The sequence below is a fragment of the Ylistrum balloti genome, unplaced genomic scaffold, assembly GCF_031769215.1.
Source record: "Ylistrum balloti isolate Yb309-2 unplaced genomic scaffold, AGI_CSIRO_Ybal_v1 Utg370348, whole genome shotgun sequence".
In the NCBI taxonomy this organism is placed as follows: Eukaryota; Metazoa; Mollusca; class Bivalvia; order Pectinida; family Pectinidae; genus Ylistrum; species Ylistrum balloti.
Genome location: NW_026782249.1, coordinates 1 through 107,500, shown reverse-complemented (window position 1 = coordinate 107,500; position 107,500 = coordinate 1). Strand labels below are relative to the sequence as shown.

Below are 107,500 nucleotides of genomic sequence, written 5' to 3'. Positions count from 1 at the left end.
GGAGGATACTACAGTAGTGGTGCTGCTGAAAGTACCCAGTAGTGTGACATCAACTCACATATATAGAGTGCTATGGTAACCATAGGATGTGTATTACCAGGGGATAGTCAGGGCTTAGGGCTTATGCATCCATAGGAAATCTGTATACACTGGTTAGCTGTAGACCTATAGGGAGCTAGGAGCATGTGGTCTGCTGGTACTAATGTTAGGTAGCATAAGGTTACACACTTTTACATTGGGATACTGTACGGTAGTGGAGTTGTTTAGCGTAAGTTGCCAATAGTTTGCACTAATATTATGATCCTACATTGTTATGCCGGTGACTCCCATACCAAGGACGAAAGGCTATACAAGCAGGATCAGGAATAAAAAGAAGATCCAGCCAGCCTCTGCCTGCTCTGGACCTACTGTGTGCAAATGTGGTGTGTGTGTGTATTACCAGAGCACACCTGGTGGCCCACTATTACATATAAGGATCTATATGATAGCGATCCATAGATCTTCATGATCATTTGACTATAAGGATCTATAAATGGTAAATGTGCATGGGCTTTTATGATCATCTGACTCTATATGGACCTACTTGTACATATGATAAAGGTCCAGAGGCTTTCATGATCATCTGACTTTAAGCACTTATATATGGACCACAGGTATCAGATTCATCTGCCAATGGACAGAGGATGCCAGAATTTGTAGACCCCCTGTTCTTCATAAAAAAAAAAAAAAACAATTTCTAATTTTAGTCACTTCGTGCCCTCGTGACTCATCATAGTGACTTCATTTATGTTGAATTAATAGACCGCTAATTGTCTTTTTTTTACATCAACTAGTGTCAAATGATTTCCGACTACTCACAATCAATTTTTAAAGTGCGTCTGCCTTCCTCACATTTCTATTTTACAATATGTACTTGTCAACCGCGCGTCAGAAGTCGTCTTCTTCCTTTTGTCGTTGTTTCCCCTTTCAGACTCCCCGTGATGTGCCCCGTAAAAATTTTATATTTCATTATCCAACCTTAATCAAGGACATCATCGAAGAAATTTTGACGCAGTAAATTGTATACTAATTATCTCAAATTAATCATCACGAAGTTGTTTTAATCAATGTCGATATTTTAAATAATTTTATGAGAGAAAATAAAATAAGACACTGGTCTATAGATTATCACAAAATTTTGTCTTTAAAACGTTTGCTTTCGGTACAGCGCTAACGCAAATCAATGGGTTGAGGCATACAAGCGCCTTTCTGACGAGGATTAACTGTCAAAAGTGTTGCTGAAAGTTGTGAGTTGAGAGGGGAAGGAGTATCACGCGAAGATGTCTTACATGCCCGGTTTGTATAAAATCGATTAGCATTCTTACCCTCTTGGATTTTAATCAGTATTGTTAAATTCAAATGTGTGTCTCTTAATAGAGATTTTAAATTCAGAATACTGTGTTTACAGCACAGACATTATTGCTTTCAGTTTCAGTGATCATGACTCAACAGATCTAGATTATCTTGACCCCTGCTGACCAGTCTTCTCTGTTACAGTACTAAAACTCACTACTTATATACGTCCCACTTCTGCCAAAACGTGTTCCTTATCTGGACATCACCCAACGCCACAAGATTCATGTTTTGTTATTACTACCAGACAGATGTGCATAATTATTGAAATATGAATCACTAAGAGATGTTCCCCCTTCTCTTTTGTACTGATTTGTACAATGCGTATGCTATCAGAAGAAAGTTATTCAAAGGCAAATCTGGAACTGGATGAAATGACATGTATGGTTTTTGATATTTGTGAGAGATTTTATTTCATTATGCATTTGTAATAGGAAGGAGTAAAATTCACTCTGTCAGTACTGGGGTTCAAGCTAGCAACCCTTCAGTCTCTAGCCAGACACTCTACTGCTTGATTAAAGAGAAAACCTGTACTCTGAACATCTACACTACTCCCACCTGCAAAAGTCTTTGACCCTGAAGACAACAACAACCCATGTTCAGTATCCCCAAGGAAGCATCTCCTATAGCTTCTACACATCTGTACATACATGTATCCATAGTCCAAATTATTCTCACGTTCTACCAACTTGTTTATATTGGTCTGGAGTTGATAGAACTCTGAAAAAAACTTGAGACTATTTTATCTGTAGTCAATAAAGATCGACAACTATGATAAATACCCGTTAATTATAACAGTGAATACAAATCTTAGAGCAGTATTTAAGTCCATGGTTATACTGTTTAAATTGATACTTATTGACAGATATAAAATTTCTTATCCATACACTGATCCAATCAGATTATAGTCACATAATAGTAGGCCCACAAATTTAACAACTATATGTATAACTTATTTTAAGTCTGAGACCTTTTTGATCGCTATATAGTTGCATTATGTTTTTTTCCTTGTTTTTATTTTAGGGCGTCTAGTAAAGTCTGGTCTAGAGCGGACATGTCCAACAGATGAAGCCCTAGCTTTTAGTTTATCTATACTTCATGCTCACTGTGAAGGATGTCATGACCGATACTGCAACATATCTCCTGATGGTAACAGCAGCTGTGAGGTCATTGAGTGCAGTCAGTCATGTGGACAGCGACTACATATGTGTAAAATTGAGGATCACAAGAATATCTGTTCTCTTGAGAAGGTAACTATGAATGCTGTAGTATCACAACTTGTTTATAACAATAAACATACATTCGGTGTTCACAGTGTACCAGTCACAATTTGTACACTATATATGTTTGGTGTTTACAGTGTACCAGTCACAATTTGTACACTATATATGTTTGGTGTTTATGGTGTACCAGTCACAATTTGTACACTATATATATTTGGTGTTCACAGTGTACCAGTCACAATTTGTACACTATATATGTTTGGTGTTTATGGTGTACCGGTCACAATTTGTATGTTTGGTGTTTATGGTGTACTGGTCACAATTTGTACACTATATATGTTTGGTGTTCACAGTGTACCAGTCACAATTTGTACACGATATATGGCTGGTGTTTATAGTGTACCAGTCACAATTTGTACACTGTATATATCTGGTGTTGATGGTGTATCAGTGACAATTTGTACACTACATATGTTTGGTGTTCACAGTGTATCAGTCACAATTTGTACACTAATATATGTCTGGTGTTCATGGTGTACCGATCACAATTTGTACACTATATATGTTTGGTGTTCACAGTGTACCAGTCACATTTGTACACTATATATGTCTGGTGTTACCAGGTCACATGGTGTACCGGTCACAAATTGGACACTATATATGTTTGGTGTTTATGGTGTATCAGTCACAATTTGTACACTATATATGTTTGGTGTTTATGGTGTACTGGTGTACACTATATATGTTTGGTGTTTATGGTGTACCGGTCACAATTTGTATGTTTGGTGTTTATGGTGTACCAATCACAATTTGTACACTATATATGTTTGGTGTTTATGGTATACTGGTTACAATTTGTACACTATATATATCTGGTGTTTATGGTGTACCGGTCACAATTTGTACACTATATATGTTTGGTGCTCACAGTGTATCAGCCACACTTTGTACACTATATATGTTTGGTGTTTATGGTGTACCAGTCACAATTTGTACACTATATATGTTTGGTGTTTATGGTGTACCAATCACAATTTGTACACTATATATGTTTGGTGTTTATGGTGTACTGGTGACAATTTGTACACTATATATGTTTGGTGTTTATGGTGTACCAGTCACAATTTGTACACTATATATGTTTGGTGTTTATGGTGTACTGGTCACAATTTGTACACTATATATGTTTGGTGTTTATGGTGTACCAGTCACAATTTGTACACTATATATGTTTGGTGTTCACAGTGTATCAGTCACAATTTGTACACAAATATATGTCGGTGTTTATGGTGTACTGGTCACAATTTGTACACTATATATGTCTGGTGTTTATGGTGTACCGATCACAATTTGTACACTATATATGTATGGTGTTTACAGTGTATCAGTCACAATTTGTACACTATATATATAGTTTATGGTGTTCACAGTGTAACAGTTTGGTGTTCACAGTGTACCGGTCACAATTTGTACACTATATATGTTTGGTGTTTATGGTGTACTGGTCACAATTTGTACACTATATATGTTTGGTGTTTATGTTGTTCCAGTCACAATTTGTACACTATATATGTCTGGTGTTTATGTTGTAACAGTCACAATTTGTACACTATATATGTCTGGTGTTTACAGTGTATCAGCCACACTTTGTACACATATATGTGTGTACACTATATATATGTCGGTGTTTATGGTGTATCAGTCACAATTTGTACACTATATATGTTTGGTGTTTATGGTGTACCAGTCACAATTTGTACACTATATATGTTTGGTGTTTATGGTGTACTAGTCACAATTTGAACACTATATATGTTTGGTGTTTTGGTGTACTGGTCACAATTTGTACACTATATATATATAGTCACAATTTGTACACAATTTTGTACACTATATATGTCTGGTGTTTATGGTGTACTGGTCACAATTTGTACATATATATATTTGGTGTTTATGGTGTACCAGGTCACAATTTGTACACTATATATGTCTGTTGTTTATGGTGTACCGGTCACAAATTGTACACTATATATGTTTGGTGTTTATGGTGTACCAGTCACAATTCGTACACTATATATGTTTGGTGTTTATGGTGTACCAGTCACAATTTGTACACTATATATGTTTGGTGTTTATGGTGTACTGGTCACAATTTGTACACTATATATGTTTGGTGTTTATGGTGTACTGGTCACAATTTGTACACTATATATGTTTGGTGTTTATGGTGTACCAGTCACAATTTGTACACTATATATGTTTGGTGTTTATGGTGTACTGGTCACAATTTGTACACTATATATGTTTGGTGTTTATGGTGTACCAATCACAATTTGTACACTATATATGTTTGGTGTTCACAGTGTACCAGTCACATTTGTACACTATATATGTCTGGTGTTTATGGTGTATGTTTGGTGTTGACCTGGTCACAATTTGTACACTATATATGTTTGGTGTTTATGGTGTACCAGTCACAATTTGTACACTATATATGTTTGGTGTTTATGGTGTACTGGTCACAATTTGTACACTATATATGTTTGGTGTTTATGGTGTACCAATCACAATTTGTACACTATATATGTCTGGTGTTTATGGTGTACTGGTCAAAATTTGTACACTATATATGTATAGTGTTCACAGTGTATCAGTCACAATTTGTACACTAATATATGTCTGGTGTTCATGGTGTACCGATCACAATTTGTACACTATATATGTTTGGTGTTCACAGTGTACCAGTCACATTTGTACACTATATATGTCTGGTGTTTATGGTGTACCAGTCACAGTTTGTACACTATATATATCTGGTGTTGATGGTGTACCGGTCCCAATTTGTACACTATATATGTTTGGTGTGTATGGTGTACTGGTTACAATTTGTACACTATATATATCTGGTGTTTATGGTGTACCGGTCACAATTTGTACACTATCTATGTTTGGTGTTTATGGTGTACCAGCCACAATTTGTACACTATATATGTCTGGTGTTTATGGTGTACCGGTCACAATTTGCACACTATATATGTTTGGTGTTTATGGTGTACTGGTCTGGTGTTTATGGTGTACCGGTCACAATTTGCACACTATATATGTTTGGTGTTTATGGTGTACTGGTCACAATTTGTACACTATATATGTCTGGTGTTTATGGTGTACCGATCACAATTTGTACACTATATATGTATGGTGTTCACAGTGTATCAGTCACAATTTGTACACTAATATATGTTTGGTGTTCACAGTGTACCAGTCACAATTTGTACACTATATATGTTTGGTGTTTATGGTGTACTGGTCACAATTTGTACACTATATATGTTTGGTGTTTATGGTGTACCGGTCACAATTTGTACACTATATATGTTTGGTGCTCACAGTGTATCAGCCACACTTTGTACACTATATATGTCTATTGTTCACAGTGTATCAGTCACAATTTGTACACTAATATATGTCGGTGTTTATGGTGTACCAATCACAATTTGTACACTATATATGTTTGGTGTTCACAGTGTACCAGTCACATTTGTACACTATATATGTCTGGTGTTTATGGTGTACTGGTCACAATTTGTACACTATATATATATATGGTGTTTACAGTGTATCAGTCACAATTTGTACACTATACATGTTTGGTGTTGATAGGGTACCAGTCACAATTTGTACACTATATATGTATGGTGTTCACAGTGTATCAATCACAATTTGTACACTATATATGTCTGGTATTGATGGTGTACTGGTCACAATTTGTACACTATATATATCTGGTGTTGATGGTGTACCGGTCACAATTTGTACACTATATATGTTTGGTGTTTATGGTGTACCAGTCACAATTTGTACACTATATATGTTTGGTGTTTATGGTGTACCAGTCACAATTTGTACACTATATATATTTGGTGTTTATGGTGTACCAGTCACAATTTGTACACTATATATGTCTGGTGTTTATGGTGTACCGGTCACAATTTGTACACTATATATGTTTGGTGTTTATGGTGTACTGGTTACAATTTGTACACTATATATATCTGGTGTTTATGGTGTACTGGTCACAATTTGCACACTATATATGTTTGGTGTTGATGGTGTACTGGTCACAATTTGTACACTATATATGTCTGGTGTTTATGGTGTACCGATCACAATTTGTACACTATATATGTATGGTGTTCACAGTGTATCAGTCACAATTTGTACACTAATATATGTTTGGTGTTTAGGGTGTACCAGTCACAATTTGTACACTATATATGTTTGGTGTTTATGGTGTACCAATCACAATTTGTACACTATATATGTTTGGTGTTTATGGTGTACCGGTCACAATTTGTACAATATATATGTTTGGTGCTCACAGTGTATCAGCCACACTTTGTACACTATATATGTCTATTGTTCACAGTGTATCAGTCACAATTTGTACACTAATATATGTCTGGTGTTTATGGTGTACCAATCACAATTTGTACACTATATATGTTTGGTGTTCACAGTGTACCAGTCACATTTGTACACTATATATGTCTGGTGTTTATGGTGTACCAGTCACAATTTGTACACTATATATGTCTGGTGTTTATGGTGTACCAGTCACACTTTGTACACTATATATGTCTGGTGTTTATGGTGTACTGGTCACAATTTGTACACTATATATGTATGGTATTGATGGTGTACTGGTCACAATTTGTAAACTATATATATCTGGTGTTTATGGTGTACCGGTCACAATTTGTACACTATATATGTTTGGTGTTTATGGTGTACTGGTCACAATTTGTACACTATATATCTTTGGTGTTGATGTTGTACCAGTCACAATTTGTACACTATATATATTTGGTGTTCACGGTGTACCAGTCACAATTTGTACACTATATATGACCGGTGTTGATGGTGTACCAGTCACAATTTGTACACTATATATATTTGGTGTTCAAAATGTACTGGTCACAATTTGTACACTATATATGTTTGGTGTTCATGGTGTACCAGTCACAATTTGTACACTATATATGTTTGGTGTTCATGGTTTACCGGTCACAATTTGTACACTATATATGTCTGGTGTTTATGGTGTACTAGTCCCAATTTGTACACTATATATGTCTGGTGTTTACAGTGTATCAGTCACAATTTGTACACTATATATGTTTGGTGTTCAAAGTGTACGTGTCACAATTTGTACACTATATATGTTTGGTGTTTATGGTGTACCGGTCACAATTTGTATGTTTGGTGTTTATGGTGTACCAATCACAATTTGTACACTATATATGTTTGGTGTTTATGGTGTACCGGTCACAATTTGTATGTTTGGTGTTTATGGTGTACCAATCACAATTTGTACACTATATATGTTTGGTGTTTATGGTGTATCAGTCACAATTTGTACACTATATATGTTTGGTGTTCAAAGTGTACAGCCACAATTTGTATATATATGTCTGGTGTTCACAGTGTATCAGTCACAATTTGTACACTAATATATGTCTGGTGTTTATGGTGTACCAATCACAATTTGTACACTATATATGTTTGGTGTTCACACTGTACCAGTCACATTTGTACACTATATATGTCTGGTGTTTATGGTGTACCAGTCACAATTTGTACACTATATATGTCTGGTGTTTATGGTGTACCAGTCACAATTTGTACACTATATATGTTTGGTGTTTATGGTGTACTGGTCACAATTTGTACACTATATTTATCTGGTGTCTATGGTGTACCAATCACAATTTGTACACTATATATGTTTGGTGTTCACAGTGTATCAGTCACAATTTGTACACTATATATGTTTGGTGTTTATGGTGTACCAATCACAATTTGTACACTATATATGTTTGGTGTTTATGGTGTACCAGTCACAATTTGTACACTATATATATTTGGTGTTCACAATGTACTGGTCACAATTTGTACACTATATATGTCTGGTGTTGATGGTGTAACGGTCACAATTTGTACACTATATATATTTGGTGTTCACAATGTACTGGTCACAATTTGTACACTATATATGTCTGTTGTTTATGGTGTACCGGTCACAAATTGTACACTATATATGTTTGGTGTTTATGGTGTACCAGTCACAATTTGTACACTATATATGTTTGGTGTTGATGGTGTACTGGTCACAATTTGTACACTATATATATTTGGTGTTCACAATGTACTGGTCACAATTTGTACACTATATATGTCTGTTTATGTGTACCGGTCACAATTTGTACACTATATATGTTTGGTGTTTACATGGTGTACCAGTCACAATTTGTACACTATATATGTTTGGTGTTCATGGTCTACCAGTCACATTTTGTATGTTTGGTGTTTATGGTGTACCAGTCACAATATATGTGTACACTATATATATGTTTGGTGTTTTTGTACACTATATATGTTTGGTGTTTATGGTGTACCAGTCACAATTTGTACACTATATATATTTGGTGTTCACGGTGTACCAGTCACAATTTGTACACTATATATGTTTGGTGTTCACAGTGTATCAGTCACAATTTGTACACTATATCTGTTTGGTGTTTATGGTGTACTGGTTACAATTTTTACACTATATATGTTTGGTGTTTATGGTGTACTGGTCACAATTTGTACACTATATATGTTTGGTGTTTATGGTGTACTGGTCACAATTTGTACACTATATATGTTTGGTGTTTATGGTGTACCAGTCACAATTTGTACACTATATATGTTTGGTGTTTATGGTGTACCAGTCACAATTTGTAGACGATATATGTTTGGTGTTCAAAGTGTACCAGCGTCACAATTTGTACACTATATATGTTTGGTGTTGATGGTGTACTGTTGACAATTTGTACACTATATATGTTTGGTGTTTATGGTGTACCAGTCACAATTTGTACACTATATATATTTGGTGTTGATGGTGTATCAGTGACAATTTGTACACTATATATGTTTGGTGTTTATGGTGTACTAGTCACAATTTGTACACTATATATGTTTGGTGTTTTGGTGTACTGGTCACAATTTGTACACTATATATGTTTGGTGTTGATGGTGTACTGGTGACAATTTGTACACTATATATGTTTGGTGTTTATGGTGTACCAGTCACAATTTGTACACTATATATGTTTGGTGTTTATGGATCTTTCTCAAATTTCATATCCAGTTTCCCCTTGGTCACTAGTTGCGCATTGTACCTTTTTTGGACTGATTCGAATTCAAGATGGCCGACAGGTGGCCATCTTGGATTTTGGAAGTAAAAGTTTGTTACCGCTATTTCTGGAAAATTACTGGATGGATCTTTCTCAAATTTCATATCCAGTTTCCCCTTGGTCACTAGTTGTGCATTGTCCCTTTTTTGGACTGATTCAAATTCAAGATGGCCGACAGGTGGCCATCTTGGATTTTGGATGTAAAAGTTTGTTACTGCTATTTCTTGGAAAGTACTGGATAGATCTTTCTCAAATTCCATATGCAGTTTCCACTTGGTCCCTAGTTGTGCATTGTACCTTTTTTGGACTGATTCGAATTCAAGATGGCCGACAGGTGGCCATCTTGGATATAAAGTTTGTTACTGCTATTTCTTGGAAAGTACTGGATGGATCTTTCTCAAATTTCATATGCAGGTTCCCCTTGGTCCCTAGTTGTGCATTGTACCTTTTTTGGACTGATTTGAAATCAAGGTGGCCCACAGGCAGCCATCTTGGATGTTGATAAAGTTTGTTACAGCACAAGCATATTGTCCATTATCCACCTGTAACTGACTGTGCATATCTAATAATACTTTGGGATCTTTTTCAAATGATATTTGCTAAAAGGTTGTCCATTATCTTAATAATACTAAAAATATCTTGTGCCATCATTGAGTACATTCAATGAAGACCAGTTCATGAACATTTACAACACCTGTAACAAACAAAAAAAATAAACAAATCTTCAAGAACTGAAAACAGATTCTCAAATGATGGGCGCCAAGATCCCTCTGGGATCTCTTGTTGTTGTACCAGTCACAATTTGTACACTATATATGTTTGGTGTTGATGGTGTACCAGTCACAATTTGTACACTATATATATCTGGTGTTTATGGTGTACCGGTCACAATTTGTACACTATATATGTTTGGTGTTTATGGTGTACCGGTCACAATTTGTACACTATATATTTCTGGTGTGTATGGTGTACCAGTCACAATTTGTACACTATATATGTTTGGTGTTTATGGTGTACCAGTCACAATTTGTACACTATATATATCTGGTGTTTATGGTGTACCGGTCACAATTTGTACAATATATATGTTTGGTGTGTATGGTGTACCAGTTACAATTTGTACACTATATATATCTGGTGTTTATGGTGTACCGGTCACAATTTGTACACTATATATGTTTGGTGTTTATGGTGTACCAATCACAATTTGTACACTATATATGTTTGGTGTTTATGGTGTACCGGTCACAATTTGTGGTGATGAAGTCCATGTTTAGTGTCATGTGCTTTGACAATATTGATTAACTCAGTAATCATTACTTTAGGAGTTCTATAGAATCTGTATTCAATTTTAGCAGTGATGAGGTAATCCTTTTTTAACTTGTTTCAAAGGTATTACAACATGCAGAGTTCTGCAACAGACTCAGAGACCAGGATTTTAGATTTTGTATATATTCCAGATGTGATAATAAAGTAATGCAAGTACTCAGTATATATGTTAACATTGGAATCCATGGAAGGAATGTGAATTGTGTGAATAACATTCAAAATATGACACATTTGACCCCACCACCCCAACCTTTCCTCCCCATTTTGATAAAGATTTGGACAGAACACATGCTATGTATATTTTATAATTTTCCTGATGTGTCTTTAGAAGTTAAAACCTATAAAGTCTCTAGAAACAAACAAGCAAAGAAAACAATTTTAAAAGGTTTAATTTTAATGCAATATCAGTTTTCCAATATAGATAAAGTTTTACCATATTATTTATACCCAGGAAATTTTGATATTGTTTGTATGATATTATCACTCTTGGGGTCAGATACATGAGAGGATAATTAAGAAAAGTTCTGTGAATAATCCTGGCAATATCAAAATGTTTAGGTCGAAGTGTTTTAATGTTTCAGGTGCCCTGTACTAATCACAGCTATGGCTGTCCGCTGGAGATGACCAGAAATAAGATAAATGCCCACATTCGAGTTTGTCCAGCAAGCGTGATGCGATGTGTGATTGAGTGGAATCGCTGGCCGATGCACTCAGCAGAGGAGAACATTAAAGCCCCCTTACCACTGGACAATCCACATGTACGATGTGGTCAGCTGGATGTAGCTTTGGCTCTCAGGGACCAGAGGATGTTGATGGAGTCCATGAAAGCCCCTCAAAGGATCAGAAAGGTCCTCCAGAATACAATAACTCAGCGATATCCGGGAGTCCCATTTGAAAATCGTAGTGGGTCCATAGACTCCGATTGCCCATCAGATACAGCCTCAGTGACAGTATCTGATGATGAGTTGGATGCCCCATGGGAAAATACACGATTTCCTCCAGGGCTTAAGATGAGTGTTTGTTCAAAACTCTATCGTGCAACTAAACATATATCAGAAAATTTAACCATGGCTTCAAATCCTGCATCATTGCTTGGACAAAAGCAGGAGCACCTGTCTGATATCCGAGAGGAACAGGACATCAAGCTAAACATCAATTCATATGATATTGATTCCAAAATCAAAGACAAAGTCGAATCAATGTCTATAGCATGCTCAGAATTTAATACCAGCTCTTCAACAACAGAAAATCCGGGAACTGAAGACAGTTGTTCTTGTGATAGAACTCTCAGCAGTTCAAGATATGATTCTAGCCTCTCATGCAATGCTAGTAGTATGGAATCTCTGGACATGATCAGTCAGGTTGGTGATAGTAAGTCTGATAGTGGTGACCAGCAGACAGTCAATGATCATTTTGTGGAACTGTACAAAAAAGATGTCAAACTTCATGAACTGTTAGGTGTGAGTCTCAATATCGAGTGTATATCCAAGTACATTTCTAAACACCCCAAAATGTACACCTTTCTCTGTGCTCAAGATTTCCGTCGTGAGGAATACACATGGCACTTCAAAAACGTACACAATGACATTCACTGTGGATTGAATGGCGTTGTGGAACAGCGTTGTCCGTTAGCCTACCTAGGATGTACATATTCTCATCAGAGACTTGTTCCAGGGGAGCCGAGAGGACAGATTGTACACAGCTCTCTGCTGGAGAGTTTTGGTTTGCTCACTTGCCAGGAGGAGGACAGTATGGAAGATGACACTATTATCCCCAGTAAAGCTTCCAACCCTGACCCTGCTCACTTAGACTCAAATAGTCATGTGACAGACATCTATGCTGAAGTTCCGAGACAACGACTAAGGGAAGCCACTCCAGAAATTGTTACCTCTCACAAGTTTGACTCTAGAATAAAAGTGTATCCACGATTCCGTAATCTCTCTGGGGGATACAGCTTTGTGACCAAGGCTCAGAAAGACGATGAAGAGTTGTCTCCCCTCCTTTGTTTACCAGTTGAAGTTTTAATACACCTGGTGACCTTCCTGGACAGCTTTAGTCTGTGTAATTTGTCTCTTACCTGTAAACTTTTCCGCAACATCACTTGTTCCATCCTCATCAATAAGGGTATGGTGATCCCTGTCTGGGAAAAGGTCAAATCCGGGTCAAAGGTTACTTGGCAGATCTCGCACAAGGTATGAGTTCAATTACAGTTATCCTCTTTGATCTAAAGATTAATTTCACAGTAAATTTTATAAGATTATTTAAGGCAAGTCCAGAACACCTTTTTTTCAAAATTTTGACAAGTCCCATCCCACATAGATATAGAGTGTCCTCAAAATTTGTGAATCCCACAGAAAATAAAAGAGGTGTCATCAATTAAAGAACTTGTGATTTTGTCACTGTATACGTAGTAACTTTTAAAATCAAGGTGACAATTTTAATGATCATGTCCACTGCTCCAAATTAAAGATTAAGCCATTTTAGATGAACATTTATATCAATGGAGTTCTGAGGAAATTGATATATATAGTATTTAGGATAAAATATATATATAGGACATTCTCAAGGACATTTTAGGATAACAACACTTTATTTTGTCAGTTTCCAATTATTAGCTATGAAAAAAAATATCTCTGGCATGATTTTATTGTCTTGTTTTACAGAAGTGGTCATTCAGTACAAGTTTCACACCAATACATAAGTGGCTGTACAGTAATTCAAGTCCTTTGTCTGAACATCTCAAGGTGTGTCCTTTTAATCGCCTTGAAGACAAGATCGTTTCCAAGGATATGTGGACCTACACTTCCAGCCTGGGAAAGGATGGATCTGACATAGCCATCATCAGTACCCTTCAACACCTGAAGCAGATGCATTCAGAAGTTAACCGTTTTGACAATTTTTGGGTTGATTGACACATCTGGAAACAAAAGTCTGTAATATGAAATCTAATACTTTGGCTTTGCGGATCAAAGCTTTCCATGCAGGTTAACTTTCATCTATTTTTCCCTTTTGTCAAATACAAAAAATAAAAAGAGGGTGAAATTTCAATGCTAAATTTATATACTTTTAAGAGAAAGGGTTTGGGGGGTGGGGGGAGTTAACACTTTTATACACTGATGGATGGAACAACCAGAGAGCTTGTTTTACTGTTTTTAGGTCACCTGATCTTGAGGGTCATGCTTCATACATTGTGCAAAAAATTGACATTTTTGACTTCCTCGTAATAAACTAATGGCCCAGAGTACTGATAATGTGCCTGTAGCATGCTGGGATTAAGGGCTACAAAGTTCATCAAAAATGAATGACCATGACCCACTTTCAAGGCCACAGAGGTCAAATGTGTTGAAATATTTATGCAACTTCTTCTCAATCACCAAAAGGCCCAGGGTGCTGATATTGGGTCAGTAGCATGCTGGGTTGAAGGGCTATCAGGTTTGTTCAAATGAATGGCCTTGACCTTCATTCAAGGTCACAGGGGCCTAATACACTAAACTACAACAAAGAGTATTATCACTTTGTTATCAAAGAGTGTTGAAAATTAAGCCTTCAAACTAAGAAACAACTTTAACTTTCTAAGTATGCATATATCAGTTCTGTTCTATCAGCCCCAATACTTAAAGTTCTTAAACTATCCAAAGACCTGAAGACCTCAGGTGATCGTTAACGCCCTTGAGCCTCTTGTTTTATATATATATATATATATATCTCTGAAGATTGGTGCTTTATTTAATGTCATGTTATTCTCAAACCAAGAGAAGTTGACACGTTGAAAAGTAAGAAAATGCAAGTATTATTAGTTGCTTGAAATCAAAATTGATGCAATAAATCTGAAATTTGTTTGGTTCTCTTCAACATCAGATAACCAAAGAGTTTCCATAAAGATGATTTTTATAAGAAATGTTGATTCAGCTTAAAGTTAGTTTTGTTCTGGACTTATAGACTGTCCTTAATATAAATATGGTATGAAAGACTACTTGTTATTGCTACTGATTGCTGTATAATGTGTTGTTGAGTTTGTGTTTTAAGACAGGACATAATTGCTCACTTGATTTATGTTACCTTGGATGAAGATCCGAGTTACAAATCTGTGGCAGTTTGTGTCTCTTGTGAAACTGAGAAACAGACCAATCTGAGCTATTATGGTTGATATAGTATAATATAGGACACTTTACCCTATTTAGTCAAGATGGCAGACCTCCTGTATGTTGTTCAGTGAGGTAGGCACCAGAAAATATCTATTTTTTCAAGATTTATGTGATACTTTTGATGGAAAAGGTTGAAATCTAGATGCTTTAAAATTGTAACATAATGATGATGATACATATTCAGTTTAATACTTGTAATTCATGTTTCAGGGGAGAAAAACCTTTTTAGATTTAAGTGTAAAAAATGTCTGGACGGATAATGGAGGATTTCATTCTACATGGATTAGTATGATAAGTAATTTGTCAATTTTTTAAAGACATACCTTTTCTTTATTGTAACATATGGTTGTAGGATTCAGAAGAAAAACAATACAACACTGATACGATGTTGAATGTCTGTACATCTTAGAGTACATTTGGAAATATTAACACATGATAAGCAAAAGAAAAGAGAGAAAAAACATACATTGTTGTATCAGTTGTGTAATTCTTAATGTTATTATGATGTCCCTGTCATTATATGGTGAAGCAATTATTGTTACACAGGTCCCTTCCATCCCAAACAATGTCATATCCTTAGAATCTGACAACTGATTTGGTTCAAATTTACCCTATAACATCTTGTTCTACACATAAACTGATTCTGGGTTTTGATAGAAGCTTGCAGAGGTATTCATGTTTGGTAGACTTTTTCTAATCGTTTTAAACTTGTTCTTGCTTTCTTTGAAATTTATTTTACTGCAAAGCAAAGTACGTTGTGAACTTCCTTGACTTAAAAATTTGAAGATGTCACTTCTTACTTATATTCTGAAACTTTTATAGTTACCTGTGTAAATAGTAATAGACAATAATCCACCTTGTTTAAAAACATGATAAATATTATGTTACAGAAATATCACATCCAAGTACAATATGCTGGTACGTTGTTGTAGTTATATGTCATCAGAACAAAGGTCTCCTTTAGTGAGATAAAACTCAGCAATATGTAGAGTTATGTAAACAAAAAAAAACAAATTAAAAAACAAGCACAACAATAACAGTGAATTGTTTTACATGGTAATATTTATTTTGCTAATTGCCTAAATCCAAGTGAATGAATATCTATGCATTCACTTATAGAACTTATATATCTATAGCAGTAAGCTTTCAAAAGTTTTGCCCGTATCATTGTAAAATTCAAATTGGACTTTTCCTATTTTACATATTGGACAGAGATACCTTGCTATGAATTTAAAACTATGAAAATAGAGAAAGTTGGATTTATCATTGTGTTTTTTTTCATCTTTTTCTGTGAACATAAAGAATACACGGTCAATGTCTTAAAATATAAGCTGTATTTATAAGGTGAAGAAAGACGAAAGTGGCGAGTCTCTGGTGAGCACCTGTTTTTTGTCTTCCTGTCTCGTGACAAAATACAGCTTATATTTTAAGACACTGACCATGTTTCTATTAATCCAGCAACATTGAATGAAAATCAGACAATCAAATCCTTAATAATTTTGTTGTCCAATCTTTGCTTACCCGATTTTAACGTTACACTGAATTTTACCTGATGATGTATGCCAAAATAATTGTTCCGTGCAGAGATATAATTCCAAACTGCAAGTGATTTTACAGCAATTTTATGAATTGTCGTAAATAAACTTTGTCATTACAATATATAAAATCGCTACTTTCAACAGTTACTAATATTGTTAAATTAAATTTTAAAGTAAATTCAGAAAGCAATTAATGCGAATTAAAGCACATGTTGAAATACAGCTGTTTTCTGTCATTGCCGAATCCAGTAAAAATATATGTGGAAAGTGTATTCTGACAACGGCAGAGCCAGTTGTAGGATAAATGTTTATATGTACTTATCATACCTTTCCTTTTCCACTTACACATGATTGAAAATTACAGTCCTGAATATGATTCTCAATGACTGTTTTTTTCACAATTCAGATTTGAAAACGTGCAAATTTATCTGTGTAATGTTGCAATATTATCAGAGCGTGTTCAACTGTTCAGATTTTGCGTATGGACAAATTGAAGAACAACACTTTGACAACAGTTCTAAATAAAGGTGAGAATATGACCCATGGTACCTTTACTGGAGAAGCACACTGAAATGTGTGAGATTGTGAAGTTTCATATTTATAGCAAGTAAAATACCAACAAATGTTAACAAACAACAGTGTGTATTTTGCATAAAATATATAGAGAGAATATAAAGTGTGTTTAAACATGATATTAACCAAAATGTTATATTAAGAGAAAATTTATCTTTGTATATTTATTGAGCTATATATAACTTATTGTAGAGGAAATCATCCCCAATTCTTAGTTTATCTACAATCTACATATATAATTATATATTTGAGCCAAGTGGAGACAGTGAAACAAGCTATTAGTTTTCAGATGTTTTTGAACCTGGATTTTAGATTTTGCAGAATATCAAGTTCTAGCTTAAGGAAAGTAAATTAATAGCAAATAAAATACTGGTTTCTTTATCCTTGTTCTATGAAGAAATATCATGTGTTTATGTGTACTGATAGTTTGAGAAATATGATGGATTTTGCTGACCATGCATGCCTTGTGTTTGCCAGTTTGTTGTGGATGTTCAATGGTTTCTGCTGGTCAGTTGCCTGATTGTTGTAATTTATGTTAAAACCTATGCAAAGAAGTTCAGTGTCTTAAGTTTCATTCATAATGGTAGAAAATCGTTATAAATTTAAATATCCATTGACCACTTATGTCACGTTTAGTAGTTTTTATTTCATATCAATAACCTCATTTGTACACTATATATGTCTGGTGTTCACAGTGTACCAGTCACAATTTGTACACTATATATGTCTGGTGTTCACAGTGTACCAGTCAAAATTTGTACACTTTATATGTCTGGTGTTTATGTTGTACCAGTCACAATTTGTACACTATATATGTCTGGTGTTCACAGTGTACCAGTCAAAATTTGTACACTATATATGTCTGGTGTTTATGTTGTACCAGTCAAAATTTGTACACTATATATGTTTGGTGTTCACAGTGTACCAGTCACAATTTGTACACTATATATGTCTGGTGTTCACAGTGTACCAGTCAAAATTTGTACACTATATATGTCTGGTGTTCACAGTGTACCAGTCACAATTTGTACACTATATAAGTTTGGTGTTTATGTTGTACCGGTCACAATTTGTACACTATATATGTCTGGTGTTTGTGGTGTACCGGTCACAATTTGTACACTATATATGTCTGGTGTTCACAATATTCCAGTCACAATTTGTACACTATATATGTGTGGTGTTTATGTTGTACCAGTCACAATTTGTACACTATATATGTCTGGTGTTCACAGTGTACCAGTCACAATTTGTGCACTATATATGTCTGGTGTTCACAGTGTACCAGTCACAATTTGTACACTATATATGTCTGGTGTTTATGGTGTACCAGTCACAATTTGTACACTATATATGTTTGGTGTTTATGGTGTACCGGTCACAATTTGTACACTATATATGTTTGGTGTTTATGGTGTACCGGTCACAATTTGTACACTATATATGTTTGGTGTTTATGGTGTACCAGTCACAATTTGTACACTATATATGTTTGGTGTTTATGGTGTACCAGTCACAATTTGTACACTATATATATATGGTGTTTATGGTGTACCAGTCACAATTTGTACACTAACAAAGCAAGTATCAACCGCAACAAGCGCAGGATAAGTTGGTAGTGAGTTTAATTCGTCTGCTTCATCAGGACAGCGAATGTAAGAATGTATCTACACAAGTTAAAACACCACTTGTCTGGTGGAGATATATAGATGACATTTTCTTCATATGGACACATTCAAGAGAGGAACTTACCTCCTTTAGTGAAGTCATGAACTCTTTTGACCCAACGATTAAGTTTACCTTGGATATCGGCGATAACGAGGTTAACTTCCTAGACACCACTATCTATAATGAACTGTGCTAATTATAACCGTTATGGACACTATATATGATAGCGCTCGTGACTCTTATTATTACGTCACAATATAACCGTGCCCACACTTTTAGTACTTCAGGGGTAATTTTCTTACATTCACTGTCCTGATGAAGCCCACATAGCTCGGGCGAAACCGGTCAACCAGACAAATTAAACTTACTACCAACTTATCCTGCGCTTGTTGTGGTTGATACTTGCTTTGTTTGTCTCTATTCCTCAATCGCCCTGCATACCGGATGGTATCCAAGCAAGGGATATCAGGAACAACCTACCCACATCTAAAAACACGGCGTTGGCTCTAACCCATGGAGTTATTGAGAATTTGTACACTATATATGTCTGGTGTTCACAGTGTACCAGTCACAATTTGTACACTATATATGTTTGATGTTGATGGTGTACTGGTCACAATTTGTACACTATATATGTTTGATGTTGATGGTGTACCGGTCACAATTTGTACACTATATATGTCTGGTGTTTATGCTGTACCAGTCACAATTTGTACACTATTTATGTATGGTGTTCACAGTGTATCAGTCACAATTTGTACACTATATATGTCTGGTGTTGATGGTGTACTGGTCACAATTTGTATACTATATATGTCTGGTGTTTATGGTGTACTGGTTACAATTTGTACACTATATATATCTGGTGTTTATGGTGTACCGGTCACAATTTGTATACTATATATGTTTGGTGTTTATGGTGTACCGGTCACAATTTGTACACTATATATGTCTGTTGTTTATGGTGTACCATTCACAATTTGTACACTATATATGTTTGGTGTTCATGGTGTACCAGTCACAATTTGTACACTATATATATTTGGTGTTGATGGTGTACTGGTCACAATTTGTACACTATATATGTTTGGTGTTCATGGTGTACTGGTCACAATTTGTACACTATATATGTTTGGTGTTCACAGTGTACCAGTCACAATTTGTACACTATATATATTTGGTGTTTATGGTGTACCGATCACAATTTGTACACTATATATGTTTGGTGTTGACTGTGTACCGGTCACAATTTGTACACTATATATGTTTGGTGTTTATGGTGTACCGGTCACAATTTGTACACTATATATGTCTGGTGTTTATGGTGTACCGGTCACAATTTGTACATCATATATATGTCTGGTTTTTATGTTGTACTGGTCACAGACCTATAGGAAAACAAACATACAAAGATATTGCAACACATGCCCACAACCAGCATACACAACATATAATACTGTAATGAGTTATAAAGTTGGTTATGTTTGATATTAACTTGAAAAAAGAAAAGTACACAAGTAATTTAAAACTGATTTGATGAAAAATACTGTAAATAAATGTGACGATCTGCCAATACACCACAAATTGAATGAAACCGCTAGAACGTTAATAACGATTTTCAAATGAGAGTAATGTTGGCCTTGACCTTTACCCAACAACCCTGAAACTCGATCTTGTTTGATCAAAATCCAATAAGCAATGGCGCCTGGAGCCTTGAGTAAGATTTTCTAAAAATAGTAACAGTGACCACATCCTTACATCTCTAAAATTCAAACGTGTTCTACGTATTTTGATGCCTCTGAGTGTCCGAAATTTGATGAGAATCCCTCAAGGGAGGATAGCCGCACGAGCGCCGTCAACAATTATCTGAAAAAAATTGTAACGATGACATTGATCTTGACCCAACATTGTTGAAGCTCGAACTTGTCCACATAAAGGAAGGTGGCGAAAATCCAGTTTCACAAGTTCAATACTGTGTATATCCACCTGTCGCAATTCATGCATGTCACACATCTACATAGAACTGATCACACTCCAGGAATGATCTGCCATAAACCTGACAAAGTACGACGTAATGCGTCCAACGTGACCAGAGGATTTGTCTTCTGGTGCAGACGTCACCACATTAATCCCAAATATCCGCGCTTGGAGTCATTCTGCTACTATATATAACTATGCTGCAAAAACAGGTGAAGTATGATGATGTTTGTTGTCGTGCTACAGATAAAGACGACAACAAAACAACAATTACATTAGCTATAACGGATAAATAAAAGAACTTCATGACGTTTTATTTCGTTAAGAAAGCGCCCATTAACCAGTTGCCCTACACAATAACCGAAGGAGCCTTCCCATGCAAAACTGACGGCCGTCACTACAACATTCTCCTCTAACGGTACACTGAACACGACCGTCTCTGTAACATTCTGACGGCTGACTGTACACCGAACACGACCGTTACTGTAACCTTCTAACGGCTGACGGAACACCGAACACCACCGTCTCTTTAACATTCTGACGGCTGACGGCACACCGAACACCACCGTCTCTGTAACATTCTGACGGCTGACTGTACACCGAACACGACCGTTACTGTAACCTTCTAACGGCTGACGGAACACCGAACACCACCGTCTCTGTAACATTCCGACGGCTGACTGTACACCGAACACGACCGTCACTGTAACCTTCTAACGGCTGACGGCACACCGAACACGACCGTCACAGTAACATTCTGACGGCTGACTGTACACCGAACACGACCGTCACTGTAACCTTCTAACGGCTGACGGCACACCGAACACCACCGTCTATGTAACATTCTGACGGCTGAGGGTACACCGAACACGTCCGTCTCTGTAACATTCTAACGGCTGACGGCACACCGAACACCACCGTCTATGTAACATTCTGACGGCTGACGGCACACCGAACACCACCGTCTCTGTAACATTCTGACGGCTGACTGTACACCGAACACGACCGTTACTGTAACCTTCTAACGGCTGACGGAACACCGAACACCACCGTCTCTGTAACATTCCGACGGCTGACTGTACACCGAACACGTCCGTCTCTGTAACATTCTAACGGCTGACGGCACACCGAACACCACCGTCTCTGTAACATTCTAACGGCTGACGGCACACCGATCACGACCGTCACAGTAACCTTCTAACGGTTGACGGCACACCGATCACGACCGTCACTGTAACCTTCTAACGGATGACGGTACACCGAACACGACTGTCACTGTAACCTTCTAAAGGCTGACGGCACACCGAACACGACCGTCTCTGTAACATTCTCACGGCGGACTGTACACCGAACACGACCGTCTCTGTAACATTCTGACGGCGGACTGTACACCGAACACGACCGTCTCTGTAACATTCTGACGGCTGACGGTACACCGAACACGACCGTCTCTGTAACATTCTCCCCTGACGGTACACCGAACACCACCGTCACTATAACCTTCTTACGGCTGACTGTACACCGAACATGACCGTCAATGTAACCTTCTGACAGCTGACGGTACACTGAACACGACCGTCAATGTAACCTTCTAAAGGCTGACGGCACACCGAACACGACCGTCACTATAACCTTCTTACGGCTGACGGCACACCGAACACGACCGTCACTGTAACCTTCTAACGGCTGACGGCACACCGAACACGACCGTCACAGTAACCTTCTAACGACTGATTGTACACCGAACACGACCGTCAATGTAACCTTCTAACGGCTGACGGTGCACCGAACACGACCGTCACTGTAACCTTCTAAAGGCTGACGGCACACCGAACACGACCGTATCTGTAACATTCAGACGGCGGACAGTACACCGAACACGACCGTCTCTCTAACATTCTGACGGCTGACGGCACACCGAACACCACCGTCTCTGTAACATTCTGACGGCGGACTGTACACCGAACACGACCGTCACTGTAACATTCCGACGGCTGACGGTACACCGAACACGACCGTATCTGTAACATTCAGACGGCGGACAGTACACCGAACACGACCGTCTCTCTAACATTCTGACGGCTGACGGCACACCGAACACCACCGTCTCTGTAACATTCTGACGGCGGACTGTACACCGAACACGACCGTCACTGTAACATTCAGACGGCTGACGGTACACCGAACACGACCGTCAATGTAACCTTCTAACAGATGACAGTACACCGAACACGACCGTCTCTGTAACATTCTGACGGCTGATGGTACACCGAACACGACCGTCACTATAATCTTCTAACGTCTCACGGTACACCGAACACGACCGTCACTGTAACATTCTCCCCTGACGGTACACCGAACACGACCGTCACTGTAACCTTCTAACGACGGACGGTACACCGAACACGACCCTCTCTGTAACATTCTGACGGCGGACTGTACACCGAACACGACCGTCACTGTAACATTCTAACGACTGACGGTACACTGAACACGACCGTCGCTGTAACCTTCTAACGACTGACGGTAAACCGAACACGACCGTCACTTTAACATTCTGATGGCTGACGGTACACCGAACGCGACCGTCACTGTAACATTCTAACGACTGAAGGTACACCGAACACGACCGTCACAGTAACCTTCTAACGACTGATTGTACACCGAACACGACCGTCACAGTAACCTTCTAACGACTGATAGTACACCGAACACGACCGTCAATGTAACCTTCTAACGGCTGACGGTGCACCGAACACGACCGTCACTGTAACCTTCTAAAGGCTGACGGCACACCGAACACGACCGTCTCTGTAACATTCTGACGGCTGACGGTACACCGAACACGCCCGTCTCTGTAACATTCTAACGGCTGACGGTACACCGAACACGCCCGTCTCTGTAACATTCTAACGGCTGACTGTACACCGAACACGACCGTCACTGTAACCTTCTAACGGCTGACGGCACACCGAACACGACCGTCACAGTAACATTCTGACGGCTGACTGTACACCGAACACGACCGTCACTGTAACCTTCTAACAGATGACAGTACACCGAACACGACCGTCTATGTAACATTCTGACGGCTGACTGTACACCGAACACGTCCGTCTCTGTAACATTCTAACGGCTGACGGCACACCGAACACCACCGTCTCTGTAACATTCTGACGGCGGACTGTACACCGAACACCACCGTCACAGTAACATTCTAACGGCTGACGGCACACCGAACACCACCGTCACAGTAACATTCTAACGGCTGACGGCACACCGATCACGACCGTCACTGTAACCTAACGGGTGACGGTACACCGAACACCACCGTCACTGTAACCTAACGACTGACGGCACACTGAACACGACCGTCACAGTAACATTCTAACGGCTGACTGTACACCGAACACGACCGTCACAGTAACATTCTAACGGCTGACTGTACACCGAACACCACCGTCACAGTAACATTCTAACGGCTGACTGTACACCGAACACCACCGTCACAGTAACATTCTAACGGCTGACTGTACACCGAACACCACCGTCACTGTAACATTCTAATGGCTGACTGTACACCGAACACCACCGTCACAGTAACATTCTAACGGCTGACTGTACACCGAACACCACCGTCACAGTAACATTCTAACGGCTGACTGTACACCGAACACCACCGTCACAGTAACATTCTAACGGCTGACTGTACACCGAACACCACCGTCACAGTAACATTCTAACGGCTGACTGTACACCGAACACCACCGTCACAGTAACATTCTAAAGGCTGACTGTACACCGAACACCACCGTCACAGTAACATTCTAACGGCTGACTGTACACCGAACACCACCGTCACAGTAACATTCTAACGGCTGACTGTACACCGAACACCACCGTCACAGTAACATTCTAACGGCTGACTGTACACCGAACACCACCGTCACAGTAACATTCTAACGGCTGACTGTACACCGAACACCACCGTCACAGTAACATTCTAACGGCTGACTGTACACCGAACACCACCGTCACAGTAACATTCTAACGGCTGACTGTACACCGAACACCACCGTCACAGTAACATTCTAACGGCTGACTGTACACCGAACACCACCGTCACAGTAACATTCTAACGGCTGACTGTACACCGAACACCACCGTCACAGTAACATTCTAACGGCTGACTGTACACCGAACACCACCGTCACAGTAACATTCTAACGGCTGACTGTACACCGAACACCACCGTCACAGTAACATTCTAACGGCTGACTGTACACCGAACACCACCGTCACAGTAACATTCTAACGGCTGACTGTACACCGAACACCACCGTCACAGTAACATTCTAACGGCTGACTGTACACCGAACACCACCGTCACAGTAACATTCTAACGGCTGACTGTACACCGAACACCACCGTCACAGTAACATTCTAACGGCTGACTGTACACCGAACACCACCGTCACAGTAACATTCTAACGGCTGACTGTACACCGAACACCACCGTCACAGTAACATTCTAACGGCTGACTGTACACCGAACACCACCGTCACAGTAACATTCTAACGGCTGACTGTACACCGAACACCACCGTCACAGTAACATTCTAACGGCTGACTGTACACCGAACACCACCGTCACAGTAACATTCTAACTGCTGACTGTACACCGAACACCACCGTCACAGTAACATTCTAACGGCTGACTGTACACCGAACACCACCGTCACAGTAACATTCTAACGGCTGACTGTACACCGAACACCACCGTCACAGTAACATTCTAACGGCTGACTGTACACCGAACACCACCGTCACAGTAACATTCTAACGGCTGACTGTACACCGAACACCACCGTCACAGTAACATTCTAACGGCTGACTGTACACCGAACACCACCGTCACAGTAACATTCTAACGGCTGACTGTACACCGAACACCACCGTCACAGTAACATTCTAACGGCTGACTGTACACCGAACACCACCGTCACAGTAACATTCTAACGGCTGACTGTACACCGAACACCACCGTCACAGTAACATTCTAACGGCTGACTGTACACCGAACACCACCGTCACAGTAACATTCTAACGGCTGACTGTACACCGAACACCACCGTCACTGTAACATTCTAACGGCTGACTGTACACCGAACACCACCGTCACAGTAACATTCTAACGGCTGACTGTACACCGAACACCACCGTCACAGTAACATTCTAACGGCTGACTGTACACCGAACACCACCGTCACTGTAACATTCTAACGGCTGACTGTACACCGAACACCACCGTCACAGTAACATTCTAACGGCTGACTGTACACCGAACACCACCGTCACAGTAACATTCTAACGGCTGACTGTACACCGAACACCACCGTCACAGTGACCTTCTAACGGGTGACTGTACACCGAACACCACCGTCACTGTACACCGAACACCACCGTCACTGTAACCTAACGTACTGTACACCGAACACCACCGTCACAGTAACTAACGGCTGACTGTACACCGAACACCACCGTCACACAACGGCTGACTGTACACCGAACACCACCGTCACAGTAACATTCTAACGGCTGACTGTACACCGAACAAATCAAAATCATCAATCAAATCTTTTATTCCTCTTAATAAGAGATACAATATTATACATTCTAACGGCTGACTGTACACCGAACACCACCGTCACAGTAACATTCTAACGGCTGACTGTACACCGAACACCACCGTCACAGTAACATTCTAACGGCTGACTGTACACCGAACACCACCGTCACAGTAACATTCTAACGGCTGACTGTACACCGAACACCACCGTCACAGTAACATTCTAACGGCTGACTGTACACCGAACACCACCGTCACAGTAACATTCTAACGGCTGACTGTACACCGAACACCACCGTCACAGTAACATTCTAACGGCTGACTGTACACCGAACACCACCGTCACAGTAACATTCTAACGGCTGACTGTACACCGAACACCACCGTCACAGTAACATTCTAACGGCTGACTGTACACCGAACACCACCGTCACAGTAACATTCTAACGGCTGACTGTACACCGAACACCACCGTCACAGTAACATTCTAACGGCTGACTGTACACCGAACACCACCGTCACTGTAACATTCTAACGGCTGACTGTACACCGAACACCACCGTCACTGTAACATTCTAACGGCTGACTGTACACCGAACACCACCGTCACAGTAACATTCTAACGGCTGACTGTACACCGAACACCACCGTCACAGTAACATTCTAACGGCTGACTGTACACCGAACACCACCGTCACAGTAACATTCTAACGGCTGACTGTACACCGAACACCACCGTCACAGTAACATTCTAACGGCTGACTGTACACCGAACACCACCGTCACAGTAACATTCTAACGCCTGACTGTACACCGAACACCACCGTCACAGTAACATTCTAACGGCTGACTGTACACCGAACACCACCGTCACTGTAACCTAACGGCTGACTGTACACCGAACACCACCGTCACAGTAACCTAACGCCTGACTGTACACCGAACACCACCGTCACAGTAACCTAACGGCTGACTGTACACCGAACACCACCGTCACAGTAACCTAACGGCTGACTGTACACCGAACAAATCAAAATCATCAATCAAATCTTTTATTCCCCTTAATAAGAGATACAATATTATACAAAGTTATATATCTAATTGTCCGTTGTTATAATGCATGTTACAATAAAGCTGATAATATCAACAGTCCTTTTGTTTTTAAATGTAACACACAATTATCTAATGTACACAATTCTATGCGATGGCCATAAGATTATTTCTGGTTTTGTCAAAGTAAAGTGTGGCGGCATTTGCTATATATTTTGTGCTTTCCAGATAAAATGTTCTTGTGTCTATTAAATGTTTGAAATCTTTGGAATCTTTACCTAAAAGATGCCTTAAGAATTCTTCATGTGGTAAATTATTTAGATAATCACCAAACTCGTTGCCACATCTTTCTATGATCGATATCATATACTCAATTCTTAGAAATTGTGTGACGTCACAAGTCGTCACAATATGTAGTATGATGTCAATGTATGAAGATCCACATAGTTGACATCGACCTTCTATCCAGTTTGGAATAGTCGCCAAGATTTTGTTTGAATATCGTACCACGGAACTATCACGTTGAGATTTAACCGGAAATGTCTACATTATCCATGGTTCATAATTTCCATGTACTTCCTTGAAACGTAGGAAATCGTTGTCTTTCTGCATACGGTCTGCCAGTAGTTCGTTTTCTAAATACAACGTCACATTTTTAACGCTCTGTTTCCAGCTTGTTTTAGACGGAAATTTAACAGTGTCCAAATAGATATCTAAATTACTGTTCAATTTATATTTCAGTAAGAGTTTGTTAACGTCTGGAATAAATCCCATCTGTCTTTCCCCATTGTTATCGCGATACTGATACAGTCTACGAACTAAAATGTCTTTAGTTAGCGTATATGATGGTAAGTTGATGAGAGAACACAGAAAATTCAGTTTCCGCCGTTCTATTGCAGTTTCTATCCTTTTGAGACCTAACAAGGACTCTGCTATGTCTGATCGGGTATGTTTTGGAAGACACTGTGTTCTCTTAGCTATCTGATGTTGAAATACCCGGATTTGTTGTATGTCCTTTTTGTTCGGGTTACACCAAAACTCCGATCCGTACAATACGCTTGGAAGAACCACCTTTTTGTACAAATTTACAGTTATTAATGGATTCGTCCTTTTGCAATCCGATCCAAATTTGGTGATCAGATTGAATGAATTTCTTCCCTTTATGCATGCGTTCTGCATTGCTCCGGAACACTTCAAATTTTCTGATAAGATCATACCAACATGCTTACAAGATTTTGACGTTTTCAAACTCTTGTCCATAAGTGTCCATGTTGCTTTAACGTTTTCGTTTCGTCTTTTCCCAAATACAAGTATTGTACTCTTTTCTGTATTGTACCGGAAGTGCATGGTCTTTGCATATCCGGTACAGATGTCCAGCATATTTTGAAGGGACGACGGAGAAATGGTAAGCAGAACTAAGTCATCTGCAAGCGCGGGGTTTCCACATTTTATGTCCATAATCTTTGCTCCCTCATTAGAGTTTTCCAAATCATTCAACAAATCATTTATGTATATGAGATATAAAAACGTGGAAGCGATCCCACCTTGCCTAATACCAGAACGAACAGGTAGCGTCCGTGATCTAGTCCCGTGGGTCATTATAGCGCTTGATATATTATTGTACGCATTGACAAAAAAAGTCAGTATATTCCCTCTAATACCAAATTCATATATTTTTCTCATCAGCCCAGCGTGCCAGACTGTATCGAATGCCTTCTGGGTATCCAGGAAGGCTGCATAAATTTTACTGTTATTTTCAATATTCCAATAAACACATTCTCTTATGTTGAAAGACACAGTTTCGCATCCAAGTCGTTTTTGGAATCCCTGCTGTTGTCTATTTAGCCGGATGCTTGTACATGGGAGCCACTGCTGTATCCGATTACTAACAACCTTCTCCATCAATTTATACAGTACCGGAAGTAGAGAGATCGGCCGGTAATTATCGGGATTAGACCGTGTCTTGTGGTTATTTTTATACAGTGGAATAATGATTCCGTGTTTCCAGGATTTTGGTATAAATCCTAAGTTGTGAACTGAATTGAATAGTTTTAATATACAAAGTATCAAGTTCCGTCCACCATACCGGAAGTGCTCATAACAGATATTATCTGGACCCGGAGCTTTTCTCAGTTTCGTGTCTCTAATCGCGTTTTCTACTTCTGTGAAGGTATAATTCGCATTGAGTACTTCAAGATTTTCTGATTTTACACAATGTCGCTTAGGTACTTCCGTTTCCGCTTCCATACGTACTCCGTTGTAAATGCCTTCAAAGTAGCATGCAAAGGCTTCACATATATCCTTTGGAGTTCCATACGTTTTCCCGTTATACGATATTTCTTTACTTTGTGCAGTTTTTGGGCATTTCCGATTTCTAATAATTTTCCAGAAAAGTCTTAAGTCGCACTCTGCTGCCTCTTCGATCTCTAGTATACATTTCTGTATATAATTATTATATGCTTTTTGATGAATTGATCTGAAGTTTTGCTTTGCCTTTTTATACTGAGAATACGATGAGTATTCGAATCCCCGCGGTCGACCATATTTTATCCATTCCTTCCGTTTCTGTAAGGCCTTTTTATGTGCCATTTTAACTTCACTGGTCCAGTACGGTTTAAGTAACGGATTTCTGTTGACAGCTGGGATATTTTTGTTGGCTGCAAGTATCATAGATAATGTTAATATTTCCGTAAACGCGTCGACCTGGTACTGCGAGGATAGTGGGAAATTATCTAACACTCTCAGTCTTTCGTTGAGGTCTAGTTGATAATTAATTAAGTCTTCAACTGAAGCTTTATGCCAAGCCCGACAGTCACTGGCTAGATTAGTATAATCTTGAGTTGAGTAGACATGATTTACTGGAACTTTGATCTCACACAAAACCGGAAGGTGATCCGAAGCTAAGTCCACTTCCGAATTTGTGATAATAGAACACGTGGATATACAATCGTTTAAAGAATTATCTACGAGTATGTAGTCCAACATGGATTTACTGGGAACAAATGTGTACCGATACCCTTTACATACAGGTTTAGTGTTAGCTGCTGTCAGTTCAAGATCACACATCAAGTGTCGAAGAGAGAGAGATTTTATACGCGCCGTTGCATTTCCCGGAAGTGGACCTAATTTGGCATTAAAATCTCCAGCAATGATCACATTTCCCGTGAGACAATGGTATTCACACAAATCTCTTATTTGTTGTGTAAGAACTGTGTACTCATCAATGTTATTGTTACTTGGGAGATACACGCCTATTATTGTTATAACCCTAGACTGACCAGTGTCCAGTTGTATGGTTACGATTCTATCACTTACCCAAAGAGTGGACACGGAGTGATATGGAGATTTGTTAATTAACATTGTCACGTTTTGTCTAATATGTTCACACTTTTCATTGTTAATTTCGGTACATTCTGGTACGCAGAAGTAGTCTTTGTGTAAATTTTCGAATAGTTCTAAATTGTGAATGGCGATGTTAGTCTCTGTAAATACTAGGATGTCTTTACGGAACTCACCGGATCGGATTAAGTTACCGATAGATGTTGCTGACGTTCCGAATCCTCTAATATTCCAGGTAAGTAGAGTTAGGTTTATAGCTGACATTACAAGTATATAGCAGATTGTGTTACAATAGTCCATAACTTAATCTAATAACTGTATTCTCTCCAACTACTGGAGTCATTGTCGAGAGTCTCGGGATACTCTCTCCATCTACCAGAATCTGTGTCGAGATTCTCGGAATAGTTTCCGTTATCCCTATAGTCATAGTTTTCGTTTGTATTAGTGTAATAGTCACGCTTGTAACTACTTTCATTCCAGCCCGAAGTGTGTGCTTCCTCGCTGTCCGCGAAGTCATTCCTTTTGCGGTAGAACCTATTGTTCCTGTGCCACTTTGAAGGACCGCGATCAAATCGCTGTGGCCGTCGTCGACTATTACGCTGCAAACGTTCCTTGCGTGTAAGCCATGGCTGACAAAAGACGTTTGTTGGCCAAAATTTGACATCTAGCAATAGTTGCGCGTCTTGCTCATATACATTCACCTTGGCTGAATATGTATTGTCCTTACTGTCAAATAAAACTAAGTCCGTCACCCGGACGCCTTTCTTTGTAATATAATTTAGTATTCCAGATTTTGTGGACTCTTTACCAATTCCCGTTACGAAATACCGAACGGTGCGTTCCCTTTTAACACCAACGAACACATCAGTTGGAGGACCGCCGTGGTTTTTGCGTTTATGCATGTAGTTTGAATTCCGTGCCTGACGTTTAACAGGACTGTTCACGATCACGACTGGGCTATTATTTACTCGAGCCTCAGGTGTTCCGGACACCTGTGTTGGTATGAATGGGTCACGTGCAGGTGAGTTGTTCGTACCTGTACCTGATACCTGGTCGAGTAACGGTACCGGTGTGTCCGGTTGAGTGATCACGTGCTGTACACAGTAACATTCTAACGGCTGACTGTACACCGAACACCACCGTCACAGTAACATTCTAACGGCTGACTGTACACCGAACACCGCCGTCACAGTAACATTCTAACGGCTGACTGTACACCGAACACCACCGTCACAGTAACATTCTAACGGCTGACTGTACACCGAACACCGCCGTCACAGTAACATTCTAACGGCTGACTGTACACCGAACACCGCCGTCACAGTAACATTCTAACGGCTGACTGTACACCGAACACCACCGTCACAGTAACATTCTAACGGCTGACTGTACACCGAACACCACCGTCACAGTAACATTCTAACGGCTGACTGTACACCGAACACCGCCGTCACAGTAACATTCTAACGGCTGACTGTACACCGAACACCGCCGTCACAGTAACATTCTAACGGCTGACTGTACACCGAACACCACCGTCACAGTAACATTCTAACGGCTGACTGTACACCGAACACCGCCGTCACAGTAACATTCTAACGGCTGACTGTACACCGAACACCGCCGTCACAGTAACATTCTAACGGCTGACTGTACACCGAACACCACCGTCACAGTAACATTCTAACGGCTGACTGTACACCGAACACCACCGTCACAGTAACATTCTAACGGCTGACTGTACACCGAACACCACCGTCACAGTAACATTCTAACGGCTGACTGTACACCGAACACCACCGTCACAGTAACATTCTAACGGCTGACTGTACACCGAACACCACCGTCACAGTAACATTCTAACGGCTGACTGTACACCGAACACCACCGTCACAGTAACATTCTAACGGCTGACTGTACACCGAACACCACCGTCACAGTAACATTCTAACGGCTGACTGTACACCGAACACCACCGTCACAGTAACATTCTAACGGCTGACTGTACACCGAACACCACCGTCACAGTAACATTCTAACGGCTGACTGTACACCGAACACCACCGTCACTGTAACCTAACGGCTGACTGTACACCGAACACCACCGTCACAGTAACATTCTAACGGCTGACTGTACACCGAACACCACCGTCACAGTAACATTCTAACGGCTGACTGTACACCGAACACCACCGTCACAGTAACATTCTAACGGCTGACTGTACACCGAACACGACCGTCACTGTAACCTTCTAACGGCTGACTGTACACCGAACACCACCGTCACAGTAACATTCTAACGGCTGACTGTACACCGAACACCACCGTCACAGTAACATTCTAACGGCTGACTGTACACCGAACACCACCGTCTCTGTAACCTAAAGGCTGACTGTACACCGAACACCACCGTCACAGTAACATTCTAACGGCTGACTGTACACCGAACACCACCGTCACAGTAACATTCTAACGGCTGACTGTACACCGAACACCACCGTCACAGTAACATACTAACGGCTGACTGTACACCGAACACCGAACACCACCGTCACAGTAACATTCTAACGGCTGACTGTACACCGAACACCACCGTCACAGTAACATTCTAACGGCTGACTGTACACCGAACACCACCGTCACAGTAACATTCTAACGGCTGACTGTACACCGAACACCACCGTCACTGTAACCTAACGGCTGACTGTACACCGAACACCACCGTCACAGTAACATTCTAACGGCTGACTGTACACCGAACACCACCGTCACTGTAACACCACACCACCGTCACAGTAACTAACGGCTGACTGTACACCGAACACCACCGTCACAGTAACATTCTAACGGCTGACTGTACACCGAACACCACCGTCACAGTAACATTCTAACGGCTGACTGTACACCGAACACCACCGTCACAGTAACATTCTAATGGCTGACTGCACACCGAACACCACCGTCACAGTAACATTCTAACGGCTGACTGTACACCGAACACCACCGTCACAGTAACATTCTAACGGCTGACTGTACACCGAACACCACCGTCACTGTAACCTAACGGCTGACTGTACACCGAACACCACCGACTGTACACCGAACACCACCGTCACTGTAACTAACGGCTGACTGTACACCGAACACCACCGTCACAGTAACATTCTAACGGCTGACTGTACACCGAACACCACCGTCACAGTAACATTCTAACGGCTGACTGTACACCGAACACCACCGTCACAGTAACATTCTAACGGCTGACTGTACACCGAACACCACCGTCACAGTAACATTCTAACGGCTGACTGTACACCGAACACCACCGTCACAGTAACATTCTAACGGCTGACTGTACACCGCACCACCGTGACTGTACACCGAACACCACCGTCACAGTAACATTCTAACGGCTGACTGTACACCGAACACCACCGTCACAGTAACATTCTAACGGCTGACTGTACACCGAACACCACCGTCACAGTAACATACTAACGGCTGACTGTACACCGAACACCACCGTCACAGTAACACCGGCTGACTGTACACCGTCACCACCGTCACTGTAACATTCTAACGGCTGACTGTACACCGAACACCACCGTCACAGTAACATTCTAACGGCTGACTGTACACCGAACACCACCGTCACAGTAACATTCTAACGGCTGACTGTACACCGAACACCACCGTCACAGTAACATTCTAACGGCTGACTGTACACCGAACACCACCGTCACAGTAACATTCTAACGGCTGACTGTACACCGAACACCACCGTCACAGTAACATTCTAACGGCTGACTGTACACCGAACACCACCGTCACAGTAACATTCTAACGGCTGACTGTACACCGAACACCACCGTCACTGTAACCTAAAGGCTGACTGTACACCGAACACCACCGTCACAGTAACATTCTAACGGCTGACTGTACACCGAACACCACCGTCACTGTAACATTCTAACGGCTGACTGTACACCGAACACCACCGTCACTGTAACCTAAAGGCTGACTGTACACCGAACACCACCGTCACTGTAACCTAAAGGCTGACTGTACACCGAACACGACCGTCACAGTAACATTCTAACGGCTGACTGTACACCGAACACCACCGTCACAGTAACATTCTAACGGCTGACTGTACACCGAACACCACCGTCACAGTAACATTCTAACGGCTGACTGTACACCGAACACCACCGTCACAGTAACATTCTAACGACTGACTGTACACCGAACACCACCGTCACTGTAACCTAAAGGCTGACAAAGAAGAGCATAAAAAGCAAATAAAAAAAATGATAATAAAATAGGAATAAAATATATTAATTTGACCCGTCCCAACAAACCTACAGCAGTAAATTTTAAAGGAATGTGTTCCTAATTTTGTTCAATTCATGTTTGAAAACCTTAACCAAATACTTCAAACATATTATAGGGGGACTTTTGAGTATCCTGCTTTCTAACGAGATAATTTTGAAACCGACGTTTGATCTTTTTGTGAACCAACCCTGTAAAATACCTGAAAGTTGAAGCACTTTATTCACAATTAGTTCGAAAAGAATTGACAAAATATATCAGATTTATTCCGATCAACGTCAGTCAAATTTCACCCTGTTGCTAGGATTACAGAAGATTGGTCTCTGTCGTGGCCCAAATAGAAGGTTACAGGATCAAATATCTAGCCCTTCATGATGTTCCCCACATTAGTCGCCTCCGACATGTGACATGTACAATGTATCTACGAATTTTATCATACAGCTTTGCATCATTTAAGATACATTGTACAACACGGGTCAATTAAATGAAACTAGATTTTTGTCGGTTTTTGTGCTGTTTTTTTTTCCGCTAATGATATGGTAGAACATTCTATCTTTAGAAGAAAATTGTTAATGTGCTATTCAACAGGCGTCGAACACCAGCCCAGTACCATTGGAAGACATACGTATTTCATGTTGGTATGACACCATATTTGGTTTACGACTCCATCAATATATAGCGGAGAAGCGTTTTTGATAAGAGGGAAAAAGTATAGCAGAGTTACGTATTCCCGAATTCCAAAAAGGGATCGTGTACTCTGTTATAAGATATACACCACAAATGTACCAGGGAGTTTTGCTATGCTTTTTTTATCAGCTAGACATTACATAGATCCAGTTCAATTAGGACTTGCTCTTATTCAATATGGTGTTTCAATGATATAATATAAATATGATCATGTTAGGACGAGTTACGTTTAATCACCTCATTTTCCAGCATATCACTATAAACAGTCGATAACGACAGTGACCTGACAGACAGATAACTAGTCTTATCACTAACACAGGGACCTGACAGACAGATAACTAGTCTTATCACTAACACAGGGGCCTGACAGACAGATAACTAGTCCCTATCACTAACACAGGGATCTGACAGACAGATAAATAGTCCTATCACTTACACAGGAACCTGACAGACAGATAAATAGTCCTATCACTTACACAGGGACCTGACAGACAGATAGATAGTCTTATCACTAACACAGGGGCCTGACAGACAGATAAATAGTTCCTATCACTTACACAAGAACCTGACAGACAGATAAATAGTCTATCACTTACACAGGGACCTGACAGACAGATAACTAGTCTTATCACTAACACAGGGACCAGACAAATAGATAAATAGTCCTATCACTAACACAGGGACCTGACAGACAGATAGATAGTCCTATCACCTACACAGGGACCTGACAGACAGATAAACAGGTTTGATGGTCGGCCCTGGTCTGCTGGTCTCCCCTTGTCTGTGGGTCTCCGTAGGTCCGCTGGTCTGTCATGGTTTGCTGGTCTCCCTGGTCTGCGAGTCTCCGCAAGTCCACTGGTATCTGCGGGTCTCCGTAGGTCCGCTAGTCTGCGAGACTGCCTAGGTCTGCTGGTCTGCGAGTCTGCCTAGGTCCGCTGGTCTTTGCTGGTCTGCGGGTCTGCCTAGGTCCGCTGGTCTCTGCGGGTCTCCGTAGGACCGCTGGTCTGTCATGGTCTGCTGGTCTCCCTGGTCTGCGAGTCTCCGTAAGTCCACTGGTATCTGCGGGTCTCCGTAGGTCTGCGAGACTGCCTAGGTCTGCTGGTCTGCGAGTCTGCCTAGGTCCGCTGGTCTTTGCTGGTCTGCGGGTCTGCCTAGGTCCGCTGGTCTCTGCGGGTCTCCGTAGGACCGCTGGTCTGCTGGTCTCCCTTTGTCCGCTGGTCTCCTTAGATGGTCATTTGATAGGTTACATGACGGTAATTTTCATCCCTTGTTGTTTCCTGTTTGTGTAAGATATCAGTCACACGTACAGTCTGTATATATGAAGTACATGTACATAGTTCTTACCCTGTAATCAGCATCGGTTGTAAGTCATCCTAGTTGATAAATCACGTGACTGTATATCGGCAAGATATCACAAATATTTATACAAATGTTATCAATACTTGTTTATATTATTAACAACATTTGTGCTTACGGAAACGGAGAAGTTATACAGACTGACCATCAGTAACCATCATTAATTGTCAGTGCGGTAACCTAGTACACACACGGCGACTAGCGAATAAAAGCTGATCATACCAGCACACGGACGAACGGAAACGTATTTCTCTGATTGCAAACATTTCTGACGTCAACTGTGATTGATCTGTAAGTATATCTGACGTCACTGCTGTAATTGATCTGTGAGTATATCTGACGTCACTGCTGTAATTGATCTGTCAGTATGTCTGAGGTCACTGCTGTAATTGATCTGTAAGTATGTCTGACGTCACTGCTGTAATTGATCTGTCAGTATATCTGACGTCACTCCTGTAATTGATCTGTCAGTATATCTGACGTCACTGCTGTAATTGATCTGTCAGTATATCTGACGTCACTGCTGTAATTGATCTGTCAGTATATCTGACGTCACTGCTGTAATTGATCTGTCAGTATATCTGACTTCATCACTTTATTGATCTGTCAGTATTTATGACGTCACCGTTGTATTGATCTGTATTTATGACGTCGCCGTTGTATTGGTCTTTAAATATTTTGACGTCACTGCCATGTATTTTAACGACATGTTTGCATTGATCTGTGTGAGAGTTTTAATTCCATCACTTCAATTTTGATTTAGCTGTTTTTCTAGCGTGGTAATTACCCAACTTTTTAAACAAATGTGACCTTTGTGAAAATCTTGGGATAAATGAGCTCACATCTCTCTGCACATGCGCTTCCTTTTTCTCTACTTATGATATCACTTGTCACGTGCATACATGATCGAAAAGTTTGAAATGATTACCGTACAGTCTATGTCAGATATATATAGGCTGACCTCAGATTACTACATCAATCACGGGTGAATTAGTCAAGAATCATAATTACTTTTCGGAAGCGATGATTGAAGGTGTATATGAAATGGAATCACCCAAGGGGGATGTTCCAAGTAAAATGTCAAGAGCGATAACCTACACAATTTATTTGCAGCGGATTTCCTAATTATATCAATATTATATATGGACATTGGGTAAATTCATTTTATGTTACAGAAAAACAATCCGCCGGAAAGCATGTCGGCCGAGTTGCCATTGGAGACGTCATACGGGAATGCGAGGGAGTACTGCCAGTGTGAACGTCACGAAAAGCGCTTGCAATATTTGTGCGACACACATGGGTTTCACGTGTGTGCGGACTGTGCGGTATTTGATCACAGAGACTGTACCATCGTCTCCACCAAAACGACAAATGAACATGAAAAGTTATCATATTACATTTCTCCAGTTCTCATCATGGCCACACATCACATCCGGGACGTGAATCCTAAGCTCGGAAGACTCTTACAAAGTCGGGACGCCGTTTCGCTAACACTGGACAACTACTATCAGAAACTTAGAGATGCTATCGACGCCGCTGAAAGTGAACAATATTCACAGCTAGACTTCCTCTTCAGTACAGAAGAAACTCGCCTCCTGGCGTGGAAGGATGAATGCCAACATTTGATAGAGAAAGCAAAGACAAAACTAGAAAGTGTCAAGAAAGGAAAGGCAACACCTGAGGATAAACTTTTCAAAGAAGTAGAAACAATTAAGACCCAATTAGAGGATAATTTGAAAGGCAATGACACTAATGTGACCTTCACTTTTACCGGAAGTACAGATACAGTGGACACTTGTTCGCTGCTACCAGGTAAAATTGTCGTGAAACACGAACCGTTGTTTACGTATGTGCATCCAGATAGACACGAAGAAAGAGGCTGGACAGGACTAGACCCGGAATCACCAGCAATCTTGTCGGAAAGTGATTCCGAAAATTTCGTGGATATTCCATTGGACGGAGTGAATTTGCCAAATGTGGAAAATACAGCGAATGTCAACGAAGAGACGAGTGTTGAAAGACGAGGATCAAAGTATGACAAACCGACTCAAGAAAACAAATCTGTTGAAAGCACTGACCCTTCTTCTTTATCTTTGTCTATTCGTGGGAGATCAATGTCGCTGCTGAACGTTGAGTACTCTGTGATATTGAAGAGCTCTATAAACGCGCGCATGCCCAGTGACAAGTCTCCAAGCTGGCTGACTGGTGCAACGTTTCTCGTCAACAACAGCATAGTACTAGCCGATAGAAAGAACAACAAGATCAAACTATTTTCCAGTGCACTGCACTGCGTTGCAGAAGCGGTGATTTCTTCTTACCCATTCGACATCGCTCAGACTGGAAACTTCAACTTGGCAGTGACTGTTCCAAGGAATAAGCGTGTGCTCTTCTTCAGTTCTGAGGATCTGAAAACGTGTCCTTTATTTATTGATACAGAGCAGACTTGCCTTGGTGTTTCCTGCTCCAAAGAGGTGATAGCTGTTATCTGCGAGGCAACTTGGACTAAATCCATCACCATCAAGCTGTATGATAATTCAGGCTCTTTGACACGTAGAGTTTCCAAGATCGACAACGACCGGGAACTTGCGTTTTCTTCTGATTATATTTCTGTTTGTTCCGTATCTGGAAACATGGCCTTCAGAAATGGTATAAATATATTTTACACAACATCCGAAGGAGATCTTTTATGGAAATCAATCATACCGAACCAGCTCTTAGCCAACAGTATAAGGGGTGTCGCAACCTTAAATGGCGGAGTTCTTATTGTTTTTGATGTATTTGTGTATTACGTCATTTCTGATGGCCGTCAGTGGAAGATAGTGACGTCATTTAGCAGGATCAGCAGCCCATGCGCAATTTGTGTAAGCAGAAACAAAAGCAGCGTGCTCATCACACATGCTGATCCAATTCGGAACCGGCCAGAAAACAACGTAGTGGATATCTTCGCGCTTTCGCAATCATTCGAATAAGCGACTGGCTATGAACACAAATTGATATATATCTACGTTTTAACTATGATGAACTGGAATGAAACTCGTTCATTGCTTGTCTTCATTCGTTGCATTTTGGATAGGTTTTCAACTTCTAACGTGCATAGTGATTGAAATGTCATTTTTTGTGAAATCTTTGACATGTAGAATTAAGACAAATAAGACAAAGAAATGTTTCCAGAGTTGGACATCAAAGATACTACGAACTCGTCTACATCAGCCGCTTTTCCTACATCTCTTCCTACAACGTAACCAACACGGCCAGCTTTCCACCAAGCTGTATGATAACCGTGATGATTTCAATTTCCCATACCTATGGTGTTTACTTGTCGCAGTTGATCCGATATTCATGGGCCAGTTCCCATTATCATGATTTTCGTGCAAGAAATTGTCAACTGACGAACGACCTCGTAACACAGGGTTTAAAAAGAAGGAGGATGAAATTATGAGAAAATTGTATATATTATATTTCGTTGCGCGCTATAGAGCTGGCCATGTTTGATTGTATATATTATATTTCGTTGCGCGCTATAGAGCTGGCCATGTTTGATGCTCGTTAGTTTATCTGTTGGTTCCGTTGTTGTATACCTTGTTCTCGTTCGAGCACGTGACAATATTACTTGTTTTGATTGACCAAGGTTTGCATGGCAAGTCTTTTTAATGAAGCAGAAGACGCTTACTATTCCTGAACGCCTGATCTTATTATCAGTGTTAATTTTTCTTTTGTTCATATTTTTGCCATAGTTTTATTGAATTAGAGTTCAGATTGTGATTATGTTGATATGCTTGTATTTTCTTCTCATTTTTGAATGCTTAGATAACTTGATTCTGGTATTTTTTCGTCTCATAACTCACATCCTGGTTAAGGATTATCTGTCATTTAGGATATTTTGAAACATATGGAACTGTACTGTTTAGGGTAGAATTTCGATGTTTTGAATATTAATTAATAGGATTTCACTTTTTCATTCGAAGGGCGTGGTGAGACTTGAAATATTCTGACAATTATGACATAAACATTAGATCAAGTAACCGGAAGGGTTTGAATGACGTACAACCACTGTGTTTCTACACAGTCGTGCTCCTTTTGTAAACATTCAACATCTTTCATTTATTCTCAAGTAACGCCAGCGGGATTGAGTAGAAACTTACCTTAAATGATACTGATAAAATCCTGACAAAGTATAACAAATCAATCAATAAATAATCAGAAATAAAAGACGACGCCATTTTTGAAAAAAAAAAAAATACAATTTAAACTTCTTAGAGTTCCGTTGACGCCATTGAGATGAAATCTGATGGGAATGTGGAGAAGCTGAGGTGTCTTATTCATTCATTTATTTATTGTTTGTTTTACATTACTGCTGAAATATTCCGAACTATTTTAATCCTTTAACAACAGTTTCTACTACTACTGTCGACGTTATATATCATACATCAGTTTTTATATCCAGATAACCGTTCAGCTCCGGGAATCTTTTATACAGGTACCTACAATATATCAATCAAATTCAGGGGTTATTTATCTACTTAAACTGACTTGACTTTCAACAACTAGATAAGAAATCAAATTAAAGTGCAGAAGAAAAATGGCATTCATTAGTCGTTTGTGTTGCACATAAAAAGAAATTGCCTAAATTTTGTATATGGTAAATTGTTTAATGTTCCATTGATAATGTATATAGTTCTGTTTTAAACCACTGCTTCAGGTACAGATATATATAACCGTTTGGATGTTCTGTTTTAAAACACTGCTTCAGGTACAGATATATATAACCGTTTGGATGTTCTGTTTTAAAACACTGCTTCAGGTACAGATATATGTAACCGTTTGGATGTTCTGTTTTAAAACACTGCTTCAGGTACAGATATATGTAACCGTTTGGATGTTCTGTTTTAAAACACTGCTTCAGGTACAGATATATATAACCGTTTGGATGTTCTGTTTTAAAACACTGCTTCAGGTACAGATATATATAACCGTTTGGATGTTCTGTTTTAAGACCTCAGGTACAGATATATATAACCGTTTGGATGTTCTGTTTTAAGACTTCAGGTACAGATATATATAACCGTTTGGATGTTCTGTTTTAAGACCTCAGGTACAGATATATATAACCGTTTGGATGTTCTGTTTTAAGCCCTCAGGTACAGATATATATAACCGTTTGGATGTTCTGTTTTAAGACCTCAGGTACAGATATATATAACCGTTTGGATGTTCTGTTTTAAGACCTCAGGTACAGATATATATAACCGTTTGGATGTTCTGTTTTAAGACCTCAGGTACAGATATATATAACCGTTTGGATGTTCTGTTTTAAGACCTCAGGTACAGATATATATAACCGTTTGGATGTTCTGTTTTAAGACCTCAGGTACAGATATATATAACCGTTTGGATGTTCTGTTTTAAGACCTCAGGTACAGATATATATAACCGTTTGGATGTTCTGTTTTAAGACCTCAGGTACAGATATATATAACCGTTTGGATGTTCTGTTTTAAGACCTCAGGTACAGATATATATAACCGTTTGGATGTTCTGTTTTAAGACCTCAGGTACAGATATATATAACCGTTTGGATGTTCTGTTTGAAGACCTCAGGTACAGATATATATAACCGTTTGGATGTTCTGTTTTAAGACCTCAGGTACAGATATATATAACCGTTTGGATGTTCTGTTTTAAGACCTCAGGTACAGATATATATAACCGTTTGGATGTTCTGTTTTAAGACCTCAGGTACAGATATATATAACCGTTTGGATGTTCTGTTTTAAGACCTCAGGTACAGATATATATAACCGTTTGGATGTTCTGTTTTAAGACCTCAGGTACATATATATATAACCGTTTGGATGCTCTGTTTTAAGACCTCAGGTACAGATATATATAACCGTTTGGATGTTCTGTTTTAAGACCTCAGGTACATATATATATAACCGTTTGGATGTTCTGTTTTAAGACCTCAGGTACAGATATATATAACCGTTTGGATGCTCTGTTTTAAGACCTCAGGCACAGATATATATAACCGTTTGGATGCTCTGTTTTAAGACCTCAGGCACAGATATATATAACCGTTTGGATGTTCTGTTTTAAGACCTCAGGCACAGATATATATAACCGTTTGGATGCTCTGTTTTAAGACCTCAGGCACAGATATATATAACCGTTTGGATGTTCTGTTTTAAGACCTCAGGCACAGATATATATAACCGTTTGGATGTTCTGTTTTAAGACCTCAGGTACAGATATATATAACCGTTTGGATGTTCTGTTTTAAGACCTCAGGTACATATATATATAACCGTTTGGATGCTCTGTTTTAAGACCTCAGGTACAGATATATATAACCGTTTGGATGTTCTGTTTTAAGACCTCAGGCACAGATATATATAACCGTTTGGATGCTCTGTTTTAAGACCTCAGGCACATATATATATAACCGTTTGGATGTTCTGTTTTAAGACCTCAGGCACAGATATATATAACCGTTTGGATGTTCTGTTTTAAGACCTCAGGTACAGATATATATAACCGTTTGGATGCTCTGTTTTAAGACCTCAGGCACAGATATATATAACCGTTTGGATGCTCTGTATATATAACCGTAAGACCTCAGGCACAGATATATATAACCGTTTGGATGCTCTGTTTTAAGACCTCAGGCACAGATATATATAACCGTTTGGATGCTCTGTTTTAAGACCTCAGGCACAGATATATATAACCGTTTGGATGCTCTGTTTTAAGACCTCAGGCACACTTACTTGATGCACAATTAAATCCCAGATATATAACAAATATACATAGTGTTTCTACCTTATATAAGTGATAACCAGCAAGTTGTGATTAAAACTAGTCAACTTTATTTCCTATTGATTTTTCACCAAACAGAATCTTTTGAATTCCCATTACCTCCAAGAAACATTCCATACATTCCAAACATTCCATACATTCAATACACATTCATTATGCTTCATACATGTGGACGTATAAACATTCGCACCTGTATAAACTTTCTCAACTGGTACAAAATTTTCAAGTGTAGATTCACATTAATCCAACTTGTCTAACCTATGTTGATACCTTTCTATCTCACAAAGAGGAATTTGATGTCATAATCCCTCTAGGAACTTCTCAGAGAATTTTATCCCATGAAGCAACTCTTGTAATCTTGGTTCACTGTTTTTTCAGATAACTAAGACTCAGACTCCATCACAAGAATCACATTCCCTGTACTCTTTTTCAATGGTTACAAGCCATCTCTCTCTCAGTGACTATCAACTCCCTTACTGTAGTTTTCACTACAGTCACGTCAACTTAAATCCACTGGTTCATCTACATCTCAGATTTAGAGTCCCTTGAACTATTTAGTTCCTGTCAGCAGTTATAATTCAAGCATTTAATATGTTGTAAGTCCCTGGACAAGGGAACTCATTTTCAAGGGCAGTCATATCTAGACCTCTATCTCCCAAGAGATGTCCCTTCAGTCTTCAACTAGTTGCCGTACTTCTATCTCTCAAGAGTTATTTCCCTTCTGTTTTTAACGTGTTGCCACACTTCTATCTTTCAAGAGTTATGTCCCTTCTGTTTTTAACTTGTTGCCACACTTCTATCTTTCAAGAGTTATGTCCCTTCTGTTTTTAACTTGTTGCCATTCTTCTATCTCTCAAGAGTTATGTCCCTTCTGTCTTCTATCCTTCAGAACTACTAGAACTATCATGTTTCTTACTTTTATGTTTCTTGTGTTTATGTTTGTGTTTCTGAAATAACAAAAAGAGGTAGAGCTAATACCATATCCTACATTTAATAAATTTCATCAATAATCCTTTTTATATTTCATTAATTAATTTTGTACATAATTTAATGAGAAACTATGTCATAATGAATGACTAAAGCCAAAAGTTTCTTAGCACAAGAAGAAGAGACACCCTACAACCTGTGAGCATTCAGTAATTTTCGTTTGATAAACTTCAATTTGAATGACTTGTCTGACAGTTATATTAATTCTACTGGGAATCCAAAAACTTGCTACAGCATTAATGACCACATTACCTTGACCTGTGGCCTAGACATGTTACCTTGACCTATGACCTTAACCTACCATCCTGTATCGCTCCTCCTCACTGTCCTCTGATGATGAAGACCGTCTTTTGTGTTTTCGTTTCTTGTGTTTTTTCTTCTCCTTCTTTGGCTTCTTCTCTTTCTATTGAACAAAGATAAAGTGAATACAATAATAACTTTCAGCGACCTTTGTACTTATAGTGACCTTTGTACTTATAGTGACCTTTGTACTTAGTGTGACCTTTGTACTTACAATGACTTTTGTACTTATAGTGACCTTTATATGTAGTCATAAACAATAAAAAATATTACATGTATAAGATTATGAGATAAACTATAACACACATGTACATAATGTATCCTGGGGGTTGTTTCTCATCTTTTTTCTCTACTGAACCACAGCTCTAAATAGGGCAGAAGCAAACGCCGACAGAAATAACAGCATTTTTACAAACTTTTATAAAACCTATTGTGCTAGCTAAATAACCTACTGCAATAATTTCAATAAAAACCTTTCAAAACCATTATAAATGAAGACACAACTAGGAATTTGTTGCATGGTTTTACAGTGGAATATAAACATGTGCTCAAAACATCATGCAAATTAAATAAATCAATTAATATCTTGATTCAGTTATAAAGCAGGAACATCATGATAGAGATTGATAATTATTGATCAATATTGATTGATTGTAAGTTCCGAAATCATTTTGAAAATGAGTCTGTTTATAAAAGCAGGCGAAAAAAATGTACTTAAAGTGAAATAATAGTAAATGTCAGTCACTGAACAGTTTTAAGTATACAATCTAATTTACCTTCTTTTTCTTCTGTGTTAGGCTCTCTTCTGATGAGTCATGAAATCTGTCATCATCGTCAAGGTCAGGAACTAACTCATAAGATTTACCTCCCTTTGTGTGGAAACAATCCTGTGCTAAATGTCCTATAGAATCAACCAGATGGATATATTACAAAGTATACCATTCTCACAACCCTGCACTGGACATTTTCATATAATCACAAAATACCATATTATAATAAGTACTATTTTAACAGAATATTTTGTTAAGTTTAAAAGTCTTGAGTAGAAAACAACATCACTATACTGACCATGACCCCCACACTTGCGACATGTCGTGTCCAGAACCGCCCCAAGTTCTATCTTTGGTCTCCCACCTTTCACACCTTGCTTTCTCTTCCGATCATCCAAGCTTTAATGTACAGAAGATGAAAAGTTAGCACCTACATAAGGTATACTGTACACATCTTATATTTAAGTAATTTATAATATGAACAAGATTAAAGTGACATCACCATATAAACCTTTTCTTGTTGTGTTTTTAAACACTTCAGGTTATGGTTTTACACTATGCTGATATTCAACAGCCATTTCAGAAGTCCAATTTAGCTACTTACTTCATGTGGGAAACCCGTCTCAAAGCAGATAACTTTACTTGACAGTTTTGAAAAAGAGGCAGTTCATTTGTTTATACAAATACCTGTGACGACAGAGAAAAATGTATTGTGACAATGTGTAAACACCTGATTTTTGGCACAGAAAACTGTTATGGACAAGTGAACATTACTTTAAGACTTAAACTTAATTAAGTATTAGATAAAAGCATAATACATGCACTGCCATTTTTCTTGTCTGAAAAGTTCCCATTTGCCATGAAATGAGAAATTTTGTGATTTCCTTCTGCTCATTAGGCCATCCTTTGCTTCGTGGTGGACACTGTTGCATTTTCTTTCAACCACAACAGATTCAAATGGGAAGCCAAGTTTGTTTCCTAATGTGATGTAGTGTGGGCATGCCTTATCATACATGATGCAAACATTTCCATAAACAGACTATTGATCAAAAGTGAGATTTTGTTTTTCAAAATCATTTGTTACCGGGTAATATCTTGCCGTGCATGTTTCTGTGGAAACAAGCTGGAATCAGATGATACACTTGATTTTAATCAAAGTACTGAAAGTACTGGTATGCTAAGACCATTGAAAAAATAAGTTCTTTGTTATTAGCTTGCTATATACTGAAACCAACTATATGCAAGCAGTAAATCATTGCAGCCCATAAAAAATGACCAGCAGATATCAGAAATAACAAGCATAGTAGTATTACTTATGCAATACATGTCCCAAGTAGGCTCAAAGATGCAATGATAGGGAAGTTGTCCATTTCTTTGGATACATTGTAGGAAATGTTGATCTTGGACACCATATTATCACTTTAAAGACTGCGTATCTTATTGGTTTAAGACCATTAGTTAGACCATCATGCAAGTAACATGCTACATACAAATATTGGGCAGCTTCATTTTCCAGATTGTTTGTAAATGACTGCATAAGAGTGCCAATTTTCTAAAACAAATGATATGTCACCATAACTTAAAATAGAAGATGCCTATTCTTCCGCAACACCTGGTCTTATTCTCCTTGTACTTTTTCAGTGAATCTTGAGTAGATATTGTCTTTGTTTCAATTTTACACTTGTTTTGCTGGTTCTACAATTCAGTTGACATGTTTATATATTCTTTGTTCTCTAAAACTTGTCGCAAGATATTTTATTCCTCTTGTATTATCATTTTTTAACATCCTTACAGTGACCTTGAAATTTGCAAGATGTGAATATCTTTTAGGTTGTGAAATTTGATAGAAAAATGAGGGTAATGCAAAGAACACCCCATGCATCTATCCGTTTTTTGACTGTGACCTTGATCTTTGACATCTGACCCTGAATTTCTAAAGAAACCGACTTCTCCTCATAAGGGATACATGTTCCAAATTTGATTAAGGTATACTGTCTTAGTCTCAATGTGTTTACAAGGTAATCATATAGTACTTATGCAAGTACTGTGACCTCTACATTCAATCCTCAAAATCATTACTATATCCTCTCCACATTGCCCAGGGATAACTGAAACTGTAATACAAATGATAAATGATACCCCCATCACCCACAGCCTTAGTTATCTCCCCATGGTGACCTTTTGCACAGAAACATCCTCTGAAACACAGCGGCATATGCACGTTCCCTAACAATCATGCAAAGTTTTGTTGAAATTGGTCCACAGGTTTAGAAGTTGACTGACAAGCAAAACCTGTCTATATTGACCAGTTGCCATGGCAATCAATATTTCGAGGGAAAATGGTGCATGCACATCTACACATTGTCCTGAATATTACTGAAAAGTTTCATTGGAGTTGTCCAGACAAGATGTGTCTACAGACAGACAAACAGATGGATGGACTGATAGACAACCTGATTCCAGTTTACCCACCCTTTTGGTGGTATAAGAATGCACAAGAGTGCTTACAAATTCCATGTGGACAGACATTATGGAAAAATAATAATAATAATAATATAATAAAAACATGATACAGATGCTTATATCTTGTTTTCTTTATTCAGTATTCTTTCCATGCTTTGATCAGCAATGTAATCTTGTCATGTCAATATCCTAGTACAAGATTGCATACACAAAATTGTTGTAGGTAGACTTTTAAGATACATAAAAAATACATGCCTAAGTTTAAATGAAGGTTTTAAACAGAAGTCATATTATGTTCAGTATACAGTGATTTTTCTAGACAATTGTAAACTATAAACTCGGTATACAGCGATCTTTTCTACACATTTGAAAACAACAAACTCAGTATGCGGTGATCTTTTCTACAAAAAGTTTTTTTTATATATATTTGTATACACTTAACTTCAGAAAAAAATAAATAAGTAAACCTTTCTATGTACACTACAAACTCAGTATACAGTGATCCTTTCTACACAAACTTGGTATAACTAGTGAATCTTTCTACTCAAGTAAATTGAAGATTGTATACAAATTTACTACAAATGCAGTATACAATGATCTTTTCCACATTTTTCAGTTTCCACGATTTGTTGATTCTTCTTTTGTGATGGTAAATATACTGCCGCCTTTAGAAAGTACTGTGACATTAAAAGGCAACATGGTTGTTAGCATCTCCTCAAGTGATTAATCATCTTCAACATCTAATTGGAGGCCGGAAAGAAGGATGTTTTTCTCCACCATAAGGTCCTCAAATCCATTGTTGGTCACCATAGCCAATTCCAACTTAGAAGAATCAATAGAGATACCTTCTACCATTCCAGATTTCATTTCTTCAGGGACATCCACTTGCTGAAAGAGAGTAAGGGAAATAAATAACTATATTTCATTATTGCTATGATTATGTGCAAGAAATATACACTTCTGTATAAGCTTACAGTCTTCCCAATAGGAGTCTATATTAAATATACTGTCAAATTATTAAGCGATGGACAGCTAGCAAAATGATATCTTGACCATGGTCATACAGAGATTGAATCATAAAATTAAATTTGTGTGATAAATCTGTGCAGTATGATAATTAATTTTGACCTTTGTATTTCAAAAATCATTTTGACTTGAAAAGTAATGTGTAATTTAATTAATTACATTGGACCGTCATGTAATGGTTATTTAATTATTTTGAAAATACCTGTAATGGCAATGCCATTTTCATAATGTAATTGTAATTTAATTAATTACATCATCATGTAATTGAACCCATGCCTGTTACAAACAGTAGCTGTCCTAACTGATCCTAAAATTAACTTTGGCTATGTCTATCACAAAATTAACTTTGGCTATGTCTATTACAAATGCCACATTTAGCTACAGTAGAGGTATTTCAAAAATGTATGTCATTGTAGCTGAAAGGACATAATTAATGGTTACTTAACCAGAACTATAGTTCTGAACAAACCACTACAAAGCCTGGTTAACTGTACTAAGAAAATGTCCTCTCAATTAATCAATTTCATTGATTATCGACATCTTGTTGTTGTACTTACGGTCACTTGAGTTTCTTAAAGTTTCAATTTGACTTTTAATAAGGCCCAAAGTGATAATACTGCAATGTCTTAATAAGCTCTCGAGGGGTATTTGTTTGACTATTTATCCCATTTCATTCCATTCACCATGGAAACAAAACTCTAAAACACTTAAAAACAGTCGACAATTAATGACAAATATTGAGCATAGGGCTGTGTAAAATTGATGAATCAAGTGTTGAACTGAAAGTGGAAGCAGTTGACATAATACTGAAATTTCTGAGATAAACAAATACAGTACATATATCAAAAGTTCAGGCATAATAAGAATTGTACCAATTACACTTTACACATTCACACTGGGACCTAACACTTTACATATTCACACTGGGACCTAACACTTTGCTAGGTTTTTCCTAATCTTTATTAAAACACTTTCCGGGATTCAGATGTCAATCGACATCTTCATTATTACCAATCTTTATATTGCAATCGTTCACATGCATCACTCTTCAACAGAATCAACGAGACATCATGTCAGAAAGACAAAAACTAAATTAAAACTAAAAACTATAACTTCACTTGTAAACCTTACAATTAGCATAGCTGTAGAGTTCCTGTACGATTTCATACCCTGGCCTTGAGGTACTTCTAAATTATCTCCGATCAGAAATTTGAAAGAGCTAGATCTACAATAGCACGGACAGTGACCGATATTTTAAAGTAAAATCGATATATTACATAGAAAGATTTCTAGATCTATTCACGGTAGCGTAAGTAGTACAGTACAATCAGGGACCTGTATATTAACATATATACGTCCCTGGTACAATATTACGGATAAGATTTTTTCTGTTTAATTTCCTATCTGTTGGGCCACTGACAGAAGTGACTGCGATGAGACCATTATGAAACGATCATTCAAAAATAAATTCATTTCAAAACACTGAAATACTTTACGGAAGCGACAAAAATGTGCTAGATGCTTACATAACATTTTTCAAATGCATACTGCTTCAAAGGAAAAGTCTTGAAAATATTTTGAAAAAAGTGCCATGGCGGCAGTGCCCAGCTTGCGCGTCGCCGTCGAGCCTAAATTCAATACATGCGATAGCTCATTTCAAATGAATTTTTGCTAAAAATGCAATTGCTAGTTCAGTATAAATATTGACTTTAGATTCAGCTTATATATATAAAGTGATACTTACCTACATAAAATACCCGCCATCTTCTTTCTGCCGCCGTCTTCTTTCAGGGTCCAGCAGCAAAGAGCACCCCGGCTGTTTCCGTCAAAATTTTATGCTACTCTTAAATCATTCTTATCTTAGTTTCATTCTTATTTTCAACTACATATTTCAGTATTTTCAAAAGTTTTCAACAGTATTAAACGGGATGAAAATTTTCGAAAAAGAAAAAAAAAGAAAGATATATGACACCCACAATGCATCGCGCGGCAAAGAAAGTTAAGCCGCCATATTGGCATTGCCTCGCAAAATTTACCACCATAAAACGTGAGTCTTTGTCATTGTATTTACAAATTTCGATGTCTGATTATCATTAATACACAACACAAAACGTTTTCTTGATGTACAAGTAATGAAGAAAATGTCGATAAGGTTGTTTCATTTAATGACTAGCATCAGCAACTTCTAGGGGCGATAATCCAATGATTACGGTAATGTCCGGCAGATGGAGTAGGAGTAAACTTTCGATTTATGAACCAATGAAAACGAAGTACCGATACTCGGGGCCAGGGGCGACAGCAACATGCTGAAGAGCATTGAAAATGCTCTTAGCATAAAAAAAAAATGAAAAAAAGAAAAAAAATTATTTATTGTGATGTCACTTTAAAATGAAATTACTATTGGTGCAGGTATCAGCTTCTGGAAGTGAAACAAACACAGGATTTCTAAACAATGATTGATGCTTGTTATAATAGCTCAGTACAATAGAAGTCAACCCAGCTGTTCAGGTCTATAACATATATCTGCAGCTAGCACAGGAATAAAACTTTTACATATTTGTGTCAAGAACATATATCTCTCAACAGTACATATATACCATAACTCAAGTGTTAAAGTGACAATAATCTCACCTGACAGGAAAATAGCTTAGGATTAAAGGGACCTACACTGGCTTAAATGTGTTAGCATAAATGTGTTATATGTGAACCTAGTGATTAATTTTGACATAAACATCATCAGGGCCTAAAAGATTGAACTCTAAAATGAACATCATCAGGGCCTAAACCGACTAATCCTGACATGAACATCATTAGTGGTAGAGTGCTCAACCTTGACATGAACATCATCAGGGCCTGGAATGCTCCATCCTGACATGAACATCATCAGGGCCTAAATTGATTAACCCTGACATGAACATCATCAGGGCCTAAATTGATTAACTTTGACATGAACATCATCAGGGCCTGGAATGCCCCACCCTGACATGAACATCACCATGGCCTAAAAGATTAAACTCTGACATGGACATCATCAGGGCCTAAATTGATAAACCCTGACATGAACATCTTGAGAACTTCAAGTTCCAATACCTTGCCTGTACATTGGTTGGGTCCTCATCTTCACCAGTTGTCTGGTTAACACACTTCATGGACAAAGCCACTTTATCATCCTGTAAACAAATATCAGTAACCTGGGTTGTAGTTCTAAATATCAGTAACCTGGGTTGTAGTTCTAAATATCAGTAACCTGGGTTGTAGTTCTAAATATCAGTAACCTGGGTTGTAGTTCTAAATATCAGTAACCTGGGTTGTAGTTCAGGATGAACACTTGATGAACATTTCTAAATATCAGTAACCTGGGTTGTAGTTTAGGATGAACACTTGATGAACATTTCTAAATATCAGTAACCTGGGTTGTAGTTTAGGATGAACACTTGATGAACATTTCTAAACACTTTGGTATCAAAACACATATCTTACATAAACATTTCACAAATACAAAAAGGAGGCAAATCACATCAGAATCACAGAATTTAATCAAAAGAAGCCTAACCATAAATATATATATTGTCGAACCTTGTTATTTCAAAGTCGGTTGGAAACTTCTTAGTTATCCAAGTTTCAATTTAAGTTCAAATGTTTAGCGTGAAGTTTGGCCAGGACTGATGAATATTTTGAATTATACAATGTCAGCTGCATTCTTAAGTAGGTAAGACTTTTGGTCTGCATCTCAAATCTGTGTTGTTTTGTTTTTTCACCCTTAAACATTTTTTCTCAAATGTCTTTACCTCAATAGAGATGACTTTACAGTAGACCTTCTCTCTGACACTCAGCATCTCAGATGGGTCATCCACTCTTGCCTTCGACATCTGGGATTTATGTACCAAACCTTCATATAATGACAACATTAATTTATACCCACATTAAAACACTGACGAATCCATATACTGTAATTGTGGGCCATATCATAACACTGAGGAATCCATACTCTGTAATTGTGGGCCATATCATAACACTGAGGAATCCATACTCTGTAATTGTGGGCCATACCATAACACTGAGGAATCCATACTCTGTAATTGTGGGCCATATCATAACACTGAGGAATCCATACTCTGTAATTGTGGGCCATACCATAACACTGAGGAATCCATACTCTGTAATTGTGGGCCATATCATAACACTGAGGAATCCATACTCTGTAATTGTGGGCCATATCATAACACTGAGGAATCCATACTCTGTAATTGTGGGCCATATCATAACACTGAGGAATCCATACTCTGTAATTGTGGGCCATACCATAACACTGAGGAATCCATACTCTGTAATTGTGGGCCATACCATAACACTGAGGAATCCATACTCTGTAATTGTGGGCCATATCATAACACTGAGGAATCCATACTCTGTAATTGTGGGCCATACCATAACACTGAGGAATCCATACTCTGTAATTGTGGGCCATACCATAACACTGAGGAATCCATACTCTGTAATTGTGGGCCATATCATAACACTGAGGAATCCATACTCTGTAATTGTGGGCCATACCATAACACTGAGGAATCCATACTCTGTAATTGTGGGCCATATCATAACACTGAAGAATCCATACTCTGTAATTGTGGGCCATACCATAACAATAATATAAATAAAACTTTTGTAGTTTTTGTTACTAAATAGTGTCAAATCTTTACACCTACCTTGTTTTCTAGAATCTGGAATCTTTATAAACACGCCATATGCTTGGACACTAGCCACCTATAATCAGAAATGAGAAACCAAAGATTATCATTGATGGCTGTTTGAGAATTACTTTGGTTTTTGTGTGATTTTTTTATCCTCACAAAAGCTGCTTATCATATTATTGTACCCATAATGTAATAAATGAAATTTACACTTTGATTCCGACACTGTGCATATACCAGTATACATTTCAATGTCCCTGATGTTTAAGTCACATTACCATATCCCCGACGTTAAGGCCACATTTCAATGTCCCCGACATTAAGGTCATATTTCAACGTCCCTGACATTAATGCATAAATGCAAATTTGTTTATTCTACTGCAGAAAAGCTTAGTTTGAATGCATATAGATTTTGCTAGCCTAATGTGGCCCCCATTCAAAATGAAGTACATTGAAAAGTTATAAGGAGTACAAAGACAAGCAACAAAACATATACTTGGATAAAACGAGCTGAGCTATCCTGAGAGACTAAAGAAATCAAAGCTGCCTACATATACACTGTTATACAGAATACTAGGATGTGACAGGATTGAATCGTATGAAACAATAAACAATCATTATGAACCAGAAACAAGCAATTTTGTATCACTATGTAAAAACACAGCTAACAGACATGCAACATGAGAAAATACTCTGAAAATTTACTCACGAAATAACAGTTCGTAAATAAGGAAAATATTTCGCTTTCAGAACCGTCAACGGATGGAACAACTTACCAGGAGGTGTTGTCAATGCACCAACAAAGAAATTCCTTTAAGGAGGAATCCAAAAAGGGATTTGGGAAACCAATACATACTGTATGTCCTAATAGTTACGTGAATAAAATAATTTGGAGATTAGACCTTGAGTTTGGTGAAGAGGACCTCTAGGGCCTGTACTAGAAACATAAGTCTCGGATACATGTCTACTTTCAGTTTGGTGTTTACCTCTCCCTGAAACACAGAGTATAAATCCGGTAGATCTTCCCTTTTGAAAAACTTGTAACGGTCACCACGTCCTCCCTCATCCTGTTCAGTTGAATGACGTTTAGACATTTTTTGGAAATGTGTTAACACATCACAAGCGATTAAGACTGTTGATCTCTACCCATGAACAGTAAAATGTGATGCATCCAGAATAAGTCCACGCGGAACTCCTCTACTGCGATAGTAATAATAACTTCAGCCCGGCACCGCCAGATTGCCCGGTACAGCTCGGAAACTATATACCGGACCGTCCGGGCTTTTATTTGCACCTATGTCAAGTTAATATTGTCTTATATGCAAATATATTAACAAAATCAATATAACAGTCAAAATATGGAGCAAAATTATCAGAAATTGTCCGAGTTATGTGTATTAGAAAGCGGTGACGTCACAACAATTCGCCATAAATCGTATTTGTAATACCGGACCGTATACGTATAAAGAAATGACGGGAAAATCTTTTAAAAAATGACAAAAATTATTACCATTTGAAATCATCGATATCGCAAAAATCCGTTCGCACGCTGTCATTTGCAATACCGGGGCCGCCCGGACTTTTATTTACGTATCATAAAATCTGTCTTACATTCATTCTTGTAAATAAAATAAATATCATATTCCAGAAATAACGAAAATATATTAAAAATTTACAACATGATTGCTACTTGTAATCACTTGGTGACTTTCATCATGTATGCTAATTATTAACAAGAGCAGGTTCGCCGTATTACAATCTTCGGTAATTGCATTAACCAGTGTTAATGTGTGGATGTGCGCAATACGAAATAAGAGGTCAAACGGACCCGCATTGTTCGCTATTTCAGCAGCTTATAGAGTTAACGCAGTAGGCCTATCTCTTACATTACCAATTAATCTCTTCACTATTGAAGTAATTTTTATCATATTTGACCCTTGTGACATGCAAATGATCACGGTCATCCATTTACATGATACAAGATACCTTATTATACGTCAAAAGTATGGCAATTGAACATTAACTTGGAAGAGCTTGTATGTCATCAAACAACTTAAAAAAACAAGAGATCCCAGAGGGATCTTGGCGCCAACAATTGATTGATCTTTATTTGCTCTTTGAAAGTTGGATCTTTTCTCTTCTTTTCTCTTGTCTTCTCTGATTTTGCTCTTAATGATAAGAACATTCCTTTGCATAAATAGCGATGATAATCTTTACCTGCCAAATCCAAAATGGCCGCCTGGAAGCCATTTTGATTCTTCTTATCATTTCCAAAATCAAACAGGTACAAAGAGAGACCAATGGGAACATACGTATGAAATTTGAGAGATATCCTTCAGTACTTGTAAAGAAATAGGGATAACAATCTTTACTTGGCTGCCTGTCGGCCATTTTGTTTTTCTGATTAGTTCCAAACTCAAACAGCACAATAAGGGACCGGAAGAAATCAATACATGAAATTTGATAACAAACTTTCATAGTCAAAATCAAAGATGGCCGCTTCTGGGCCATTTTCTTTGTTCTGATCAGTACCAAAACCAATCAGGCACAACAAGGGGAACTTACACATGAAATTTGAGATAGAACTATCCTTCAGTTCTCAAGAAATAGCAATAACAAACTTTCAAAGTCAAAATCAAAGATGGCTATCTTTTGATCATTTTGTTTTTCAGATCAGACCCAAACTCAAACTGGCACAATTAGGGACCAAAAGGAACATACATATGGAATTAAAGAAAGATCCATCAAGTACTTCTCAAGAAACAGTAATAACAAACTTTCAAGTTTAAAATCCAAGATGACCGCCTTTCGGCTAATTTGTTTTTCTGACCAGTCCTAGAATTACATGATCACAACTAGAGACCAAGGGGTACCTATGCATGAAATTTAAGAAAGAAATACCGTCTGATGATGGTGGGCTAAAAACCAGACATACAAACATAACTTAAGATTATAGACAACATTATCTATCATAAGTGAAAAAATCATCACATTTATGCTAGAGCTTCACAGATTAGAAGTTAAGCAATTGAAAACAGAATTTGTAAGAAATCGTCTAAGATTTTCATCACATTTATTTTCGTGACCTTAAAAGTGGGTAAATCGTTTTCTTCATTTTAACAAATTGATAGTCATTCATATATATTTAAACGCCACTTGCAAGTAGGTCAAGGTATTTCATTCTAACACCCTTGTTAGTTTTTCAACCGCTAATATACAAAACATTGGTTACTACCTGAAAAAATGAAAATTGATCAATCAATTATCAGCTTGGCCACCTAGGTAATCTGCCGGTACTACACGTACGGGCTTCTGTCTCAGTCAAACCCTGGCATGCTTCAGTCCAGGTCAATACGAGTGTTTAATAATATAATTTGTTTCTCAGTGGTTGTAAAGCAAGTGCTAGAATATCCTAGATGACATCCAGAGACAATTTCAAATTGGGACACTTAATATTTCGCTTAAAACATTACCATGAAACCAGTAACGAGCATGATGTCTTTCTTTGTTAGTTTACAGTTACGTGTGACCTTAGGTGACCCTAGATGCTGTATGGACACGAAAATGAAGCAGAAAACAACAAGAAAGTATCAACATTTCAACAAAATCATAAATCACACTCAGATTCAATAAAACTAGGGCAAAATACATTTTTGTGTATGAACAGAAGAAAGATTGACACGGAGACTCATGATAAAGTACAAGGCGAAAAAGACCGGGAGTTACGGAAGAGTAAGCGTTTTTGCTTCATCGACGACACCCGCCATGTAAACCTTGGTCAATCCAAGTAAGTAACCATCATCTTCCCACCTATATTCACATATTCAAAGGGAACGTGAACCTCGGAAAGAAATTAATTTATCATGTCAATGTCCACCAAGGCCAAAGGGAACGTAACATAGGAAACCTATTCATTGACCGTGTCGATGTACACCAAGGACACAAGACTTACCTCTACTAGCTGCTTAATCTCTTTCCCTACAATAGGGTCTGCTTTCATTCAAGCTCTGCGATGAATGGGTCATGATTTCAATTTCCCTATGGTGAATTTTCCATTTATTAATACTAATAACATCTAGCAAATTGTAATTAGAATGTGTTTTTGTATACTGTCAGTGTCGCCAACGAAGTAGAAGACACCCTTCCAGAACACCTGGTCTAATTCTCATTGTATATTTTAAGGAGATCTCCATTTGCTTATATACTAAAAGGATAAAGAAACCCAGGATGAACTTTAAACCAGAAATTAAGTATGATATCGGGCTTCATTTAAAACGAAATTTTGTATACTTACAGATAAATTAAAGCTTAAAAATTTCCAAAGTCTGGATTTTGCATCTGACAATTGGTTTAGAGGTACTAACGATTAAATTGAATGGACCCATAGGATTTTGAAATTGAAATTGAACTGAGTCATCAATATCTTGTGTGTCCGCCGTTTGCTGTGGTCTCGGCCCTTATTCTTCTGGTCACAGAGTTCATGAGAGCGTTAATCCGTCTTATGGGGATGTTGTCCCACTCTTCAATCAGAGTTCTGGTCAACTGCTCTCGAGTAGCAGGGGGTGGCTGGCGCTTTCGAACCTGTCTATCCAACTGGTCCCAAAGATGCTCGATCGGGGACAAATCAGGGCTATGTGGCGGCCAATCTAGTGGTTGAATGTTGTTGTTGGCAAGAAAGACTTGGCAAATCCTTGCTAAGTGGGGCCTAGCATTATCCTGCTGGAGGGTTAGATTATGCTGCTTTAAGAAAGGGACAATATGGGGTCGGAGGATCTCATCTCTATACTTAGCTGCTGTTAAATTGCCATCAATAACAACCAATTGTGATATTATCCCGTGTGAGATTTTCCCCTACACCATTACTGAACCGCCCCCAAACCTATCCCTCTCTACAACGCAAGCGTCCGTAAAACGTTCGCCACGACGTCGGTAGACACGTTGACGGTCGTCAGAACGATAAAGACAGATTCGAGACTCGTCCGTGAAGAAAACTTGTCTCCACTGCCTCAGTGGAAACCGTCGTTGAGCATGTGCAGCGACCCAGGCCATACGACGCTGACGTCGAGCAGGGGTAAGGTAACATCAGTAAGGCGCCGATTAAGCACCTAGGTCGATCGGCCAGTCGCCCAGTTTCCCGAAGACGTCTGACAAGACGTTCTATGGTGGAAACATTAACATCAAAGTGCCTAGCAACCTGATTTTGCAGCTGTCCTTGCATCAGCATCTAAATGGCCTGACCCCTCGAAACTTCTGTGAGTCGTGCCATTCTTAAAACGAATCAAATTCTCAATTAATTTTAGAGAAGCAGTTGGTCTGTATAAAGACTAACGAAGAGTGACTTGACCAACTCTGCATGAGACCAGAACAACACGGTGCACGAAATTCTTGTTTTTTCCTTCCTCCATTTACCAGAGCTGCGCACTGTACCGTGACTAAATTTTCGATACACGACAAGGTGTAACATGACCTAATTACTCAATCCACAAAGTTTCACTTTATTTGGAGAACGCGTTTTCAAAATATCGGAATAAATATTACCCTGCGTTTCTTTATCCTTTCAGTATATAATTTCATAGTTTCATAAAATTTGAGTTGAATTTTGAGTTAGTTTTAAACTTCAGACGAGTTTGACCTTTAAATCATAAGGCTACATTTCTCTCGCTATGCTTCAGAGACTAAGAAGTTCTGACCGTGACAAGTATCTTGGACGGTTTGGTTGATGGGAAAGCCCAACAAAGCAGTAATAAACTACATACCGGGCATGATCTAAATACACTATAAGGATTGAACAATTTATACTGCAATGAAATAATACTGAATTAAACTGCATCATACAGCTGTTTCATCCTTCTAGTTCTTGTCAGTGATGCTAGGGTCTACTAATTAATAAAACAGTACCATACAAATGTTTCACCTTTATAGAACTCGTCATGCAGTGATGCAAAGGGTCTGAAATGTTGAAACATTGGAGGGAAAGAAAATCAAGATATGGTTAAAAAAAATACCAACAAAATGCCAATAGGTCCTGTGTCGCTCACCTTATTTTGTTTGCTGAAATTGCCTAATCTAAATAAAATGAGAAGCATTTAAAAGATATATGTCTATTTCTCCATCAGGTTCCTCGCTTTGTCCCATAGGAATCAGTGCATTTACACAAAATTAAATTCCATTAAACCTAGGATGCTTCGGTCCCAAATTTGGGCAAAGTCTAATCATTTCCACAGAATATGAACAATTTTAAAGAGCTTGCTACATTTCCTCCTATAGTGACCTGGCCCATGGGGTTGAGATCCCATGTTTAGACAAAATTAATTTCCCTTAACCAAGAAGCTTCAGACCAAATTTGGGCAAAATCTAATCATTCCTACAAGAGGAGTAGAATTATAAAGAATTTGCTTTATTTCCCGTACTGAACACTGCTCCTTCTGCCCCAAAGGGCAGATACCAACTACTTATACATAATTGATGCCCTTTCATCAAAAAATGCTCCAGACTAAATTTGGACAAATTCAGTCATTCCTACAGTTGTGGGATTTTAAAGAACTTATGCAATTCCCCTTTGGGCCCCACCCTTCAATTTCCATGGGACAAAGACCCACCATTCATACTAAAAGTAATTACCCTTTTCCCAAGGATGCTTCTGACCAAATTTGATCAAAGTTTGTTAAGTCGTTCATGACTAGTAGCAATTTGTAGAAAGGTTGACAAACCGACTACTGTTATATGCCCCAAGCTCACTTGGCCCTTTGGGGAGGTGTGCTATAACATGCAAATTTACAGTATTCCATTTACATTTGTAGTCAACAACTTGAGAACATTTGAATAAGAACAAGGGCAACAAAGCTGTGTTACTTGACTTTATTTTTGTAAATATAGAAATACTATGAGTGTATAATTTTGATCTAGCATAACAATTAATTAAATGACAAAGGCAAAGAAACAAAACAAAAGAAATATATGAAAACAATCACCTAATCTCAAAAGTAGACAAATGAGCATACATGTATCTACATAGGAATGCTAAAGTCTGATTAAGTGTATACAATAATATCAATTTTTTAATCCTTCATCGATAATTTTCCATTATAGCAATTATTGGTGAGTCTAGTGGTGATGATTGCCAGACAACAAGGACTTGATCTGATCCTTGAAATTAGATATAGGACCCTGAAATTAGGTTTAGGACCCTGAAATTAGATATAGGACCCTGAAATTAGGTTTAGGACCCTGAAATTAGATATAGGACCCTGAAATTAGGTTTAGGACCCTGAAATTAGATATAGGACTCCAGAATATCAAAAGACTGTGAAGCAGACCATTTACTTCCTATTTCCCACTGGATATTCAGAGTGAAAGACAACTTTTTCTACCCCACAAAATATCTCTATCTTACCCTTGCAAGACAGCCTGCATGCATAGGAAGTGACATTTCAGGTTCCTGTGATTGTTAATGACATCATTTTATGACGTGGGGGTCATTGACATCATTAACAATTGTCATTTGGGACACAAACACTAATGGTTATAATGTCACATGTTTATTTATTTGTTTACTTATTATTTATTTTTAAGGGAAAAAGGGGGAAAAAAGGATCATTCCCTAACAAGAGGGAAGGACAGAGAAATCTCTACCCTCGGAGGAGACACCTAATAGTCTAGCTCTCGACAAAGCCTTGGGTTAGACAATCAATAATCTCTTCTTCAGGAGGCCATTTTTCTGTCCTACCCTCCAGCTATTGAAAAATCTTAGTAATCCATGCTGATGAATAATAGACAAAATCACAAAGTGGCTGAAAAAAACAAATATAATGAAGGATATAAATATAACATTTTTGTTGGCCACTGCAGACAGATTTACCTTAAATAAAATACATGCTGACTGTAAGGAATACACAGGGTATCCTAAATACATCTAAAAAATAGTATGTCACCATTGTATGTCTATTCTATACAGAAATGTAGGACAATAAATATAAACAACAGCAGAAATAAACATTCAGCATAAATTAATGATTTATGAGTAGGGTGTGGGATCTTTTATAAAATCAATTGTCCTATTGCCTCTGTATCTCAGCCAAGGGATCCAGAGGTGTTTGTGGAGGAAACTTAAGATGAACAACGGGAGGGGTGCATGAGTTGTGTTTTAAAGGAAAACATTATGGACAGCAGATGACAGAAGGCGCATGACAATAGGCCAAGCATGATAGGTAAATCTTGACCCTTCCAGTCTGGTGACCTGGGAAATCCATAAGGATTTGTACCTATTAGCTATGGAGAATTTCGTAAAGGGAGACAACTATAGTACAACATAAAATTTGTATTAACTCTAAACAGGTCTTTAATACATGGCAATAGGTTGAAAATACAACAAGTTAACAGATTCATAAGGCTGACAGTTTGTACATACAACTTATTAAAATATTATATTACATTATATGGCAGGGAAAACTATCTACTCAGCCTGGAGCATCAAACCTGATGATATCATTCCAATTTGATATCAAAGATAAGCATTTCAACAAAAATTTCGTCAATCTTACTCTGATACAGATTCAAAAATGTCAAAATTCAAAATATAATAGATTCAATACCCTATTCCATGAATGTGTACATCTTTGAATTTCCATTTTGAAATTAAGGGTGAATGACTTGACAAACAACTTGTTAAACATTTAACACTGGTATTATAATTCAGTCTCAGACCTACTATAATACAAAGTCAGTTTCAGTTGTTATTACCTGTTGGAAACCTTATAGTTTGATTCAAGGTTCTTACATACTATGGTAAATGAGAAGTAAAACATTCTTGTTTTTCCCGAAATTTTTCATAAAAATCATTACAAATCAAAGTTCCAACCTCTAAAAATGAATTGTGAAAAATTGTATAAATACTACAATCTTTTGTCTAGTACAAATTCATCAAATTCAATCACATATCAACCGTGTGCTGGTAGAGGGAAATGGGTCTGAATTCCTCATAGTCTACAATAAATAAATTGTTCTCGAGGCAGACAATGGCACATTAAAATCTGTGACATAGGAAACTACCCTCATACAGGATACATATCTACACAAAAGTGATCTGTACACATCTTCCACTGGTGATATTTATAATTATATAAATGCCACATCTCCCACAGACAGGCACAGACAGGTTACAGTCTGTCTACGTTGTGCTGGGTGTGACCACAGCATTAACACAATTTACATGAAAGGGCACTTTGTCTTCCCTGACGGAATGGTTATGAGATGTGATAAAGATTTTCTGTTCCCAAGTAAAGTTTGCATTCAAATCAAGTTTTTCAAAAACACTATATATATGTTCATAAAACTTTTCCACTACACAAACAGTTAAAACAAAACTTAGTCTAGTCCACAGGTGACAATAATATAAATGAAAATTTCATTTTAGATTTTTAGTCCTTGATATTTCATCAATTATATTTAATATACAAAAAGGTTTGCAAAAGTTCTTTATGAATTCAAATCTTCAAATGCAAAAGGATGTAAGTAATACAGGTTACAGTCCTTTCCAGATATTTAAAGTTAGAGATTTGATAAAGACAATGCAACTTGTCAAATTAAGACACATGAGACAACTTTTGGTTCAGTTGTTCATTAAGGAATAAAATCAAATAACATGTGTATATATTTTTATGTATTTTAGAAAATTTTGCTTTCAAATTTTGTCATAATTTCAAAAAGATATAAAAAATCAGTCATTTAAAAGCTAATCTTAAAGTCCTACTATGCAAGAATGTCCTGTCAAGTATGAAATAAATCAAATCTGATACAGAGGTCACATGACCAATGATCAAAACAGGTCATATGACCAGTGATCAAAACAGGTCACATGATTAAATATACAACTACTTAAATATTTTTTATTTTACATTTTTTATAAGGAAGAACTCCAATCACTTTCCTCAGGTAACAGATAAATGGTGAAAAACTTAAATATGAAGACACATTACAGTTTCATGATGATAAGAAGTTGGAACGTTGTGTAGGCCAATTGTGTGTACGTCCATCCAAATTGCTCAGTCAGTCATAGGTTTGGAACTGTTCCTGCAAAAAGAAAATGAATTGCTGGAAAACATACTAAGACAATTATTGTGAAATAAATACATGTACCATACATAGTGTAATTATACTTCTATGGAAGGTAATCAAAGAGTCTAACCAAAATTACTACCTGAAGAATTTCATTCTCGACAGTTAAGTTTAAAACGTATCAAAAATTTTATAAACAACAAAAAAAAAAAAACTTTCAATTTTAACTTCAGACGATAAAAGTTCAGCTAGGTAAAAAACATCATCTTTGTATTTTGGACAATTAGAAGGAGGGACAACAACATAGGCCTCTGCCCATTTATGGAAAAGAAATCTTTTTATTAAGAACAGCACATGAATCTGTAGAGGGGTTCATGAAATGTCTTAATATATGTCTTATCTCAAAAGGGTTAAGTGTGACCTTCGACCTTTAATCTTGACCAATGCCCATGAAAATCAAATTACATGTAGATTTGATAGTGTGATACCATGTTGTTAATAAAACCAGCGGAAGGGCTCAACATCATGAGATATTTGGTGAAATGCAAGCTTTTTTACTCAAGGGTGACCTTTGACCTTAATCAATAACCCTCAAATTCTAATCATCTTGATGTGTGAAGGTATGGTATCAATATGAACTACATACATTTGCAGATTCATGTGATGTCTCATTCAGAAGCTTTACATAGACACACACAACAAAGTGATGCTACCCCGTAATAAAATGAGGAAGGAAATCAAAGCTCTGAATGTATAATAGTCTCTGGTCAAAACAGAAGAAACAAGAAGAACAGTAGTACATAAAAAGGTCTCTGTATAGAGAGCTACATTACTTCACAGATAACTACTGTCTTTACAGTAAGTATATTCTATCAACATGGAAAGAAGGAAAATAAAGAAAACAATCTTCCAAACAATATCTCGAGTCTCTAGCTTCTCCAATATCATAAATAATTTTGTACACTTGAGACAATCATATACAAAGATAAAAACTAATACTGTAATAGCACACAGCCAAAAAGCCAAGAATTAAAATAAGCAACAACTCTTTTGTATCTAACAGGACACAGCAGAGGTCAATATATAATAGTAACTTCAAATACTAGATGCTGTGATGTACAAATACTAGATGCTGTGATGTACAAATACTAGATGCTGTGATGTACAAATACTAGATGTTGTGATGTACATACTATATGTCGTGATGTACATACTAGATGTCGTGATGTACATACTATATGTCGTGATGTACATACTATATGTCGTGATGTACAAATACTAGATGTTGTGATGTACATACTAGATGTCGTGATGTGCATACTATATGTCGTGATGTACATACTAGATGTTGTGATGTACATACTATATGTCGTGATGTACATACTAGATGTTGTGATGTACATACTATATGTCGTGATGTACAAATACTAGATGTTGTGATGTGCATACTATATGTCGTGATGTACATACTATATGTCGTGATGTACATACTATATGTCGTGATGTACATACTAGATGTCGTGATGTACATACTATATGTCGTGATGTACATACTAGATGTTGTGATGTACATACTATATGTCGTGATGTACATACTATATGTCGTGATGTACATACTAGATGTCGTGATGTACATACTAGATGTTGTGATGTGCATACTATATGTCGTGATGTACATACTAGATGTTGTGATGTACATACTAGATGTTGTGATGTGCATACTATATGTCGTGATGTACATACTATATGTCGTGATGTACATACTATATGTCGTGATGTACATACTATATGTCGTGATGTACATACTGTATGTCGTGAAGTACATACTATATGTCGTGATGTACATACTAGATGTCGTGATTTACGTACTAGATGTCGTGATGTACATACTAGATGTCGTGATGTACATACTAGATGTCGTGAAGTACATACTATATGTCGTGATGTACATACTAAATGTCGTGAAGTACATACTAGATGTCGTGATGTACATACTAGATGTCGTGAAGTACATACTATATGTCGTGATGTACATACTAAATGTCGTGAAGTACATACTAGATGTTGTGATGTACATACTAGATGTCGTGATGTACATACTAAATGTCGTGAAGTACATACTATATGTCGTGATGTACATGGCCATTGTGATGAAAAAACTTGCCAAGATAAAGACAACCTATTATATATATATATATATAGAAGTACAAACTAATTTTCTATGAAGTCAAAATATTCATAACTAAACACCATTTCAAAAAAATGGTTTTCATACAAAACAAAATATGCTCTCAGGACAAATGATAATGCCAAAAGTATTTCCCCTTTGGTAAAAATACCAACAAACAATTCTCTAAATTCTCTGTAAAAATTATCCATTCTCTGTAAAAATCAATTTGGCGTAGAAGAAAATATAACTATTCCAGTGTTGATACATCAACAATAAAGATGATAGTAAACACAGGAGTGAGATAATACAGACAATCACCCTAGTTAGATCGGTATTAAGTGCACCACAATCAGATGTAAGCTTTTCTAATAAAACACCAAAAAGAGATCACCACACATTATGGTTTTTTATTTTAAGCAGTGAATATTTTAAAAAATATATATAAACACAGAAAAACACTTATGATTTCATTACCATAGGCTAATCCCACTTGAGCTATGAGTACCACTGTGAATAAACAAGGAAGATAACTCTGTCATCGAGTTGTTCAGTAGTTAAGATTTATACATCAACACAATTGACACCAACAAGTCTGGGATAGATTACATACTAAATTCATTTATTTCTAGTATATATACCAATAATGAGAGAATATACCTCATCTATCTCTATTACATTTACAAACTGGATGCCTACGATATATAGAATATAAGTATAGAATTTATTTTGTTTCTGAATACCGTCCCATGCTTTAATCAAGGGAGATGACTACTTACATCCTGCGATACATTATCCACATTGGCATAGTTTGTATCATCGTCGTCAGAAGAATCCTCGCCTGAAGAGTCATCAGTTCCCCCAGTTGCTAGTGTTGAACCTATAAAAAACAATTTCAAATTGACAAATGAATAGAAATTGAATAATAATCAAGAATTCTAACAGGTAAAAAATACTTTTTGTGAGGATGAAACACTTCAAGATAGCTTCTCTCAGTCTAAAAACTCCTTCCTTTTCTAGTGTTCATTCAACATCCTTTCTGTTTCTTTTTAAATGAAAACATACAGTGAAAACAATACAAGCACCACGTGGTCACCACACTCCACAATCCAATCATTTTTTTTGTATCAGAAGAGGCCTAGCACAAGCATGACACATACTATTTGTTTTACTAGGAGAAGCATTACAAGCAACTTTTCATTTATCAACAAATTATGTTTTTTTTTAACATTGAAATTAGACCTCAACAAAATCTCTTTGTAAAATCACTATTAACTGAGAAATCAACTTAATATCTCCTTAGTGTTTCAGAGGAAACACTACATATCTCCACTCCTTTTATGTCGATGGTAACATTGCTAAAAACACAGATCAATTACATAGTCACAAATAATATAACTGATGTCATACCTAACACAATGTTAACAATAATGGATAATCTTTAAAACACTTCTCCATTGAAGAAAATTAAAAACACCACTGAAAAATCTATAAAACACCACTGACCTATGTATAAAACACAACTGAACAATCTATAAAACACCATTGACCTATCTATAAAACACCACTGACCTATCTATAAAACACCACTGAACAATCTATAAAACACCATTGACCTATCTATAAAACACCACTCACTAATCTATAAAACACCACTAAACAATCTATAAAACACCACTCACTAATCTATAAAACACCACTAAACAATCTATAAAACACCACTCACCAATCTATAAAACACCACTCACTAATCTATAAAACACCATTGACCTATCTATAAAACACCACTGACCTATCTATAAAACACCACTGAACAATCTATAAAACACCATTGACCTATCTATAAAACACCACTCACTAATCTATAAAACACCACTAAACAATCTATAAAACACCATTGACCTATCTATAAAACACCATTGACCTATCTATAAAACACCATTGACCTATCTATAAAACACCACTGACCTATCTATAAAACACCACTAAACAATCTATAAAACACCACTGACCTATCTATAAAACACCACTCACTAATCTATAAAACACCACTAAACAATCTATAAAACACCACTGAACAATCTATAAAACAACACTGACCTATCTATAAAACACCACTGACCTATCTATAAAACACCACTCACTAATCTATAAAACACCACTGACCTATCTATAAAACACCACTCACTAATCTATAAAACACCACTAAACAATCTATAAAACACCACTGACCTATCTATAAAACACCACTAAACAATCTATAAAACACCACTGAACAATCTATAAAACACCACTAAACAATCTATAAAACACCACTGACCTATCTATAAAACACCACTCACTAATCTATAAAACACCACTAAACAATCTATAAAACACCACTGAACAATCTATAAAACAACACTGACCAATCTATAAAACACCACTGACCAATCTATAAAACACCACTCACAAATCTATAAAACTAAACAATCTATAAAACACCACTCACTAATCTATAAAACACCACTAAACAATCTATAAAACACCACTGAACAATCTATAAAACACCACTCACTAATCTATAAAACACCACTAAACAATCTATAAAACACCACTGACCTATCTATAAAACACCACTCACTAATCTATAAAACACCACTAAACAATCTATAAAACACCACTGAACAATCTATAAAACAACACTGACCTATCTATAAAACACCACTGACCTATCTATAAAACACCACTCACTAATCTATAAAACACCACTAAACAATCTATAAAACACCACTGAACAATCTATAAAACACCACTAAACAATCTATAAAACACCACTGACCTATCTATAAAACACCACTGACCTATCTATAAAACACCACTCACTATAAAACACCACTCTCTATAAAACACCACTAAACAATCTATAAAACACCACTGAACAATCTATAAAACACCACTAAACAATCTATAAAACACCACTGACCTATCTATAAAACACCACTCACTAATCTATAAAACACCACTAAACAATCTATAAAACACCACTGAACAATCTATAAAACAACACTGACCTATCTATAAAACACCACTAAACAATCTATAAAACACCACTAAACAATCTATAAAACACCACTGAACAATCTATAAAACACCACTCAATCTATAAAACACCACTAAACAATCTATAAAACACCACTGACCTATCTATAAAACACCACTACCTATCTATAAAACAATCTATAAAACACCACTAAACAATCTATAAAACACCACTGAACAATCTATAAAACACCACTAAACAATCTATAAAACACCACTGACAATCTATAAAACACCACTTAACAATCTATAAAACACCACTAAACAATCTATAAAACACCACTAAACAATCTATAAAACAACACTGAACAATCTATAAAACACCACTAAACAATCTATAAAACACCACTGACCTATCTATAAAACACCACTCACTAATCTATAAAACACCACTAAACAATCTATAAAACACCACTGAACAATCTATAAAACACCACTGAACAATCTATAAAACACCACACTAAACAATCTATAAAACACCACTAAACAATCTATAAAACACCACTGAACAATCTATAAAACAACACTCACTAATCTATAAAACACCACTAAACAATCTATAAAACACCACTGAACAATCTATAAAACAACACTGACCTATCTATAAAACACCACTCACTAATCTATAAAACACCACTAAACAATCTATAAAACACCACTGACCTATCTATAAAACACCACTGAACAATCTATAAAACACCACTGACCTATCTATAAAACACCACTGAACAATCTATAAAACAACACTGACCTATCTATAAAACACCACTAAACAATCTATAAAACACCACTAAACAATCTATAAAACACCACTGAACAATCTATAAAACACCACTCACTAATCTATAAAACACCACTAAACAATCTATAAAACACCACTGACCTATCTATAAAACACCACTAAACAATCTATAAAACACCACTAAACAATCTATAAAACACCACTAAACAATCTATAAAACACCACTGAACAATCTATAAAACACCACTAAACAATCTATAAAACACCACTAAACAATCTATAAAACACCACTGAACAATCTATAAAACAACACTAAACAATCTATAAAACACCACTGAACAATCTATAAAACAACACTGACCTATCTATAAAACACCACTGACCTATCTATAAAACACCACTCACTAATCTATAAAACCCCACTAAACAATCTATAAAACACCACTGAACAATCTATAAAACAACACTAAACAATCTATAAAACACCACTAAACAATCTATAAAACACCACTGAACAATCTATAAAACAACACTAAACAATCTATAAAACAACACTGAACAATCTATAAAACCACACTGACCTATCTATAAAACACCACTGACCCATCTATAAAACACCACTGACCTATCTATAAAACACCACTCACTAATCTATAAAACACCACTAAACAATCTATAAAACACCACTGACCTATCTATAAAACACCACTGAACAATCTATAAAACACCACTGACCTATCTATAAAACACCACTGAACAATCTATAAAACAACACTGACCTATCTATAAAACACCACTCACTAATCTATAAAACACCACTAAACAATCTATAAAACAACACTGACCTATCTATAAAACAACACTGATCTATCTATAAAACACCACTAAACAATCTATAAAACACCACTGACCTATCTATAAAACACCACTGACCTATATATAAAACACCACTGATCTATCTATACTAAAAGGATAAAGAAACGCAGGGTGAATTTTAAACCAGAAATTAAGTATGATATCGTGCTTCATTTAAAACGAAATATTGTATACTTACAGATAAATTAAAGCTTAAAATTTTCCAAAGTCTGTATTTTGCATCTGACATTTGGTTTAGAGGTACTAACGATTAAATTGAATGGACCCATAGGATTTTGAAATTGAAATTGAACTGAGTCATCGATATCTTGTGTGTCCGCCGTTTGCTGTGGTCACGGCCCTTATTCTTCTGGTCATAGAGTGTATGAGAGCGTTAATCCATCTTATGGGGATGTTGTCCCACTCTTCAATCAGAGCTCTGGTCAACTGCTCTCAAGTAGCAGGGGGTGGCTGGCACTTTCGAACCTGTCTACCCAAAGATGCTCGATTAGGAACAAATCAGGGCTATATGGCAGCCAATCTAGTGGTTGAATGTTGTTGTTGGCAAGAAAGACTTGGCAAATTCTTGCTACGTGTTGCCTAGCATTATCCTGCTGGAGGGTTAGGTTATGCTGCTGTAAGAAAGAGATAATATGGGGTCGGAGGATCTTATCTCTATACTTAGCCGCTGTTAAATTGCCATCAATAACAACCAATTGTGATTTTAACCCGTGTGAGATTCCTCCCCACACCATTACTGAACCGCCCCCAAACCTATCCCTCTCTACAACGCAAGCGTCCATAAAACGTCCGCCACGACGTCGGTAGACACGTTGACGGCCGTCAGATCGATAAAGACAGATTCGAGACTCGTCCGTGAAGAAAACTTGTCTCCACTGCCTCAGTGGAAACCGTTGTGGAGAATGTGCAGCGACCCAGGCCATACGACGCTGACGTCGAGCAGGGGTAAGGTAATATCAGTAAGGCGCCGATTAAGCACATGAGAGACGACGATATAGCGATCCTGACATCGTGACCTTATGCGCGGATGTCTGGACCTAGGTCGATCGGCCAATCGCCCAGTTTCCAGAAGACGTCTGACAAGACGTTCTATGGTGGAAACATTAACATCAAAGTGCCTAGCAACCTGATTTTGCAGCTGTCCTTGCATCAGCATCTAAATGGCCTGACCCTCTGAACTTCTGTGCCATTCTTAAAACGAATCAAATTCTCAATTAATTTTAGGGAAGCAGTTGGTCAGTATAAAGACTAACGAAGAGTGACTTGACCAACGCTGCATGAGACCAGAACAACACGGTGCACGAAATTCTTGTTTTTTCCTTCCTCTATTTACCAGAGCTGCGCACTGTACCGTGACTAAATTTTCGATACATGACAAGGTGTAATATGACCTAATTACTCAATCCACAAAGTTTCACTTTATTTGGAGAACATGTTTTCAAAATATCGGAATAAATATTACCCTGCGTTTCTTTATCCTTTCAGTATATAAAACACCACTGACCTATCTATAAAACACCATTGACCTATCTATAAAAAACCAGTGACCTATCTATAAAACACCACTGACCTATCTATAAAACACCACTGACCTATCTCTAAAACACCACTAAACAATCTATAAAACACCACTCACCAATCTATAAAACACCACTGACCCATCTATAAAACACCACTGACCAATCTATAAAACAACACTGATCTATCTATAAAACACCACTGACCTATCTATAAAACATCACTGACCAATCTATAAAACACCACTGAACAATCTATAAAACACCACTGACCTATCTATAAAACACCACTGACCCATCTATAAAACATCACTGACCAATCTATAAAACACCACTGAACAATCTATAAAACACCACTGACCCATCTATAAAACATCACTGACCAATCTATAAAACACCACTGACCTATCTATAAAACACCACTGACCCATCTATAAAACATCACTGACCAATCTATAAAACACCACTGAACAATCTATAAAACACCACTGACCTATCTATAAAACACCACTCACCAATCTATAAAATATTCAGTCACATGTACAAGACACTTTAAATATTGTGTACTCATTCACTTACCTGCATTGTAAGATTTTGCTGAGGACAGTTCTTTGTAACAGGTCAGACAGATTCTGATCGGTTTTGAGGATTGCTGTGGCAGGAGCCACTTCTGATTGGAGCAGGGACCACACACCACCTTCCCACACTTCCTACAATGGTGCTTTCAAGGGGAGACAACCAGGATATGATCATTCAAACAGAGATACACAAGTATGATAATTAAAACAGGTGTGCAGACAAAAAAAACCTGGCTGTCAAAAGTGACCGTAACCTCATCCTATTGCTGGTCTTCATATGAAAAAAAGATACAGAAATGTGCCAAGCTGTTGATCAGTGTGTAACCATCATAAACATATAAAAGACATTTTTGATGTCACTAACTTTATCTAGAATTGTTTGATATTCAAATTAACTTATTTTGCGCTGTCACACATATAACGTGAAACAAGGTCATTTTACAAAGTAAGAATTGAAACATGGTTGACATATTAAGTTTTGGCTAATTACATAATCATACATAGTAAATCATAACAAAACGGCGGGCTAAAATGAGGCTTCGAAAGGTCACGTGATGAAATCCGACCAAAACAGCAATGGTGATAGACACAACAGCGAGCGCCCACTAGCATTAATTTGGAGCTGATAATCTTTATCAATTTCTCTCAGAGAAAGTTATAATTTAGTGAAGAGTCTTATTTCAAGTATAACAATGCTTGCCCCAAATCAAATGCATGAGAAAAAAATAATCAAACCTAACCAGTCCCTTAAAAGAAACTGCCTTCTAGGATAATACATGATGTACACATACTGGTGACCAAAGATAATTCAGCTCTCTTTACAAAAATTGTCATAAAAACAAAGGTGTATTATTTATATGTTTGATGTCGCTAAGTTTATTGATCATTAGGATTTTTAATCTAGAGTTTTCACAACTGTCCCTTTTTGTCACTTGTTGACCACTTTTTAGATAGACCAATAAGAATATATGTTAGTGATCCTACCATCCTGTGCATCCCACCATATTGGCTTGTCTCAGAGAATCAACACTAGTTCCTCATTGACACAAATCTCAATCTGAATAGTGTTATTAACACCTAGCCAGTCACCTTTGTTAAGTTATTAATTCTTTCTTGTCTTATAGCAATGGAATGCTTGCATAAAGCTAATTTTGGATATCTTAAAAGGTTTTATTTATAGCCAAAGTCTGCCACTAGGTGGTGTCAGTAGCTCATTGGAATATTTGAACCAATCACAGAATTAGCTTTGGTAGTAAAACTACTTACAGGGGCTGTGACAATAGGCTGAAACTGTTTAGCTTCAACCATACCTTATACATACACTTGTTAGGATGTTGCTTTTTATGTCACAGCTATATATATTGCATACAATCATTATGATGGTTAGTTTGGAGAGGAACGAAAATATGAGTCAATGTTAAATAAATAAAAACAAAAAATAAGGAGAATAAAAAAGAAAAGGAGAAAAAATAATGCAAGAAAAAAAAAGAAGAATAAAATTGAATTGATATAAATTGCTTACCCTCCTGTTTATCACAGAGAACTGGTATTTATTACAATGCATACAGACAGTGGCTTCATCATCTGGTACCCACACTGGAGAATCATTGGCTGTGTCCTGAGTTATTCCCCCTGATGATTTGAACGATTAATGGTATAATACTCATGTTAATAGAACTCTTACTTGAACTTTGATACACAACATCATTATGACATTAACTCCTAGAGTGGAAAACTTCATGAATTATAAGAAAAGATGAAAAACTCTATCCTCCCCCATCCCTACTCCTCCACCGCCCAACCCCTGTATAAAGGATGTCCATTGTGTTTTTTATACTTACGTTTGAGTAGAAGATCGTTGACACATTTTTTTATATGGGACATCCATTGTGTTTTTTCTGTAGTTGTGGCTGCGTACACTACAAAAGACTTTTTTGGACTGATGATTTTCCATCCATTCCGCAAGGCTGAAACACAAACGAAACATTTAGAAAAAATAAAATGTTATCAATAGAATCAGGGCAGTTATATGTAATGTTATCATTAGTATCAGTTATATGTAATGTTATCATTAGTATCAGTTATATCTAATGTTATCATTAGTATCAGTTATATCTAATGTTATCATTAGTATCAGTTATATCTAATGTTATCATTAGTATCAGTTATATCTAATGTTATCATTAGTATCAGGTTACAGTTATATCTAATGTTATCATTAGTATCAGTTATATCTAATGTTATCATTAGTATCAGTTATATCTAATGTTATCATTAGTATCAGGACAGTTATATCTAATGTTATCATTAGTATCAGTTATATCTAATGTTAGGTCTACATAAAGCATGATGAAGTTCTGATAACAGAGACCTTGATTTAACGATCATCACAAATGAACGAACAATGTCTAAAATAACACAATTCATGAGGAATTTTTTTTAATAGAACATATTGCTGCATAAAGAGAAATACAATCGTAACTGCCATTCTTAAATCTGTCCCTGATTGTAGGACTCATCACTGTGAGCAGTGACATCATAATACATCAACATTTGGTATTACACACATGCCACATGACCTAGTAGAGATATTTCATGCATGGATTCATAATGTACCAGAAAGAAATAGCATTGAATATGGTGGCAATAAAAGGGCTGCCAAGTACAAGTACATAATGTACAGGGAGGAAATAGCATTGAATATGGTGGCAATAAAAGGGCTGCTAAGTACAAGTACATAATGTACAGGGAGGAAATAGTATTGAATATGGTGGCAATAAAAGGGCTGCCAAGTACAAGTACATAATGTACAGGGAGGAAATAGCATTGAATATGGTGGCAATAAAAGGGCTGCTAAGTACAAGTACATAATGTACAGGGAGGAAATAGTATTGAATATGGTGGCAATAAAAGGGCTGCCAAGTACAAGTACATAATGTACAGGGAGGAAATAGTATTGAATATGGTGGCAATAAAAGGGCTGCCAAGTACAAGTACATAATGTACAGGGAGGAAATAGTATTGAATATGGTGGCAATAAAAGGGCTGCCAAGTACAAGTACATAATGTACAGGGAGGAAATAGTATTGAATATGGTGGCAGTAAAAGGGCTGCCAAGTACAAGTACATAATGTACAGGGAGGAAATAGTATTGAATATGGTGGCAATAAAAGGGCTGCCAAGTACAAGTACATAATGTACAGGGCGAAAATAGTATTGAATATGGTGGCAATAAAAGGGCTGCCAAGTACAAGTACATAATGTACAGGGAGGAAATAGTATTGAATATGGTGGCAATAAAAGGGCTGCCAAGTACAAGAAAAGAGCAGGTTTTGAATTTTCTGTATTTATAAACAAGGTATCAATGACATACTGTATGATTGTATAAAGAAGTATAAATTTCATTTTGTCAGCTTGTAATCTGATTTCTTTTTGTCAATAGCGAGGTGACACACCTATGCATTACAAGGACATTGTAAGCTTTCCAATTCATATTTACAATTCTCATCTTAAAATAAAACAGCAAATCACAGTTATAATATGTATGTGTCAGGAAGATATGATGCATTATCAAGTAAATGGACAATTTCAATGCTAAAGAAATTTTCTGCACATAAACATGGAAAGACTTAACATCTTTAAGAAAGTGAAAGTCTCAGGCTATATATGTATAACTTTCTGGCAATAAGCACATGCCTGGTAATAAACCCCTAATATATATTTGTGTCCAGTTAAAATACAAGCCAAACCAACTTTATTTTTTTTTAATACCAATAAGCCAATGCCCTAAGTTTAAATGAGAAGAAAGGTGCTGGGCTTATTGTCCTCATATAATCCTACCCTCTAACTCTATATGAATAATATGTTGGGTCCCTGGGCTGATTGTCCTGTAATAATCCCACCCCCAGACTTTAACTAAATAATATGTTGGGTCCCTGGGCTGATTGTCCTGTAATAATCCCACCCCCAGACTTTAACTAAATAATATGTTGGGTCCCTGGGCTGATTGTCCTGTAACAATCCCACCCCCAGACTTTAACTAAATAATATATTGGGTCCCTGGGCTGATTGTCCTGTAATAATCCCACCCCCAGACTTTAACTAAACAATATGTTGGGTCCCTGGGCTGATTGTCCTGTAACAATCCCACCCCCAGACTTTAACTAAATAATATGTTGGGTCCCTGGGCTGATTGTCCTGTAATAATCCCATCCCCAGACTTTAACTAAATAATATGTTGGGTCCCTGGGCTGATTGTCCTGTAATAATCCCACCCCCAGACTTTAACTAAATAATATGTTGGGTCCCTGGGCTGATTGTCCTGTAACAATCCCACCCCTTTTAAAGAATGATGTTGCTAGGTACCATCATTAATTCATAAGTAGACTGGACAGGAAACAATGAAAAAGGGACATGGACAACGATAAATGTTCTCCTACAATGATAGATGTTCTCCTACAACAATAGATGTTCTCAAAAACGATATATGTTCTCCTACAACAATAGATGTTCTCTACAACAATACATGTTCTCTACAACCATAGATGTTCTCTACAACATAGATGTTCTCCTACAACAATAGATGTTCTCTACAACAATAGATGTTATCCTACAATGATATGTTGTCTACAACAATAGATGTTCTCTACAATAATAGATGTTCTCCTACAACAATAGATGTTCTCTACAATAATAGATGTTCTACAACACTAGATGTTCTCCTACAACAATATATGTTCTCTACAACAATATATTTTCTCTACAAAAATAGATGTTCTCCTACAACAATAAATGTTATCTGCAACAATAGATGTTCTCCTACAACAATATATGTTCTCTACAACAATAGATGTTCTCTACAATAATAGATGTTCTCCTACAACAATATATGTTTTCTACAACAATAGATGTTCACAATAGATGTTCTCCTACAACAATAAATGTTTTTCTACAACAATAAATGTTCTTTACAACAATAGATGTTCACAATAGATGTCCTCCTACAACAATAGATGTTTTCTACAACAATAGATGTTCTCCTACAACAATAGATGTTCTCTACAACAATAGATGTTTTCTACAACAATAGATTTTCACTACAACAATAGATGTTCTCTACATCAATAGATGTTTTCTACAACAATAGATGTTCTCCTACAACAATAGATGTTCTCTACATCAATAGATGTTTTCTACAACAATAGATGTTCTCTACAACAATAGATGTTCTACAACAATATATGTTCTCTACAACAATATATGTTCTCTACAACAATAGATGTTCTTCTACAACAATAAATGTTCTTTACAACAATAGATGTTCACAATAGATGTTCTCCTACAACAATAGATGTTCTCTACAACAATAGATGTTCTCTACAACAATAGAAGTTCTCCTACAATGATATATGTTTTCTACACCAATATATGTTCTCCTACAAAAATAAATGTTCTCCTACCATGACATATGTTTTCTACAACGATAGATGTTCTCTACAACAATAGATGTTTTCCTACAATGATAGATGTTCTCTACAACAATAGATGTTTTCCTACAATGATAGATGTTCTCTACAACAATAGATGTTTTCCTACAATGATAGATGTTCTCTACAACAATAGATGTTTTCCTACAATGATCAATGTTTTCTACAACAATATATGTTCTCTACAACAATATATGTTCTCTACAACAATATATGTTCTCTACAACAACAGATGTTCTTCTACAACAATAAATGTTCTTTACAACAATAGATGTTCACAATAGATGTTCTCCTACAACAATAGATGTTCTCTACAACAATAGATGTTCTCCTACAACAATAGATGTTCTCCTACAATGATAAATGTTCTCCTACAATGATAAATGTTCTCTACAACAATATATTTCTCTACAACAATAGATGTTCTCCTACAACAATAGATGTTCTCCTACAACAATATATGTTCTCTACAACAATAGATGTTCTCCTACAACAATATATTTCTCTACAACAATAGATGTTCTCCTACAACAATAGATGTTCTCCTACAACAATAGATGTTCTACAATGATAAATGTTCTCCTACAACAATATATGTTCTCTACAACAATATATTTCTCTACAACAATAGATGTTCTCCTACAACAATATATTTCTCTACAACAATAGATGTTCTCCTACAACAATAGATGTTCTCTACAACAATATATGTTCTCTACAACAATAGATGTTCTCCTACAACAATATATTTCTCTACAACAATAGATGCTCTCTACAACAATAGATGTTCTCCTACAACAATAAATGTTCTCTACAACAATAGATGTTCTCCTACAACAATATATTTCTCTACAACAATAAATGTTCTCCTACAACAATAGATGTTCTCCTACAACAATAGATGTTCTCCTACAATGATAAATGTTCTCTACAACAATAGATGTTCACAATAGATGTTCTCCTACAACAATAAATGTTCTCCTACAACGATAAATGTTCTTTACAACAATAGATGTTCACAATAGATGTTCTCCTACAACAATAGATGTTCTCTACAACAATAGATGTTCTCCTACCATGATATATGTTTTCTACAACAATATATATTCTCCTACATCAATAGATATTCTCCTACAATAATAGGTGTTCCCATACAACAATATATGTTCTCTACAACAATAGATGTTCTCATAACAAGTTATTCCTTCTGATAACTACCTACAAATGATGTCAATCACAATTTATGATATGAATGTAAAACTAGTAGCGATATGGGAAATTTGACAGGTTCTAAAATATATCTATGAAATCAGAAGAGCTTTTCAATACTACTTTCTCAAATACAAAATGAATTTTAATAAAAAAAAAAGAAGTGAAAAACCGCAAACATGATGAATTCAGAATGAAATTCTCAGCAAAATTATGTACTTTCAGTGGAAGATAAGGAAAACAATGCCCAGATCATTAACAACTACAGCCACGAAAGTTTAGCGATCATGTCATGGAAATAAAAGCATTCCAAAGTGACTTGAAGTTTAGCAGCCAGGGGAATGTTGAGAGTGATACAGTAGGAGAAATTTTACCAAGGTCAGCAAGGGCTAAAACAAAAGCACCATATTAAAATGTAATCACACTCGCAGTTGGTCTTCTGTTAAATAAGAATATGGAGGGGTTGATTTTTCGTAGACTTAACTGAATGTACAAAGCATAGCCCTAAACATCAGATTTCTGACAGCAAGTAAACAAATCTAAACAAGTATAGATAATGTCACCAACCAGAAAAAAAACCAAATAAAACAAAAAGAGCAGGAAAATTTATTTGACAGATCATAGTCAAAGATTGATCATTCTCGATACTCTAGAGATTAGGATCTTTTTCACTCTCTGCACCCCTGAAATAATTCTCGAGGTATCCTGATCGGTCTAGGTTGGGTTTCAAGAGGAAAAAAAATGACCAATCACAGATTAATACACTCCTTTGAAGACCAAAAATCAAAACCAGAACAAAATTTTGTTATGCAACCAACAGATTATTTTAATGTACATCAAAGGATCAAACTATCTTCTCATCTTATCTGCATGGAACAGGAAGGCAGAGAGTGATAGTGAGCATAAACCCTGGAGTATTGAGGATGTACAGTGACCAGATACCCTGGAGTATCGAGGATGAAAGGTGAACATCAACCCTGGAGTATCGAGGAAGAAAGGTGAGCATAAACCCTGGAGTATTGAGGATGAAAGGTGACCAGATACCCTGGAGTATCGAGGATGAAAAGTGACCATAAATCCTGGAGTATCGAGGATGAAAGAGATGAAAGGGTTAGGATAAACCCTGGAGTATCGAGGATGAAAATTGAGTATAAACCCTGGAGAATCGAGGTGAAAGGGTTAGCATAAACCCTGGAGTATCAAGGATGAAAAGTGAGCATAAACCCTGGAGTATCGAGGATGAAAGGTGACCATAAATCCTGGAGTATCGAGGATGAAAGAGATGAAAGGGTTAGGATAAACCCTGGAGTATCGAGGATGAAAATTGAGTATAAACCCTGGAGTATCGAGGATGAAAGGTGACCATAAACCCTGGAGTATCGAGGATGAAAGGTGACCAGATACCCTGGAGTATCGAGGATGAAAGGTGAGCATAAACCCTTGAGTATTGAGGATGAAAGGTGACCAGATACCCTGGAGTATCGAGGATGAAAGGTGAGCATAAACCCTGGAGTATTGAGGATGAAAGGTGACCAGATACCCTGGAATATTGAGGATGAAAGGTGAGCATAAACCCTGGAGTATTGAGGATGAAAGGTGACCAGATACCCTGGAGTATTGAGGATGAAAAGTGACCATAAACCCTGGAGTATCGAGGATGAAAGGTGAGCATAAACCCTGGAGTATCGAGGATGAAAGGTGACCAGATACCCTGGAGTATCGAAGATGAAAGGTGACCATAAACCCTGGAGTATCGAGGATGAAAGGTGAGCATAAACCCTGGAGTATTGAGGATGAAAGGTGACCAGATACCCTGGAGTATTGAGGATGAAAGGTGAGCATAAACCCTGGAGTATTGAGGATGAAAGGTGACCAGATACCCTGGAGTATTGAGGATGAAAGGGTTAGCCATAAACCCTGGAGTATCGAGGAAAGGGTTAGAAACCCTGGTGAGCATAAACCCTGGAGTATCGAGGATGAAAGGTGACCAGATACCCTGGAGTATTGAGGATGAAAGGTGAGCATAAACCCTGGAGTATTGAGGATGAAAGGTGACCAGATACCCTGGAGTATTGAGGATGAAAGGTGAGCATAAACCCTGGAGTATTGAGGATGAAAGGTGAGCATCAACCTTGGAGTATTGAGGATGAAAGGTGACCAGATACCCTGGAGTATTAAGGATGGAAAGTGACCATAAACCCTGGAGTATTGAGGATGAAATGTAACCATAAACCCTGGAGTATCGAGGATGAAAAGTGAGCATAAACCCTGGAGTATCGAGGATGAAAGGTGACCATAAACCCTGGAGTATGGAGGTGAAAGGGTTAGCATAAACCCTGGAATATCGAGGTGAAAGGTGATCATAAACCCTGGAGTATCGAGGATGAAAGGTGACCATAAACCCTGGAGTATGGAGGTGAAAGGGTTAGCATAAACCCTGGAATATCGAGGTGAAAGGTGATCATAAACCCTGGAGTATCGAGGATGGAAGGTGACCATAAACCCTGGAGTATGGAGGTGAAAGGGTTAGCATAAACCCTGGAGTATGGAGGTGAAAGGGTTAGCATAAACCCTGGAATATCGAGGTGAAAGGTGATCATAAACCCTGGAGTATCGAGGATGAAAGGTGAGCATAAACCCTGGAGTATCGAGGATGGAAGGTGACCATAAACCCTGGAGTATTGAGGATGAAATGTGACCATAATCCCTAGAGTATCGAGGATGAAAAGTGAGCATAAACCCTGGAGTATCGAGGATGAAAGGTGAGCATAAACCCTGGAGTATCGAGGATGAAAGGTGACCAGATACCCTGGAGTATTGAGGATGAAAGGTGAGCATAAACCCTGGAGAATCGAGGATGAAAGGTGAGCATAAACCCTGGAGAATCGAGGATGAAAGGTGAGCATAAACCCTGGAGAATCAAGTGAAAGATGAGCATAAACCCTGGAGAATCAAGGATGAAAGATGAGCATAAACCCTGGAGAATCGAGGATGAAAGATGAGCATAAACCCTGGAGAATCAAGGATGAAAGATGAGCATAAACCCTGGAGAATCGAGGATGAAAGATGAGCATAAACCCTGGAGAATCGAGGATGAAAGATGAGCATAAACCCTGGAGAATCGAGGATGAAAGGTGAGCATAAACCCTGGAGAATCGAGGATGAAAAGTGAGCATAAACCCTGGAGAATCAAGTGAAAGATGAGCATAAACCCTGGAGAATCAAGGATGAAAGATGAGCATAAACCCTGGAGAATCAGGATGAAAGATGAGCATAAACCCTGGAGAATCAAGTGAAAGATGAGCATAAACCCTGGAGAATCAAGGATGAAAGATGAGCATAAACCCTGGAGAATCGAGGATGAAAGATGAGCATAAACCCTGGGGAATTGAGGATGACGGCCATTAGCGATTGCCACTTACAGTTAGAGTAGCTTTACATTTCAAATGAGAAACTGAAATATTTTATGCTTCTTTCATAAACGTTTCCACCATTTTTGCCAACTTTTAAATTTGTGGCATCAAATGAGAAGTGAACACATCTAGGAGATCCTTACAGATTGTTGTAGATACAAGAACGGTCATCTTCATCACACAAATGGCCAGCGTGACGATGGAGGCCAACAGGGACAGCTTTTTACCAAGATATTTATATAATAAGCGTGATTATTACATTTAACCTATTGTGAATTTTTGCATTTATGAATTTTCCATTCCTTAATCAGCTACTTGCCTCAATCTTTTCCAAAATTGGAACAAAACAGGGACAGCTTTTTACCAAGATAATTAAATGATAAGCCTGACAATTTCATTTAACCTATTGTGAAATTTCCACTTATTAATTTTCCATTCCTTGATAGCAACACATACCTGCTTCCACAACTTATGGTCTTTACTTATGGGGATTTTTATGGTTGTCATAATGATCAAATTAGGGAACTATCTAGTGTGAATTTTCCATTTCTGGATAGCAATTACCCTGCATCCCTGTCCTATGGTGTTTACATGTCTATTGACATTACCAATCTGAAGAAGATATTCCTAATTATAAAGATACTTACTGATTTCATCTTCTACATTTTCTAATTTGACATCCTCTAGTGAAATGATGTGTTGCTGGTTATACTGAAAGTAGACAATGACACCACTATTTTGAATTAAAATGACCCTTTTACCTTTCAAACTCAATCTAGATTCACCTTGAGTGGGGAAAATAACATCTTTGAAGATCAACATAATTAAACGATCATGTTGAATGATTCAGAGTTCCAGAATTTACTATTGTTGAATTTTAACAAAAATAAGTTTAAATAAAGTAAAATAAGTTAATATATAAGAATGTCTCACCTTTTTTTTACTGATCAGAATATTACCATACACAAGTATATCATTGAAGAGGAAGAATTGTCTAGGTTTGGGTCGTTTGCGACACAGCTTGGTCAGAACTCCCTCTCCTACCAATACTCTGCCTGGTACTTTCAAAGGCTGTGGATAAATAAGAACATGTGTCATTATATATAAGACTTATATAGAACAACTAGATTGGTCTGTGTCATAAAATATTAATGTATGAGCTTGGAACAAATGTAGGTATACCAAGACTTAGCAGAACAACTCTTCATATGGAGAAAATGTGATGGCATATTCCGGCATTCATCCAATCTTCACTTTTTTGCCAAGGAAATTTCAGGATGTCAATGGAGCTCATTGCTGATGATGATCTGACCGCATTATGGGAAAACAGAAGTGTGTTCTAAATCCCTCCCATTGTGTTACTCCCCCTCTCCCTCCCATTGTGTTACTCCCCCTCTCCATCCCATTGTGTTACTCCCCCTCTCCATCCCATTGTGTTACTCCCCCTCTCCATCCCATTGTGTTACTCCCCCTCTCTCTCCCATTGTGTTACTTCCCCTCCCCCTCCCAATGTGTTACTTCCCCTCTCCCTCCCATTGTGTTACTCCCCCTCTCCCTCCCATTGTGTTACTCCCCCTCTCCCTCCCATTGTGTTACTTCCACTCTCCCTCCCATTGTTACTCCCCCTCTCCCTCCCATTGTGTTACTTTCTTTTTCTTTACCTCTCCCTCCCATTGTGTTACTCCCCCTCTCCATCCCATTGTGTTACTCCCCCTCTCCATCCCATTGTGTTACTCCCCCTCTCTCTCCCATTGTGTTACTTCCCCTCCCCCTCCCAATGTGTTACTTCCCCTCTCCCTCCCATTGTGTTACTCCCCCTCTCCCTCCCATTGTGTTACTCCCCCTCTCCCTCCCAATGTGTTACTTCCCCTCTCCCTCCCATTGTGTTACTCCCCCTCTCCCTCCCATTGTGTTACTCCCCCTCTCCCTCCCATTGTGTTACTTCCACTCTCCCTCCCATTGTTACTTCCCCCCTCCCTCCCATTGTGTTCCCCCCCCCCATCCTCCCTCCCATTCACATCCTCTATTCCTAATTGATGTACAGCTCTATTTGAAAGGTATACTGCACCTGTCCTGAAGCCCCAAAACACTGCTCCACAAATGCTATTCTCCGTGTATTGGACTCGCTGTTCACTGTCAACAGAAGTTAATTATTATTTTCTGCCATATCTCTTCATAAGCATAATGTCGCTTAGTCACACATGTCAATCATTAGCAATGTCTATGTATAACAGGAATGTTATTTCATTTTTCATCTAATTATATAATATTGGTCACATACATCTCAAATATTGTCTAGTAAGTAATATCCACATATCCATGGAAGCTCCTTCACAGTTTGATTCATTCACAATGTGGTGTCAAAATATGGTATGCCAGTATAAGTGAAGAGAAAATATGTATATGTAGGAATTGTTCTACTCATAGGTGTGGAACAAGGCAAAAATATCTACCTTAAAATATACCTACTTACTGATGGTGTCGGTCTTATTGATATAGGTACATACATCTGGTATTTCATATGTATACGTTTGTTGACTTTTCTTCCTCGCGACAATTACTCACACTCTCCCTCACATCAACCTAGCTAGCTTCCGTCCATATATGTAAATCCATAAATGGAGACCCATGACAGTCAGCAGCACACTGCCTCTTACTCATACTTAAACAGACTCGACAAAATACACATGTATTTGTAAAATTACAAATAAGCTGCTTCTATATTACGACAGTATCAATCAATACCACCGCTTAAAATTACTCTGAAACAAATTTGAGAACGTATTTCGCTCGAACCTACTCTATCTTATCATGGGAAAGACCTTAAAATAACGTTGTTATTTTTAAATACTCAAGTGTCACTTCTACCCACCCAGTCTGTCCACCATCTTGACAAAATGCTGCTTTTGATGTGATGCGCTAGGTTATTATTACGGTAGTGGTGATCTCCCTTCACATCTATACCGCCCTTATCTTCACCAATCGTTCTGAAATTATCGTTTATTTTAACTCAAGCTTTTTTTTTCGAAAGTTGGAGATTTCTTAATTTGCTTAACTTTACTTATTTAATGTATTTAGTCCCGGATGTACTACCCTTACTATTTATACAGTAGTGACCAGGAAGCTCAACCATAACAGATAACTACGCCAACTTAAGCGACATGAAAGTAACTTATATTTTGTCTGAAGATCAATTTCAGGAAGAAAAACAAACATTGAACCCGATCTACATTTTCTTGAGTAACTAGTCGACAAAACTAACAGGATTAAGTTGTCTTTTTTTCGAGGCAATCCGCTCACTGATTCAACCCATTTTATTTACACTGAATATGATATATACAAATTGGATCAGACAAAACTCAGTCGCCCTTCGTCTAGATTCAAACTACTAGTAAGTTCAGGGACATTTGATACAGAGAGACCATAAACTGCCGATATATATTTTGTAACTATCCGCTGTACAAGGGACTAAACTCTTCCTAACCAGTTTACAAACTGATTTACTATAAAACATTATACATAACGCCCATAACAAATCTTTTGATACAGAGAGACCATAAACTGCCGATATATATTTTGTAACTATCCGCTGTACAAGGGACTAAACTCTACCTAACCAGTTTACAAACCAGGGATGTATATATAACGTGATATATACGTCCCTGTACAAACTGATTGACTATAAAACATTATACATAACGCCCATAACAACGCCCATAACAAATCTTTTCAAAACAGAATTCAAATGCTTCACAATTTTCAAAATTGATTGTGCTAACATTTTTTAACAAATAATTTCTGTTTAACTTTTGATATTTGGAAAACAAAATGCATGTTTAAATTTAAAACTAAACAAAATACCTATATTGTATACCACTTTCTGCCCGAAATATGGAGAAAATCGTCTTTAAATTGGTGGCATTAAAAAGCTGATTGGTTCATGTAACTTTTGTTATACGTTACATTTATATATAAGTATTATTTTTGTTATATAATGAGCTTCACTTCTCACTGACCGACAAAATTACTCTGGTCAGTCCGGTCAGTTCACACTAATTACATCACAAAGCCACAGGTACATTAAATAACAGCAGTATCATAACGGCTTCACGGGTCAATGAACGAAAGCTGACGTCAGAGATGCACCACTGGACATTGTTTCTTATCCCTCTCAGTGTCTTATAAACCCCCGGTAAATTTTACAGACACTGCCTTCACCGACAACTGATCTTACCGACACTGTCTTTACCGAGCACCTGATTTTACCGACACTGTCTTCACTGACACCTGGTTTTACCGACACTGTTTTCATAGACACCTGATTTTACCGTCACTGTCTTCACCGACACCTAGTTTTACCGACACTCTTTTCACAGACACCTAGTTTTACCGACACTCTTTTCACAGACACCTGGTTTTACCGTCACTGTCTTCACCTACACCTATTTTACCGACACTGTCTTCACCGACACCTGGTTTTACCGACACTGTCTTTACCGAGCACCTGATTTTACCGACACTGTCTTCACCGACAACTGATTTTACCGTCACTGTCTTCACCGACACCTGATTTTACCGACACTGTCTTCACCTACACCTGATCTTACCGACGCTGTCTTCACCGACACCTAGTTTTACCGACACTGTCTTCACCTACACCTGATTTTACCGACACTGTCTTCACCGACACGTGATCTTACCGACACTGTCTTCACCTACACCTGATTATACCGACGCTGTCTTCACCGACAACTGATTTTACCGACACTGTCTTCACCGACACCTGATTTTACCGTCACTGTCTTCACCTACACCTGATTTTAAACACATCTGACTCTTCAGGCATTTGACTTTTAAAAACGTGAATTTACTGACACCTGACTTTACAGAAACGTAACTTTACTGATACCCGAGTTTATAAACCACTGACTTCATGAAATCTTTTAGAATTAAATATGAAAGGATTTGGAAGGAAAAATTAATAAATACCAATTAATATACCATATCGTATAGCGCACCACCGTTTCTTTCCTTCGTCTTATTTTCATCACGAAATCGATTTTCAAATGACGAAACATTGTTCTGGAAAAGAAAAAACAGAAACTTGTGTATCGTGGTGTAGGGCCGGCGAAGCAGAGAAAAATTGCAAATTTTACAGATGGTATTTAATATTCAATGATAATTAAGTTTTAGTAGGTCGATTTTCATCATATCATACACTCTGTACTGACAAAACACAATTCTGTGACAATATAGTATATATTCATTTCTTTGAATCATATCGTTGAAAACTTTTCAATCTTCGTAATATGAAAAGTTATACTTGACCTCATCGAACAAAGAAACTATGCGAAATCAGTCATCTGATGTGAACTTTCCAAATACCCTCTCGCGGTTTTCATTGTTTACATTAATAGATGCAGTCGCCTCTTTGTGGACATGAAGTAGCATGCAATTGTCCAGACTTTGTTGTGTCATTGTTGATCTCAGATAGGTTTTGTTTTATCATGCCTAGTAATTATTTGTAATTTACATTTACTATTGTCATCATCACAATTTGAGCAATTTTACAAAAAAAAACATGGTTGAAAACAAAGGGGGGGGGGGGGGGGGGGTGGCGGCCAAAGGTGGCACCCAGACCCCCTGCCTTAATTATGTATGGGAGCCCCCCCCCCCCCCTCCCATGTCAAATTGCTTCCGCCGGGCCTGTGGTGTGCCAAAGATGTCGGGATTTAAGAGGGTAACTTTTTGATGGAAATGAAAAGATTTTTGTATCAAAACATTAGAATTTTAAAAAAATGACTTCAAATGTAAAATACTGTTAACCTCAAAAACACGTATATTTTTATGGCAAATGGAAAGTTTAATTAGCACATCAACTGTGTTATTTTTGCTGTCGTTGGTTTTTAAATTTCAAGAAAATTTGTGGTCTATCACGTCTTACTCCGAGGTAGTCGTCACATGATTCAAGGTGAAGGTCGTCGTACACTTCCTGATCTTGGAGCTGAAGGAATTTGACAGAATTGCCTTTGAAATGGTGTCGTGTCCGCTTTGTGGTCCCAAACTGTCGATATGCTGCACCATCATCAGCATATGGGGTGTAGTTATGTTGGTGAGTGATTACAACTTCATAACTTTTGTTAATATATGACATAACGATGGAATGATGAACACGTCGATCGGTCTATCACAAGATCGCGGTCGCGTGGAAATGTGGACTTGTGGGTATCGAAGCTGGTATTTTATAGTTTGGTTATGGCGAGAGAACATACTTCTCAGCGTATCTATCCTTTTTAGCTAAAATCAGCAAAGCCCAGTGGTGTAAATACATTTCAAATTTTCAAAATTACAACTTTCAATTTTAAGCCGAGTGGAGTCAAACTTTTGCCCCGTCCCTCGGTCTGGCTCTGGGTCGAACATTGTTGTTCTGCCTTACTAAAGAAAGCCTTTTTTCTAAGCAAAGTATTTCCTTTGGGCTTACTTTGATATCAAGAGACTTACGTCATCACTCAATTAGTATTCTTCTGCATCCTGCAGCAGATTATATCAAGAGAATCGGGACTGGGAGCTTGCAGACGAGGTCGTTGTATGGAAATCCAGCAATGCTCAGTTCCGACGTGGCCAATACAAATTATATATACATAAGTAATAAGTAAACAATGGACGCAGGCAAAACAAATGCTTTATATCCATATCTAAAATTATATGATGATCAGGAGATGTTTCCTATAAAAATTCTAATATTCTCAGTTATTATATATAGTCAATTAAAAGCTAAAAAGCATAAACAATTCACTATTTTCAAGTTGAAATGACATTAAAAGTTTCCTCTTTATATATTGTTTCTGGGAAGGCGATCCACGGACACGGTATACATAATCCTCCATTTCATTGTTTTCTTTCTGCTTCGCTTCCTTGTATAATGCCTTCTCCGGTTCTCTTTCACAATGTGTTCAGTTGTTTCTTATCCTATTGAGGAAAGTTGGCTATGATTTCTTATTTTTCTGATATTTTTAAAGATTCCTTTCTTTGTGAATAGTTACTCCTTAAAGTTGAAATTCAGAAAATGGAAAGATTGATGTATCATAAATCACATGTAAAATTGTTACACAATGTTGTCATACAAGTCATATGACATACAACTGACATTATTTATGAAAGTTGTAATATACAGTAAAATAGATTTTTGGACACATCTAATAATCTGAAAATAGAACGGTTTAAGTTTTAAGAGGATTTTCATGTTTTTTTAAGCTTCTGAAAAGCTATTACAATTCTTCAAAACAATAAAAAAGAAACACAAACTGAATTTTCAAATTTCTTTTGCTTTATACTTAATACGACCTCCAGAATGTACTAGAACTCTCCATATGGATCACAATGAATGCCCCTCCCACACTCACTGCTGGGCAACTTTGGGTCCTTCCTGTGGCAGAACATGTGTTAACAATTGAATGCTATTCCAGCTACGAGGCCTGGTAAATTTCATGATAGTTTACCAGTATTATGATCACAATTACTTACCAGTTAGTATTATTAGACAGGAAAATATGTAACAATTGTGTTATTTAAAATATTACAACATGTTGTCATATTTATCTAAATGTCAGAACAAATATCACATTGTTTGTATAGACTTGTATTTCACAGTCCTTATGTGAAGTATGATTGTGTATTAACAGGCTATACTTGGAGCGTTCTTCCAAATTCATAGCCCAGCGCTGTTCGAGGACATCCCGAAAGATGAAGATGAATGGAAACACCAGAATTACAGCATGTCATATGTTCATGAGAAATACGAACAAACTGCCCTCAACTGTTTTATCGCCGCCGGTATCTACGTTTTCTTTTTCTTCTTTTCCTGTTGTCAGCAAAGAATGCATGCAAGAGCCAGTTATGAAATGTCCTAAGCCTGCGGTAAACAAGTTTGGAGCCATGTTGGATCATGTCTTACTACCAGTTATAATATAGAATTAAACGTCTATCATATTTATTTGTGAAACAAATTCAAACACAACATTTAGACATCCAGAAAGTTGTGAAACCGTGGAAATCACAAAACGTTTAGACATTCAGCTAAATATCAAATAGTTGAAATAAAAAAAATATTTAGACATTCAACCAATTGTGAAATGGTGGAAATCCAGATTTACAAATACATTTTATATAAGGACACGGAACATCTTGTTGTGTTTAGGAAGTAAAATTAACCTGAATCTTTCTATTGATTTAGAATCTGGTTTGTCTATACCTGGTCTTCAATTTATAATGTTACGGTTATAGTCATGATTTTGATGAACAACAATTTGATTAATGTATTGATAGAAAGAAATGCTTGATTACAATGTCGGACAATACATTCCATAATCATTGTTTCCTGTATAACCAAACCCAAGATTGTCATGATTATTATAACTACAAGTCTTTACATAGTTAATGTTATCATACATATACCAACATGGTGTTACAAATATAAGTTTGTATGTCAAACTAGTTGTACAATCTTAAGTTTGTATGTCAAACTAGTTGTACAAACTAATTATAAACTGTAGTTAACATTTTTCAGTAATGATACAAACTTTGATAGTTTACTTAATTTTTATCAAACTAGTTGTACAAATCATATGTTATGTCAAAACAGATGTCATTATAATTTGTACAAATAGATTTAGTTAATATGCCTAACAACATAAGGAAACTAAACTTGTGGAGAAATTTTGAAATCCTAGTCTGTGGTATCAGTCATTAGAGATAGATTTCTATTTGTTATACAGTGCTGTACATTTATAAACATTGCTTGATGTCTCAGTTTTACTGATCAAGGGGATGCCATGTTGTATACTGATTTTGGATACTGAGAATGTTCCATTGTAGGGATAAAGAGGGGACATTTCATTGATTACAGCACATCTGCAAGATTAAAACCAAATTAGTAATATTACAATTATCATTATATGGAAATGTGCCTGTTAGTTGATATTAAATGAGATTTTAGCTCAATTAATAGCGTTATTATTAAATTCAAAGGGAATGTTAAATGTTTCTAAAACTATCTATATTTAGAAAAAAGTTATGCCCCTTCCCAAAAAAATGAATCTACATTTATCTAAATGTAAGTTATAAAAAAATATGGCAGATTTTGGTATTAGGTAAATAGAACAAATACTTGATGAGAGAGAAACTACGAAAGTCCTAATTGTATAAAACTTATAGATGTGATTTAGAATACTGAATGTGGTTGTATCATTATATCAATATTAACCCAGACTGGTGTAGTGTATTAATTTGTAGTGGTGAATGAGAGGATGTGTGTGAAAAATTCTTTTGTTACTTCAAGATGAATTTTAATATAGTATCATGTTGCTGAAAACCAGATTACAGGGTAAGCCTTACATTGGAGTATTTTCCTGCTTTTCTACAATGTTTTAACAGATCATTCTAGTGTTAAAAGCTGTTGAGCTAAAGATAGTTATCTTAAAGTCCAGATCTGTAAGTTTTCGAAGTTATTGTCATCTCATGATCTGGCACAATTAAGTTTCTATGTATTTTTCTAAGTGGTTGTATTAACAGTAATTTGAATGTTAAATAGAAATTGAAAATAAAAGTCTTGTATTTAACTTCTTTAGGTGTTGTAGTACTATTTCCAGTTCAATAAAGCCCGAGTTAAGGAAGCTCACTTCTGGACTGATCACCTATATATCAGTTGGATTTTGTGTATATTTATAATCTGGACTGGAATCTTTGATAGTAACTAAATGTAATAGATCAAAAAGATTTTTTTGGATTAAGAATCAGAAGTGCAGTATATGAAAAGGTTTGATAAAGTCATGTATTAAATGCTGTGCATGTACAATCCATATAGATGTAATCTAGGCTCTCCCAAACCCAAATATATATGGTGAAATATGTTATTTCATAGAACGTTTCTTTTATCACTGAATGTGAGGGATATGTGGTGGTGATTTATGTTGTTATTTTGTATCTATTTAATTCTGTGATGACATTTTGATTTCATAAGGTGTCGTGATTTTGACAGATCTGTTGGAGAGGGTATGACTGTAATTTGTGTAGGTAAAGCAAGGTTGGTTAGGTACAATATTGTGATCAATCATTTGTAGATGTAATTAAATCATTTACTAGAACATGTTGACGTGTTTATCTTTGTTATTTAAAGCCCATGTACATGTAACTATGAGTCATCATTCAATATTTAATAACATTTTCATGAAAAAATCTACAATAAAATTTAGTTAAAAAGATACGAAAGATAGAAAATGTATGAAGCAAAGTTACATATTTCGTAGCTTTAGACTGAATCTTCTGAGATTGTACAAAAATACACACACAAGTGAATAGAATCTTCTGAGATTGTACAAAAATACACACAAGTGAATAGAATCTCCTGATAGAATTTAGATACAGTAGAGTCAAACCAAAAAATTATAGTCATACAACTGTTTTGCCCTTCAAGGACTCGTCAGTGGTGCAGAGGACATACACTTTAAACTTTAGCAGACGACATAGAAACATCCAAAGAGAACGAAAAAAAATTGTCAAAATCTAGATAGGAGTTTTGGCCCATTATTAACTGAGCACAAGACAGTGATGATTACGTAAGTCACAAATTCAGTTTTGAAGTGTCACTGATATTGATCCTGGTCTTTTCTACACAGAGTTACATCCCTTTGTTTTCGAACTCTTGGTATCATTACACTTTGTCAAGTATTTTTGCATAACTGAGTACATTATGAAGTATATTTATTTGATTGAATTGTGCCAAACTGTGAAAGGCCAGTGTCATTTGTTTGACAGTTATCACACCGGATAACGCCTCTCTAGGAAAAGCATGTGTAATCCAGTACAATGGTGCTATCATGTTATTAAGAAAATAACAGTAATCAAAAGTGAAGATATCACTTTGTTGAAAATTTCACCAAATGATCAAATGGTGCGATTTGGCAGGAATCGCTTTCAATCAAATCTAAATTGATAATTTGATCCTTAGAATGATGTGGCACAAAATTTTATATATTCAAAAAAATGTGTGTCTTGAATATTTACCTAAATATAATTTTTCATATTTGTCCCTGTTAGACAGATATTTGTAACAATCAAAATAGTTCATAAGATGTCAAATCTAACATCTCTTGATGATTTATTTGGTATATTTACTATGAAGTGATTGTTTACATAAATGATACAATTGTGCCATCTTATATTTCCATGAACTAGCTACTCTCTCCCTCCCTCCTACTCTCTCTTTTTCTTTCTCTCGGTCTCTCTCTCTCTCTCTTTCTCTCTCCCTCCCTCCTACTCTCTCTTTTTCTCTTTCTCTCTCTCCCTCCTACTCTCTCTTTCTTTCTCTCTCTCCCTCCTACTCTCTCTTTCTTTCTCTCTCTCCCTCTTTGTGTGTCTCTCTCTGTGATGCCCATTTCAAAGCATCCTCGATACTCCAGGGGTTACAAGCACTTCCGCTCTCTGCACCGTTTGTCAGGTTTATTGCTATACCATCTGACAGAGTGAAACGAGGGGCTGTAACTGTGGGATATCGGAATTCCCAGGGACATGGCAAAGCTGAAGGCACAAGCGAAGTAATTTGATTGGTTCCAGGAGAAAAGAATGACCAATTACCGGCTGATACGCTCTTTTTCATGATTACAAAGAAGCGAAACCCAACATTTAAAATATAACGTTATTCGACCCGAGATTCGTTTGATGTACATCAAAGTATCAAACCAGTCTTTTCGTCTTGTCCACAAGGTGCCGCACATGGAACCTTCAATTTTGTCATAACTTGTTCCGGGGATGAAGAGAGCGAGAGTGACAGTAGCCCATGGAGTATCGAGGATGCTTTCAAAGTTACAAGCATCAATCAAAACGGTCCACTGATTACGGCACAGTTCATATCTATAGCTACCGGTCCAAATGAAATTTGTTTTAACAAGAATGTAAAGAAAATATAGACTCCTATTCTCACTATCATCTTCAGCCAATCTACGTCAACTTGACTCTGTTACACGTGATTGGTATCAAGCTAAACACTTGTGTTTTTAGACAAACATGTCACCATAGGTTACCGTTCAGTTATCTCACTAACATATGTCACAAAGTTATTGGAGTCAGAGACTTGTGTGTTATATACTCTGACAGGAGCACGTAATTACTATAGTGATATGAACCGCACGGTCTTTAAGGGTTGTAGGGGACAAGGGGCATTTTAATTTCATGATTTGCAGTATGGATTACTATTTCAAAACTCGGCCAGTCTCCCTCATCCAAGATCTGGCTTGTAGTCAAAGTTAAAAAAAAAGATATTTTGCATTCGACAAGGTTTCTCCTAGTTTACTGAATTACTGCAGTATTAGAAACGGCGCTCTGGACTGGATTTCTTTTTCCTATCAAACAGAGCCTTATCTGTTGTTTAAGATGTTCCATCCATGATCAGTTGAACATCTTTGAAATTTCAGTCAATTTCACTCATTTTTGGCCCCGCGCATCAGCCCCTGAGGGTCAGTCAAAGTCAATATGTGTATCTCATCAAGTTGTCAGCTTACACTAATAAAAAAATTGTAACCAAATTTGAACTATTTCTGAAAGAAAATAAACAAATTATGCTCAAAAATGTAATTTTCCTATATAGTATATGGCAATTTTTACCCCCTCCCTAAGGGAAAATGTGAGACCCTGAGGTCAAGAAATTTACATTTTTTATAAAACACCGCAAGACACTTCCATCCATGAAGAGTACTTGATTCTATCATACCTGGATTTGAGAAGATTTTGACACTTTTTAGTCCCGCCCCTCAAGCCCCCGGTAGTTGGGGACCATATGATTTACAAGTTTGATGCGCTGTATAAGTTTTTTGTAGAATGTCATTGAAACCAGTTCAGGAGTTTTCCAAAAGAAGTTGAAAATGTTAAAAGTTTACGACGCACGTCGCCGGACAAAACGGAAACTAAAATCCACAAAACATCTTCGTGTAAATTGCAGGCAAAATGGTATCAATATATACTGAAGAGCAAAATCAGAGATATCTTTAATAATTTTATTAAGAACCATGTTTACAAAGCTTTATTAGTACGTCCAAACATATATTACAGTTGTTTTTTGTGGTATCCTCGCCAATATCGTAAAATCTAATCCTTCCGAGAACGTCAATAGCGTAACACAACAGCTTGGTGACAGACACGACACAATCTTGACAAAATACAAAAATATTTATTTTATGACACGTATCACACAACGTACAAACATCAGACCAGCAGAGCTGTAATTATTATCATTATTGTTATACGTAAAGTTGTAAAATAAACAAAACAAAGCTTTCAATAAACATCGGTCCCAGGAGTTACAATCACTTTCGCTCTACACACCCCTGGAAAATGTCATAGCAAAACTCAAAGCACAGGCATAGTCATTTTATCGGATCCTAGAGAAAAACCAAGGAGAAAAAAATTACCAATCACAGGCTGATACGCCCTTTTTTCAAGATTACAAAGAAGCGACACCCAACTTCATAGCCATTACAATATACTGTTACGTGATCTCGAGCTTCGTTTGATGTACATCAAAGGATCAAGCCAGTCTTTTTGTCCAGTCCACAAGATGTTGCACAAAGAACCTTCGATTTTGCCATGACATGTTCCAGGGGTGTAGAGAGCGAAAGTGATACCCCCAGGGGTATCGAGGATGTACATAACGAGAAATTCTTAATAAGATACACTGATTTGTTTTGTGATGTTTTAGAACATTGGAAAACACACAGAATTTACACCAGAAAGGTTAACTGGTAGCACTAAAGATTCAGTGGTACGCTGGCAGGACGTAAACATGACAGGTGGTTTGGCCAGCCGCCATCTAGTCCTATAACATCAAAATATAAAGAAATGGTAAAGAAAATAGCTTAGAATAGACTTTTAAAAACAAATAACAATAAACAAGTACACAAAGACTACAACAGTAGGCTAAATGTGTGTCTCAACATTTATATAACAAGGAATTATCATCACTTGTCATGGAAATTAAACAAACTTCTTCGGTTTGCTAAATGACTGGTTAAAAATCAAAGTAATCTAAGAACTACAAAAAAATGGGGTCATGAACATATTAATGAGCATTGGTAGAGTTCATCATCTCGGGTACTCAACAATCTACTTAAGAAAACTTTATAGTTGTCTCCCCGTGGTAAACTGTTCCACATATGAGCGTTCTCCCTGTGGTATCTCATTAGGTAAACTGTTCCACATCGGGGCGTTCTCCCTGTGGTATCTCATTAGGTAAACTGTTCCACATCTGGGCGTTCTCCCTGTGGTATCTCATTAGGTAAACTGTTCCACATCGGGGCGTTCTCCCAGTGGTATCTCATTAGGTAAACTGTTCCACATCTGGGCGTTCTCCCTATGGTATCTCATTAGGTAAACTGTTCCACATCTGGGCGTTCTCCCTGTGGTATCTCATTAGGTAAACTGTTCCACATCTGGGCGTTCTCATAGTGGTATCTCATTAGGTAAACTGTTCCACATCGGGGCGTTCTCCCAGTGGTATCTCATTAGGTAAACTGTTCCACATCTGGGCGTTCTCCCTATGGTATCTCATTAGGTAAACTGTTCCACATCTGGGCGTTCTCCCTATGGTATCTCATTAGGTAAACTGTTCCACATCGGGGCGTTCTCCCTATGGTATCTCATTAGGTAAACTGTTCCACATCGGGGCGTTCTCCCAGTGGTATCTCATTAGGTAAACTGTTCCACATCTGGGGTAAACGTTCTCCCTTCCACATCGGGGCGTTCTCCCATGGTATCTCATTAGGTAAACTGTTCCACATCTGGGCGTTCTCCCTATGGTATCTCATTAGGTAAACTGTTCCACATCTGGGCGTTCTCCCTATGGTATCTCATTAGGTAAACTGTTCCACATCTGGGCGTTCTCCGTTCCACATCTGGGCGTTCTCCCAGTGGTATCTCATTAGGTAAACTGTTCCACATCTGGGCGTTCTCCCAGTGGTATCTCATTAGGTAAACTGTTCCACATCTGGGCGTTCTTCCAGTGGTATCTCATTAGGTAAACTGTTCCACATCGGGGCGTTCTCCCAGTGGTATCTCATTAGGTAAACTGTTCCACATCTGGGCGTTCTCCCAGTGGTATCTCATTAGGTAAACTGTTCCACATCTGGGCGTTCTCCCTGTGGTATCTCATTAGGTAAACTGTTCCACATCTGGGCGTTCTCCCTATGGTATCTCATTAGGTAAACTGTTCCACATCTGGGCGTTCTCCCTATGGTATCTCATTAGGTAAACTGTTCCACATCTGGGCGTTCTCATAGTGGTATCTCATTAGGTAAACTGTTCCACATCTGGGCGTTCTCACTGTGGTATCTCATTAGGTAAACTGTTCCACATCTGGGCGTTCTCCCTGTGGTATCTCATTAGGTAAACTGTTCCACATCGGGGCGTTCTCCCTGTGGTATCTCATTAGGTAAACTGTTCCACATCTGAGCGTTCTCCCTGTGGTATCTCATTAGGTAAACTGTTCCACATCGGGGCGTTCTCCCTGTGGTATCTCATTAGGTAAACTGTTCCACATCTGGGCGTTCTCACTGTGGTATCTCATTAGGTAAACTGTTCCACATCTGGGCGTTCTCATAGTGGTATCTCATTAGGTAAACTGTTCCACATCGGGGCGTTCTCCCTGTGGTATCTCATTAGGTAAACTGTTCCACATCTGGGCGTTCTCCCAGTGGTATCTCATTAGGTAAACTGTTCCACATCTGGGCGTTCTCCCTGTGGTATCTCATTAGGTAAACTGTTCCACATCGGGGCGTTCTCCCTGTGGTATCTCATTAGGTAAACTGTTCCACATCTGGGCGTTCTCCCAGTGGTATCTCATTAGGTAAACTGTTCCACATCGGGGCGTTCTCCCTGTGGTATCTCATATGGTAAACTGTTCCACATCGAGGCGTTCTCACTGTGGTATCTCATTAGGTAAACTGTTCCACATCTGGGCGTTCTCATAGTGGTATCTCATTAGGTAAACTGTTCAAGATCTAGGCGTTCTCCCTGTGGTATCTCATTAGGTAAACTGTTCCACATCTGGGCGTTCTCACTGTGGTATCTCATTAGGTAAACTGTTCAAGATCTAGGCGTTCTCCCTGTGGTATCTCATTAGGTAAACTGTTCCACATCTGAGCGTTCTCCCTGTGGTATCTCATTAGGTAAACTGTTCCAGATCTGATCGTTGTCAGATTTACTATTGGTATCGGTACTGTATCTATCATACTGATATTACATAAAACTTGGATTTTTACTAAAAGATCTTTTGAAAAGATTAGAAAAATTGGCCATTGTCTTGAACCATTAAACGCGTAAAAAAATCAAGTAATTTCTAGTCAAAACATTCTTAACTGGAGTAGTATAATCATTTTCCATAAAGCGCAGAACTCTCTTTCTTTTTCGAATACTAAAAATGCCAGGCTAGAGGACAAAATCGAAAATTTGATAAGATAAAGGATTTGCAAATGATGAATTTGCTAAATTTTGAACTCGGTTGAATAGGGACCTTTCCACATACGTTGGATGAGTAAGAACCTTGAAGTCACTATCAATGTCTACCTCTGATAAGGTAACACTGTTCTATGGTTTAATCATCTGTTCCCCGATAGTAAATTCATTCAGATGCCCCTGTGTTTTCCTCCCAATACAGATGACCTGAAACTTTTCGAGGTTGGCCTGCATGCCATTGTTCGAGAACCGTTTAACTAAATTTTGTTTTCATCCTCCTAGAAGACAGAGTGTTGCAACGTGCGTAATTGTATGGGGAACCAGATTTTAAATCAGAGAAATGTCGTTTAAAGTTATATTCAGATAAGAGGCCCAAATATTGAACCTTGGGAGACCTCTTCCTTTAGCCACTCCCAACCGCTGACCATGGGACCGAGTCTGAATGAAGCAAATCTTTCAAGCCCGTAGGACTTATCTTAGACTGTTAATGTAGCGGTCCCGTCCATTAGTTTAACCGTTCCGCCACAGATACTAGCTATAGTTTTAAAATCCCTACAGACATGTGTACAAAAAGCCCACGAACTCAAATATTACACGTACAGTAACCCAGGAAACTGCCGTTCCGACCCAAACTGATTCTGATGTAACTGTGGATGAATTTAGATTTGTAATTTGAGAATATATCTTTCAAACGGTGTGATATCATAAATTCATTTATACATGTAGTCTTTAAAAACAGCAACAAAAATCAGCACGTGAAATTTATTCTTCTCTTTTTTTTAAAGGAAGAAGACAAATAAGTTGAAAGTGGACAATTCCAGTTTTAATAGGGAATTTCCTTTACGAAGGTTTTAAACAAGGAACATTATTTCGAACAGATTCTGAAAGCAATCGACAGTCTCGCCTTACTATTACAGGTACATGTCAAATTTCTAATTCGAATGCGCCCTCTTTTTGATTTGCCTATCGAACACGACGGACAATTTCCCAGGGAGCCAATCAAAGTCCACCTTTTTACTGAAAAGTTTCAGCATGGCGCTGTCAAGAGGTAAATTTCATTTCGCCGGTTTTAAACAACCTCATGGTGAAAATAGATAAGCAAACATGTATACATTAACAGTCCTATGTCTCTATCGGTGAAAGTTGTAGTTGTTTTTAGTTACATTTTACAGGATTTACTCTCACGGAGAAAAAATGACGCAAAACAAATATCTGGACTTTGACCCTCCAACATTTTAAGCCATTCAATAGTACAAGACGACAAGAACAATGCACAACCCTCTAGTACTGTGTTTGCGTATTCTTATGACTCGCACAATCGTAGCAAATATTTTTTTAGGGATATATGATTTCAAGAGAGGGTCCAGGGGCGAAACCCCGGTGGGGAGAGTGGGGGCTGGGGCGAAGTAAAGCAAAAACAAAAGAAAGAACAAATATATCGCTACTTACGCATACATTATTGTTATCACACTCACTCATATTCAGGTGATCACTGATATAACAAAGGTGTTTCCAAAAACCAAATTACAAAAAATTAGACTATCTACATTTCCACATGTGTGATAAAGACGTACATGGTTTTGTGTTATGGATAACACCCGAAGAAGAACCTTCTCTGGCGATAGATTTTGATTTTGTGTTTGTTCACTAATTTTAAGCTGTAAAAGGCCAGTTCTTACCCAGGTTGCTATGAACTTCCTAAGCCCATTCACCTCAATGGAAACCAAATCATTTTTCAGCTATTGGCAAGAACATCACAGTTTCTAACAAAAAAATATTGATAAATCAGAGTGTTGTATCACATAACTGACATGAATCACTTGGAAACTTGCTCAGCTTTTTAATGCTATCTATTCAAATATGGTTTTATTCATATTTAAGTCTGAAATTGGTTTACTATCTATGGTGTCATTTCAGTTGTAATTTACATAAGCATGCATTTTGTGTTATAAATATCAAAAGTTGACATGTGGATCACAATCTCTTGAACTGTTTACCTGGTATGTGTATATCAAAATGTCATAACATTAACACATTATATATTACTAAAAAATTTGAAATTCTGAAAATATATTCTGTTTTAATTTCCAGCTGTTAATGGTGTGTTTATTGTGGCTGCCAAACGGACGGCCTTTGGGACATTTGGAGGCAAGCTGAAAGGCATGTCTGCTACTGCAATGATGGAACAGGCATCTCAGGCAGCGCTGGCTGCTGGTAATGTCAACCCAGAGAATGTCAGCTCTGTTATCATTGGAAATGTCATACAGGTAAAATATCTTCAATACTTCAACAAACCGAATGTCGTATTCCTCACTTTTTTAATGATAGTATTAACAGAAAAAAAGGGTTTTTTTGCATCCCTTTAGAGAGTATTTGATGCTGAAACATGTTGCCTGCTTTACAAAATACCTCACCTCTTCTGAATTGTGAGTTTTGTCAAAGAGACATTTATGAAATAAAATAGAATTGTCTCATAGAGGTGATACATGAAATATAGGTTATTCACTCAATTTTTTTTGTGCTTTTTAATTTTGTTAATTTTACAAAAGTTAATTTAGTTTGTAACAATTTAAGACTAGAATGACAATCAATGATTATAATATAGCCTACATGTAGTCAAGTCATATTTCACAGATGCACCAAGTCTATCACATTGGTCTGAGGTTTGGATGATATTTGTATTAAGTTTGTATTGAATATTTAAAAACAGTCGTCGACAGATGCTATATACCTAGCAAGACATGTTGGTCTGAGGTCTGGTGTCCCAGAGGCTGCTCCATCCCTTTGTGTAAACAGGTTGTGTGGGTCTGGCTTCCAGGCAGTTATCAATGGAGCTCAGGTATGTAGTAATGGAACATCAAACTTTTATAGAAATATTAAACTATAGAAGTATTGAACTTATGTAGACATAGAAAACTTATTAAGAAATATTAAACATATAAAGAAATACTAAGCATATGTAGAAATATTTGACTTCAATAGAAATATTAACTTTATGTAGAAATATTAAACTTATGTAGAAATATTTAACTTCCATATAAATAGCAAACATGTATGTAGAAATATTTAACTTATATAGAAATATTATAGAAATATTAAACTTATTAAGAAATGTTAAACATATGAAGAAATATGAAGCATATGTAGAAATATTCAACTTCAATAGAAATATTAACCTTATGTAGAAATATTTAACTTGCATATAAATAGTAAACATATATGTAGAAAAATTTTACTTAGATAGAAATATTAAACTTATTAAGAAATATGATACATAGAAAGAAATATAAAACATAGAAAGAAATATTAAACATATATAGAAATATTAAACCTGCATAGAAATAGTAAACATATGTAGAAAAATTAAACTTGAATAGAAATATTTAAATCATATAGAGCTAATTAATACGAAACTTACATAGATATAGTAGACTTGTGTAGAAATCTTAAACTTGTATAGAAATATATCATTCACTTTTACAGGAGCATTTTTATATGGTACTAATATCAGTAATTTATTTTAAAAACTTATATGTCTTGAGTATTCACCTGTCCTGTCACTTTAGAATGAAATACTTCATCATGGCCATTTACTGAGGAACTATAAGTCTTCAAACAAAAAACTGTATTATCATAAAAGTAACTGTTTTTACACAGAAAAGAACCTAGTATGCAGGATGGAGAAAGTTCATCTTAACAGCTTATGATGATATTTGACTCCTTTTTTTTTAGTTCACCATCATCAGATGGTTGGCCATTCTAATCACTCTACATCTGTGGTCCATCCAGAAAAAAATTCTTGTTTTCGCTATTTCTTGAGAAGTACTGGATGGATCTCTTTCAGATTTTATATGTATATTTCCCTTTGTCCCTAGTTTGTCCCTAGTTGTACCAATTTAATTTTGGACTGATAAAAAAAACAACATGGCTGAAAGGTGGCCATCTTGGATTTTGACTTTGCAAATTTGTCTTTGCTGTTTTTTGAGAACTACAGCAAAGATCTTTCTCAAATGTCTTGTATAGGTTCCTCTTGGTCCCTTGTTGTGCCTGTTTGATTTTTGAACTGATCAGAAAATTTAAATGGTTGACAGGCAGCCATCTTGGATTTTACCTAGTAAAGTTTGTTATTCCCATTTCTTTAGAAGCACTAAATGGATCTCTCTCAAGTTTCATCTGTTGGTTCACTTTGGTCTCTAGTTGTGCCTGTTGATTTTGGGACTGATGAGAAAAAACGAAATGGCTTTCAGGTGACTGTCTTGGACTTGGCAGTTAAAGATTTAAAGATTATTATCACTATTTCTGCAAAGGAATGTTCCAATTTCCTATCATTAAGACCAAAAAATAGATGAGAAGAGAAAAGATCCAACTTTCAAAGAGCAAATAAAGATCAAAGAATGGTGGGCGCCAAGATCCTGCTGGGATCTCTTTGTTTTGTTATGTAGTCATTGCAGGATACAAACCAGAGATCATTATACAGTCTCATAGAAATAAAAAATATCAATGTGCCACCATGGTATTCAATGCTTCAGTCTCATGATTACACAGTTCTCACAGCCTTTTTTTTTTTTTTTCCAAAATTATTTATTCTTTGCCAAATAAGCAGCAAACAGAAAGATGCGTTTTGTACCTATGACAATGTTGATTTCAACAGATCAAGGTTTCATTACATAATTAGTACATTGTAGTTATTGATTAGTAGTTATCAATAATGATAGTTCTATCAGGAAGTTTTCCTTGCTGGGTTTTTTGGGGGGTTTCATTTGATCATTTCTAATATGTTACAGGAAATTATGCTCGGTGAGAGTGAAATTGTTCTTGCTGGTGGAACAGAGAGCATGAGCCAGGCACCATTTGCAGTCCGAGATATCCGCTTTGGTACTACCTTGGGAAAACCCTTGCAGGTTTGGATCCAGTACATTTCCTGTAGTGGTTTTGACTAAACTAGACAGTGTAGAACACAGAACATTGTCTCCATTATTTGACCATAAACATATGTCATTATATAAGGTAACATTTCATTTAGTTTTGATTTTGGAGTTGCTCCCCTTTGTGCTGATTCTCATATGAAGAAGTTTATATTTAATATCCTTCATCAAACAAAATATCTTTTTGTTTTCTGCTACCAGGAACTAGAGCCAATGCCATGATTTTTATTTTTTTGTAAATGTTTGTGGCGTTCCTGATACTTGGATACCTACCTGGTATACGGGGTGTTTGTGGAACCAGGAGCAAACAAAGACCGATATCAATCGCAACAAGCTTGGTGTAAGTTGTTAATCAATTTATCTATGTGGACTTCAGGCGAAACCGGTCGACGAACCAATAAATTGATTAACAACTTACCCCGAGCTTGTTGCGATTGATATCTGTCCTTTTTTTGTTTTCTGCATCCATTCATTATGATTACCAAAATATTGGTATTCACAAAATTGTCCTGGAATTATTTCAGTGATATTAGTAAGCAATGTGTTTTGTCAATGTTTTAGTTGGAAGACACATTGTGGGGTGGACTTACAGATACCTACACTAAAATGCCAATGGCTATCACAGCTGAGAACCTGGCCATGCAGTATAACATTAGCCGTGAGGATTGTGACACGTATGCCCTGCAGTCACAGACACGCTGGAAAAATGGTTAGTGTTAAAACCTTGTATATGCATCACTGAGGAGACAGCTTTATTTTTCTGACTTGACTCTAAGCACAAACTCTATCCACCCATTTTTAGAACACTTGAGACAAAGAAGCAAATGCTCTTCATGGATGGAAAGGTCTGATGGTGTTTTACCAAAACTGTGAATTTCATGACAACATAGTCTCACATTTCCCCTTGGAGATAGGGTAGTTTACTTTGGAAATTTTTATGCTAAGAGCATTTTCAATGCTCTTCAGCATGTTGCTGTCGCCCCTGGCCCTGAGTATCAGTACTTCGTTTTCATTGGTTCATAAATCGAAAGTTTACTCCTACTCCATCTGCCGGACATTACCGTAATCATTGGATTATCGCCCCTACAAGTTGCTGATCCTAGTCATTAAATGAAACAACCTTATCGACATTTTCTTCATTACTTGTACATCAAGAAAACGTTTTGTGTTGTGTATTAATGATAATCAGACATTGAAATTTGTAAATACAGTGATGAAGACTCACGTTTTATGGTGGTAAATTTTGCGAGGCGATGACAATATGGCGGCTTAACTTTCTTTCCCGCGCGATGCATTGTGGGTGTCATATATCTTTCTTTTTTTTTCTTTTTCGAAAATTTTCATCCCGTTTAATACTGTTGAAAACTTTTGAAAATACTGAAATATGTAGTTGAAAATAAGAATGAAACTAAAATAAGAATGATTTAGAGTAGCATAAAATTTTGACTGAATTGCTGCTGGACCTTGAAAGAAGACGGCGGCAGAAAGAAGATGGCGGATATTTGATGCAAGTAAGTATCACTATATATATATATAAGTTGAATTTAAAGTCAATACTTAAACTGAACTAGCAATTGCATTTTTTGCAAAATACTCATTTGAAATGAGCTATCGCATGTATTGAATTTATGCTCGACGGCGACGCGCAAGCTGGGCACTGCCGCCATGGCACTTTTTTCAAAATATTTTCAAGACTTTTCCTTTGAAGCAGTATGCATTTGAAAATTGTTATGTAAGCATTTGTTGCTTCCGTAAAGTATTTCAGTGTTTTGAAATAAATTTAATTTTGAATGATCGTGAGTGGCCCAATAGATCGGAAATTTAAACAGAAAAAAACTTATCCGTAATATTGTACTGTACTACTTACGCTACCGTGAATAAATCTAGGAATCTATCTGTGTAATATATCGATTTTACTTTAAAATATCGGTCACTGTCCGTGCTACTGTAGATATAGCTCTTTCAAATTTCTGATCGGAGATAATTTATAAGTACCCCAAGTCCAGGGTATGAAATCGTACGGGAACTCTACAGCTATGCCAATTGAAGTTTATATATATAGTTTTAGCTTAAATTTAGTTTTTGTCTTTCTGACATGATGTCTCGTTGATTCTGTTGAAGAGTGATGCATGTGAACGATTACAATATGAAGATTGGGAATAATGAAGATGTCAATTAACATCTGAATCCCGGAAAGTGTTTTAATGAAGATTAGGATAAACCTAGCAAAGTGTTAGGTCCCATTGGTACAATTCTTATTATGCCTGAACTTTTAATATATGTACTGTATTTGTTCATCTCAAAAATTTCAGTATTATGTCAACTGCGTCAACTTTCAGTTCAACACTTGATTCATCAATTTTACACAGCCCTAGGCTCAATATTTGTCATTAATTGTCGACTGTTTATAAGCATTTTAGAGTT

At 37.3% G+C, this 107,500-nt stretch overlaps 6 protein-coding genes and 1 pseudogene across 8 annotated transcripts in view; 4 read left to right on the top strand and 3 right to left on the bottom strand.

Moving 5' to 3' along the window:
- The window catches only part of LOC132553756 (gamma-secretase subunit Aph-1-like), a 17,340-nt gene extending 16,397 nt beyond the window's left edge, over window positions 1-943 (bottom strand). Inside the window, exon 1 of the mRNA XM_060218027.1 lies at window positions 859-943. The gene's annotated coding sequence lies outside the window, so the exon portion shown is untranslated. The remainder of the gene's footprint in view (window positions 1-858) is intronic.
- Window positions 944-1,319: 376 nt separating this feature from the next.
- Window positions 1,320-18,065, top strand: LOC132553758 (F-box only protein 30-like). The gene is made up of 4 exons (XM_060218029.1): window positions 1,320-1,335; window positions 2,416-2,642; window positions 11,767-13,377; window positions 13,849-18,065. The coding sequence occupies exons 1-4, from the start codon at window positions 1,320-1,322 to the stop codon at window positions 14,095-14,097; spliced, it is 2,103 nt and encodes a 700-aa protein (XP_060074012.1). The 3' UTR covers window positions 14,098-18,065.
- A 20,610-nt stretch (window positions 18,066-38,675) lies between these two features.
- On the top strand, window positions 38,676-39,661 carry LOC132553761 (uncharacterized; annotated as a pseudogene).
- A 4,667-nt stretch (window positions 39,662-44,328) lies between these two features.
- On the bottom strand, window positions 44,329-55,652 carry LOC132553765 (zinc finger CCHC domain-containing protein 17-like). Its single transcript, XM_060218038.1, has 8 exons — window positions 55,519-55,652; window positions 54,548-54,605; window positions 53,630-53,730; window positions 52,932-53,011; window positions 46,651-46,751; window positions 46,359-46,483; window positions 45,584-45,685; window positions 44,329-45,242 (listed from the first exon to the last, which is right to left on the bottom strand). The coding sequence occupies exons 1-8, from the start codon at window positions 55,624-55,626 to the stop codon at window positions 45,174-45,176; spliced, it is 744 nt and encodes a 247-aa protein (XP_060074021.1). The 5' UTR covers window positions 55,627-55,652; the 3' UTR covers window positions 44,329-45,173.
- A 5,723-nt stretch (window positions 55,653-61,375) lies between these two features.
- LOC132553764 (pleckstrin homology domain-containing family F member 2-like) lies at window positions 61,376-86,542 on the bottom strand. Of its 3 annotated transcripts, none has more exons than XM_060218034.1 (10): window positions 86,527-86,542; window positions 85,723-85,787; window positions 84,588-84,725; window positions 84,302-84,365; window positions 80,616-80,630; window positions 75,388-75,513; window positions 75,069-75,178; window positions 73,548-73,689; window positions 67,532-67,632; window positions 61,376-64,600 (listed from the first exon to the last, which is right to left on the bottom strand). In XM_060218034.1, the coding sequence occupies exons 1-10, from the start codon at window positions 86,540-86,542 to the stop codon at window positions 64,577-64,579; spliced, it is 801 nt and encodes a 266-aa protein (XP_060074017.1). In that variant the 3' UTR covers window positions 61,376-64,576. The 3 variants fall into 3 exon arrangements, with proteins under 3 accessions (XP_060074017.1, XP_060074019.1, XP_060074018.1); XM_060218036.1 differs by lacking the exon at window positions 86,527-86,542 and adding an exon at window positions 86,455-86,491; XM_060218035.1 differs by lacking the exon at window positions 80,616-80,630.
- Window positions 86,543-89,638: 3,096 nt separating this feature from the next.
- On the top strand, window positions 89,639-93,800 carry LOC132553757 (ribonuclease kappa-A-like). The gene is made up of 2 exons (XM_060218028.1): window positions 89,639-89,766; window positions 91,337-93,800. The coding sequence occupies exons 1-2, from the start codon at window positions 89,689-89,691 to the stop codon at window positions 91,562-91,564; spliced, it is 306 nt and encodes a 101-aa protein (XP_060074011.1). The 5' UTR covers window positions 89,639-89,688; the 3' UTR covers window positions 91,565-93,800.
- A 7,366-nt stretch (window positions 93,801-101,166) lies between these two features.
- On the top strand, window positions 101,167-105,785 carry LOC132553767 (3-ketoacyl-CoA thiolase, mitochondrial-like; the record flags this gene model as incomplete). The annotated part of the gene is made up of 5 exons (XM_060218040.1): window positions 101,167-101,199; window positions 102,243-102,418; window positions 102,862-102,990; window positions 104,936-105,052; window positions 105,638-105,785. Coding segments are annotated over exons 1-5 (586 nt in total), but the record flags the coding sequence as incomplete, so codon positions are not given.
- Between the last annotated feature and the right edge of the window lie 1,715 nt (window positions 105,786-107,500).

Bases quoted from the DNA above. Each gene is read 5' to 3' on its own strand.
- LOC132553758 (XM_060218029.1), top strand. The intron at 2,643-11,766 runs GTAACTATGAAT...TTAATGTTTCAG, and splicing joins ATATCTGTTCTCTTGAGAAG to GTGCCCTGTACTAATCACAG. The intron at 13,378-13,848 runs GTATGAGTTCAA...CTTGTTTTACAG, and splicing joins CTTGGCAGATCTCGCACAAG to AAGTGGTCATTCAGTACAAG.
- LOC132553765 (XM_060218038.1), bottom strand. From the start codon at position 55,626: ATGTCTAAACGTCATTCAACTGAACAGGATGAGGGAGGACGTGGTGAC. The intron at 53,012-53,629 runs GTAAAGACATTT...ATTTGTTTACAG, and splicing joins GTAAAGTCATCTCTATTGAG to GATGATAAAGTGGCTTTGTC. The intron at 46,752-52,931 runs GTATTGGAACTT...TGTACATTAAAG, and splicing joins CCAACCAATGTACAGGCAAG to CTTGGATGATCGGAAGAGAA.
- LOC132553764 (XM_060218034.1), bottom strand. The intron at 84,366-84,587 runs GTGAGACATTCT...GTCTACTTTCAG, and splicing joins TTCTGATCAGTAAAAAAAAG to TATAACCAGCAACACATCAT. The intron at 64,601-67,531 runs GTAAGTAGTCAT...TTCTTTTTGCAG, and splicing joins TGGATAATGTATCGCAGGAT to GAACAGTTCCAAACCTATGA.
- LOC132553757 (XM_060218028.1), top strand. From the start codon at position 89,689: ATGGTGTCGTGTCCGCTTTGTGGTCCCAAACTGTCGATATGCTGCACC. The intron at 89,767-91,336 runs GTGAGTGATTAC...GTGTATTAACAG, and splicing joins TATGGGGTGTAGTTATGTTG to GCTATACTTGGAGCGTTCTT.